The following is a 144,179-nucleotide window of genomic DNA, read 5'->3' on the forward strand; positions in this document are numbered from 1 at the left end:
ACTTGGTCCTTGTAACCACCTTGGTGAGCATATCTGCAGGATTCTCCGTAGTGTGAATCTTCTGGAGAACAATCTCCTCTTCTTCGAGAACCTCACGCACAAAGTGATAACGAACATCAATGTGCTTCGTCCGTGCATGAAAGACTTGATTCTTTGCTAAATGAATAGCACTCTGACTGTCAGAATATAACTCAAGTTGTTTCTGACCAACTCCCAAGTCTTTAAGCAACCCATGAAGCCAAATTGCTTCCTTCACAGCCTCTGTAATCGCCATATACTCTGCCTCTGTCGTAGACAAAGCCACCGTAGACTGCAAGGTAGACTTCCAACTAATTGGCGCTTTTGCTAAAGTGAACAAATAGCCAGTTGTAGACCGTCGCTTATCCAAATCACCTGCATAATCAGAATCACAATATCTAACTATGCATTGACCAAGTGATTCATCTTGCTCAAATGTCAATCCAACATCTAAGGTATTTTGGAGGTACCGTAGAATCCATCTCACAGCTTGCCAATGTCCCTTGTCCGGATTATGCATGTACCTGCTAACAACAGTCACAGCCTATGAAATATCTAGTCTTATACACACCATTGCATACATCAAGCTTCCAACTGCATTTGCATATGGGACTTTCGCCATATATTCTCGTTCTTCATCAGTCGTCGGAGATAAACGGCTACTCAATTTCAAATGAGGAGCAAGTGGGGTACTTACAGGTTTTGTATCTTCGTGTATACCAAAACGTTGTAGTACCTTCTGCAAATACTGCTTCTGTGACAGCCAAAGTTTTCCCCTCTCCCTGTCCCTGTTTGTCTCCATACCGAGAATCTTCTTGGCTTCCCCCAAATCCTTCATCTCGAACTCTTTACTCAACTGAGCCTTTAACCTGTCAATATCAACTTGGCTCTTTGCTGCAATCAGCATATCATCAACATATAAGAGTAAGTAAATGTAGGAACCATTTTCAAGTCTGCGCAAATACACACAGTGATCATATTTGTTTCTCTTGTACTTCTGATCCTTCATGAACTTATCAAATCGTTTGTACCACTGTCTCGGAGATTGTTTCAGTCCGTACAACGATTTGCTAAGTTTACAAACTCAATCTTCTTTACCATCAACCTTGTATCCTTCTAGTTGAGTCATATAGAATTCCTCCTTCAAATTACCGTGTAGGAACGCAGTCTTTACATCAAGTTGAGCAAGCTCCAAATTCAACTGTGCTACCAAGGCCAACAAAATTCGAATGGAGGAATGTTTAACAACTGGAGAAAATACCTCATTATAATCAATTCCTTCCATCTGAGCAAAGCCTTTAGCAACCAACCTTGCCTTGTAGCGAACATCTTCTTTATTAGCAAATCCTTCTTTCTTTGCAAATACCCATTTGCACCCAATTGCCGTCTTACCTTTTGGTAATTGTGCCAGCTTCCACGTCTTGTTCTTCTTCAAAGACTGCATCTCCTCTTCCATCGCACCTGCCCAATTACCACTCTCTGAACTCAGAATGGCTTCTGGGTAAGTGGATGGAATGTCATCAACAACTAGAAGTGCATAGGCAACCATATCCATGAAACGAGTAGGCTTCTGAATATCTCGTCTCTGTCTTCTAACTGCAATTGGCACTGATTGTTGTTGAGATTCTTGGGTAGAAACCTCTTCCTCATCTGACTCTTCTTCTACCATAGGAGAGTCACTTGTAGTATTTCGTGTTGGGATCACCACTGTCTGCTCAAACTCCACCTGCTTCCGGGCACACTCCACCTGTTGCGGAGTACTGTCAGCTTCTTCTGGATTTACCTTCTTTAACATGGCAGATTCATCAAAGGTAACATCCCTGCTGATAATCGTCTTCTTTGCCTCTAGACACCACAAACGGTATCCCTTCACTCCAGGACTAAAGCCCATGAAAAGAGCCTTCTTTGCCCGTGGATCCAACTTTGATTCTATCACATGATAATATGCAATAGAACCAAAAACATGCAAAGAATCATAATCAGTTGCAGGTTTTCCAGACCATACCTCTAACGGGGTTTTGTCATCTATAGCAGATGATGGCAAACGATTGACGAGATGTTGAGCGTATGTCACAGCCTCAGCCCAAAACTCTCTGCCTAACTCAGCATTAGACAACATACAACGAACTTTCTCCACAAGTGTCTTGTTCATACGCTCCGACACCCCATTCTGTTGTGGTGTTTTTCTAACAGTGAAGTGTCGAACTATGCCACAATCTTGACATACCTTCAGGAACGAATCACTCTTGTATTCTCCTCCATTGTCTGTTCGGAGAACCTTAATCTTCCTTCCTGTCTGGTTTTCAACTTGAGCTTTCCACTTAAGGAAAATTTCAAGCACATCATTTTTGTTCTTCATAGTAAACACCCCAACTCTCTTGGAAAAATCATCCACAAAAGTGACAAAATAATGCCTACCTTGGATTGACGGAGTCTTGGCAGGTCCCCACACATCTGAATGCACATAATCCAGAATACCCTTGGTATTGTGAATTGCAGTGCCAAACTTCACTCTTCATTGTTTTCCCATAACACAATGCTCACAAAATTCAAGTTTGCAAGCCTTCGTACCTTTCAAGAATCCCTGCTTGGTAAGAATTTGCAAGGATTTCTCTCCAGCATGTCCCAACCTCATATGCCACAACTTCGTTGCCTCGATATCTTTCTTAGTGCTAGAAGTTGCTACCGCTACTGTCCCCACCACTGTACTACCTTGATAGTAATATAGATTGTTCTTCCTCACGCCTTTCAACATGACCAGTGCTCCTAAAGTTGCTTTAAGAATTTCATCTCGCATCGTCACAACTAGGCCTTTAGATTCTAAAGCCCCCAATGAGATGAGATTCTTCTTCAACTTTGGCACCTACCGTACATCCCGCAAAATTCGGGTGGATCCATCATGATTCTGCAGCTTGATTGAACCTATCCCAGTTGTCTTACATGGATTATCATTACCCATGTAAACAACTCCGCCATCGAGTTCTCGAAATTCAAAGAACCATTCCCGAACGGGACACATATAATAGGTACAACCTGAATCCAATATCCACTCATTTGGATACGATGATGCTGAAAGCGAGACAATTAAAGTGATATCTGATTCCACATCATTTTTGCATTCTGCAACATTTGCATCTTGCGGAGCCTTCCCTTTCTTCTACAGTTTTGGACAGTCTTTCTTCCAGTGTCCTTTCTCATGACAGAAAGCACACTCATCTTTGGCAATGGCTCGACCTTTAGACTTAGACCTCCCTCTTCTCCCCTTTGTCTGACTTTGTTGACGACCTCTTGCCACCAATGCTTCTTCTGATGTCGTTGATTTGGTTTTCATCTTATCCTGCTTTCTCAATTCATGACTATATAAAGCAAAACAAACAGCATCTAACGACACATTCTCCTTCCCGTGAAGGAGCGTAGTCTCCAAATGTTCAAATTCATCAGGAAGAGATGATAACAACATCAAAGCCAAATCGCCATCCTCAAACTTCACATCTAAATTCAACAGGTCTGCTACTAATTGATTAAACATAGTGATGTGTGCATTCATAGTAGTACCTTGTTGGTAGTCAAATCGGAACAACCTTTTCTTCATCAGGAGCTTGTTCTGACCACTCTTCTTCAGAAACTTGTCCTCCAATGCCTTCCACAGTTTGTGTGCAGAAGTCTCATTTTTTACAACATACTTCTGCTCTCTGGACAGGCAGGATCGAATAGTTCCACATGCCAACCGGTTGATGATGCTCCAGTCTTTCTCCTCTACCTCTTCTGGTTTCTCTCCTTCAATAGCAATATCAAGACCCTGCTGAAAAAGAGAGTCCAAGACCTCTCCTTGCCACATGCCAAAATGTCCAGTGCCATCAAATATTTCCACCACAATTTCAAAGTGGACACCAGGAACCTCGACCATGATGACGAGGAGCCCGACACTCTGGATACATCCTTCGCTTCTTCTTCTTGATTTTCCATTACAAACTCAAAATATAATATTCAATATTACAAATAATTTCAAACAACCCAAGGCGAACCTTCGGCTCTTGATACCACTTGTTGGGAAAAACGGGTAATTTTCCCACTAAAACAGAACCCTAACAGAGCTACCCGACAAATAATATTGAATAAACAGAGCGGAATAATAAAAGAAATAAAGAGGAAAAAACACACCAGAAAATTGTTAACGAAGTTCGGCCAATTTAGCCTAATCTCTGAGCACATCAAAAACAGCTCACTTTTATTATTATGGGAGAAGATATTACAAATTGGGATATCTAACAGTGAAGGAGAAGAGTTTAATTTATAACCCTCAAACCTCCTTCCCAAACAATGAACCCACCGATGTAGGACTTGGGATTAAGCCAAAATCAACATGATCATCTTAGTATAGAATAAATTAGAGTTCACATATTATTTTATAATTAATGTAAAAAATATTTTAAAGAAACAAAATACTTTTTCATAATAATATTAATTTTTTAAGAAATAAAATCAAATATATTTCATTTTACCTATTCAAAACATAGTTAATTATTCTTAATAAAAATTATATACCAAAAGTATACATTGTAAATAAGTTGACACAAAATAATTCAAAACTTTAGTATAATCTTTAATAAAATAAAAAGATATTTACGACACAATCTCCTCTGCATCATTTGCACAAAAAATTGTTCATGTCTTTCCTACAATTTACCATACATGTGATTTCACTCTTTTTTTTTCCTAATGAATTGTAGAGGATGATTTATTTTCATAAGAAAATTGAAATGTTTTATAATAAACAAAATTATTTTAATAGAAATTCTTAAAAGAAATTAATTTATAAAATTTTAGCTAAAAATTTGAAAAATATCATTATCTCTTAAATTCACGACTTTTCTCTTTATATACACTTTTCAACTAGATTTCAATTGACATATTGTCGATTTAATTTTATTAAGATATTGTTAGTTTGACTAAGGTCAAAGTATCATACACTTATAATATTTTTTTACTAATATTGGAGAACATTTCTTTTAGATTAAAATTCATCATAATCTACATTAGTTTTTTTTCACTAATATTAGAGAACATTTCTTTTAGATTAAAATTGATTATGATTAATTTTATTTTATTTTTGGTGTTTTTGATGTTATCACCAAGTTTATTTCTCTCTAATATATGTTAGTTTTATTTCTCTATCTACATTAGTTAGATGGTTTTTTTATTCATATGAATATTATTTTTGAGATTACATCAAACATAAATTTTCCAATTAACATCAACATATATTATTTTCAATTGATGGTATTGGGAGTTGTTTTTTACCAAGATTGATTAACATACATGTGAAGTTATTTTTCTATTAACATTAATTAGATTTTGCTCGACAAGTATTACTATTTTTCAGTCGATATAAGTTAAATTTATTTTATCAATATTAATGAGACTACTTTTGGACTAATGTAAATAAAAAATTTAATTAATATTAAGATGAATTATTTTTAGTTATTATTATTGGTATTATTTATCTGTTAATATGACACAAAATTAATTAATATTTATAAAAAATTTCTCAAATAATAATTATGGAATAGTAGATTTTAATTAAAATTTGTAGTGATTAATTCTTTATATTTTTTATGGTTGAAGTAGTAATTTTTTTTATTTGATATTTTTATATTTAAAGATAATTGAATATGTTATTTAAACAAGAAAAAAAAATTATCAAATAAAATATTAAAAATCAAACAATTTAAAATAAAAATGATTCAAATTTAAAATATTTTTTTTTAAATTGTAAAATTCTCAAAAACTAATCCCCATACAGTCTTTGAATTAAATAAATTTAATAAATTGACTTATACCAAATGTATGCAATACCGGTCGGCAACGGACGAAGGTTGGAGATCTTAGTGCTCGGTTTATGTCGACCGGCATGACCAATTCCATTAAACTCCGCAAAGTATTAACAAGCCTAAAACAGTGGTTAAGTATTAGATAATGTGCTCTTAATTATGACCTAAACTCTAATCCAAGCCAATAATAATGGACTCATAATAATCATATAAATAGTCATGAGTTTTGAGAACCAAATTAATTGCACTGAGCACCGAATACCGAGAACTTACTTGAGTGTTGAAGTATTTTTTGCAGGTACCATCCCGACCGAAAGTTTACGAAGGAGTGAAGGAGGAGTAGCGAGAGTGAGTAAAAGGGAGGCAGTTGTTTAGTGAGGTGAAGATGGGAGGAAGGTGACCGAGCAACCGAAGAAGGAGGTAATAGTTCTCTCAGTCCCTTTTAGTACGAGAACAATTGGCGCCCACCGTGGGGTCGAGAGAATTTAAAGGAAGAGAAGATCATATGTGTCAACAAGGAACATGGTGAGTGAAAAGATGTTAGATGCTGAGCAGATGACATTGTTGATGCCTCTGTAGAGGGAGATGGAAGAAATGAAAAAGAAGAATGAGGAGGAAATACAAGCTCTTTGAAAGGAGAATGAGGAGATGAAAAAGAAGTTGATTGTGGGAGCTCCATCTTTAGAGCCCGATCATCATGTTGGGACATCCCATACAACCCTACTTGTTAAGTCCTTGGAGGATCCTACACCTATTCGTCCTTGGAGGAGTCCCGACTCAACAAGTCAGTTTATACGACCGAGACTCTCTAGATATAACAAGAAGACACACTTTCACTAACTATGTGATGGAGGCGCAACTTCCCTTCATGTGGAAGGGACTTAATATTGATCGCTACGACGGAACAACCGACCCTGATGAGCACATGGACATATACACTACTCATATGAGTTTGTATACCTCGAATAATGTTGTTTTATGTCGATTTTTTCCCAACTTCACTAAAGGGGAGAGCATTGAGCTGGTTTAAAAGGCTCTCTTCATACTTTATTGATTGCAAAGAAAAGTCATGTAAAGAAAAAAAATTATATAAAAAGTATAAAAGATAAAAAAAAAAAAAAAAAAACTATAACATTAGTTACATTTGGTTAACCTCTATTTTTGTACACAAACAATAGAGAAAAACTTTAAAAAAATAAAAATAAACAAAGTGCCTCAACGACGAACAACTTTGTCACCTTCTATTCACCCCACATGTTATATTTTGAATTTTTTCTTTCCTTCATCTCCTTCTCCAGGCTGGTGATGACAATCTCCTGCAATCTCCTGCTCCTTCGCTTGGCGAAACAAATTAATGACTTTTGTCTTTATTCTACCAAGCTCCTTTCTACTTTCCTTAGTTATCATTATATCATACAAAACATATTAATTCAACAATTAATACATATAATAAAAAAACATATCATTCAACAATTAATATTATGGTAGAATGTCATTGATGTTCTAGCCACCTTCATTATCAAATCTAGACCCAACAATGAATTCTTATGCATATTATGTAAATTTGAATTTGAAAAAAAATGATGATTGGTTGCATCTCCACCTTCAACTTTCCTACTGGTTAGCTCTATAATTGGGTTATCAAGAAAAAGATCATTACAACACATAGTCTTCACTTTCTTTATTGATGCATTCCCTTCTTCATTGATCCACTTCTCCATAGTACTCATCATATGTTCCACAAACTGTCTTTCCCCTTGTCCTTCTTTCTTATTTATATCTAACTAGCATATCAAGTAATTAACTCATGATTATTCTAATTCTAACTAATTCCTCTTCTTTGTGTATCATAACATACTACTATTAAATAAAATACTACAATAACAATGAAAGACATACCCACCAAATAACCCCTAACATGAAATAGCAAAATGGAATTCTATAAATGTGTGTCTGTAAAAATTTCACTTTAGGTCACCACATATTGTTATAGGAGTCACCACAGGACAAATAACAAAAATAAACATTACATTATTCATCACCCAACAAAAATTAAACAACATCAATCTTTAAAAAATAAACCAATAAAGAGAAAATGTATTACCTTTGCTGAAATGAAATACACCACTTTAAGGATTTCTCGCTTAAAGTATTTTGAAGACTACCATCAATGTAATACCACAAACCCCAACTCATAACACATCACCACCTAAACAATGCACCACTCAACCATCGTCAAAACAACCACCAACCACACACCGCAAACAAGAGACAGAGTCTTCAATAACCCAACAACGACGAACACAAAACCAAACCCACATTGCAAGCAACACGGGAGAAAAAACAAACTTCCACATATCACAACTACAAAAAAAGTTGAAAGAGAAAAGCTGGAACACAAAAGTTGGAAGAGAAAAGTAAAAAAAAAAAAAACCCTAAACTAAAAACGGAAAGCTAAAATTTAAAAAAAATTCAAAAAATTCCAGCAAATTACATGGCATCCACAAATAATTAAAATATTAATATTTTTTTGTCACATAGATGATTGTATAGTGGCGCATCTCCTTTGAAGTTGTACAAATATCCAGACTCTTATTTGACAATGGAGAAAAAATGAAGAAAAAAAAAGTAAGTTTTGAAAATAAAAAGTCAAGTTTCTTCTACACAATACAATCCACATGTTTAAAAAAACTCCATAAGTAACTATTCTCTACTTTTATATGGATTGAAACATCCTTAATACTCCCATCTATTAAATTTTTTATTATAGATAAAAAAAAAAAGAGTAAAAGTATTGTCTATTGTGTAATAGAGTCTATAGGGTAGAGTAGTGATGATGGTAAGTGGAAGTAAGTATTATATTGAAACATGGTATAGGAACACTCCAGCTGCATGGAAAGGTCGAAATGATTTGATTATTGGTATAAAGAAATGGGGGTTGATGGTGATCGATTGTTGGAGATATTTGAAAAAGAGGGATACACCATCACATGCAAAAAGTTGAAACACCACGAGGAACCTTCCTTACTTTTTAGCATAAACCAAACTCATAAGCAATCTCATCATCAACATCTATGTTCCAACAACCTTTACCCCATTATTTTCTATCATTGCCATCTCATCTTTTCATCTACTTTTGCACCAATCAATGTCTACAAAATGCTAATCACTTTCGATGATAAAAACCTCAAATATTCTCCCTTCCCTTCCCCACTCTATGTTTAGATGTAGTTAAAGGAGAAAACAAGTTACTCAAACAACATTTTTGGTAAAATAAATTACTTGTATAACTTCACATGAGAAGAAAAAAATTAAAAAATATCTTTTGACAAAGCAACTATTTCACAATGTTACTACTAAAAAATCATTAAATAAAAATCAATGTTAAAAACAAAAATAATTAGTTATTATTTTGATTAAATTAGATATTATTTTAGAGACTAAAAAATTATTAATATCTAAATAATTTTTAAATTGGTATCTAACTGCCTACCAAGATTTTAGCTATCAATTATTTAAATTCTAATCGGCTAAAATCTTGGTAGCTATTTAATACCAATTTAAAAATTATTTATACTAATTTAGATACTTATATTTTTTTTAGTATTTAAAATCGTATCTAATTTAGTCAATATAACAACTAATTATTTTTTATCTCTAAAATTATTTAATAACTTTCTTGTCATGCATGTTTTTAAGAGTAATTTAATCATTAAAAATAAACAATTTTTTGTAATTATAAAATCAAGATGAAGAACAAAATAATAGATATAAAGTTGTTGTAAAAATTTCTTAGGGTATATGAAAATATCATTACTCATTTTTTTAACCCAATAATTGAATTTAAAGTTCAAGTAAAGTAAATCAATAATTTGACCAAAAGGAAAATTGATGTTAGTAAATGGCTATTGTTTGATTATATGTATATATTGTACGCAAGTACAGAAATGATATGATTGATGAATAAGCCTAACTGGTGTAAGCTTTTTGATTTATAAAGTTTGTAATTTTTGAGCTATAAAGAAAGGTATTGGACATTCACCTAAAAAATAGGTAGTGTAGAAATGAAAAGAAAGATAGAAAGAGATAATTGGCATATATTGAGAAAGAAAAGCAAGAGTAATGAACATCCCAAGGGAGTGTCCAAAAGGGTCCCAAGATGGTGTGACCATTAAACAACGAACAGATCATGTTAGTGTGGTGGATCATTATTCAATATACTGAACTCTTGATTCCATCTTGTCCCTATTTCTCACATGAGAAAAACAGGTAACACAATGCTTATTTTACAATAAATAATTCAAACATAATCCTTATTTTACAAACTCATTATCTAGGGTTAAATTAAATATAAATATAAACATTACAAGAAAATTATAATTATTAAATAGAAACTTTTCTGGTACGAATATTTTTTTTATCAGCAATAAACAATTAATAAATGTGAATCACTTTAGGAGTGGTTCAACCCTTATACAAAATACACAATCTTTATCATTTTTCTCTCGACACGTCCCCGCCAATGCTTAAATATACCACTACTTAATTAAATCCGGAAAGAATCACCTAAAACACTCACTCTTACTCCAAAAAAAAAAAAAATACATCATGACATCATTCTCATACATACCAAAGGATCAATACACCAATCAGATAAGGAAAAAAGCGCAGCCTATGACTTGGATGTAACCCAAGACCAAGCCTTTAGTTGATCCAAAGCTAGTTTAAGTCTGATACGAATATAGTTTTACATCGTTCAGGAGTTGAGGACAATGACAATTTATATACTTCTTCATTCTTCAATCTATTGAGATGCCTTTTAAAAATAAAATTATGATAGAACATTGACTTCCAAAACAAAGAATACTTTAAACTTCAAATTCAAATGTGGTGATCTAGAAGGTCTGTGACCTAGGGAAGTGACTTTCATTACACAGAGAAAGGGTGTCTAAAGTTTGTCCAAGTGACAGAACTTACATCATAATTTGTTACAGTGGAGACCTGCATTCGCACGGTCCCTTCTTTAAAAAAAATCAAATGTGGTGATCAAGCCCTTAGAAAATAGAAACTAATTTTATATATTAATAATTTTTTAATATATAAAATAATATTTAATATTTAATTTAATCAATATAGTAATTAATTATTTTTTATTTTTATAATTATTTTTTATTTAATAATTGTTTCATAGTAAAAATAATAGAAAATAATAGCAAAATTTATCCTAATCCTTGGTTAAACCCTAAACACAAAACTTTGTTTTCTTTTCGTCCTTGTCTGGTGGGGCGCACAAGACACTGAATTCACTGTGCGTGGTTATCTTTTACTTTCATAACATGATTCCAATAATTGAATGATGCATGATCATTCCTCTTTTTTTTTAATATTTTTAGAAGAACAAGAAGAGAAAATTTTCAATGTTTAATATATGATCAGTTGCATACGTAACTTTCAAATTCTGTGGGATTTGTTTTATGTATTAATCTTGAGCATAAAGTGGATATCAATAATAGCCATCACGTGCCCTAAGAATTATTGATAATATTAAAATTAGCATCACTTTAATGCAATCAATTTGAGTGGAATTAAAATAATAAGGAGAAGAATATGAAATTATGTTAGACTAAACTTCAATAATGATTTGCTACTTTTAAAATATGAATTGACAGGGCAACATGATCTAAAACCTCACACTTCCACATGCTCTCATCTCTTGTGTTTCAATTTTGTTGGCTAAAATTAAACAACAATTCATTTTCTACCTTTTTTGTGTTCTTGTCAACAAGATGTGTAATCAATTAAACAACTGGGATTTAAAACAGCAGAGATGGAACCACTTTTATACCTTTTAATCTTTAATTAAGACATGTATTTAGGCAAATAACTGGACCCAAAAAATGCTTTATGATCAACTTCTTGCATGTCTAGGATTTTATGTATCAAATAAGAGTGAAAAGCATATGTGTTGACCCATTAAAAAAATGTGCCAAACTCAAACATTCAAGTGTTAATGAATTTGCTACTTAATTGGTGTAGAGTGAAATTGGAGTCTCGTTTCTTAGTTCTTTTAAGTAAAATTTATTAATTTAAAAGTATGTTTAACAAAAAGAATATTTATTATCTATTAAAAAAAATAATTAAATATATCAACTAATTTAAATAAAAAAAATTAATTAATCATTATATTCATAATATTTTATAAAATAAAAAAATTATGATATTTAAAGTAATTTTTATTATTAACAAAATTGTATAAAATAATTTTAAAATTAATATCTAACATTAATTTTAATTATTAATTGTTAGATTTTAAATTAATATTTAATTAAATTAGTAATTGATTTAGTAACTAGAGTATTAAATATTAATTTAGAAAATATTTTATAAATTTTATTAATAATACAAAATAATTTAATTATTAATAATATTTTAATTTATAAAATATATTTAATTTAATATATATAATGATTAATTATTTTTTATTTTTAAATTAATTGATATTTAATGACCATATCATTATTAGAGATTTAATTATACTCAAATTTCGAAGCAATCCAAAAACAAGATTACATTAGTAATATTGTAAAGTAAAATTAAGTAGTGCTATCTAAAATATCTAAGTATATATCTAAAATATCTAAGTATATGTTTTTTTAGTTTTTTTTTTTTATGTTTCAATCACAGTTATCGGATTTCATGATAAAAATCTAAAAGAAAATGGTATGGTGGATTAATGTTCCCTTAGAAACAAACAATACCCTTAGACATCTTAAATTATGGTAAAGTTTAGATGAAAACCTACAAACTAAAATATAAAGAATCTGGATTTCATAAACTTAACTCAATAGTCTTAATTACTTAGAAATAAGTTCTAAATTTTTATGTGAAAATTTTAATCACAGTCATATTAAATTAGTTCTTTTTACTCAAGATTTGTTGTGAGAATAAGTGTTTAAAATGGTAAGTGATATAAATTATTTCTATAATCAGATATCTGAGTTGTTCAGTCTTGAAATAAAGTTCTAAAAATATTTTTCAATATTTCAAAACATCAAAATGCATAGATAATCAACCATGCAACATGAAACATCAAGATAGAACATAAGAGTCATGTCAAAATTTCTATTGAAGGAGAAAATTGTAATTAGTTGAGATTTATTACATCCAACCCCAATGAAAAGAGGAGTTAGCTACTCCTATACATTGAGAGAACACACAAAAATGGCAAAGACAATGGCAAGATTGAACTGAAAGTCTCCCTAGCCCCCTCCTTCCTGCAATTGTAGCTTACAAAAGCTTCTTCCGTTTCTTTTGCCCCACCAAAGTCTCTTTTTAATTCTAATTTCGTCTTTTTCAACTATCCCAAAAAGGTGTTTTCACATTGGATGAGCATAACCACTTGCTGAACGAGATATAATTTTTTAAACAATGTTTACTTTCACCTATTCATTGGGCGAATATGGTTCTCGTTGGACAAAGAGATCCTGAAATTACTTCCTCGTCTCATCTTTAAGCTTCCAATTCCTTATAAAATTTATAAAAGAAATTAATCACTTCTAACCTTGTAAAGAAAGTGTTACAACAACTAAATGTGGCATGGAATGAACAAAGTATATGATGAAAAGACAAATTAATAGGTCCATTTATCATGATAAAACAAGTTATTATCACATTTCTCTATGATCCTTTTCTGAAGTTTTTGAAAATTACTTTAGATTTGAACAACATTTTTCAGACACTACAAGAAAATAATTAAATAGAAACTAATTTTAGAGACAAAAAATAATTAGTTGATATAACGACTAAATTAATGACCATTTTAAAGACTAAAAATTATTGATTTTTAAATTAGTTTCTATTATTGATAAATAGTTTCTAAATTGGTATCTAATTAGCTATCAATGTTTTAGATTCTAAATTTGATAGAAAAACTTGGTAAGTTACTAAGAAGATGATTATGTGAGAAAGAATCAGAACAATGTGATTACTTTTTTTTTATGTGAATGGTTGGTATCATGTGTCATATGATATGGATATGTTACAGTGAAAAGTGTTGAAACCATTTTTCAACAAACACAGTGTGGTGTGGTAATGGCAAAGAACCTAAGTCCTAAACAAAAGTTGAGGTAATGGTGAGTGGCAGAATAGTGAATTATAGGTAGAAAAGCTATGTATGAGTGGAAACTAGAAATTGAAATGAAGAAAGGAGTTTCATCACTTTTTGTTCTCTGAAATCTGACACTCAAAAAATGATAAACAGACAAACCCTACAAATAACTATGTTAGGAAATCTAGCAGCTTTATGTTGTGTTTGTGTGATCCAATGTGTCTCTTTTCCCTGAAAATGACCATTCTTGTTCTTCATTTGGAGAATTCTGTACCTTTCTTACTCCATTTAGTTTCATCAAATTCTTAAGTGCAACTAACTTATACCAATGGAATATATTGATAAATAAAAATAATTATATATACATTAAAAAAAATTATTAAATGAAAATTAATTTTAAAGATAAAAATAATTAGTTACTATATTAATTAAATTAAATATTATTTTACAAACTAAAAAATTATTGATATATAAAATAATTTCTACTATTAATCAAAATTTGTAAACTAATTTTTAAATTAGTATCAATTAGTTATTAAGATTAGTTACCAACTTTAGCATCTAAATTAATTGTTACAATACCAATTTAGAAACTAGTTTATAAATTTTTATCAAGTAAGTTAAACTACTTAAGATACTAATAATTTTTTGAATCTCTAAAATAATATTTAATTTAGTCAATATAATAACTAATTATTTTTTATCTTTAAAATTAACTTTTATTTAATGATTTTTTTTAGTGATATTTGTTAAAAATCTCATATTGGTAAAAAAAATCAATTTATAGTATATAAACGAATACAATTCTCACTTTATAAGTTGATTTTGTGAGAATAAGTTAGGTTTAATATGAGATCAGAATCAATTCTAACGATGGTTGTATGGTATATCGGTTGATATCATACCACTTATAAATATTTAGATTCAAGTTCTATATATATTCTATATGTATCAGTTTTCTTTTCGAACATGTTAATTCCAATGAGTTTTTGAAACTTGTTAGGGAAACCAGTTTAATTTTATCTCAAATAATATGGATATTTGCTTCCATGACAAATAATCCGAAATATATTTGAAATAGTAATATATTTAAATATTTAATTATATATAAAAGAATTATTTAAAGAACTAAACCTGATTGAGTTTAAAATTTTCAAGTAATTCTTACATAATTTTTTCATAAAAACTTATTTATAAGTAATTTTTTATTTTTATTTAAATTGTTTATTTTATTTTCCAAACAAATTTAATGAGAAATTTGTCTATATAAGCTTTATTGAATTTCCATTTCCTTCATTTTACATATTTATTTATCATTAGTTCAATGAGAGTCTACAGATGCAGCAATCAGGCACTATCACCAAGTCATAGTTACTAATAAATTAACAAATTATAAAAAAATGTAGCAATGTTTTTATTACAAGACGTGAGAAGGAAATAACTAAGTCTATTTATAAATAATAAATTCATAAATCATTTCATTTTATTTAATGTTAAAAATAAACAAAATAAATAAATTGTCCATTCATAATAAGCTATCCAAAAAAAGTACTTTTTTTACATTTCGTACATTTCATTCCATTTATAATTAATTATACGAACAAAGCATAAAAAGAATTTGAGAGAGATATTTGGTACTAGTAGCCCTAACATTTTTCAAAGTTTATATATATATATATATATATATATATATATATTATTGTTTATGGAGACTAATTTTTTATGACATGTGAGACTAAGAATTGATATTTATAACTTTAAATATTTTTAAAAATTTATTGAGGTTTATCTTGTATTTAAATATATTATTATTTTCAATAAAGGCATTGTTACCAAATTACATGTTGAGTCTGGTGTTGGTATGTTTCAATATAATGGTCCCAATTACATTTGAAGCCCACTTGTGATGTCTCAATTGTGTGTGGCCCACTCATTTCTAACACCATTAATATTATTTCTAATCAATTTATTATTTTAAGTCTTCCATAGGAGACTCAGATATTGTTCATTTTTAGAAGCTGCAACTTTCTTTTTTATAAATGCATCATGTAGTAAGTTTTCTTAGTGACTATTCTATATTTAAATTAACAAAAAATAAATAAAATGTGAATTTTATAAAAAAAAATTGTACTATAGTAAAGTTTATTTTTTTTGTGAAAGTGATTGGCACAGTAAAATCTACAAAAAGTAAACTAAAATCTCATAATAATGTTTACAATTGAGATTCGAAAAAAATAAAGGAGTTTAACTATTATGTTGTTCTTTACTTTGAACGTTCCTTACTGTTTGAATTATTTTAATGTAATTAGTATTTAAAATCCTTATAGTTTTAGTCATGATTTATGATGAAAAACGTATTAGAAGTATTGCTTAAAAGTTAAATAATTTTTTATAATATGATAAATTGTATAACATAGTTTATTGGAATATTTTTTAAAAAAAAATGACGGTGAAAAATGAAACTGTTTTAGTTTATATAAAATTATTTATGCAATTTTAATATATTTTTGTAGTTAATAAACTTACGAGATTGTAATGGCCTTTCTTTTTGGGTCAAAGTAGCAGCTTGTGTCATGAATATGTAAAGGGTGTTTCTTCTTGCACCCCTTCATATTTCTTTCTGCACTCCTACATTTTCCAAAATATTGAAATTGTCATTCATAGTTTTGGATGATTTTGGAATAGGAATTTGGTAAGCAAAAGGTGTTTTTGAAATAAGGATTCCATAAGCAAATGGTATTTTTGGAATAGGAAATTCAGAAAACAAAAAATCATTCTGAAATATCTTTTCCAAAACACATTTTTTATCTATTTCCAGATTGATAAATCCAGAATTCATAAAATTTGTTTCAGAAAATATATTCTGAAAATATTCCAGAAAAAACAATCTGAAAATATTTTTTAAAGAGATAAAACAGTCTTCTTTGAAAATGATGGGGTGCAGAAAGACATTTATTAGGGTGCAGGAAAAAACTCCCATATAAAAAGTGCGTCATGAATATAAAGAGTTGCACCCCATGGTTGAAATTGCACCTCCATGATGGTGAAATGTCAAAAATACCTCTAGTCATATTTATAAAACAATCCTATTCTGGATTTGGGAAGGTTGGGAATTGCATTCTGCACCCCTTGATTGAAATTGCAGCTCCATGGGATGGTGAAATGTCAAAAGTACCTCCCGTTCATATTTATAAAACAACCCTATTCTGGATTGAGTGGTTTGGGAAGATTCGGAACTAGATGATTTGAAAAGGTTTCGAATTCCGTAATTCATAATCTATTTTAAAGTTGTATACAATTTGGAATTATCATAGCAAAATGTATTTTCAAATCTGAAAATATATTTTCTAATGTATAGTTCAAAATATATTTTGAGTGTATTTCCAATTGAAAATACATTTCATGATGTATAATTCAAAATATATTTTTTTAAGGATAAAATTGGAGGGATAAAGAATGTAATGGTCATGTAAAAATTCACTAGCTTAATACCTAAATGGGTTATGGTTCCTTTAACATTAACATAATCAATAATAGAATAATAAGAGTAAGTTCTTTTTGCAGTTTAAAATATTGAAAATGAAATTAACTAGAAAAGTTTACTTTTAAAAAAATCCAAATAACAAATTCTTAGAAACAATCCAAACAATGTTAGGATTCTAGTTGTGAAGTTGTCCAGGAATGAGTATGAAGAACAATATATAAAAAAAAAAAATCATATCTAGATTTTGAGTTGAAAGTGTTGACTTTCTTATACACAATGTTCATACCTCATGAGTAATAATATGTTTGAAGAGTTCATAAATTCCAATAGTAATTTAAAGGATATCTCAGCCACCAAATATGGTGATTGATGAAGTTTACAGGAACAAAACACCATTCAAATTCGATGATAACAGATGTATCATGTTTTGTAGCAGAACCTTGTAATTTATATCAAAATTTTCAGCAATGTTCAAAGAAAGTTTAAGGATCAAAACTGTTTCAATTGAGGACAAAAAAGATTACCCTTTCTGTCTCATTTTCTCTTCAAATCAAACATTGCTTTCTCCTGCATAGAGACTCTCAATAACCTGACTATAGAAGTTCCAGGATTCACTTTTTTCACCAATGCCTTCTTGGCCAAAAGGGTGTTCCTCAACATACTTTCGCATATCTTCAGCTTTTGTCAAGCCATCAAGATATACTCTCAGCTCTCCTCCTTCACCTGTCATGAATTATAGTTGTGTTAATCCATCATGTTCAAATCGATTATTTTCAATAAATTGAAGAAATTGTTAGAAAGAAAGTACTAAAGAGTTCTTTACTCAGATGTATACTAGTAGATCTCATGAAAGAAAGACTTGTACCTAAAGAGTTGTCGTTTTCATCATGATAACTGAATGTATGAGGAAAAACCGAGGTGTTTGGCTAAAATAATTGATCAGAAAATTAAAACAGAATGTTAGAAAATGATGTAGTGATTAGGAGATACCAAGAAACTGACAAGCTGTAACAAGGAAAGAGAAGCTAGTTAAACTATTTACAGGATTAAGCAATGCCTTGTAAGGAGAATCATCCAACAGCAAAGTATTGGATTCATTGTAATATCCTTTCTCCCATGGAAGATTAGGATCAAGCTTATCCCAAAGTTTTCTCAAATCCTTGAAAACAACCTTCTTATGTTTATTCTCAAGAGTCTTGAAGTGTGTTTCAGTGCAATGAGAAAGGTCCTGCATATTAGAAGCCAATAAAATGCAGAATCAGAAGTGCCAAAAGGTTTACCTTAACAAAAGTGATAGAAGTGATCAGTAAGTAGAATGTGGTAGTTGTCATCAATTTCATGAAAAGATAATAAGAATGTAGTTGCTACAGAAGGATTTATGAGTTAATGCAACTCATCATTGTCTGCATCAAATGAAGAAAAGAGTAAAAAACTACTTACGAGTTAATTTCTAACATAGTTTCTTCAAAAGCTTCATCTCTAAATTATTATTTTTAAAAAGTTCACTAAATCAAGAGATACAAGATGAACAAGGAGTGACAGAGATATTTCCTTAGTCAGAGAACAATTCAACAAATACTTACCCAATAGAAAAGCAATTTGTTTTTCAAGCATGGCAGCAAATAGTCAATGACTCGATCAACATTTTTCCTATGATAACAAGAAACCGTAAGTTTGTGCTAAAGCTGATTGCTAACAACGAAGTATCCCAAAAGAAGAGGACAATTCAAAATTCTCTCAGAAAGAGAAATGAAGACACAAAAATTGAAAAGTACACATAATAAGCCATAGTTAATCTAGACATGTGCATTAAGTTAGAAGAGTACTTCAGTCTTGAAGACCATATGCCAACTTCAAATTTTTGGAAGCAAAACTCCAGAAACTCATGATAGAAGGGTCTCTTGAATACTGAAATCAAATTCAAACATAACCTAAATTAGCATAAGAATGAACAAGAAATTCATAGAAAACAAAGAACAACACAATTCTTACTTGCTCTCCTCGCAATGGTTTTATCTGCCACGCGATCCTTGGGAGGAGGAGAAACTACATCCGCTAACAACCCATTTATGTCAAGAACAATTAGTCTTTTCTTCAAAGGACGAAATGGAGTTTCAGGCAGAGAAATATTAGAAATTTCTGCACTAAGATCTTTATTTATGACAGGAGCAGATACAGTCTTCTCTTCATCAGCATGGGAAGATAACTCTTCATTATTTTTTCCTTTGGCTACTACCATACTCACTGTATTTCCTTGGGAATTCATTATCCTATTTTTCTCTTAAAAGGCTGAGAAGAGGAATGGAATGGTTCTCTTCTCAATGAATGCTGATTTGTCAATTGTTTTTTCTTCCTCAAAGTTGTCAAGGCTGTTTACCATCAGCCACCTCCAGACCAAGCTCTACTGCTGTTTCCTTCTCTGAAGCTTAGGAGGACTTGACACTACCTGATGTTGCTGAGCTGCAACTGGAACATGAACACATATCCTTTTGCCAAGCTAATGTGTGAGAAGATGATCTATATAAGATAAAGATTTTCAATTTACCTTAGTCCCTTTCTGTATTAAAACAATCTCACAATCCAAAAGTTGGAAAGTAGGTATGAGGACTGAAATTTATGGGTTAAAACATATGATTAATGATTGTTGAAATCTCTCTTCTTTAGTGTGTATTCTTTTTTTATTAATATTTGGATCTGAGATTTGATTAGTTTTAAAAAAACTCATGTTTTTTTTGCTAATTGTGTAGGGAACATATAGATGACTTTAGGAGGCAGCTATAGACTTATTCTATATTATTGCATCAGGAAAGTGAGCAGGAACACAGAGCAGCCATTAACCTTGAGCAATTGCAGAGGTGAGAAAGAATGTAACATTGAGATTAAAACCCTAATTTGGATAGGGTGAAGCATGAATTTTTGTCTTAGATGTATTATCACTGAATTTTGTGTTTGTTGTCATGTGTTTTTTTTGTCAATCATGTATAAGAATGTAATGTTTTCGACATTTGAGTTTATAATGATGTTTTGTAACGCCGAGTTTCGTCCTAAAATGATCCCACTAATTTGTTTATTCTTAACCGATTAAAAAAATCCTATTTTTCTCTAAGAGCATTGACATGAACAATAATATTAAAATAGGTCAATAGAAATCTTACAGAAAAATACAAATCATTTCTGCTTGCAATTTTGGTGGGTTTAGACTCACTTTTGGTATGTTTTGTATTGTATTTTGAGGTTTTCTGGGTTTGTGTACAAGAGTTTGGTTGGGTATCTCTGAATTGTCTCATTCAATTTATTTTAGTTTTTTTCTGATAAAAAAAAAGCAAATTATTCCAAAACAGACAGCAATGATTATAGCATATACCAGTTTTCCAGATATTATTATGTTTATCATTTCTGTTTAACTCTTCCTTTTCATCACACAGTATCACCTATTATACCCACATTTTAGAAAAATACATGTAGACACTGAATAATACAATAGTAAATACCCAATGAGAAAAAGATAAAAGATAGAAAAACACAAATATTATAGCTAGATAATATGATAAAAAAAAAGTAAAAAATATAGATATTGATGAGAATGTTTTAGAACAAATATATTTCAAATTAATATTATTGTTCCTGCACTTCTCTCTCTTTTATCTCAATGGGTTTATGAATGCTCAAAAAAATTCTAAAAGCCATATTCAATAAGGAAACATGAAACAGATAAACAAAAAGCATCAACATTAGCAAAACAGATAAAAAATGCCAATCAAAAACAGATAAAAATAGACAAACAAAAGAGTTTCTTATTATAAGATATTTTGTCACTATTTCATACATAAGAACACACTCAAGAGTATATAAAAGAGGAGATTCATGAAACATAACATACATCATCAACATTAGCATTGGATAAAAGAGACAAAAGGGAGTGAGCTAAAACACAGAAAGAAAGCTGCACTAAGAAAAACCAGAAAATGAGAGATAAGTGTTATGAAAATGGTACCTGTTGAATTTGAGGAACTATGCAAGAATGGAGAACACAGTTATTGGAAGGGAAGAAGATCTATGAAAGATTCATTTCTTCACGTCATGCACGTTGCTAGCTACACTGAGACATGAAATGAGAGAGGGACTTTTTGGCTTCAGAAAGTGTAACGTCGCTTATAAATTGAAGAAATGTCACCCACTGTGACTGTGGAATACAGAACAAAATAACTCTTTCACTTTCAAAACTAGTAATGGAAAACTGGTAGAATTAAATGCAAGTGGATTTTTATTACTTTTTTTTTCTATTTATAATGATAGAGAAGTGCATTCTAAAAATAACCTTTTTAATTATCATTCTATTTTTGAACAACAGTATGAAATTATTAGTGGAAAGAAAGTTGTGAAAAATTTAGCTTAAGAAATGTGAATAACAGGTAGTGAGATATTTCAGTTTTTTTATAGAATGAGAAAAAGGATAATTTTATTATTAAATTTTAATTAACTTATTTTTGTCCTTTAATCATTAATGTAATTGAACATGTTAATAATTGTTGTGTATATAGTTATCAAAAGAAAAATAAACACTAATGATTTAAAGGGATTTTGTAACTTTTGTTTTTTTAATAAATTTAAAATAGTAATACTAGTAACAATTACTAAAAATTAAACTAGACTAATTTAATTTTGCATAATATTTGTAAACTTTTTAACATGGAGCATGAGACTAGGAAGAACTCGAAAATTCAATATTTTCATAAGATAAATTTTGAATGACATCTTAAAATAGTGAATTTAAATTTAATATAACTAAACTTTAAATTTGAAGGAAATATTTTATCATTTTCTGTTTTTTTTAAATTTAATATTTTTAATGATTTTTTAAGGTTAATTACATATTAATGTTTTTCTCAATCATATTAATTATTAATAAAATTAAATAAATTCAAAATCGTTGTTTAAAGGTTATAGTTATTTTTTTATTGTACTAAAAACAAAATAATTAATACTTATTATACCGCTATTATAAAATTATTAAATAGATATTAATTTTTAGTTTATAAAAATCACATAATAAGGAAGATGAAGACCTAAAGGTTGTTTATGAATTTATTTGCACATATGGGTCTAATTGGACTTTTGTTTATTTTTGTAGGCCCAATCAAGAGGATAACTCTATGGTGAAGGAATGTACAAACATATCCAAGAAGATCTCCAAGTCATCAAAACATAAACTAAAACTTTGATCAGAAGAACATAAGAAGACTGAGTTTTTGTTGACTAGTCAACATTATTTTTGGGTCAAACTTTAACTTAAATAAATTGTATAAAGGTTCTTAGGATTTCATGGGCCATGTATTGGGCCTAGTAGCATAAAATAATTGGACCAAATATTTGGGCCAAGTAGCATAAGTTTTTGGACTTGTATTTTTGCCAATAGTAAAATAGGTATAATTAGGGTTAAAAGTGACTAATTAGGGTAACAATTGGGCTTCTTTGAGCCTAATGTAACCCTAAAACGTCTAGGGTATATTAGAGGACGAAAATTACCTTGGCATGGAGCACATGGACGTCCACATGGTAGAGTTAGCATGGAATGTGTGAGCTCAACATGGAAAACATGACTCCACATGGCACCTTCTCATTGGAGAGTTCTATTTTGAATTTTCAAATTTTGGCTCAAAAATGTTCAATCCTCTCTCTTATATAATTGCTCTCCTATAAATTGAGGTGCTTGACTCATGAATTACTAAGATCAATATGAGTGAATTGTTGTCCAAGTTTGCAAGCTTTCTCACTTCCTTGTTTAGACTCTCTAGGATAGACACATATTGGTCTTCTTCTCCACCTCTACAAGTGATATGGCACAACCAATCACTCTCCCTACTATTCATGCACCTTCAAGGAACCCATAGCTCCATTGGAGCCCTCCTTGTTCCATCTCCTTCATCAAGCTTTCGCCAACTCCAACAAAAATCCAAGGAAATTCAATCGGTCATGAAAGCAATACCATCAATAAAGGTCCATATCCAACAATACATGCAAACATGGATAAGTAACTCCTAGAGGCATATTTACTTGGATTTATACACTGAAGGGTTAGTTTTCTAGCTTGTGTTTTTTTAAAAAAATTATGGTAATTATATAACTAGTTGTTTGTCATTCACTTTAGGTTACATTGGTAGTTGATTGCAATTATTCTTATGGATTACTTAGTAGTATGGTTTTGTTCATTCTAAAGAAAACCAAACTAGGAAATGAAAAACTTATCACAATGGTAAAATCTTACGTTTTTTATTACACTACAAGTATAAGTGTATTTGGACTAACATATGTTTTTTTTTCTTTAATTAGAGTTGTGGTTGATACAAACGTTTTAAGTGGAAGGAGCATAACAAGATCACAACCATTCATATACCTTAAAGTTAGGCCTTTTTTAATACATATAATAATTACTTTTTATCCAAGATGCATGCAATTAATTTTTCTCACATCTTTCTCATTTTAATGTAATAGACAAACAAATTTGTTTGAATATGACTTGTACTATATGAGAGTCATTACTTGGGCTATTAGACTCAGTATCATTTATTCCTAGAGATAACATATTTAAATGATTTGTATTTTACCTTTATGATCATGACATAATCACGTGGATGAAATATTTGAAGTCTTTAATGATCAATTTTTATTGTCTTAGATGACATCAAAAACTAAAAAGCTGAGATAATATAATTTTGTTTTAATGTTAAAAATTTTAGGTTAGTTTAAATGATTTTATTTAGATTTTCTAGCGAAATGTTTATTTATTATTTTTGTCAATTTTTTATATTTCAAGTTTTTGATTGAAACTAAAACAAATATAATTAAATAAAGGTTCAAAATTTACATTGAACTATGTAATCTCTAAAGTAAATTTTAAACTTATTTTTTATTAACATTTACGTCGAACATTTTGTTTTAAGGTAAAATAAAAGTTTTTACGTTGTAAATTTGGTTCAATGTAAATCTATGTCACCTTATTACCTTAACAGATATGAAAAGTCATAATAACATCTATAAAGAAAGAACTTTTTTTTTTGCACTAGTGCAAAGATATATTTTAGATTTATATCTTAATTATCACATGTTAAAATTTAAATGATAAGTAAACAACATGACTAACATGGTCGATTTGTGTGTGAACCAAAATTGCATAACCAAAATTATGAAAAAAATTATTTTTATAATATATGGAACAAAATAAAAATAATCAAAATTATGCGATAACCAAAACCGCAATTAAAAGAATTGTATATTATCTCACTCTGGTGACAGATTAAGCTTTTTCATCTATTAAGAATAACAGTAAATATATTTTGAAATGATTTTACTAAAATAATTTCAACTTCTAAATAAATTCATTAATTTTGTGAGAAATAAAAAAAAAACTAAATATCAAAATTAATGTCTCTTTGGAAACTAATAACATTAATTATTTTTTATATAATTCAAATTTGTTATTAAAATTCATCTTTTTACAAAACTAGAAAAAAAAATTGCTATATGATTTAACCCTTAAAAAAACTTTCTTTATAATCCAATTACATCCCAATCTTCTCCACCAAATTTTGTTTCCAACCAAAGTAAATAAAAAAAATAAGACAAGATAATATTATACCAAAACTAATAACATAATCAATTTGAATTTTGTTTAAAAGACTAAAATTTTAGTTATTTTGATAGGAGAAAGAATTTGTTAGGTAAGACATGATACCTGGAAATTGTTGTCATATTGATTTTAATCGACAAAATGAAATAAACTAACATATATTATATGAAAAAATAAGGTACAAAAGGTTATCATATTGGTGTTGGGAACTTCTCAGAAGTCTATGGATACTTCCAACTACATCTAATAAATTTATTTAATTATTGAAATGATAGAACTTAGAAGTGGAGAACCAAACTTATTAGATAGATAATAGGTTTTGTTGTGTTCACAATGAGTCAATGATTAATGTTACCTTATTTTTTTTATTAAACTATTTTTCTATATTCATTTAGTTTTTGTTTTGAGAGAGGGCATTTGCTTCTTAATTTTGTCATGTTTATCAAAATTAATCAATAAGAAAAGTAACATTATACAACTCAATTTGCTAAATTGAAATTTAAGATTAAAATCATGAATGACCTAGGATGAAGTTAACCATGGGACTCTTTGTTTATTTATTTTTAACTCGTGTAATTGTTCATAAGTTTAGTTTTATAAGTTGGGATGTGTGACATAATTTTTATTTAATAAGACAATTTAATTGGCTTTATCTTTTTTTCTTCCTTATGCCTTTAAATATTGATTTATTTTATGTACTTTTCAGGCAACATGGAGATTCCAATATTGGTGGTTCTTTTTCTTCTTCATTCTTTTTTTTTTATCATACCCTTTATTTTTATATTTTCATTATTATACTAGTTACATTTACACTGTGTTTAATTTAAAGTATGTGCAATGAAGATGGAGAGGTGAGTACCTATTTTTTGTGTTTGTTTGAAGAGGGTGAGGGCTTTGATTCTTTACACAAATGAAGAGATTGAAAGTATTCCAAGTAAGATTAGTGTATTTTACTCAAATACCCATCTGCACACATTTTTAAAACATAATTATATATATACAATATACAAAATTAAATATTAGATAAATTTATTTAACAATTTTAAAAATATTTAATTATACTATTCATAACAACATATAATTATAAATAATAAAATAAAATTATAATATCAACAAAACATATATAGTTATATAAAATAACAAATATATATAATAATAAATATTATTTTCATAAATTTTAATTAATTTAATAAATTTATTTCAATTTAACACAAAATTATATTTTATTATATTTTTTAAATTTTTATTAAAAAATACAAGTAATTATGGATATTATATATTAGAAAAATTTAATTAGCTCAAACATACACACACAAAAATATATCATAATTCATTATTCAAATATGTTTTCATAATAAGGATAAATTTCTAAATTTACATTTTACACATTTAAAATAATTTCTAAATTTTCTCCCAACTATCACATCATTCACAAATTTCAATAAATCATCCTCACAAATTCACTCTATCATCTCTTAATCCAAACAACCTCACACATCCTCTCTAATCCTTATAAAAGCATTATAAATCTATCATAGATTGTTTAGAAATGTATTATAAATCTATCATAGATTGTTTAGAAATGTATTATAAATCTATCATAGATTGTTTAGGTTTCAATACTCATCAAATGTTAGATGCATTAGTTAGACCTTATTCTTTTTTATAATAAAATTTAAATATAGTATTATTATTATTTTTTAAATTAGAATACACTACAAGAAAATCATTAAATAAAAACAAATTTTAGAGACCAAAATAATTAGTTAATATTTGACTAAATTATAAACTAAAACAAATTATTGGTATCTAAAGTAGTTTCTATTATTAATAAAAATTTATAAAATATTTTCTAAATTGGTAAATTAGCTACCAAGGTTTTACATACTTATTACTTTATATTCTAAATTAGTCTCTAAAATATTAGTATTTAAAACTTTGGTAGTTAATTTAGATACCAATATATCCAAAGATAACAAGTGTCATTACATTACCATATAATGTAGGGCGACCGCAAGGTTAAGATTTCTTATGCTCAACGTCACATTGTCAATCGTTTTGTGAATTTTTATAATGATTCTTCTTTCTTGTGTCCAATGTTGACCAATATAATGGAGGCGAGGTGGTGAGGTCGGCTTGTAATGAACTATGTGTTGAATCTTGCAATCAATGTATCAAAAAAATATAGTGAGTATAACGATAACCTCATGAACCAACTCAAAGTGGCTTCTTTTAAGGAGGTCAGAAAAACTTAACATATAAATGAGTTGTTTGTGGTGTACAAACTGACTTGTGTAACATATACATCCATACATTTATTAGGGCTGGTACATTTGGTGTATCAATCTATTGTGATGTTTTTCTAGTCTGAAGGGAGAGGTGTCTCCATGATTCATCAATGAAAGGATGCCTTGAGATCCTCTTACAATCTAGGAGGTGTGGAAGGAGGTTTAATGCATACACTCGTTCCTTTGATCGCTCTCAACCTCAATCTATTGAACTAACAATTTTAGCCTTTTAAGCATGTCTTCCTTTTATTCAGTTTAAAGGGGATGGTGAATGTCCTACCTTTCTTCTAATTTCCTTCTAATGTAGGCATTTTCCTGTCTTAAGGCTTACATTTATCATCATTTCTTTTCTTAAAGCCAACTAACTCCTTTTTGAGTTTTATTAGTATGGTAACTTCATTCACATGGTTTTCTTGCACTTCAGGTGACTTTTGGTGTTTTTTGTTCATTATGTTCCTAGTTGATACCATGTAATCTTTGGAAAACTCATTTCATAAATATACAATACTCATAAAATTACTTAATGTTAAAAAGTACTCATTTTCTTTATAAAAATAATAAAAAATAACTTTGTATACTTGTAAAAGTGAAAAATAGAATATAAAAACGTATATAATGTTTTATTTACAGTCAACTCTCAATATTTTTTAAAAATAGAATTAAATGTAAATTATATAAAATATATGTTTTATATTATATATGTATATCTTATCTTTGTTTATCCTTACATAGTTATTATTAAAGTGTTTTAAAAAAAGTTTTAAATTATAGACGTTACTCATCACAATGTCTAATAAAATTTGTTTACCAACATACATAGCAAAAAAATTTAAAAATTTACTCAATTCACTTCTATAATAAACGTGTAATTTTAAGATATTGCTACATTTGTGAGACTACATTTTTATTAAATTTATTTTCTTAACTTATTAGATTAATTTAATATATTTTATAACAATTTATTTTATTATTTTCTGGTATATATTAATTTTAGAGAAGATATAGAAGAGAAAAACTAGTGTATAATAATAGTTAAAATTTAATATAATAAATTTAAATATTATAACCACTATGCATTTTCTCCAAAAATATATCTTAATATATAAAAAAATATTTATAAAAAATAAAATTAAAAAGCATTTCAATCTTTCTATTTTGAACACTGCTTATATAGTTGTACACCAAAAATGGTATTAACTTTATATATTCCTAGTAGAAATACTGCTTATATATCCGTATTTTTGTATTAAGTTATTTTATTACAATGAATTAAAATTTAATATTTTTATTTTTATTAATTTTATATTTTAAAAACAATATCACGCAATAACATGACAATTGGTCTCAATCACAACAACCCCACTCACTTTATTAAACTTAATTTATCTCTTCCATACCACACAATATTAAGGTAAAATTAAAACATGATTTGTGAATAAAATTATCTTATATATTATTATACACCATTATTTTTTTAAACGGAAATAATAGGCATTGTCTCATTTGTTTTCTATTTTTTTTAATTTCATTATATTGTATCTTAATTTTTTGTACATCATTTTTTTTTTATTAATTTTAAAATATTATTAAATTAAAATGGAGAAACAGCATCTATACATGAATCTAAGTGTATATTTTTTTTTATATAAATATAAATTATTATAGTGAAAAATAAAGGTAGATTTGTGGTTAGTGGGTGTCATGGTGGGTGACCGACACAAAGTCGGCGCATCACAATATGTGGAGGAAAAGGAAGTTTCCACTCTACACAGCATATGAGATAAGAGTTTTTTATATGACTTTTTTTAATTTAAATTTCAAATTTTATTTCACTTATTTATTTAAATTTTATTTTTGGTTTGATTAAGCTTTAAATTATATGAAAAAAAACTGGTTAATTGAAAATTTTAATATAATATATCAAATTAATATTATATATTATTATTATAAATTATTAAAATTTAATTTTAAAAAATAATTAATTAATATATTGATTAAATTATATATTATTTTAAAAATTAAAAAATTATTAGTATCTAAATTAATTAATAATTTTTATGTTAAATTTAATTAGTTATCAATTTAATTTAGTCAATATAATAATTAATTATTTTTATTTAATGAATTTTTTTAATATATAGCTATATTAGAATATAAAATATATTTATTTAAATATAAAGATGATTTTAGTAACTTTTTTTAAAAAATATGAATTTTGAGTTCAGTTTCTAATTAGTTTTTCTTGAATTTTGGTCATTGAAATATTCAGAGATTCTGATTTGATGAAAAAAATTACTTGTATTTTTTTCTTATTATTGTTATATATACTCTTTTAGATGATCTTTAAAATATTTTTATAATTTTTCTGAATTTCTTTTATAATAATAATCTATATGGTTTCTATCCTATATGACGATGATGATGGTCAATACAAATAATACATCTAAAGGAATAAATGCAAAAGTGAAAAAAAAAAAAGTAAAAAAGAAAAATTACGAGAGACTAAATGCAAAATTCGTAAATTTTCAGGTAAAAATAGTATTTAATCTTTTATTTATATATTTAATATCACTATAATATGGCATTATATCCTAGAAAATATTATATATTAAGTAAAATATTATTATTAGTTAATGTAATTCCTTAAACAACTATAATTTTTCTAAGAATGTAAGATACTGAAATTAGTTGAGAAAAATTAGAATAGTCCTTATCTATTACAGTTCACATATATTATGATTAAATATTTTAGAAAATTATTAAAATAAAAATTAATTTTAAAAATAAAAATAATTAATTATTATTTTGACTTAGATGTTATTTATTATATATTAATATTTTTTTAATCTTAAAAATAATATTTCATTAATTAATATAATAATTAATTTTTTTTTTCTCTAAAATCAACTTATATTTAATAATTTTTTAAAGTCTATATTTGTAAAGATGATCCATATAATGAGAAACTAATTATGTTTAATTTTTATGATGTGAGAACTAATCATAATGGCGTGAATAAAGTTATGGATCTAATCAATTGATTAAAACTCATGACATAATATAAAAAAGAAATATAATTAATCTTACAACAATAGACTAATTTATGTATGAAACATTAATTTTAATTTGAAGCAACTTTAAATAACTTTTGTGTTACTGACAAAATTTTCATTCTGAACTTAAATAATATTTTATTTTGCAGAACATATCCAAGCATAAAGTATATTTTGACTTGGAAATCCATTTTTCATGCACTCACAAACACACAAAATTTGAATGAACCAATCTTTTTACACCCTACAAGAATTAACAAGCAAACAATACTTTTAAATTCTTAATTGAAAATCATTTATGAGCCTAATGAAGCATTGAAGAAATTGGTGTTGATGATCTTAGAAGCAATTTATTAGATGCACAAGGTAAAGTAGGTGTTAGCATGTTCTTTGAGAGATGAAAGATAGAAATGAAGTTGTAGAATGCGTGATGCTTGAGAAAGGTTTCTTCTTTAACTGCTTAACCCTTCTTTTTTTCTCATAAAGTTTGCTTCCTCACTTGCATTTCTTCATAACTTTGCCTCTGTGCCAAGCAACTCTTGGAATTCGAAACCAAAGTGAAGACTAACAAACATGTTGAGTTCTTCACTTAATTGTATTTTTTTTTCATTTTTTTGTTAAATTGGAAAGTTAATTGTATCCTATAAATTGTATTAAGTTTATTACTTATAAAAGAACAACACAAGAATAAGATAAATGTGTGTATTAAAGGTACTGTGGTTAAATTGGTTTTCTGGTTAGAATCATAGTTTATAATGAAATTGATTTTTTTCCCAATTTTATATGTGTGATTAATATTTTATATCTCTACCGAATTCTTAATAATGTTTGGGATGGGAATCTTAATAATGTAATTTATTTGTATAGAGAATTTGAAATAACAAAAATTAAAATTCTACAATTTTATGGATTTTAGGAGAGTAATTAGACTAGCTAAAAATATAGAAGTTTAAATTCTATATAAAAAAAGGAAGAATTTGAAATTTTCATATTTTCAAAACTTAGGTGTCTTCTCTTCATATTTTCAAAATATAATAAAATATATATAAATATAAATTTGTAAAAAAAATTGTCTAAAATAAATCTTTAATCTCTTTCGGACGTTGCTCTGTACCAAATACAAATTAAAATAAATATAAATATATATATATATATACATATTTATAACAAATCACCATATAAACTTAAGTTATTGAAATAAATTTTCAACATAAGAAAAAAGTATATAAAAGAAAATATTTTGATTAGCAATTCATAGAAATTTGAATTCTATCTAACACAAACATACCAAAAATCAAATAGACCACACATGAAAATGTCATACTAGAAACTAACATATGATCAAATCCAAGACTTAGATTAACAAGTGAACCTAAGAGTAATGGATCAAGGTAAGTTCATTACAACTCGCACATCTACACATATCACGAAAAACTTTCTCCTCAACTTCTCACCACTCGATATCTTAGTCTATGATGTAAATTATCAGTGAAGCAAATGGATCTCTATTACAATATAGGTGTCATTACTTAATACACAATTCAAATAATGGTTCATATATCATCCTAGATTTGTAACCCCAAATTCATACAAGTTTTATCATTCTCAATAACCTTTTCCATATACAACATAACCCATTTGAACAAAATCACAAATCAATCAATATACAAGTTAATATTCTATTTACATTTATATTTAACATTCACACTCAATCCATTAAAGTAATAAGAAAAAAAATTAGCTTGAACGAAAATTGTCTCGCTTAAGTGAAAATTCTTTGTTTGAGCAAAAATATAGCAGAGAACAAATGTTAAGTTGCAACTCTATATTTTCTTAAACAAAAAGTCCTTCCCTTAAGCGAAAATAAGATCAAGAACCAAGATTGGGTTTCTATCCCTATTATTGTTTTGAGGAAAAATCCTTCAGTTGAGTAAAAGTATAAGAAAATCAACTTCATGCAACAAAACCAAATATATTTTTAAAGGTTTTATTCAAAACCACTTTAACAACTACAACCTCCAAACAATTCAAATGATTAATATAATTCATAATTTGCTCAAACATCAACTTTCAATCATTTCAATTCAACCTTAGTCATTCAACTCACTATATTATGAATTGTATATATATACACACATTCACATCAAACTCATAAACTAATATATGCAAAATTATAGGAAAGTAATTATACTCATATAAACCATATTCAAAATTTAGTTTAAGAAACTTTGTACTTATAACATGCATAATTTAGCCAATATACCAACATCTCAACAATGATATCATATTCAAATCATTTTAAAACAATCTCCTATTAATCAAAACTCAAATAACATTTTCATTCAATTTTAAACAAAATATAATCTCTGCATAGAAATCAAGATCTTGTAACCAAGTCACATTCACATCCAGATTATTTATTCTAATGTTATATAAAACACAAACATAAATACTTTTCCTTACATGTAATTCCTTACTTCTCCAATTCAAGCAAAATAATTATTCAAAACCTAAAGACCTAGAACAAAATATAATCAAATTTCAGTATAAACTTAACTAAGTTGAGATGATTACTTTTCTCAACTAACCCGCCTAAGATTGATGACAAATCCAAAAAAGTAAATAGAAATTTACTTTGTTTGAAAATCTGATTGGTTGAAAATAATCTTTAACTCCCAACTATATGTGATTAAATCTTGAAAGGGATGATGTTTGGAAGAATGAAATTAGAAAGAAGTAAAAAAAGGACTACTAGGAAGAGAGAGGAATGAAAAAAATTATCAGTTTTACAAGTTATCCAAACAAAATCATTTAAAATTGTATCAATTTAAATTCAATATATTAAATATTCTAAAATTTGTTTTTTTTTAATATCCAATGTAGTGTAAAAGGAAAAACAAAATCCTAAATTATATAATCTCACAAGTTTTGTAATATGTAAAATTGTTTATCTATATATATTAATTAATAGCAAGAAAATAAGAAAAATAAAATAGGAATGTTTGACTTAAGAACGATGTGTTGTCTTTTGTGTATTTCTTACAAAGTCATTCAATTTGATAGATTATTAATGTAAAAGTTAAACTCTATCTTTTATGACCCTAATCTCGAACTCTTATAAGACTACAAAAGTTTAACAATAAGTACATAATAATGCAATAATTATGGCAATAACAATTCTCTTACTGGTCATTTTTCTTTTTAAAGACAAGAAACAAGTTTAGAAATTAGGTCAGCATTTTAGTATAGATAAAAAATATATTTTAAATATTAAAAAATACTTTAACTGACTGATGAGACCACACATAAAATCTTTTTACATTCATTTTCTTCTATTATCCAAATTTTGCTTCTTCAAGTTTTGCTTCTCATACAAGCAATTGCTGTAGATGAATTTCACATTCAAATGGTTTTTTGTTTTTGCCTTAGATTCTTTGAAATGTCTTTGTTGAACTCTTGGATTCTTTAGCAGAACAACACACAATCTTAGGCCATGGAAAAAAAAAATGGTATTTATGGATGAGGTTTCTATTATTCAAGGTGATTGTCATGTTTGGTGTATAAGTAGGTTTTCCTACTTTGTTACAAACTGAGTTATTAGTTAGTTTAAGCAGTAGATGATGACACTGATAATGCCTTCACACCATCTCCATCTTTATATATATAGTGATAATCATATTAAATTTTTATTAATTTTTTGTTATTTGAATTTATTTTTTAAATATTATATGTGTTTTTTTTATTAGAATAAATTATTTTATTTAATACGTATTAATCAAATTTAATTTTTATAATTTTTTTACTTAAAATGAAAATAGATAATAATAAATAAAATAATTTAGAAATATAATATATATATATATATTAATATATGATGAATAATAATGGTAGAAAATTAAATAAATTAAATTAGAAAATTTTAAAATAAATTAATTTGACATATTTTATCAAATATTTTTTATTGGTCAACTTAATTTATAAATGAATCAATTAAAGTTGTTAATTTTAGTAAACATATTCTATACAATGTTCCATGATTTTTTGCTATTGGTATTGGATCCAGTGTATAAGATGATAACACCTGTTAATTAATTAGAAATTCTTTTATACAGTATAAATATACTCATTTTTCAATGGAAATGAGGATAGAACAAAATATTTATATCTATTAAATTAAATACGAAGATAAGAATAAAGATTTTTTAATGGTAATGAGAATAGAACAAAATAATTTATATCTATTAAATATGGAGATAGAATTTGATGAAATTTTACTTCAAGCTCATCAATATGCTCCTCTACTTTCAAATTCTCATAATAATTAATAACAATAGTTAGTTGTCATCTTTACATCTTTTATTATTATCATAATTTAATTTTCATTATTATAGTTATCATTAATATTATCACTAACAACACTCATATCATTATTCCTATTACAATTATTATGATAACTATTGGCATCATTACCAAACAAATATAAATTAAGAAGTAAACAGTTTAGTTAAAGTTTAATATTAAAACTATGAAAGTTTAAAATTATAATAAAAAGTAATATAATAACGGCTATATTTGATGAATGAAACGTTGTGGTGAAGTAAAATTTACTTGGGAATTGGCAGTGGTAGGACAAGCAATAGTTATGCACGTGAGGAACATTATTGTGTTTGCCAGACATGGATCATGGCCCATCCATGGACTCTGCTGTGGGCCCATGATCCAGCTCACTTGATTCACCTTGCTCCACAACCACACTTCAATTTTTTTTCAAATTTTAAAAAACACAAACCTTATATACACCATTATAGATATTATTACTCTTCTTCTCCAATCAAATCTTAAATGTGATTGCAAAACAATGATTCAAAACCATTTAAGTCTTTCTTTAAAAAATCAGATCTTCCTCGGCTCTGATTAGCTAAGACAGTTACGTATGACAGACTTTGAAATAAGTTTAGAAAAAAATTATGGTTGAGCTTATGTATAAGGGTTTAATATTTTAAAGTGATTCATAATTATTTATTTTTTATTGTTTGAGTTAGTTAAGAGAGTTCTGACATACTTGAAAATAAGTCTAATAAAAAAAGTTATGATTGAGTTTATGTATAAAAGTTAAATTATCCAGTGATTCATATTTATTTATTTTTTATTATTAATAAAAATCTAATATAAAATGTGTTTTATGATTTTGGTTATGACCATTTTTTATTGGAAAATTTGACTGATAATCAAATTTATTCAATTTTCAAAATATGAATACATGACTAACCAATTACTAAATAATTGATAATGCAATTCATAAAATAACAACTAGTTTAATTTAATTTTTTGTATAACTATGTAAAAAGTGTATTAACTACGTTTTATTGTTAAATCTAATGGCAAATTATTCTCTCAGTTTATAAATGTTAAATTTATTCTCAAATGTTACAAGTTAGTGTTTAAATTTTTTTACCGTTGGATAAGATGGTTCACGAATTTTAACAGGTGTGATTATTAAATGATTATTAAATCTTGTATACATCAAGGAATTGAATAAAATAAATAAATTGTTAGCGGTTACTTAATTTTAAAAAATTAATGAAAAAATGTTATTTTTGTTTTTGAAAAAAAATTGGCTCCTTTATAAATATATGTTTCAGATAGCTGTTGCAAAGTGTGTCTCGCTTCTAACGTCACCGACTCGGTTGCCATCGGCGAGTGAGTGGTCTCAGCATCAACGAAGGTACGGAAACTTCAGATCTCACTCCTTTCTGGGTTTCCATTTTGTTCTGTGCCGTGATTCGTGTACTGTTTAATTTCCTTTCTGGGTTTCAATTATGTTTCATGTGCTGTTCAATACTGTACATGATAATGTTTCCTGTTGACTCATGATGTTCTTTGAAAAAAATGGTTATGCACTTTAATTTCTGGCACATTTTTTTTCCTGCATGCTTGTTTGATTTATTTTGTTGGTGGTCATTTGGCTTTTTTTGGATTATTTTTGCTAAAAATGGTGGAGTTTGGCTTTTTGTTACCACCAAATAAGATTTGTTAGTTTTTTAATAGTTTGGTGTGGTGGGTTGTGACCTTGATTGTGAATCTTGTTTTGGGTGTTCTAGTTTGTGTTTTTCATGCTTGAATCGCTTAAAGATGGCTTCTTTAGCTCTGATTTGTTGATGGGTCATTTGTTTTGAGATTTAGCATCTGATTTCGCCGGTTTTGCTGTTCAATTTTGTGCCTTTAAGGTTTTTGAGTCCATGCATTTTGAGCATGGCTAGATCAGGAGGGTCTGACCCTGGATTGGTTTTGGTTTTGCTTGATCTGTGCTGAATGGAACTTCTCAAGACTGATAAAAGAGATGCAACGGGATAAATTTTGATTTCATTACAGGGTAGGGGACTTAGTGCCCTTTTCATCTGATCCTCTTCAATAATTTTATGCTCTTGAAGAGAATATACTCAGATGAAGAAAAAGGATATTGAGATCTATGTCTGTATCAAAATAAGATGTTAATGTTCTGCACAAAAATGTGCACGAATACAAGAATGAATTAGGAAAATAGTATTTATTTGTCTTATTCAAGTGAAAACCTTTTATCATTTTGATGACCACTACATGCATTTCTCAATTATCAAACTTTTCATTTCTCTATTTGTTTCAATTTTTACATCTACATTTTCCATTGTACATACTTATTTACCATTGTACATACTGATTAGGTAACTCATACTGTGATTTTTTTATGAAAGATGGAGAATGTATGTAATTGAAAGTTCATATGTTCTTTGTCAATGTAAAATAATTATCGGTGTTCATTCAAAAGTAATCACATTATTTACTTTGGGTTACATAATATATACTTCACAGGTTTGAATAAGAAATCAGTTGTTGGTAGTTTTTTTTTTTTTGATTTTTGATGGCTATTGGTTCTATCTGCTGCATTTGAGCCTGTTTTGTTATTCTCTGAATTTTGGATATAAAATTTCTTTTGACAAGAAGTGTAATGCTGCTATGTAGGTTGTTTAGCCTCATCAAACAAACGGGAAATGGGTCGTGGTGTCAGTGCTGGTGGTGGTCAGAGTTCCTTGGGTTACCTCTTTGGCAGTGGAGAGCCTGCCAGCAATGTCCCAAGTGCTAACCAGCCTGCACGCACTCAAAATGCCAGTGCTCCTCCAGCACCAGTTGAGAAGCCAAGTCCAGCACCAGTTGCCCCAAGTCCAGCACCAGTTGAGAGGCAAAGTCCAGTTGAGAAGCAAAGTCCAGCACAAGTTGAAAAGCAAATTCCAGCTGGAATTCCTGGAAGTCTCAAAAACAATTACCATCGTGCTGATGGCCAAAACTGTGGCAACTTTCTCACTGTACTTCCCTTGCCGTATCTATTATGATTGTTTTAATTTTAACTTTACTCTATAATTAGCTCTTGTCCTTTCTTTAATTTTGATTTAAGTATTCTTCTTTCTTTCCACTTACATGAGCCTAGGAAGTACTAGAAAGTTTCATAGTAAAGTAGATGTATTTTGGAGTCTCCTCCTCTTGCATTTCCTAATAATGTCCAGTTAAAAATAGTTTAGTTGCAAACTCTAAAAGTAAAACAGGATTTTGAATTGCAGTAGTGTGACATTGTAGGAGATCCTTTTTGCATAAAGTTCCAGCAAGAAGTATTCAAAACTTTAAGAATAGTTCAGATCTCTCCGCCTAAGCTACCTTTAGCATGGTTCTCTTGCCTTTTTGGTTGGAAGGAGTGACATGAATTATACCTCCCCTGCTTGCTTATCTATAAGACATACTATACATGCATGTTATATATGCTTTAGTAATTTTCTAGTTTATCTTGTATGGATTTACAAATACTGTACTTTGTGCAACTGCTGTAATATTTAGAAATGCTTTTTGTTGCTTGAGTGTTTAAGTGAGAGGACAAACCTTAGTGCAAATGGTAAGGTTGCTGTACTGCACCAGGTTCTCCTTGTTGAATGTTAAGATAGTACAATGTAATTTAAGTTTTCAGCATAGTGATGAGAATTTGTTCAGGGAGAAAAGTACCAACATCTAGCATGACCAACCTTGTATGTATTGAATTGGTATGATGCTTTAGGAATGACTATTGAACTTCTTGTTATGGCACTGAGGAATTGTTCTTACTCATGGTTTACTTTTGGGGTGCAGGATCGGCCATCTACCAAGGTTCATGCTGCCCCAGGTGGTGGATCTTCCTTGGGATACCTCTTTGGTGGTCCTCCAGGGAACTAATTAATTCATTGCTGTGATTCAAATCTACCATGTGATGATGTATCATGTGTAAAATAGATAGTGTTGTCATTGCCTTGTGTTTAGACCAGTGAAACTTTCTTCTTGTGCTATTGAACCTCTCTTGACAATGTTGGTGTGGCTTGATGGCCCAAACTAAGCTGATTCTAGGTCTGTTGTTCTGTGCTATTGTGTGAATTTCAATTAATGAATTTACTGTGCCAATGAGCTAAAGTTCCATTATGAAATCAAGTTCCTTTTTTGTAGTGCCTTTTTTACCTCTATTTAGGCAGTGGAAGTTATGTTTTGAGATTTTTAATGAAAATTACAGTACTTGTTTGAAAAATTAACAGATTAGAGTTAATGTTTTTTTTTTAACTGAAGTGTTGGTGAATGTATTTTTATTATGAATGGAATCATTTTTTTATGACAGTTCCATTCCTCTCTATTTAGAAAAATGAAGTTAATTTTTTGAAATATTCGGAAGTAATAGTATTTTAAAATTATAGTGTTGTTGAATTAATTTCTTATTTTTATTTTTATATATTTATTATGAAATCAAGTTTCTTTTACAATATTATCGTAAGATTTTTTTTTTCAAAATCTTCAAAAAGAAAGATAATTAAAGATAAAAACACCTCTTCTTTCCATTTATTTTCTTTATTTTCCATTTTCTTTTTTTTATCTCTTTTCTTTTTTGTCTGTTTTCTAAACTTCTTTAAGAAGCCCTCTCTTTTAAGTTAAAAATGTATGAAGTACGTATATGTTATATTTAAATCTCTTTTTTATAAACCTTAACTTTGAAGTAGTCTTCGAGCCATAAGGAAAATTCTCAAGGGTTAATTATTATGAAGATTTTTTCAGAGAAACAAAAAAATCATAAATTAAAACTAAGTTATGCATAAAGTAATTTATAAAAATTCTTTAAAACTTCTATAAGTTTTTGTTTTTAATTTGTATAAAAATTAATTTTAACTTAAGAAAAAAAAAGCATTCCATATACAATATATATTCTTTGAAGACTTTTACTTGTCATTATATCATATGACCCCATTTTTCTTTAAGATCATTTGATTATTGATTCAACTAATGATACATTAATATTGTGTATGAGATTGAAGAGTTTTCCAATGCTTGGAACAAAGAAATAGAGGCAAATTCTTTTGAGCAACTAGGGGAAGGAAACAAACACAAACAAAAAAATTCTTTGGTGTGTTTTTGTTCTGAGTAGTTTTAGAAACATTGTGCACGTCTTAATTTTGTTTAGTGTCTCGATGGAAGAAAAAATAATGAAGAAAATTGACAACACACTTAAGAAATGAGAACAAACTATTCAACCAACCTTACTAGAATTGTTTAACTCATTGCAAACCCTACATTGCCAAATGGGTTTTGGTTTTCTCGAATGATGCAACTCTTCAAAACTTGAAACAAATTCTACAGTTGACCTATCTTTACACTTTTTTGTTTACATTTTTATTTCAATTAGCAATTTTACTTTTGTATTTTAGATTTGAAACAACTAATACCACAACCATGTATATAAAAACTGAAGATCAAGTAATAAAAAATAACCTGAATTTTGTGGTGAATAGAGGTTGAATGAAAATCATGTGTTGCTCCAAAAAGATTCTCTTCTCTACAATTTTCGAAACCAATACCCTTTCACCAAACAATATTGAAAGTTCATAAATTCTTGAAAATTGACCAAGCATAAATCAAACTATATTTAACACACTTTTAACTAAACTTCTTTTAAAATCAAGTTCAACTCAACTTCTTAACTATAATCCAAGCACATACTATAAGTTACGTTAGGGTTAATCTTCATTTAGAATTAGAGTTTTATCCGATACAACAAATTGATATTTAATAACAAAAATTATTATATCAAATTGTAGAAATAAAAGTCTAATTGAAAACATGTCTTTAAGTTTTGTTCTGATGAGAAACTGAAACACTCTAAAATGAGTTGGTTCCATACTAGGTTTCTTACACTGTCAGGCAATTACTGTTGGATGAAGGACATGTTCTAGGATGCTATATTTTAATGTGCTTCTTTAATACATGAGATGCTAAAACACTCTTAATCGGAATTAATTAAAAGGTGTAGTATTTATTAATCGTTCCTTTTAACAGTAACCCTTTTTGGCAGCATAGCATCCTCTTCTTGCAGAATATTGAACTGAGTTGATGCCATAAACATTGCCAAGAAACTATAACATGCTGTGTTTCAATCTGCACAATATCTTGTAAAGTTAGTCATATTCTGCAAATTTTATATCTTTAATAATTGGCAAACAGTGATCCATGTGGGCAGACATCAAATACAAGTATAGGAATTGACATTTGACACCCATTTTAAGCACCTTGTAGAGTAGGCAAAGGCCAACACCAAACGAGGCACAGTGATCCGAACAATTATAATATTAACTAATTTCTTTAAGTGTAATACAGCCTAGCATGTTGTTGAGGTGGTGTTATCAAAAAGTACCCAACTTCAATCAACACTCTTTTAAACTAATTGATTTCTACGTGGTGGAAAGACATGGCTTGCTTCAAACCAAACCATATTCCACAACACTCGTTATCTACTTATAGAAGATAACTTTTTCCTTAAGTACTTTTAGAAGGAAATAAGAAAGAAAATAAGTTAAAACAATGACAATCTTGTACACTGTCTTGAGTTAAAAGCAGAACAAGGAAAAAGTGGAAGCAAGAAACAAAGCAAGTCCCAATGTAACACTAACCTCAAACTTTATTCAGTAGGAGAGAGAACGCATTTAAAAATAACAAGGTTAACAGAAATCTCAAGAAATGCTAATTTTTATCATGGTTTAAATTACTTTTTCCTCCCTCATTCATACTTCTGGTTATGGGTATATATCAAACAATAATGGTCACTCTGAATTAACAATTTATGTAAGAAAAAAAAAACATAAGCGCTTTTGGCATCATGAAAGTATGCTTAGAAAGGTTAACATTTTCAGTTTTTGGTAAAAAGAAATTCTCAGGTGCTTTCCAAAAGTTCTTTGTGAAGAAATTACTATTGTTATAGGAAAAAAATGTTCTTTTAATCAGGCAATAAGATGAACACTCTTCTAGTACAAACATGATTGTACTCTTCTTACCCATCAATCCTCAAAACCCTATTAGCATTAACTGCTTTCCCACAAAACCATCAACATTTCTGAGAACTTGAGCCAAATCTTCTCATGAGTTCTATGTTTTCAGCAATTGTTGACCCAGGTGTTCCAACAAAACCGAGAGATGCACAGCTGCATACAGTCTGCTCGACATAAAGAAGTAAATCTGGTAATCTCTGACTGGAACAATACTTTTTACCTATTGTACTATATGAATTTGAAAGGAACCTCTGTCCATGACCGGCTGTCATGAGTTTTATAGCTGCTCGCTTAATCAGCTTATCATTCTCATTCAAAAAATATACCTTATACTTATGTTTCTCACTAACTAAATCACCTAAGTAAGTATCAGTCCAATTATCCCCAGGAAGATCAGTCATTATAAAAATATGAACTGGTAGAGGGCCTTCCTTCCTCAAAGATTCTAGTTTTTGCCTTAATCCTTGAAATGTAGCCTTTTGATGATTCTTAAACTGCCCGTCCAACAATCTAAGTTGAGCACAAAGAAATGGAGCCCTTATGGTTTGTTTAACAAACTCCTTTCCAGCTATCAAAATTTCAGGGACAAAGGAAAGAAGTTTAATCTTTTCCCCCAAAGATAGAAATCTCTGATTCTGATGAGACTCATGGATATCCACATATAGTTCAGAACCTTTGTATGTTGCAGAGAAAAGGGTTCCAAATGCCAGCAGTGAGGCCGATCCAGCTTCAGAACCAGGTCCTAGAGTCTTAAATACATCCTTCCGTCTCCTAACATATGATATTTTCTTTTTGTGCTTCAGTTGTTCATCAGGTTGGAATGAATCTAACATGCCGTCTCCATGGCCATCTTCATGGTAAGTCCATACTGTAGTTCTGCAATCCTCATTGACAGCATATATACACTTTTCAATACTACCATGGAGTCCAGCTAGCAGAGATCCACATTGCTTAAGGCTTTTAGAAACAGAGGAATGCAACTTTGTATCTGTTATGCAAGCCAAATCTAAGCTGATGCCACACCATATCGACACAAAATCTCTAAAATCAATCACTCGAACAAGAGAGGAAGAAACTAATGATGAGATGTCTATAATTTCAGCAATGGATATATACCTGCAAGAGAAATGACTAATTAATTTATACAGAAAATAAAGTGAAATGCAGTTTCAAATATAAATTTTCAATGATACAGACACCATGCAAGAAAGATATTCATGCCCTTAAATTTTACTTCCAATGTTACAGCCAATATTATTATTATGATCTAAAACGGAAACTTCAACAATCATACAGGAACCAAAAAGCCAGCAACTATTAGAAATACTTTTGCAACGTAAAATACTAAGAACAAAGTGGTCAGTATCTGATTGTCATGGAAATAGCTTAAAATATGACAATGTACACTAAACTGATCTGCTACAGCAGCCCTTTCACAGGGCATGTTGTACTATGCATTGCTACATTACTGTAACAGCAGTATTTAAAACCCAGAAAATCACAAATCATTAATAGACAATGTGTGGCAAAACTTACTAACCTTCGACTCTGGACAAGCTCAATCACATGATCCCAAACAGAGATCCGAATATCCTTTGGATCTAAAACCCGAAACTTTGGACAGCTACCTAAAGCAACAGCATGGTGATCCAGAATAGGTGGAACAACCAAAGTTCGATTCAGTATACCAGCCATTAGAACGGCATTCTTGAACTCTGAAAGTTGATTGCTGAACCCGCTGTGTGGTGCATACCACATGAATTTCTCCCCTAAGGTGAGGGCTTGGCTGGAGCATTGAGGGGTATGAGATGTTGAAATATTGGCCAATCTAGAGAACTGAGAATTAGGTTTCACATAGTAGTGATACAAAATCAAGAAGGAGAGGCATATGACAATGACAGACACAGGAATGAGCGGGAATCTGTAAAGGGGTTTTCTTTTAGACAACATTCTGGTTGGTGTGTCAGGATTCAAAGTGTTCATGGATGTGCACTTGTAACACACATTGATAAATTCCCCACATTCAAGTAATTTTGCAGAGAACAATTGAGCACAATAATAATCTGAATCTTTCCCATTCCTGAAACAAATTCAGAATAAAAGAAAAAAAAAAGATTGTAAGCAGCAATACCTACGACAAGATCAAATTTAAAATTAAAAAAAAAACTAATGTTATCACTAATAACTAAAGTACTCAGAATTTATAATCTGAAACTTTCATATTCCTGAAATAAATTCCAAATAAAAATAACAAAAAAGAGTCCGCAAGCAACAATATCTACAACAAGATCAAATTTGAAAAATAAACAGATGTTATCACTAATGACTAAACTACCCAGAATTTATAATCTTAAAACTTTTCCACTCCTTAAATTCCAAATAAAAATAATAAAAAGGAGTCCACAAGCAACAATACCTAGACAAGATCAAACATTGAAACATAACAAGATTTAGTCACTATGACTAAACTACCCTGAATTTATACTGCGAAACTTTTCCATTCCTGAAACAAAATTCCTAATAAAAATAAGAAAAAGGAGTCCACAAGCCACAATACCAGCGACAAGATCCAATTATCAAACATAAATTGATGTTGTCACTGATGATGACTAAACTACCCAGACTTTCATGTCCAATTCTGTGCTTATTGTGCAATAGTGTATGGCTTCTAGAGAACTGGCATTGGAACAAAAGTAACAGAGGTTTCAGAGCAAGGGTAACAAATGAGAAGACAGCATGGTGTGAGTGAAACAAGCATAATCGCGTGTGTGAGTGTGGATGAGAAGATGGTGTTCAGGTTGGGTAGCTTAGGAGGTTGTGTCTCACTATATTTGGGCTGGCCTGTGGCTGTTGTTTTTTCAGGTAATTTAAAGATATTGGGACAATCCTAGTTAAAAGCTTGATACTCAACAATCGTCATAAACAAGACATAAAAAATTAACCTGATATAATTAGTCATAGGGAATCAAATAGTGAAACATGGCATTTATAGCTTAGTACTAAAACTCATAAGGTGATAAGGATGCATTCTTCTAGTTAGAGGTCATCGTCATATAGAACTTCTCTTTGTCTTTGGATTGCTTTCTATTATCCCCTCATCATTATTAATTGTACTCTAGATATCTACACCCACTGTTTTTAATACAATTTTTGCCCTGGACTGCTGTAAGTTGTGGAAGATCATTCACTAAGTTGATCGTCATGTTGTAGTGAAAATTACTCGACATGCTTCAAGTTGGGCAACTGGAGAAGGATGAAAAATATGCTCCATTATATCAGCTTCTTAAGATTTTTCTTAACCAAGGCTAGATGCATACTTACACTATCATACTGCAAATTCCACCTAGTTGAAAAGCTATGATAAAATAAAACCATTGATAAGTAACTAATATTCATCAATAGTCACGTGCTGATGTTTTAGGCCTTGAACATGAAGAATGCATTTCCAAAATGAGGCTGGTGCCATTGGTGGATCTGAGCTCTGATGGTTCTTGCCAAGTTCCATATGAACTTAATATGGACACACTTCAGGTAAAACTGAATTTTATTTCTATGTTTGTATTTGTGTTCTTCCTAGCATAATCGAATGTTGCAATGTCTTGTTCAGATCAATGATGACGATGTGGAACTATGGGTGGTTAAAGCCATAACATCCAAATTAATTGACAGTAAGATGGACCAAATGAACCAAGTAATAGTTGTTACCTCAAATTCTAGTCCCTCTCTGCATCCCACTGGCTTACTCTACACTGAAGGCACATGAACATGTTGGCCTTAATTACATTACTAAGCTTCATATAGATTCCCTCAATTTGAAAATTCATTTAGCTACTATACACGATTTAATGCAAATGCTAAATACGCAGTCATCTCACTGATCGCGCAATGGCATGCACTGAGAACTAAGCTAGGTTCTTGTTTATACTTTTCAGCCATCCTAGGACGAGTTTTCGTTCACTGGTTACCTCGGATGGAGAATCGTTTTTTCACAGGCTCGAGTGAACTCGAGCAAAAAAGCTACACTGGAATTGTTCGTTTCTAGGTCACAATTTATGCAGAACGCACCTGAGTAACAATTGCTGCGGTTCACTGGTTCTCTCTTGCAAGTTTCTGTTCGTTTTGGGTGTTGATGTTGCGTTCTCCAACAGCACCAACGGATCTGTGTTGATGTCTTTCTCAGGTGGTTCTGCGTTTCCACCTTCTCCTTTGAAGTTCTCCTCAACACCCTCTACAATCTCTATGCGATCTCACTGCTCCTCCCTTTTCTATCTCTCCCTATTTTGGATCGTTGGCCCTCATTTTAATTCCAACAAACTTTATATATATTTATTATATATATATATTAATACAATCGAATATTTTGTCATTTTATATTAATTATTTAAAAATTAATTTTTTTTTTAATTTTTTAAATTAATATTAATGTACTGTTTTATATTATTTTCATTTTTTTCTTAATTCATTATTTTAAGGCAGTAATAGAAAAAAAAAATATACTCTCACACATTTTCATACTAACTCTTACATATAAAATAAAATAATCTCACTCTAAACTTATCTTATATTTCTATTATGGTAAAAATTAAGTAAAAGAGAAAAATATAAATATATAATCAATGAATAGTAAAATAATATAAAAAGTTATTATATTATAAATATAGTAATATATAATATAATCAATGAATAGTAAAATAATAAAAAAAGTTATTATATTATAAATATTTTAATATAATTTTGAATTATTACAAATACTAATGATGAACTTCTATCTTGAACATACTTTCTTTTAAATACAAAAATTTTATTTTATTTTATTTATTAAATTAGACTTTTTTTTATTGATTAAAAGGAGTTGTAATTGTTCTAACATATTAACAATGGGAGTTATTGATCTCTTTTCTCATATTTTTTTCTTAGGTATTCTCATATGGATTATGTAGTGATAATAATAAATGGGCCAAGGCCAAAAATAACATAACTGAATAAGGGTTTTCGTACTAAAACTGATGCAATTAGCTTTTCTTATTATCAGAATCGGTAAAAGAAATTTAACTATCACTATGGATAAGTTATGTGTCATTGGTAGTATATTATTTGAAAGAAATTTTGATGTTGTTTCATCAATTGGAGTTATAATTGGATATAATGTATAAAGTTAGAATTGAGAAAGTTGTATAGTTTGTACAAGACTAGGATTTAATTTGAATGTATATGGGTGAGGTAGGACTTTATTATAAAACAAAAATAACTAAAGTTGTGTATGGATGTGATAATTTTAGTTTTTTTTTATATTGAAATCGTGTTTCATCCACGTGATTTTGATTTGAATTATTTTTTATTGTTTGAGTATTTAATAAAAATATAAAATATTGTTGAATTGAGTTATTAAAATTTTTATAAATTGGTAAGTTTCATATATCTTAAATTTGTATGATTTGTTTAATTTTGGAATTAATATTTGAATAACTTTATTTTATGTGTTAGAATAATAGAAAATTGAATGTATCATATGTTTTGAAAAAAAAACATAAATAGAAGAAAATAAGAATGTTAGATGAAATAATGAGATTTAAATAAATAATATGAATAAAAATGTTACAAATGGTGACATATTATTTTCTATGTGGACAATTGTTCATATTATGAACTTCATGATAATAAGAACATTTTATTTATTTATTTGGAATTAGCTTATCCATTTTATTATGGATACGATTAGTTGTTGATCTACCTTATTCCTTATGTTTCATATGGGATCATGAATGAAATTCGATCATATATAAGTACTCCAATAATTCTTATTCTAAACTAGTTGAAATTGGACCTGGTAAGCCTTGTATATTGGAGACCATAAACATCATCAATAAAGGTCATTTTTGGCAAATGACAGTATGAACAAGTAGCCATGACAGGAGGATAAGGCAACGAAAGGCTTGAAATTCCCTGCAATCACACCATTAATCATTTAATTTAATTGTATATAACATATGTTAAAGTCCAAGTTGGGGAGAGACTATCTCCTGTAGATCAAACTCTAAATTATCTCAATTATATCTATGCACATGACACATGATAAATTATTGTTCATTTTTTCTTATTAAAACAATAATATCTTCAAGATAATGATGACTTGCTCGTAACATATAAGCTGACTTGGTCCCTCGTTCAACAAACCATGAATTCATTATTTCAAAGGTTGTCTAAGCAAGAGCACAAATGGACAAGGATTGTGTTCCCTTCAAAACATAATTCATGCATTCAACGAGATTTGTTGTCATATGTGTGTACCTTGTGCTCCCTATCACATGCTTGAGACCACTTTTCTAATGATATTTGATCTATCCACGAAACAACTTGTTGGAATTGTAACTGTATAGCGGATAACTTAGTTTGAAGAGTTGGTTGTTTCATTTCATAACTTGGGACAATTTAATAAATAAAGTTACATAAACATTTGAAATTTTGTAATGATGTATAATGAAAGTTAAGGGATGATCATACCCATGTTTATTAGTTGTCTTTTCAACTTTGACACTTTGACATTTTGAACTTCTTGTTGAAGTTCGATGCTATTAGTGAATGCAATACACTAAGACGAGACCATCTGCTTCCCAATCGACTTTTATAGATGGTAATGTTGATAATATTGTTGCTTCTTTGTCAGTAACAACCAATTTTGGTGAGGTGTGACGTATAGTCAACAGTTGGAGAACCATATCATAGCTTCCTTTTTCTCACCTTCAACGTTTATAAAACTTAAAGAAAATATGTTTTGGTTGTCGTCTTGACCAATTACAGTCAACAAACTGTCATGATATTTTCCCCTCAGAAATGCTTCATCAACTTGAACTATTGACTTGAAACATTTGAAGTCGTCAATGCATGGTTTGAAAGACCAGAAGACACATTCTAAGATGTCATAGGAGGTGTTTTAAACACCGTCAATAACATAAGGACGAGTAACATATTGTATTCATATCACTTTGTTGAACAACTTGTAATCATCTTGGAAGATGATTATATGAGTCATCCCAGTTGTCGAATTCCATTAAAGAGCCTTATGTCTTGTCTGTTAGAATGGATGACTTTAAACTAGAGGGGGGGGTGAATTGTTTAAAGAGGGTTTTTGCAAACTTTTAAAACAAGAATGAAATTATCTCAAGAAACAATTGATAAGAAATTCAGTTTGCCAAAGCAGCAATAAAAAAACAACAGTACCAAAAAAACAATCGGTTGTTTATACCAGCAAACAACAAACAAAACTGAATTTAAAGAGTTAGGGATAGAGAGATTGCACACAGATGTTTATACTGGTTCACTCCAAATCCAGAGCTACATCCAGTCTTCTCAAAAACCCTGAGGAAATCCACTAAGCAATCACACCTTGATCACTTACACCACAACCAAGAAAGTGACCTTGAACACCTCAAGACACACACTCTTCTTGGCCAACACACCAACACTAAGATTGCTGATCTTGATCCCCTCAAGAACACACAGCCAATCTCAGCAAAACACATAAACGAAAACTTGTTTCACAGAGTACAAGGATTACACTTGTTACAAAAGATAATCTGAAATCAATACAAGCAGAATCCTATTCCACAAACTTTGATCAATCACAAACTTTCCGCAATCTCAGCTCTTTGAAAAACTCAAAAACTCTTAGCACAAAACTTGTCAAAGATTCATTCTCAAATCTGTTTTTCTGAATATATTCAAAGATATAGTTTGTTATCAAATCTTAACGAACTCTTAAATTGCATTAAAAGATTGGTCAAAGCATTTAATGACTGGAGCGTAAGCAGTTAAATCATTTAAAGCTCAGTCAAAGATAAAACAGTTTTTCTGTTATGGTCCCAAAACAAACAATCGGTTGTTTTCACGAATCAATCAATTGTTTTGGTTCTAACAGTTCAACCATTTTGAAAAACAGTTTTCAATCTTTTCTTAAAACATCTAAGTATAAACAATCGGTTGTTTCGACAAAATAATCGGTTGTTTTAACTTAGTTTGAAAACATTTTACTTTCACAAAGATTGAGAATGCCTATGCTTTAGATTCAATCAAAGGGTGGATTACAACACTCAAACTACCCCAGAACTAGACTAAACCAGCACAACAACAGCAAGCACAACCAAGGCTTCAACATCCTTCAAAGGGTTTGGATTCTTCAAAGCTTGAACACCACTTAGTTCAACATTGTAATCCAATCTTTTTTTGCAACTGAAAAAATAACCATGACAGGTTTTTATTTATGCAATTAAACGTTTAATTGGATGGAAGGATTTGTCTTGACCAAATTGACCTCAATGGAAGCAATTTGGTTGAATCCAAATTTACATGATCATTGGAAAGCACGGTTGACAAACACGTGTAAGGTGCTTCAATTTACTGAGATCGAATTTTGCTAAAAGAAGATCAAAGTCGTTATTGACAATTGTTGTCACACTAGATGTATCGTGCAACATATTTGTTTGTCTTTGATTCAAAGACCAAAAATTTGTACTCATGGTCAATGTGAATTGCTTTATCACATTCAATGTAACCTATTTTGTATTGAAGCACATCCTTTCATAAAAAGGTCATATTGAATATGGTGGCCTAACCAACTGAAGGATTTAAATTATTGGTTGACATATGGAGAAACCATCATCTTGCGATATGAGTATTCGTCTTCCTCTTCGAACTTAAATTCCATTACCAAATCTCTTATGATTGGTTTATCCTCAATATGTAGAAATTGTTCTTTTGCCATTGCCAAAATATAAAAAATTATCAATTCAATTTCCAATACAACAAGCATTACTTACTTGAATTATACATATATTTGTGCAATTCAATACGAAGGTTGTGATTCACTCTGGTAAGGCTTCACCCATACTTGTTGAACCCTCTCAAGAAGATGTAGTTGAAATGAGTTTAACTTTTGTGTTATATAATGTGAAGAAGATTTACTTTAGGCCTTGTGTTTATGTGTGGTTGATTGATTAAGGTTGACAAAATATTTGTGTGTATAGGGAGGTCTTCACTTTTTATGCTTAAGTTCATTGATAAAATACACCATTCAATTCAAACACACGCATACACACACAAAAACACAATCCACACATTACAACAAAGGAATGTATCTTCAAACCTTGGACTTATACTCACTCTGTGCATATTCATTGCCCCATCACCTCCCTAACTCGTCATGAAATTGCTTATTGGAATCTTCATCGAGCAAGATACCGCATCAATGCTAATTCTGTGAAATTTATAAAAAAAACAGAACAATCAAAATTTCCAAAACAGAAAAAAAAAATCACATTTCAACGCAACGATAACGAAAGACCAAACAATGGAACACACTCACCTCAATCAGTTTTGAAGTCCAATAGAACTCGCTTCACTTTGAGAGGGAAGGGAACAAAAGTAGGAAATGAGAGGGAAGAGATGAAAAATGAGAGCTTAGGTTTACGCGGGGAAAAAGAAGAAAAAAGAGATTAAAAAAATGAAGAAAAATGGAAGTGGTAAAAAAAGAGAAGAGTGCATGTGGATTATGATAGTGTGTGATGAGGTAGAGGGAGAGAGAGAAATGGTCAAAATTTTGGGGTTTTGAGGTATGGGATCTAAAGGAAAATAAAGTAATCTCCCAATTTTGAGATAGAGGGACACAAAGGTATGATTCATTTTAAATTCCATCTTCACCTTTTCATACACATTTATTTAGGTGATTCATATATACTTTTTCATTGTGAAGGTTGTTGCCGTAAGTATTTTCATTATTTAGTTCATGAACATTTTGGCATTGTAAAAGTTTCATTGTTGGATTAATTTGTACATGTTTAGATTAAAGTTTATAAGCATAAGTTTAAATAGAAGTATGTTTTAATACCAAGTTTGATAAACCTTTGAAACTTAACGAAGGTAAAAAAACCTCTGTTATTTTGCCGAGGTTTTAGAATAAACTTTTGGACTTAACGAAGGTTAAAAAAACCTCCATTAATTAAATTAATTTATGGGGTTAATGTTTAACATACTTATTGTTTAACATACATACATGAGCACACACATAACTACCAATGCAATTACTCAAACACGTAATACATTTGATAACCTCTAACCGAAACAAGTTTTCTATCAAACCCATTGAAATTATACATTTTGTCATTATTTTTCACTTACTCATGTTTCTGACATGTCTTGACAATTTTTATGGACTCCTTATGGGTACAATAAAGTTAGTTGTCTCATTGCTATTGACATTTCTCTTATAAGTTAGAAAATTGTTCCTCTTACTTATTTTACAATAGTTGAATTTCATTAAGTTGATAAGGTTAGTACTTTGAGTTTCGCCAAAGTATTTCAACGACCCATTAAACCTAGATCATGTGCACAAAAAGGATAGGAGATGAATAACTAATAGATATTGACCACGATATCATAAATGGTGGGTCGCAATGTGGAATAACCGACATAATCGACTAATTGAAATTTAGTTTAATGAAAATGGTTGCTTGCGTGATAATACACATTACACACAATGATACATTGGACTTATTATTCGCTACATTACACCTTTATAACCTACATTTGACAATGATACAAGTTTATTTTACAATTAATTTACTGTTTTATTTTTATTCAACCTATACTAATAATTATTTTTCCAACAGTAAGACATATCACACCACACCGAACAACCTCATTCAAAGCCCCTTCATCATCATATTGGATCTTCTTCAAGTGTTCAACACGAAACTTTTGGTCAGTCTAGTTTGCAACCAACTAAAATGTTCAAATATATGGACTATTACCACAACATGTTTTCCTAATTTCCGTACCAACAAATTCCTTCCACTTACACGACTTTTCCATCTCAACCAATTAATTTTTTATGGTCCATTAAACATGTTTGACACTTTCATCCACATTTTTTCAAGTATCATCCATGCATTGTTACTGTCCCATGATGCCATGAGTCCGATAATCCAACTAAGGACAACAAAGGAGAACACAATGATGATACTCCACCACCCTTGCCTCCAAATATATCTATCAAACATGACCCATAAGAACAACCTCGAAGACAAAGAAGAAACCTTCCTTATGACACAACATCTCATTGATAGTTTGTTTCACTTATATAATAACAACAATTTCATTATCAAATTTACATTTCATGTGATTTTTATTACTTAATCTAATTCTCTTATTTGAAATTCTTCACACCTTTTTCAATCAGCAAAATAAATATACATCCAACAAAGTATTATAATATTATAATTTTTAACAAACTTTATTACATATTTTTTAACATAATTTATTAAATATATGCAAAATAAATTTCTAAATAAATTTTTTAATACATTATTGTTTTAATTAATATATTCATACATACATCAAATGTTACACAACATTTTAAATAATTTACCTATTCAAGCTTATTATTGAGAAACATTATATTTTTTTAAATTTATCCTAAACACATTACAAAAAATAAAATAAAATCAAAAAATAAAATCGTGTGGGTGTGATACAACTATAATGTAAAACAAAAACAACTGAACTCCTCATAATGTTTTACCCACACAACTTATGTTAAACCCTGAACCTATGCTAATTAAAGTCGTGTTTATACTACATGACTTTCTGAAATCTAATTTTGTTCTAAAGTTGTTATATTCAATCACAACTTCTTCATTCAATATTCATTCACATTAAAGTCGTGGACCAACATGACAACTTTCTTCAAATAAAGTATTGTCAACAAAATATAACTTACATATTCTAGTAAAAATGAAAACGAATTGCACCATTTTGATACAAAAATCGAACTAAGAGGAATGATGAACACAAAACTTGAAAGTTATTAATTAATTAAGAAAGGAATGGTTAATTATTAATAATTATAATATGTGTCTTATGAAAATACATGTATTCATTTTTTTTCTTATAAAAATAAAAAGTAATTTTTTTTAATTTTTATCATAATTATTAAAATTGAGTATATTTTTTATTTTTATTACATTAAAAATATATAAATTTATTACTTTATGAAGAACTAATTAAAAAATAAAAAAATATATATACATATATAATTTTGTAAAAATAGTATTAAAAAATGTAATATCTAAAAAAAGTATTTAATTATTTAAAAATAAGAAGTTATTCAATTTGTTGTTTTAAATAAATAAATAAATAATTTTTTATTTATTAGAAGGTATCTAATAAATGTATCTTTATTTATAGATAATTATTAAAATAAAATATATTATTAAATTATAAAAAATGTAATTAAAAATTATAGTAATTTTTATAATTTTATTTTAGGTAGTTTTTATTTATTTTGTAGTTAGTTTTTTTATTGTAGATAAGTATTTTAGTTTAAAAAAATAAAACGGTAAGATATTTTATAAAAGAAATTATAATTTTTTTACTAATGTCGTGGATAAAAAATATTATTAAATTTAAAAAATATATTAATAAAAGATAATTATAAAATAAATAATTTTATTAGAAATAATATTTCATTATAGTAATCAATTAAATTTAAAAATAATAATTATAAAATTTAAAGAATAAAATAAATCATATTAAAAATACTAGCGAAAACAAGTTATTTTACGAATATATTCAATTTTTTATTTTTATCATTTATATATAAAATAATTATTATAAAATTTAAAGACTAAAATAATAAAATAAATCATATTAAAAATGATAATTACATAAAGGTTATTAAATTTATAGAATATTAATATTAATTATTATTAATTAACTCAAGAGTGAGTTAATAAGGAGTTTTTTTGGTTACTAACACCTTCTTCTTCCTTTCTTCTTCTGTGCTGCGGGTTCCTTTGTAACCTCTCAGAGTCTCAGTAACAGAAACAATGACGACTGTGGTGCCAACCTCAGAAGAAGACGCGGCGCTCTCTGTCGTTCGATTCGCTTCCGAACTCGCTTGGGCCGATGCCGGTCCTGAGGTATTTTCCTTCCTTACCCCCAAACCCTTATTCTTTGTTTTTCCTTCTCTAGACTAATTTTAAATGGTTCCATTTTTTGCTTATTTCTTTGCTTCGTTATTATTTCATCGCAAAGGCAAATTGTTTGTGGGACTTGAAATTGAATCTGAGTTTGTGAGACACGGTGCCTTCTGAAGGTGAATTCAAGTAGTTGGGTTTGTGTGAAAATGCTTTCTGTATCGTTATGTTGTGGAAGTTTCCCAGATTTGTGTCCATTTTTGGAAAATGAAAGGGTGGGAATGGTTATGTAATTGTTAGATTCGTTTGATAGGTTGAATGGAAAAGAGAATGGTTGTGTGTTCACACAAGAAAAGATAGAATAAAAAATAACTATACGCGAGGAGGTATTATTGATGTCACACTGATTGAACAATAGATACAGAAAATCGTTTACTGAGTAGATTGCATGCTTTTAGTCTCGTAAAGAAGGAGACTGAGGGACCATGAAAGACACTGGAGGAAGTTGTTAAGAGGAATCCCATGGTAAATGATATCTCTAAAGATTTGGTTTAATGTCTAAAATGGTGTCGTGTGATATATGTTGCTAACCTCACCTAATGGGATAAAAGTTTTGTTGGTAATGTTATTGTGATTTATATTGAGGAGTACTAGGAACATACTCTTCCTAACACACTCTCTCTTGTTGGTTAAAATTTTACTGAAAACTACAAAGTCAGGAGAGATAGTCATTAAATAAGTTGTGAGACTCATCAAATTTTGTGAGTTCTAATAAATTTCAATCAATGGAGAGAGTTTGTTCCTAGCATTTCTCTCTTTTTTCGTATTTTCAGGGTTTGATGTTACATTATTTTGTTCTATTTCTTCTCTGTGCACTCGTGTCTTTTATGATGTTCTTAAGTTGGTGCTTGTATTATTTGTGAATTTAGTGCTTCCCATATTGGTTGGTCAGGTTGCTGAGCCACAAGTTAGTAGACTCTGCATTGAGGCTCAAGAGTTCATTGTTATGGGAAAGTGGTTGGAGCTAGCATCATTGATGATTACCTCTGCTGAATTGATTTTCTCAAAGGTTTCGGATAAAGGTAGAATGCTCTTTTGTGCCACTTCTGGTATTGTATTCATCTTCCATTTTTGGTTTGGTTCTAGTTCCATAGATAAAAAACACAAATCACTTACAATGTGTATTTGTTATGCAATCATCTGAGCTGGATCTTTTGCCAACTCGGCTACTTTGGTTTATTATGGCATTGTTGATGTGTGATCATCTAATCCTTTTTTCTTGATTATGTTGCATTTGTGGCTCCTTTTTTGGGTGTTGCATTTCTCGTTTTCTTGTTTAGAATCAAATTTGTTGTTGCACACAGAACTGCTCAGGGTGATAGAATACTGTAATTTTACCAGCGTAATGCGAGTGCTAACAAGTTTTTCTATTTCTTAATAGCAGATATAGAGTCCATCTTCACTATAATCTGCAATCTTGTTACAAAGACTGAGAGTACAGATGAAGTAATGGAGATTGTAAAAGTTATAACTGCAAAAATAGTTCAGCAGCCAAACGAAAAGCCTGTCGTGCGATTGAAGATGTAATATCAGATGCTAATTGGTTTAACAGTTTTGGTATGCATGCTATTGTAACTATTTATATTATTGATTTAAAATAGATTCTCTTTTCTTTTACAGTTTGATCAATCTGTACAATCTTTTGGAGACTCCATACTGCCAGTTTTATGTCTACATGAAGGTATTGACTTTAGCTGTTGATGGGAAAGTCACAGAATACATTATACCTTCATTCAAAAAGATGGACCGCTTCTTGAAAGACTGGAAAATTGGGATACCTGAACAGAGAGAGCTCTTTCTCACTCTCTCCAATATTTTGAAGGAAAATAAAAGGTACAGCTGAAATGAATTCCTATTTAGCTCAATTTTATGTATGTTCTCCTTATCTCTCTTTGGAGGGAGAGTACTACTTAAGTTTCTTCCCGTCAGTATTACTGTGCTCCCTTGAGACAGAAATCTTGTATCCATCTTTCAATCTCCATTTTTTAATATAAATAATTAGTACTGCATCTCATTTTATCTCAGCATGTCAAAGGATGCTTTTAAGTTCCTGACCAATTATCTTGCGACTTTTGTGGGAGAAGATGTGCATGTTTTGAGTGAAGCCAAGGAGGAGGCCGCACGTGCAATTGTGGAATTTGTGAGGGCACCTGATATATTTCAGGTACTTTTTTATTGTAATCATGTATATGTGTGATATTTGAAAGGTTTTATGATCTTACTGCTTCAGCTACCTACATTCAATTATTTTTAGGAGTTGCCAGTTGTAATATCATCACATGTTTTTTCAATTGCTTCCTATGCTTAGGTGCTTGACTTTCCAGTCTTTGTGTGTGTGTATAATTAGACATAGAGGTATGAAACAGTGAACCATGGTGATTTATTGCTTTTTACTAAAACTCATAAGGTTATTGGGATGTTTTCTTCTTGTTATAGGTCATCATTATATGGAACTTCTATTTGTCTTTAGGTTGCTTTATATTATCCCCTCATAATTAGTTGTCCTCTAGATATCTATGCCCACTATTTTTAATGCAAATTTTGGCCTAGACTGCTGTAAGTTCTGGAAGAGCATTCACTAAGTTAATTGTCATGTTGTAGTGCGATTTACTGGACTTGCCTGCAGTTGGGCAACTGGAGAAGGATGACAAATATGCTCCAGTATATCAGCTCCTTAAGATTTTTCTTACCCAGAGACTAGATGCATACATAGACTATTATGCTGCAAATTCCACCTTGTTGAAAAGCTATGGTAAATACCATTCATAAATTATTCATGTTCATCAATAGTCACATGTGTAGGGCTCTGTTCTACTTAATTTTACTATCACAATGTTTTCATGTTTTAGGCCTTGTACATGAAGAATGCATTTCCAAAATGAGGCTGGTCTCATTGGTGGATCTTAGCTCTGATGGTTCTTGCCAAATTCCATATGAACTTATTAGGGACACACTTCAGGTAAAATTGTATTTGATTTCTATGCTTGTATTTGTATTCTTTCTAGCATAATCAAATGTTGCAACGTCCTTTTCAGATCAATGATGATGAGGTTGAAATATGGGTGGTTAAAGCAATAACTTCCAAGTTAATTGACTGTAAGATGGACCAAATGAATCAAGTAATAGTTGTCAGGTATTTTCTACCTCAAATTCTCGTCTCTCTGCACCCAACTGGCTTAAGCTGATCTGGGGGCACATGGACATGTTAGCCTTAATGATTTCTATTCAGCATCATATTCCCCTCAATTTGAAATTCATTTTGCTATTATACATGATTTGATGCAAGTGTTAAATGTGCAGTCATCCTACTGATCGTGTGTTTGGCCAGCACGAATGGCACGCACTGAGAACTAAGCTAGGATCATGGAGGGTAAAGAATTTCTTGTCTATAATTTTTAATCGTCCTATTTTTGTACATCCATTCACATAATAAGTATTGCCTTGAATTTATGATCTGTAATATCATGAACAATATTTGACTTTAAGATTTTAAAAGCCTGTCAGTTTGAATTATGCTGCAAATGGGAAAGTTGGACTGTTTTACGAATAAAATTATCCCCTGAAGGTGTTTTTTATTCATTCCATGTCTGGAATATTGGTGGTGCATACAATTTTAATTATTATTTCACTAGTTTTTTTTTTTCTGGACAATGTTTGTTTATGCTTAAATATATGATGCGATTTGTTCTTGATGATGGCTGTGCAGTTAATGACATTTTGATTGTTGAGTAACTCGATGAAATAACATTGCTTCTACACGCATAACAGGTTTCTGATTGGCTATATTGTGTAATTACTTGTTTCCTTTTTCCAGGGAAATATTGCAAATGTTATCAGTACCATTCAGGCCAACAAAATAACGGAGGATGGGTCTCAGACAGCCCAAGGTTTGGTAGTTCGGTGAGGACGTTGTCAACCGAAACAATTGTCTGAATTCTATTCAGGTGGGAATTTTTTAATTTTAAACGGAGGAAAATTGTAATTTTTGTTACAAGTTTTCAATTTATTTTTGTTTAGTTGGTAGGTGACTCTAATTGTACTACCCAACTTTGACATAGAAGCCATTTTGATTGAAGTTTTTTCCATTTGTATGTTATGTTGGCCACCTCAGAGTAGATTATACCTGTGGATTGTGGTCCTAGAATCAAAATATGATCTTTGTGGACATATCTCTCCATAATATCTTATAAGAGGAAAACAATATAGAAAAGTAAAAAAGAAAAATTAGTTTATACGTTAGTTAAATCATTTGTTTGTGTTGATTATTGTGGTCCTAGAATCAAAATATGATCTTTGTAGATTATTGTGATATTGCAATTCAACTTGGATGTGAAGCGTAAGCTCTACTAGGATGTATTTGACTCACTTGTTTGTGATGAACAATGTGCATTACATTGTACAGAAGGTGAGGGAGATTGTTTGATTGACGGGATAGTAAAATGTGTTTAATTTTTTAATTTAGATGATACAATGAATGGAAAGAGAAGTTCAAATTGAGTTGTAAAAATTGAAATTAAACCTTGGATCTATGAAAGATTAGTGCACGAAGATAGAATTTACTTCTTTTAAAAGATGACAAAACAACTGAAGGTCGTTATGAGAAAGACTCTATTTACTCAACAAATTTTTATAATATAACAATAGCTCAAAAACTTATAAACGACTTGTTAATTTATATTTCTTAATTAACGAGTTTATTGTGTATTTAAACTTGTTTCGAGAAATATATCACTTAAACTTTTAAGTTTTTACTTTCTTTAAATTTTTAGCTTGAATGAAATGTCCTTTTAGCTAAATTTGGGTTAACTTAAAAGCCACAAAAATACTTTTATATCAAGGATAGATTTTATTTCATAGTCTCTCAAATAGATACTTATTAATAAATAAGTGAACTAGATATTTCAGTTGTTAGTATATTAATTTTTATTACATGGGACTTAAACTCAGAATCTATCCTTCTCTCCACTTTTCAATTTTATATTTCCATTAGTGAGTAACAAATAATTTACAAATTATTATTTTTCTAAAAATATATGAAAAGAGTTATTTTTCTGTGATTTCTGTATTGAGATTATTAAGATCCATAAATCTCAATATTATAAGAATTTTTTAAATCTGAATTTAAGTCTTGACCATGAAATCAGAACTCAACCTTTTAATGTCAATTATTTTATCAATTCCATAGAATTGCATGAGTTTTACTCAAGACAATTAAATTTAATACTTCACATTTTATTAGAAAACAGCTAGCTCTTTACATAAAGAGCATTTGCATATCCGTTGCAACTTTTATCAATTCATACAATAAGTTACTTCATTGTAAGTCTTGTTTTGTCACTTCTATGTTGTTTGTTATCACATTAACTTGGTGTGATCTGTCTCTGTTCTCAAAATTCTGATATAATTTACAGAATTCTGATATAATTCTGATAGAATTGCATGAGTTAGCCTTGAACACAACTCAGATTTGCAAATTTATCAAACAAACATGGAAAACAAAAACTCCAGAAATTCCTGCAGTTAATGCACATTTATTTCTCAGAAACTTTTCCATCTCACAGGAATTATTCCATATATATCAACATTTGATAAGCTTGTAGTACAAATGATACACAATAATACAATCAGCACATAAGCATTAGTTATTACATACATACAGCATCAGATATTATGACAAAAACATAATGCAACAGTTGAGATTAATTCCATGTGATAAAGACTATAAAATATGTTCTTAGCAACCTCTGGTGTAATCATCACAACGCTGTATAGGGCCACCTCCATTTGCATCCGGCAAGCAGCTACGATAACCCAGTAATTCTGGACAAAATACAGCTTTGTTGTTTCTGTTGCCTGTTTTGCCACACACTGACAGGCTCACATCATACAGCATTCTGCTCACATGGGAATCAAATGAGAACTCTGATTCCAAGTTATTGCCTATGAAACCCTCATACTTGGCGTTCACAACGTAATAGCTGTGGATCACAATCATCACCAACACTAAGGAGAGACCCTTCTTCATTTTCTTGTGCCCTCTTTTGTTTTCTCACTCACAAACCACCTACAAGGCTATGTGGTTTGCAAGGTAAGCTTGGCTCTCTTTATAAGTTTATAACTAAAAAAAGTTTATGTAGATAACCAATAAGTCATTGTTGTTATTTTTAATAGGGTTAAATATCTTTTTCTTTTTTTTATGGTATATAATACACAATTGTTTTTTTTTTAAGTCTAGATTTCCTGAATATTTATAATAAGAAAACTATTAGAATAAGTATTTATAAATGTCTTTTTTGTACGTAACAAACAAATTTTCAAGCTGAAATATATTATAATATTATAACATTTATGTCAATTATCAACATGAAATATTTAATATTTTAAACTTAAAATTTTGGTTCACACTGAAGATTCGTTTGTCACGTAACAAAATTTAGCAATGATTTATTCTAATAGTTTTTTTATAACAAATATTTAAAAGGTCTAAAATTTATACTAGGAAATTTTTTTTTTTTTTTGCATAAAAGTACATGAACGCAAAACATATTTAACCATTTTTAATATTATTATTGTAAAGTAAGTATACCTGATTATTATATACTACAAATATCTAAAAGGTCTAAAGTTTGAATTAGAGATGAAAACTAATTTCGTGTAAAGGTAAAAAACATATTTAACAATTTTTATTATTATTATTATAGAGTAAGCATACTCATTATTATATACTATAATTTGTGATTATATGATAATATACCATTTATTTGTATTTTTCAATATAAATAGCACTATAGTGATTATTCTTAATTATACAAGAGTATTGTTCGAAAAATAGTTTAAAAAATATAATTTAAAATCAAATAAGTAGTTGCGTTTTTGGATATTTTGGCATTCTTGAGCTGGCTTCTTCCTTTTTCTTCTTCTTTAATGGGGAGCTTTGCATTTATTTCTACTTGGCAATGCACGTGTGTTGTCCTACTTCAAAACTTTTATCTCATAATCCATGCACGTGAGTTCAACTAATTTAACTAATTTCTCTCATTTGGGTCTTTCACTCCCTATTTCTTTTCCATGTAAACTTTCAAGAGTGATGTACTATGTAGATATAGATATATAACACTATACGAATACTTATATGGTGATACGTATAATCTCTAAAATGTAGGACACAGATACACAAATCTTTATATTATATAATTATAAATTATATAAATTAACAATAAAGATTCACATGCATTACTATGTTTCAGTTTTTTTTAGTAGAAAGATATTTTGTATGGTTGATTCAAAATTATTTGTTTCTTATTTTTATAATCATATTAAAAATTTATACAATAAGTTTGAGTTTTTAGAAAATTAATGTATTTTTTTTTCAAATTTGTGTTAGAAGTGTCAGAAATCCAACAAATATTTTTTGAATTAGACACTTCATCAATACATATCCTACGAATGTTATACGAGTGTCGGTATCAGATACGTGTATCCGACACAGACACGTCATTTAAGAAAAGTGTCCAAACCTCATAAGATTGATGTATTATGGATTCTTTTACTTGTGACTAAGCACTCATTTTGATGTATTATGTTCATTTCTTTTAGCATTGTTGCATATTATTATTCACCAATGATTAAAACTGATAGTAGCATCAAACAAAAGGGATAAAATACTTACTAGTATGTTTCACTAAAAATGATTAGTTTGGTTTTTAATAGAAATTAATTATATGTAAGTCAGTAGATACTTTCTATCAATAATAGAACAAAGAAATATTTTTTTAAACCAACTCATCTCAGTTTCAAATTAATTTTTCTACATTCTAGTTTAGAAAATTTATGCAGTACATTTTGAAGATATACTCAAGTTATACTTTGAGTCATTAACTCAGTTAAAAGATTAACATGATTTTTAAATAATTATATTTTAATCGTATACTTTTTAAAATTAAATGATAGTGTTATATATTGCATGGTATTATTTTAATATCGATTATTTATATTAAACACTATATCTAAGTAACTAAAATCAGTTTCAAGTCTTAAAATCTTTAACTATAAATCTCAGATCCTTAAAAACTTTTTTATTCTTCAAATTTAACTTCCTTCCATATTGAAACCTATAGTTAATGAAAGTCATCAATGTGTTAATGGAGCAAGAAGTGATGCAAATAAAAAATCAAATTCCCTCTTTTCGTTACTGTCACTACAAGAAAATTATCAAATAAAACCAATTTTTAGAGACCAAAATAATTAGTTACAATAGTAACTAAATTAGAGACCATTTTAACTATCAATTATTTAGTTTCTAAATTTGGTATGTAAAACCTTGGTTGCTAATTAGATACCAATTTATAAACAATTTAACAATAATAGAAACTAATTTAGAAACCAATTTTTTTTTAGTTTATAAAATGATCTCTAATTTAGTTACTATTACAACTAATTATTTTGGTCCCTAAAAATTAATTTCTATTCTATACCTTGTATTTGTGGATGGATTAAAGGAACAAAGTGTTTCTGATTATACAATCTTAAAGTTATTCTTTTATATTAGATTGTGTAGTATAGAATTTTAAATTATACAATTCAAAATATTAAAAATTATTATTTTTACTGTACAATTCGGAAGATAATATTAGATTATATAATTTAGAATTTTTTTTTTATGAAAAAATATTTTTAGATTTATAAGATTTGTTTTCATATAAAAAAATGAATTCTAGATTATATAATAAAAATGGACAAGTCCATTAAGGATTCGTTTTTTTGGCAAATTTTCCGTGCACTACTTTCATTGGTTCTTCCCACATTTTCATATAATTTTAAAATTCTAAACGTATTTTACTTAAAAAAATATATAAAATAGAAACCAATTTTTAGAGACTAAAATAATTAGTTGCAATAGTAATTAAATTAGAAATCATTTTAGAAACTACAAATTAGTTTCTATTATTGTTAAATAGTTTCTAAATTGGTATCTAATTAACAACCAAAGTTTTAAAAACTAAATAATTGGTAGTTAAAACTTTTGTTGCTAATTAGATACTAATTTAGAAACTATTTAACAATAATATAAACTAATTTAGAAAACATTATTTTATTTAGTTTCTAAAATGTTCTCTAATTTAGTTACTATTGCAACTAATTATTTTGATCTCTAAAAATTGGTTTCTATTTCATGATTTTCTTGTAGTGTTTGTGGGTATGGATTGAGTAATCCATAACACCTCTCATTTAAAATGTAGACATCGGATTGAATAATTGAAAGCTAAAATCGGATCCGAGATTGCATATCAAATTATACAATCCAATTTGTGAATTTGTTTTGTATATTGGATTGTACAATCCAGTAGGCAATCTCAAATTCGATTTTAGTTTCCAATTTTGTGTACATTTAATTTGTATTGCAAATCGAATTGTACAATCCAGTATTTTTTTCAAATAATATATTGAATTGTATAATTATGGATATCTTGAATTCGATTATATATAATGGATTTTCCAATTCGAGATGTTAATAAAAAAAAAATCGGATGGTATGATCCAATATCAAAGCAACACATAAAAAAACAAGGTCCAAACATGGTGTGAGGAAGATTCACAGGAAAAAAAAATTAAATATACCTTCGCAATAAGACAAGTCTTTTACGTTGATTGTTATCGCTGTGGCAATCTGTATGGGAAGAGAAACTATACATTCATAGACGAAATTCAAATCATTCTTGGTAACAAAAATACACATTTATTATGAGTAGTTGTACTGGTTCCACAAGAAGAAAATGAAGGAGTGTATTGTAATGTTAAGAGAGAATTAGAATATTTAAATTTTTAAAAAAGGACAAAAAAAAATTCACATTAATTATGGAGGTGTAGGAAGAACCAATGGATATGGAGGAAGAATTTGCCCGTTTTCTTTCTTCAAATGTGTTGAGCCCAATTCGGTAGAATACACCAAAAGCCCAATGCAATAGAGTACAGCAAAGCCCACTTTTGCTGGTTAACTCCTATAGTAGGCAATTGCTTCCTGCAATGCACCCAATTACAAGAAAAAGACGAAAATATCCTTAAAAATATAAGGTACATATAAAATTACATTTCAGATCCCTTTTTTCAGAACACGATAATCTCTTATAGATAAATTTTTCCAGAATGTATTATTTTCAATTCCAGATTTTTTTTATGCGGAATAGGATTTTGATTTTTGTTTATGGATTTTTATATCCGGAACACAATAATCTCTTTCGAAATGCATTATTTTCATTTTCAGAATAAAGGGTATTTTCAAAATTTTAAAATTGTGTTGGGTGCAGGTTCAAAATTATAGGGTGCAGGAAGCAATTGCCCCTATAGTAACTATGTAAGCATTGCTTCATTCTACAATAAGAAAAAAAAAGGATTAACATAATGCTTCTCAATCTTGATGGTTTGAAAAGAGTATTTATATATGTACCTCTAAAATTTTGACTAACACCATAATCATGGTTGGAATGGTCATAGTGAGTTAATTTGATTTATAGTGAGCTAGAAATATTGCAGCAATTCACTAGATGAGTTATTTCACTTAAATATATTTTATTTTCTAACATATTTTATATATTTGTTAGAACTGTATTAACTTTATTCACCTATTTATTACAGTACAATAAAAAATGATTTGTTATAGGTTCACACGACCTACTTGTTTCTAATAGTAAAAAAATATTGATGAATTAAATGAAGATTCTAAATTTCTATGTAAATAAATTACAAATTCACTCATTTTCAACTCGACTTAAACATGTTTAATCTCTGGGTTAGGTGAGCTGTGTTTATTTTGATTTATATCAGAAAAAAATATTTTTTTAACTTAATTTGACTCAAATTTATGATGAACAGAATTAAGTCATGAAATCTCATCTTTAACATTGCTATTTATTAAAAATGTTCTGATACTAAACAACTAAAATAAAATATTTACGTGATATAATTATAAACATAAATGTTAATATACACCTTATATAATTAAGACAATAATATATATATATATATATATATATATATATATATATATATATATATATATATAAATGAGATAATCACGATGAAAACTTCACATATAAGTATTTTTTAAATTTAATAATACAATAATCATATCATTAATAAAAATAAAAATATCCTTTTTCTTGAATCTTGTCTCGAAATTTGTTAATTATGATAAAAATAAGAAGATATATTTGATCTATACATAAATCATAAAATAATTATGAAAAGTATAATATAAATATTAAATTCAAATATATATGAATGGAATGAACATACTTGTAGAGGATATATTTTGGGTGTACCTTGAGGTAGGTTTGGGCTTTAGTATTCTGATCCAATTTTGGTTTAGTTTATCCCTAATTTTTGTATGAAAAAAAAACATTTTTATTATGCAAATTTCCCTTGATGAAGATGTATTTTTTTATTGATTTAAATAAGTTTAACATTACAATACACATCTGAAATCTTCTCTTATGTATTGTGTCATAAAAACACATTGGAATAACACAATACCATTGTGTATTTTACACAAAATACACAATCGAAACTTATTTTTGTTGTGTACTTAATAGTATATACTAGTTAATTTTTAAAGAAAGTTTCTTTCAAATTTAATTAATTATAAATAAGTTACTTTTTTTAATATTAATAACATTAATTTGCTTACGTTTTTATTTATTTATTGAGTCTTAGTTGATTAACACAAGTTACCATTTTCAATATTAATTGAATTAATCATGATACAAATCAATAACATAATTAATTTATAAAAAATAAAATATATTTTTGTCTAATAATTAATTCAATTATTATTATTATTGTAAATAGTAAATTTTATTGTAATTAATTTAATTTCAATAAAAGTGAAGATATATCATACTTACTTTGACTACTATAAAAGAAGATAAGTTATATCAGAATTAATTTAATTTAATTTTAATTAAAGAATAATTGATATCATCATTAAGAATTAGTTATTATATAGTGAAAATTCCAATTTAATTAATTTTTCTTGTAAAAAATAAAAAAACGTATTTTGTTATCTGATTACTACTGAACCTCACATTCCTATGGAGAGAAATGGGAAATATGTTATAGTTAAAAATAATAATTTTATGTATTATGTGGATATTTTTAAATTTAGGTGAATTTTGAAATCATTTGCCAGAGTGTTTTTGTTATCAACTTTATTTTCTTATTAAGAAGATATAATAATACTTTTTTAAATGATGTAGTTTAAACAATGTTTTAAAAACTTGTCTATTAAGATAAATATATTTATAAGTACTTACAAGAAAAAAGTAAAGAAAAAAATAATTCTGCATAAGTTGAAAATAAATTTCCCATAATTATAATTTTTTTTATATTAGCTTCTTACAAAAATTATTTTTAATTTATGTATTAATTAATTTTAACTTCTTTAATTTTTCTTCTTATTTATTAAGATAATGAAATTTAAACTTAACTTAATTTCATTAAACATGTTTATTAATGAGAAGTTTGCTCCTACTTATATATTGTAATTTAGTTTTATTTTTAATTGATGTGAGATTTTCAACACACCACTCACATCGAGGATATCGTGTGTTCATGTCAAAGACATTGAGCGTGAGAATTGTTATGTCATATTCCTCAAATAGACCATCAAGAATAATCTCAATGTATTCATCAATCGAGATAAGTGCTCCAATGGGACATCCACGTTTTCTTGATATATAATAGAATGTATTGACAATGCGATCTTTTTTGGGGTTCTTGAGTTGGACCTTTATGTGATTAATCGGTTCCAAATCTGGACAGTAGTGTAAAACTCAACTATTTTTGTCAAGATTGGTGTAGTCATGGTGACAAGCATCTACAATAAAATTAGAATATGTGATAATAAAATTTTCAATGATAGAAGAACTAACTTTCGAACGCTGAAATATATAAAATTAGATTTTAAAGATTAAATTAGCTTTAATAGAAAATATTTTCCTTTTTGACTCTTGTCATTAATTACCATCTTGATATAATAATTTTAGAATAGATTTACAAAGAATATCAATATGAGATAAACTAAATATTTAAAATTAGATTTTAAAAATTAAAATATCTTTCGGAGTGAAGATTTCCTTCTTTTATCATCATACTATTATTACCTTTTATAAACAATCCATGTTGCAATAGATCTACAGACAATGTTGAAATTTTCCTTATTCAGACCCAGGTTTCATCAGCCTTTTGTTCAAAAGATAATTCAGATTTGGAAACCTAGGAAAGACTGTGACTTGATAACATGGTAAGGTTTTGGTTTTGTTCTCCTTAGTTTTGTTTGATCAGAGGATGATTTTTTTTTTCAAAGTTGTCATTTTTGTCTGTCTTTTTTTTATCATGTAAAAAAGGCTTACTTTTAACATTCACAAGTGAACATTTTCTGGCTTTTTTATTTATTTATTTATTTGGTCATATTTGTATATGCTTTTAACATATGATTTTTTTATTCCATGCAATTATGTGCTATTTTCTTTAAATCCTTGACATGGTGAATGAATTCGGTCTTCTGATGTAAGTTCATTAGATAATTCAAGAATGAATCACCAAAGATATCATGTTACAACCGAAAGTAGAAGGAGCCACAAATTTGTCCATCGACACAATCATCATGCATAGCTTGTGCAAGTGCAAGAGATCACAGGTCACTCCAACTTTCATGCTCGTAGAGGTAACATGCATAATCATCCTCCTAGAGGTCACTCCAACTTTCATGCTCGTAGAGGCAACATGCATAATCATCCTCCTAAAGGTCACTCCAACTTTCATGCTCGTAGAGGCAACATGCATAATATTCCATCTAGAGTCTTTCTATTAAGGAAATAATTATCAAATTATACGCAATTATTGTATGCAATATTGTACGATATTGTACCCAATTATATGCAATTAATAGAATCTCATGATTGGTGATCCTTACCTAATTAGATTGTAATTTGGAGAGAGAAACTTCCTACACTAGTATATATTTCTTATACATGAAGTGATGTAAATGTACACGCAAGAGAATAAAAACATCTTCTCTTTTTTCCATCTTCTTACATACAATTTTCTTATATGGTATCAGAGCATCAGATATGATAATTATGATATAAAGAATTGAAAATGTTTTTTTATGATATAATTATAATATTAATAAAAAGTAACTTATTTAATAACTATTTTTATATACATATTTTATTACAATTCTACTCTTTATATTTTTTTTTCATCTATAACAATTAATAATTGTAGATTGATCTTATATATTTCTCTTTATGTACTTATCTTTTACCTTTTTTATTTTTCCTATCCTTCAATCTCTCAACTATTTTTTCACTTCTATAATCTTCAGAAATTATAAAAATTGAAAAAAAAATCATAAGCGGTGATATATGGTAATTAGTAAAAAATAAATTTATATATATTACAATTTGTACTCTTTATGTTGTGATAATTACTTTTATTATGATAACAATTATATTACATTTTTTAATTATATTTATTATATATTGTTATCATAAAAAAACTGTAAACATATAATGTGCCTAAAAAAAGGTAAAAAAAAAGTGGAAAAGAGAGACAAAAAGGGATTTGGAGAAAGTTATGATAGTAGATGTCACAATAAATAATATTTTTAAAGCTTTAATGTTCAACCTTATGAGATAGTGTTATGTGATATATATGGCTTGCATTACCTAATGAAAGAAGGTTTGTTGTTCATTCAATTTGATTCCACTAAATTTCTATACCTTCCTAACTCAGATTGTTTTCTCCTGCACCTCCATACCTTCTTCTCTCACCTCCATAACTTTTCGAATTTTCAAAAATGTCTCTTTATAATATTTCGGATTACGTAATCCAAAAATCATTTTTTAAATTTGTAATTAACTTCTGGATTACATAATCTGAAAGCCTTTTTTTCATATGTTTGATTATTTTTCGAAATGCATAATCCGGAAGCCTTATTTAGCTTCCAGGTTATGTAATCCAGAAGTCTTTTTTCAAATGAGTTTCCGGATCACATAATCCAAAAACTACTTTATGGAGGTGACACAAAGGATAACAATGTATTTTCATGTTGTGTATGAAAGTGGCAGAAGAAGATATGGAGGTGCAGGAAGAAATAGTCCCTAACTCATCATGGCTTCAAGGGGACAAGTTGTGAATTTGGCGTGTTTTTTTTATCGGTTAGCGAGCTTAATCAAATTTGGCCCAAAAATAAAAAAAAACAATTCAACTTCACTCAGGCTATTTCTTTATGCACCCTCGTGGTTTTCATGTGCACCAATATATGAATGATTAAAAGATCAAATTGCCCTCTTGTCCTCGTTAGTCCTTGCCGTTGCTCTCCCATTGTCCTCGCTACCTTAACGTTGCCGTGATCTTTGTTTAGATTGTGTTGCACATGGACTCGAAACTAAATGTTAAATAAAAAAACTATGAAATGTTAAATAAAATAAAGGCTTTATACACACTAATTATGCAACTTTATAATAAGATGTGACGTACTAACAACACTCCAACATTATTGAATACACGATATAAAAGATTAATTAACATTAAAATAAAATATCTGATGTCGTTTTTGTCGTTTGTTGGTGAATTCATGTGCAGATTGGACTTATTAAAGCTGACAAGTTATTGGAAAAGTTTTACCAACTAAACTTTAATTTAATTAAACTTGAATTTAATGCGCCACTACTAGATATTCTCTAACAACACCTAGTAATCCCTTAACAAATATATACATTGTTCCTTTAACACCGAAGGATATAATTAAAAATTACAAAAAAGTAAAAAATAATTATCAAAGCGAAAACTCGAAAATTACAATGATTAAAATCAGTAGGATATAACAAAAATACTCCTCTTTTTTTGACGAGAGAATACAAATGTTCAACCCTTACTTGTTTAGATAAGAAATTATCCTAATTAGCAATAGAAAAATAATTATAATAAATTGACAAAAAAAAAACATTGATGTTGATAATAAAAGATAATCACTACAAATATCAATAAAATAATAACAATGACATATATCAATATTTTAGTTAATATCTATAGAAAATTAGTCTCTCCGATATTAATCAAGAAAATCCTAACTAATATGGAACACAAAATAATAGTGGTTAAAAATTTCATGAAATTTTAGTAGTTTAATTTTTGTAAAATTTCTTATCTAAACAACATATTTTATTATAAAATATTATAAATTCTTTATAAAAATGAAATATCTTCCTTAAATTTCTTATTCAAACACATTATTGTTATATTATATTATTATTATTATCACTATAATAAAATTATTAAATATTAATTAATTTAGAGACAAAAAAATTAGTCATTTATATTAACTAAGTTAAATATTTTATTTTTATAAATTAAAAAATCATTAATATCTAAAATATTTTCTATTATCAATAAAAATTTATAAAATAAATTTTATATTGATATTTGACATTAACTATCACAATTTTAGTCACTAACTACTTAAATTTTAAATTAGTTTTTAATTAAATTATGACTAATTTTTTTAATCTCCATGAAGAAATAAAAATTATAGAGAAAACAATGGTGTTACTAGTATCACTCTCTTGTGAACTTGAACATTTGGTTATCAATTTTGATTAAGTATGTACTACTCTGTTTTTTAATGATTTTTTTTGAAAAAAGATAAGGTAAGGTAAGGGCGAAAGGGAGTAATGCATCATTCATTGCACTAGTGCCTAAGGTAAGAGACCCTTCTTTGCTTGAACAATACAGACCCATTTCCTTGGTGGGGTCAATCTACAAAATTATCTCCAAGTTGTTGTCGTGTCGTATGAAGAAAGTGTTGCCCTCAATCATCGATGACTGCCAATCAGCTTTCTTGAAGAATAGAGGGCTTCTTGATAGTGTACTGGTAGCTAACGAAGTTATTGAGGAGTTAAGAAGGAGTGGTAGGAGGGGCATGTGCTTCAACATTGACTACGAAAAGGCATATGATTCTGTAAGTTGGGCCTTCTTATATGATATGCTCCAGAAGCTGGGCTTCCATAGTAGGTGGATACTGTGGATTAGAGGGTGCTTGGAATCTGCAACAGTTTCGGTTCTAGTTAATGGCAGCCCCACTGCGGAGTTCGTAGTATCACGAGGGTTGAGGCAAGGAGATCCCCTTGCACCTTTCCTCTTTATTGTGGTAGCAGAAGGGTTGACTGGGTTAGTTAGACAGGCATTAAGAACCAATATGCTTGCAGGAATCAAGGTGGGCAGGAAGGAGGTTGAGGTCAGCGTACTACAATTTGCTGATGATACACTATTCCTATGCGAAGACTCCTTCTCTAATATTCTCACAATAAAAGCAATTCTCAGGTGCTTTGAACTGGCCTCGGGTTTGAAGATAAACTTCCATAAGTCAAAGCTTGCTGGAATCAATGTTGGGAATCAGACCCTTGAAGTATATGCGAAGAGCTTACACTGTACCCTTATGAGGATACCCTTCATATACTTGGGGCTGGAAATAGGTGGAAATCCAAGGAGGAAAAAGTATTGGGAAACGATTATTGAAAAATTGAGCACAAAACTAAGTGCTTGGAAGGGGAGGTTTCTTTCTATGGCTGGAAGAATCTGCTTAATCAAATCGGTGTTCACATCTGTACTGCTACTACTTCTCTTTCTTCAAAGCCCCTGAAATAGTGTGTGAGAGTATTATACGCATTCAGAGAAGGTTTCTGTGGGGTTGGGGAAGGGAGAACAGACCAATACCGTGGGTGAGTTGGGACAATCTATGCAGACCCTTGGAGGAGGGCGGGCTGGGGATCAAAGATGTTAGGAAGTTCAATGCAGCACTCCTAGCAAAATGGAAGTGGAGACTCATGAGTGGAGAAAAAGGTGTATGGAAAGATGTTCTGATGTCGAAGTATGGGGTGGACATAGATCCAAGTGGTAGTAATCAGAAGAAGCATTCGTGGTGGTGGAGAGATCTGTGCAAAAGTTGTGGTGAGGGAGAAGAAGTAAGCTGGTTTCACAGTGCAACTAGTTGGAAGGTGGGTAGTGGGGAAAAAGTGCGGTTCTGGGAGGATACATGGGCTGCTAGCCAACCACTACGAGAAACCTTCCCGAGGCTTTTCTCCCTATCGCTGGATAAAGGATCTAAGGTGGCTGAGGTAGGTATATGGGAGAACACTGAGTGGAACTGGATGTTGGGGTGGAGAAGACCCAGGTTTCAGTGGGAGACTGAAATTTTAGATGAGATGCTACGATTGATTGGTAGGGTTAAGCTGAATAGGGATGCCGTGGATATTCAGACGTGGGAAGGGGATACGTCTGGAGAGTTCTCAGTCAAAGCTGCGTATGAACGACTCACGAATTATGCAAGGAGTACTCCAAATACGGTTTTCAAGCAATTGTGGCAGGTCAAAGCATCACCTAACGTGTTGGTAACTGCGTGGAGGGCTCTACTTGACAGACTCCCAACTAAAACAAACTTAATGAGAAGAGGGGTGCTAGTTAACCATCAGTTGTGTGTGCTGTGCGGCGGTGAGAATGAAACAACACAACACCTCTTTATGGAGTGTAGAATAGCTCAATGTGTGTGGAATCGATGCCTTAGCTGGCTGGGAATTGCATTTGTACAACATAAAGATCTGCTAAACCACTTTCAACAATTCAATTCTCCTTTGTTCAATTGTAAACAAAATCTGGTGTGGAAAGGCATGTGGGCAGCGATTGTTAGGAGCATATGGGAGCAGAGGAACCTCATTGTCTTCAAGCAAGGGGTGGTGGATGATGATGAAATTTTTCACATGGCACAAGTCAAAGCGTGGCTGTGGATGAAACATAGGCAACGGGGTTTTGATTACTCCCTAGCGGAGTGGCATTCAAACCCAATTCAGTGTTTAAAGTGCTAACATGACAGAGAGGGTGCGTAAGGATGTCACAGGGGATGCTAAGTTATAGGAGGGATGATCCAGATGCAACAGGTGGAGGTAGTTTAAGTGGGCAGAAGGCTCAGCAACAGGGTGCATATTGGGTTAAAACAGGGACTCACTGGCGAAAGGAGAAAGAGAGGTATGTGCTCCTCTGTAAGCCAGCAAGAGTAATGGGTGGTCTAGGAGGACCATTATGTTATGAATGAATGAGGGTTCTCTTTTTTCACTGTCTTGGTGGCACTGGGTGCTAAGGGAAGGAATGCATGGTAGGTACGTGAGTGTGTACCACGTGTGTTGGAGTTAAGTTCAGTGTACAGGTGTGCAGGACCATTTTTTTGCACCTAAAGCCACGTGGTGCCAGTAAGGGTCCGGCACAAGGATGTAAAGCTGGAATAGCCTGTTAGGAGGTTTTGGGTGATGTCATGGGATGGATGTTGCAGGTGCGTGCGTGGTGAAAACCAGCAATGGGGTGCAGCAGTAGCAATGTATCTGGTTGCCAGTGGTTGGGTCTGTTGGGTTAGCATGTGCTGCAGTATAAGATACAATTGGACTGGTTCTCTGGTGCCTATTTTATAGGTCTTCTCTCTCTGCGGTGTGTATTTTTAGCTGTTTTATCGTTTTATGTTATAGTTTTTCTCTGTATAAGGGTTGGGACACTCCTAAAGTGTCCCATTTAATTCATTATTCATTGCTGATAAAAAAAAAAAACAAATATGCAAATAAGAGAAGGGAAGGCAAGGAAAACCATATAAAGAAGAATGATTCCTTTGTGATGAGATGGGGCCATTGAAACCATGTCAAAGAAAAAGCCAGACAAAAACTCTATATGCATGTGTCACCAATATTAAAGTGGATAAAAAAAATTGTTCTAGTAGTTGCAACATCCACATTTGACTCAAACAAATAGATTCTCGATTCTAGATACTCTTATCATATATGTCCCAATTTTTTTTTAACCTTAGAGCTTAAAGGTTTCACACTAATCACTATAAAAAAAATTCACTAAATAGAAATTGATTTAGGGACTTTTTTATTATTATTATATAGGTTGATTTATAGGACATTTAGAAATTGAGGATTATTATTTTTTAAATTTTATTTTGTTATTGAATAGGTTTCCAACTACTCATTACCAAAATTAGTGACTAAGATTATAGGTACTTTGAATTTATATTCTAATTTAACTCTAGTTATTTTAATCACAAATGTTTTAAACTTAGAAACCATTAACTTATGTTTTAAAAGTAATTTTTCATGTAAGGAGGGTGTTACATTTATTTTTAACTATATATTTATTAGATTAGCACTTGTAGAGGGCGATGATGAAAAAACTATTGATTGAAACTACCAAGCTGTGGCACACATAACTATTGATTGAGAAAAAACTTTTTAAACTTTGGTGAAGCAAGACTTCCTAAAGGGTGTCTAGAAGGTCAACAAAAGTAAAAACTAACATCATAATCCATAATACTAAAACTATTTTAGACTACATCTAAATGTAAACGTAGAAAAGTTTTTTAAAGATGAAGATAAAGATGAAAGGAGAAATTTCCTTAACTAATGGAGTGGGTTCATAAGTAGCATATATTATAATTTTGATGATAACAAATAATCATATTTTAGTTGTCTAAGAATCATTTAGTTTGCAAGGGTTTATAAAATCTTTTAAAATTGAATGATGGAACATTCATCGTTTAGAAAATGCAAATAAAGACTAAATATATATAGAAGTATTAAGGAAGACAAATGTTTCTTTTTTGCACAGGAATTGAGTTGGACTATATGTTATAAATAATTGGAGAAAGCAAATGAGAATACTTAATTGGTATCTCAACTCTAAGTTTTTTTGTTTTTTGGATGACCTTCATCAGCTGATGCTAGTCTTTTTTAGTGTAGATACACAACAATTTTAATACATTATCTTATGGTTATAGAATTTTGGTTGGGATATAGATTGAATGCACCTTTTGTATAAGCGTTGAAATATTCTTCAAGTGCTTCATGTTCTTTGATTTAACTAATTCTTTATCGATAATTTATTTATATATATATATATATATATAATTTAGATGCATAATCTACAAAAAGGTATAGATGAAACCTTATAAAAAACACTAAACACATAAAAGAATAGACACAAGTCTAATAAAACACCATATACTAATTCATTAAGTGTAACCCCGCGCCCTTATCTCTTTCTCTCTCTCTCTCTCTCTCTCTCAAATCTCTTCTCTTACTTCTTTGTACTTTTCTTCCTTCATACCTAATCTATTTCAAAATCTGATCACACCCTACAGTAGCTGATGAGCAATGATAATTTCTACAAAATCATATTTTCAAACAAATTAAGTTTGTGTTTACTCTAAAATTTCATTTTTCTTTCATTTTCCATATGAATTGGTCATCAATCTTGGTGGAGTTAGTTGAGAAAAGTTCTCCTCTCAACTTGGTTAAGCTCATGCTAAAATTTGATAATGTTCGGATACCTTGTTCTAGGTCTTTAGATTTTGGAGTGATTCCTCTAGTGAAGCTAAAAATTCCTTGAAATAAGAAATTATAGGTAAGGGAAGTTATTTATGTTCTTGATAGAATCTTAGAATTGATTTAGATAAGAAGTTAATTTAGTAAGTAAATATGTATGTTAGATCATAAAGTTTGTTAAATTGATTTTGATTATGGCTTGATGAATATACGAGTTTGAAGGATTTATATTGGATTGAAGGATGTCTTTTAATTTGGATTCATCATTTTGGATGGTTTAGAAGTTATTTTATTAGAATATTTTTAAAAGATCTTTGAAAACACATTTGCTTCTATGTTGATGTTGATTTTATGATATTTTTGCTTAAGTGAGACATTCTCACTCAAACAAAAACAGCCTTGCACTCAAATTTGTTTCCAGTCATGTTTTCGCTCAAGCGAAATAGCACTGATAAATAAACTCTATTGACCTAATTCTTACTAAAGCTATTTTTTTTTTGCTCAAGTGAGGCCTGATTCTTACTTAAGCTAAAATATTGTCACTGAAGCTAAAAAGAACTTCTTTCTTTCTTTTCTTATTTTCTTTTCAATAATTGGATTATGTATGAAAACTTTTGTAAATGTAAAGTCAATATTAGTTTGTATGTTCAATTGATTTGTGAAATTTTTAAATGATATGTATTGTATGAGAAAAATAAAATTTGTAAGAAATTGAGGTCATACATTTGGGATAATGTATGAATCATTGTTTGATTTGTGTGATTAGTATTGACTTCTATGTTGTAACAAAGATCATCTAGCTTCATTGATGGTCTATGTCACATAGACTAAGCCATTAGGTGGTAAGAAGTTGATGAGGTACTTCATTACAAACCTTGATCATATGTAGATACACAATATTTGATGGCTTGAACTTAACATTTCTCTTATGTTTGCTTGTAAATCTAAGACTTGGATATTGAATTAGACGTTAATTGATATTTTACTTATTGAATATCTTTAATGTATAGATCCATATATATGGTTTATATGAATGTTGTATATTGATATTAAAATGTAATTAGATTGTGGATGATACATAGATTTTGTATGTTTTTATGTTTGATTGAGAAAAATAAATAAAAACATGGATTATTTATGGATTACTAATTTAATTGTTTCTTTTTATATATATTTTGTATGTTAGAAATTTATTTCAATAACTTATCCTTACATGTATTTGTGTGTATTATAAATTGTGATGATTGTACTATGTACATTAGTAAAAATATATATTTACCGGTACACGAATGACATTGAAAAGAAATAAAGATTTTATTTTGATGTATATATATATATATATATATATATGATGTGAATTATTAAGTTTATATTTTGAACTACTAAAAGATTTATATAAATCCATTAGAATTTATGTAATAGTGTAAAGGATATTTTTGATGGAAAAAACACGTGGAAGCAACATATATAATCACGAATCAACTGCAGAAAATAAACAACACAAATTTAACGTGGTTCGGTCGTCAACTGCAATCTACATCCACACAGACAACTATTAGATTTTCATTTTGTCCTGTTGCACACCGATTACAAGTACAATGATCTCTTTAAATAAAAATTATAAAAGGGATACAATGATTAAGTTTACTCACTAAACATGCTGTCTAGCCTGATGAAGTAGAAATATGAATATTTGTTGGCTTAAGAAGTTAGGTAAGAAGAAGCTCTCAGCTCAAGAAGCATTATCATGGTTGAAGTAGTCTAACAAATACAGTAGTGGAGAGTGTTGTTGGCAACGAAGATGGTCAATATTCATGTTATTGGAAGAACATGATGAGCAGACAAAGGGATAGCGACAATTCGTGCCAGCAAATATCTCTTTCTTCACCATCATTATTTGTGGCTTTGGAAAAACTTCTCTTCAATTTTTTCTTTCTCCTCGGATAATGTATAGTCTATAATATAATATACAAATATACCTTTCAATTATTATCTTCTTAATATTAATATACTATATATCACTATGTAATCATCATTATAATCAACAATACATTATGAAATATTAAATTTAATTTTGTACTTTTAGAAGTCTAAATTAAAATATTTTTTTTTTATAATATATCATTAATGTTAAATAATACTACAAAAAATAATTAAATAAAAATTACTTTTAAAGAATAAAATAATTAATTATTACATTAACTAAATTAAATATTATTTTTGTAACTATTTAATGACTAAAACTTTCTAAATACAATTTAAAGACTATTTATTAATAATAAAAATTATTCTAAATATTAATAATATATTATTTGATTTCATCAATATAATAATTAATTATTTTTTATTTTTAAAACTAGTTTTTATTGAATAATATTTTAAGATAGCTAGCTGATTAATTTTAATTAAGAACCTTCACTACTGAATCTCTCTAAAAACGTTGTTTAACAAATCAAATCCAACATAAATCATCATCAGACAACCAACTTGTTAATATTAAAACCATTGTATTCTAATTCCATGGCAATCTTAATTTAGTTCACGTGCCAAACTAATGATACTTTAAAATATCCCAATACTACTGAGAATCAGTTCATACCTAAATAAATATGAAGAAATTTTTTTCACTTTATTTTATTTTCCACTCTATACAATCAAATATCATTTCAGAAATTTTATTATTCTTGCTTCACTAAAAAAAATCATTAAATAAAAATTAAATTAAAAATTATTTTAAAGATTAAAAAAATTATTGATTTCTAAATTAGTTTTTATTATGATTAAATGGTTTCTAAATTAGTATTTAATTAACTATCAAAATTTTAATTACTAATTATTTAGATTCTAAATATGATAAGAAAACATAGTTAATTAAATACTAATTTAGAAATCAACAATTTTATTAGTTTTCAAAATAATTTTTAATTTAATCATTATAAAAACTAACTATTTTTTATTTTTAAAATTAATTTTTAATAAATGATTTAGTGTTTCTTCTTCATTTCTTCCTCTCAAAACTTTACTCTTCGAGAACTAATATATGCAAAAATTTATCAAACATGTACAAAAACAAAAATATCAAAGAAAACCTGCAGAGGTAGTAATTTATTATTTGCAATCTGACAAGGAATTATTCTGAAGCAGATTTGATAAATTGAGAGCACAGATGATATCATAATACACAGACAGTAGCAGAACAACACAATCGAAGTATGAATCTAGCAGATAACAAGACAGGGAAACTAAATTAGACTAAACAGCTGAGATTCCAAGACAACCTTAAAACATGAAATGGATCTTTGAAGATGGAAACAACCTCAAAACAAGAAATGGAAGTGGAACATGTTCTTAGCAGTTCCTGGTGTAATCAGCACAGTTTTTGTTAGGGCCACCACCGTTTTTTGATGGCACGCAGCTGCGGTAACCTTTAATTATTGGACAATCTACAGCTTTGTTGTTTTTGTTGCCTGTTTTGCCTGACTGAGATTGGCTCACATCGTAGAGCATTCTTGATGTATGAGACACAAATAAGAATTCTGATTCCAAATCGTTGCCAATGAGGCAATCCTCTGTGAGACAGTTGGTGGCGTTGACAAGGTTGTGGTGGATGAGAAGGATGAGGAGCACAAGGGAGAGACCCTTCATCATCTTTTCGGAACTGATTTCTCACTCAGCAAACAAGGTTATGGTTCAGAGTGAATACCCTTGTCGGTTTTGTACTGTTTTATGCTAAAATAATTGAGGAATCTTCTTTAACATAAAGTTCACAGTCCATTTAATGTTGTGTTTCGATTTGACAAGAAAAAGAAAAAAAATTAAAATAAGTGAAAAGTGAATTTTATTTTTGGATTATTGGAAAGAAATAAAGAATGAGTAGAATGGAAGATAATTTTTTTTATAAAAGTATTTATGTTACGTATAATATGCAATTTGATATCTCAGTTAGACTGATATTTCAAGTAATAACAATCATCTGTCATCATATAAAAAGTGCATTATTAAAAAAAATACAAAAAAATTTGAAGACTAAAACAAAACTCATATGTTAACAAAAACAATACATAGGTAAACTATACCTATTCATAAAGAATTTTAAGAACATACTAGATGAAAACCTATTATATAAATGAAACAATTTTCTATGAATAAATCCTAAATTAGCCAACTTCTTAGCACACACATTCTCTTCACGAAAAAAATTTGAGTAACCCTAAATTTGATTTTTCTACAGTAATTAAGACAAGTATTTCATCGATTATGAATCATCCACGGAACATTAGTCCAAGCACTAAACGCAGCACAAACCAATACAAAATCACATTTAAACTAGACATTAGTAAGTCCCATTTCTGAGCTTCCTCCATAACATGTATAACACCATAAAACTCAGCAATTATAATGGTTTGAACTTTAAGAAACTCAGAGAAAGGACCAATAAACTTCCCCATATTCCCACGGAAAATACTTTCACAAGTAGTAAGACTAGGATATTCCTTAGCAACCCCATCGGTGTTAATTTTAACGCAGCCTGGTAAAGGAAACTCCCATCTAACAGGAAGAAGACGAAGAACTTTACCAGGACGAGTATTAATACCAAAAAACTTAATCACGTTGAAATCCAATATATCATTCTTCATTGAAGCTTTAGACAAATTTTAGACTAGACAAGTTAGATATTTAATTACCGAAATAGCCTTAGAAACATCAATCTTATATCGAAATTTAACATAATTTCCCATATGACATATCATTTAAATAGAAAAAGTTATCACAAGCTTAATAAGATAAATTTAATTATTATTATTTATTTTTCTGTTTATTATTTCAATAGTTTAATTATTTATTGTTATAATGAAAATCATAAATGTTAATAAAATGTTTATGTAAATAATTCATTATCTAATAAATTATTAATAACTTAATCACTACAAATTTACATTTGTTTATGTTGATAATTAAATCTGGTTCAGTAGAAGGCTGCTATAGAAAAATGGATTGAAATTTTGGTCTATTCTTCTAACTTTTTTTTAAAAGTTGTTTTTTAAAATTTTATATTTTAAAAATTGTTTATATATATATATATATACCAAAACATATTTAATTATATAAATACCTTTTAAATTTTTTATTGATTAATCAATGTCTTTATTTGAATGAAATAAAATAATGATTACTTTTACATATTAAATTAGTCTATTATAAATAATAATTGGAACTTACACTACAAGAAAATCATCAAATAGAAATCAATTTTTAGATACCAAAATAATTAGTTGCAATAGTAACTAAATTAGAGACCATTTTAGAAACTAAAACAAAAATTAGTTTCTAAATTAATTTTTATTATTGTTAAATAATTTTTAAATTGGTATCTAATTAGCAATACCAATTATTTAGTTTCTAAAACCTTTGTTGCTAATTAGATACCAATTTATAAACTATTTAACAATAATAGAAACTAATTTAGAAACCAATCTTTGTTTTAGTTTCCAAAAATGGTCTCTAATTTAGTTACTATTGTAACTAATTATTTTGATCTCTAAAAATTGGTTTCTATTTCATGATTTTCTTGTAGTGTTAATTTGTAAGATTAATAATTGAAGTTATTTTCCTTCATTAAATAATATAATAAAAAATTATATTTTAAATTATTTTATTTTAATTTTAATTTAAAAAAGAAGACTAACATGTGAGTTCATTTTGTACTCTCCCTTTTACAAGTTTTATTTTACAAAATTATATTTAATCAACAGTCTCCTAATTCATGAGTAATACTTTCAAGAGGACAGTAAAATTTTATGCTATTTAGTTAATATTTTTATTAACTTATAAAAGGTTATTGATATTTTAAAGTATACCAATTTTGATGAATTGACTTTTTAAAAATATTTAATGGATTTAAAAGAATTATTTTATTGTTACTTTTCTATTTTTTCTTTCATATTTTTACATAACGTACTCTCTCTACGTTTTAAAAATTATATAGATATTCATGTTCACAACTTTATTTATGAAAAATGCCACTATAAGCCTATTATTTAAGTAGATAATAAAGACTAAAATTTGATTGAACATAATTTTTTTAAATAAATATATTTTGTTTAGTGTATTGAGATTAATGAAATATGTCTTGTCTTTGTCTCCTTGGAAATGGAATAAAATTAAATAGAAAATATTAAATTATTGCTTAAGAAGAAAAATACAAAGGATAAATTTTGTTTTTTTATTCATAAAAAAATAATTCTCTTCCAAATTCAAACAAATGTTAAGGGGTGTTTTTTTTTAATAAAAATAAGAGTTAAATATTTATTAAAATATAGTTAAAAAATATTTTAAAATATAATAAAAATAATAATTTTATATAATTATACAAATATTTTTATATTACTTTTTTTATTTATTTAAATTCATTTTTTACTCATTGAAATAAAGATAAATTTTCATTTGCTTTTTATCTACTTAATCTCTTTTATTATGTTTTTCTCTTTTTCTATTTTCTTTAATTTTATTTATTGAAAATCCTACATCATTTAAAAATAAAACTAATTTATAATATATTATTAAATACAAATTTTAATTTATAAATTAATTAAGATTAAGTTAAGTTTAACCTATTCCCTCTTAATATATAAATAAGTATTAAGATGAAACTTATGCAAAGTAAAAGTGCATCTAATATTAAATGAAGATAAGTTAAGTTTATGAAATACTTCACTTAGAAAAAAAGGGATAAATAACGTGTTCTCTTATTGTTTTTACATATTTAAGTCTTAAATATGTAACAAAGTACACATAAGAAAATCAATCAAGATTTCTGTAAAATAAAGTTAAAATTATATATACTTCACATGTGTATCTTGGAATTTTAGAGACACTTATTTTAGTTATTTTATTTAATTAATTTAGGAGAGTTGACTTTACGCAAAGATCTTTAAACTCTATTTCTATCGTGCTAATTTTTTATATTATTTTTCATATAACCAAGAGATAAATATTATTTTATTTTTATTGCCCAGATTTTTTAATATTGGTGGCTCACATGTTAGCACAAGTCTATTCGAAAAAGCTTTCTACTTAAATTTTGTTTGCTCTTCTTAAACAATTTTGAAAGGAATAATCACTGAAAACGAAATAACTAGCAGTTTTATAGTGTATGGTTTGGAAAAATCTAAATAACCTTTAAAAATATCATTTTTAAATATATAAAAAAACATGGACGATTAAATTATTTTAAAAAAGAATCAAAATAGTTTTCATCTTCTTCCACTCTAGCAATTAAATATGAATATTGTTAAACATCCTTTATATATATATATATATAATTCCTACTTATATAGAAAAAATTAGATATAAATTATTTCTTAAACCCCTTAGATTTAAAAAAACTTTTAAAATTATTCTTAGAATAATTTGGTTGATGGGAGATTAGGAAGTTTCTTTGTTGTTTATTCATACAAATTAAAGAGATTAAGGAGTTTTTTTGTTGTTTATCCATGTCTTCATTTAATTTGATAAAAACTAATCAATAGGAAACATGTAGGGACTTGATTGTGAGTTGCCTTAAAAAATGATGATATTCCAGCTGTTTTTTTTATAATTTTCTGTGACATTTTTTTTTCCTTTTTCTTAAAATTTTCATAAGCCTTTCATTCTATATCAAAGTGGTAAGACCTAATTCATTATTACTTAGTTTAACTATAATGTTTCTTTAATACAATATATGAATTAAATAGTAATTAACTTATTTAATTATTTTGTGTGTGTTATTACTCTATTTTATATCATTAATGGTTTGAAAGTACTTAAAAACATATTAATATATGCATTCATCAATATTATTAAAATATACTTCTAAAATTAATTTCTTACTACATAAATTAAAACATCCTTATAACGGCCATAAATACAACTCTTAATGCAGTTCTAAATTTGATTCAATAAAATAATATAATTAAAAGTTATAATATATCCAGTATTTTTTTTTTAAATTTGGCGAATATTCTCTAAAAATTATAATCTGAATTATATTGGGATTCAAATTCGGGAAAATTTTGTTGAATGACATTTTTGTTTTTCACAAAATTCTTGTCAGTGGTGTTCTCGAACGGAGTTTGGGACTCAGAGAATTATTGGTATCGACAGTCTTCTAGTACCTATTAGTCGATCACTTCAGTCTTCAGCCTTCTTTCCTCCAGGCTCCTTCCTTCCTTCTCCCTCTACCTCTCGGTGGTCCGGTAACATAGACTTGGATGATACCTGCAGAAGACACTCCGACAATCAAGTCAACAAAGGTGTCAACACTTAGTTGTTAGAGTACTGTAGATAATGATGTACCTGATTCTTGGAATTTGCGTTATTTATATTACCTTAATGGGACTTACTCGTTGGGCCGGATTAGGGACTTGAATCGCGCTTAGGCCTTTAGCTCCTAATCGCGGGTTAGTTTTGCTAACCTGGCTCATTATGTTTGGTGTCGACCAGCTCATCATCAGGCACACGTGTAGACTTAGTCATGAGGGCCGAGTCATGGTGTCGTGAGATCGGTCGGCCCAGAAGTGAAGAGATGATTGGGTCTGCCGTCCGGACCATACCGATACACTTGCCCCCCAGACTCGAGGATTGGTCAAGTCGAAGAGTCTAAAAAGCGGCGGTCGGTTCCTATAGACTCGGAATGACGGTTAGGCTTCCCGATGGGTGACATGACGTGTGACGGCGTCTGAGCGGGTGACATGATGTGAATTTATGAGGGTTTTTTGGCGCCAAGTGACGTGAGTCGTTGGAGATCCAACGGTTGGGAGAGTTGTAACTCTTCGTCTCCTGAGACTCTTTCGGGCTATAAATAGGGCCTTAACAGTGTTGAGACCTCATGCTTTCATCCTGAACCTTGCTCCGACACCCAAATGTCTCTCGTCTTCGTGTGTTGCGTCTATCTCCCTTCCAAAAGTTATGATGTCTTCTCTGTCTCGTCCTACTTCTTCTTCTTCAGCTGCCCCTTCTCCTTTCCCCATGCCCCCTACGTCTTCGTCTGACCTGTCGTCCTCCTCTGCTTCCTCTACGACTGAAGTTATGTCGATCGAGCAGTCCAAACCTTGCCCCCTGTGGAGGAAACAATAAGGGGTGATGATCTGAAAGGTTCCTCTGACTGGTTGAGTACCCCTGAGAAGGCGCATCCCCTTTAGGGGTCTGCCTGTGTGGATCCCAAAGTGTTTGGGATTGTGTTTGACTTTCAGACCAAAGCCTCCATTTCTAATTTTTTGAAGAAGGTTCATGTCTTGAAAGCGGACGCTAGGGCTTCTTTTATGAGCTTTGGCCATTGTGAGCTGACCGATCGTGTCTATCGGGAACAATCATCTACCGAACCCCCTTTCTTCTTCATGTATACCTGTCTTTTTTTTGACTTACACGTTTTCTTCCATTTGATGAGTTTACGATGGACATCCTTCAAGCGCTCAACATAGCTCCAATTAGTTGCACCCAAACACGTGGGCTTCTCTTCAAGCTTTTCGCCTATATGTAATCTTTTTCGTTTGCGTCCCTCTCCTTCTTGCTTCTTTCATTTCTACACTTTTCATTCGTCCGACCCTGTCAGTTTGCACTTGTTGGTCAGTCGGTCGGGCAATGTTTTGTTCAAAGCCTTCACGGCTTATAAAAACTTCAATGAGAGATTCTTCAAAGTATACGTGGAGCCTGAGGGTATGCCACATTTTTTTGACGAAGCCGATCGGTCAAGGTTTCCTAAGATTAGGAGCCCAACGAAAATCAAGGACTGGCCTCATCCAACCAACCCGAGTGTCGATGAGGGAGGAAATTTTTCCCCTCTCTGATAACCTTCCAAGAAAACTCCCCGCGCGACAGTTGATGTCTTTGTACGCTGTCCCAACCACTGGGTGGCATTTAAGGGTATGTTAATTTGTTAGACCTTCGGCCGAACTTTTGAATTTTAACTAATGTTTTTTATTTTTAATGCAGAAGTGATGAACATAGAGGTTCTTCAAGCGAGCGGTGTGCTAAAATCCTTTAAGGACTGTGCTGCTGAGAGGAGGGGTCATTCGAGCATTGATCTCTTGCGACTGGTGGCCCGGGCAGGACCATTCCAACAAAATCCAAAGAAGAGGCAGCGCGAGAGAGGAACACTACACGAAAGAATTGTTCGTCGGGCATGATGCCCGTGTCTCCTACACATCGCACACTCTTTGAGGTTGATTCGTCGCCGACTGATCCCAACTGCCATTGTGATGTCGATGGATGCCGCTCTGAAGTCACCCCTTTCAGTGCTAGGGGTGACTTACGTTTTTCAAGTGGGGTGAGGGTGGAGCTTCACACCAATACTGAAGAAATAATCCGGGTGGGACAGAGGATGACTTGATCCAAGGCGGGGTCGAGATGATATGTCGGGGGTTGGTGCTGACCTGCCTTGGGGAAAACATCCGGGGCCGCTGGGTGGAAGAGATCTCGCACCTGGAGCACAAGCTGTTCGAGGCTTCGAGCAACTTGAGGCAGGCTGTTGACGCCAACACAACTTATGAGAGAAAGCTGGCGGAGCATGCTGCCGGAAGGGAGCTTGAAGCGGCTCAGATTACCGAGCTCGAGCGGCTGGAGCTCGTGAGGGCACTTGAAATTGGCCAACTGAAAAGGGCCTTGGAGGAGGCCGACCACAAGATGTCGTCCATGGAGGACGACATGTCTTCCTTGAAGAAGGAGAAAGAAGCAGTCGATGTGGAGCTGGACAAGACCATCAACAAAACAATGACTTTGATTAATCAAAGTTTTTCCTAGATGTCCAACATGCTCATGTTCTGTATAACGACCCTCCTCCTTCCGATGAATTCGACCCAGATATGAATGTCTTCGACGGTCAGATTTTTCCGATGGAGGGGGTTTAGAAGTTGCAGAACACGGCTGAGCCAGTTCCGAGCCAGTGCTCATTCGGTCGGGCTGTGGCCACTTCTTCTTCTCCTTTAAGGCAAGGGTGTGGCCTTCTCCTTTGTTCTTATCAATGAAATCAATTGTTTTTGCTTTCAAAATTTTCACAATTTATTTTAATCAGTCGGTCATAACGTATTTGAATAATTAAAATTGAATAACGATCGACGTATCTTAATTGAATAACGAAAATTGAATAAGTTAAACAAACAAACGGTGTGTCACGTTATTGAAGCGAGTTTCGTAGTAGGCGATGTCGGGAGGGTATGCCAATTAAGGCTTCATCCTGAATGAACCGTGTGCTTGGGGTATCAGGAGGGTATGCCGGTTAAGGCTTCATCCTGGCCGAACCGCGTGCTTGGGTATTAGAAGGATATGCCAGTTAAGGCTTCGTCCAGGCCGATCCTTGCATCTAATGTGTCGGGATGGTATGTTGGTTAAGGCTTCGTTCTGGTCGACACTTGCGTTATCTAGTGATTCAATAAAGAACTTCATTCTTATACACCAAAGCTGATAATTTTTACCACAAAACAGAGGTGGTTTATTCAAAGAAGCACCTTCCCCCAAAACAAAACTAACCACTGCATCCCAGATTCCCATGTCAATAGACTCCATAAAGATCTTCATCCTGATTTTCCAGAAAGCATAGTTAACACCACCAAACATAGGGGGTCTATTAATGGATGCACCTTCAGCAAAAGGCATTTTAAACTCAGACATCATGCATACACTTGAGCAAAATACAAGCCCTAGCTCTGATACCAATTGTTGGGTCTATTAGTGTCTAAGTTCAAGAGGGGAGGGGTGAATTGAGCTTATAAAATTTTCGCAAGAACACACAATTTTCAGTATTCCAGAGGCAAAAAGAACAGATTGTTTTTACATGAAACAGATTGATTCTTCAGAGCAGTCTTGCACAATTTGAATTTGTTCAGCTTAGAATTGTGATTAGAAAGCATTAACACATTAGGAAGAACAATTTTTATTAAACCCAGAATTAACAGATTCAATTTCAAAAGAACAGATTTAGTTCTTGACAGAATTAAACAAAACCAGAAACGAGTGCAGAGATAAGAAGAAAAGGCACACAAGTTTTTATACTGGTTCACTCATACAGAGCTACATCCAGTCTCACCTTACCCCAAGGTGGAATTCACTAAAAACAGTACCAATTTACTTACAAACACAACAGTTCTTGAACCCTACAAGAACCACACAATCAATGCTGAAAAACCCTATTTCAGCACACCTTGCACTCCAAGAAACCCTATCAAGGAGTGACTAACACTTACACCTTTACAAACAAGAATAAAGGAAGGACTACACCTGAAAAGAAGATGCAAGAACTCAAACCCAGTAGTTCACTTTGCTGCAGAAACTGCACCAGCACCTTCACCAAGATCAAAGGTTTCCTAGAACAAGCACACTTGAAAATCCCTTTGGAAAACCTTTTACAAATCTTTCTCAATCCTTCTTCTCACATAGAAAGTGTTTAATCTCTGTCAAAAACGTGATTGCTCAGCTTCCTTTCATGTGAGAGAGACTTTTCTTTATAAAGAAACCAGTTTCTAACTTCTTTTCAAAAAACAGTTGAAAAGCAGTTATGAAAACAACATATTTATTTTTGAACTCAACAGGTTTATTTTGTGAAAAAAACCGCCAACTCAGCTAACTGAAATAACTGTCTAAGTTGTACCTTTGGTGCCCTAACTGAATTTTAGAAAGGCCTTTTCACAGAGAAGAAATGAACAGATTCTTTCTCAATGAAACAGATTTATTTTTGTACTTGATTTAAAATCCTTTAAGAGCACTTTTAAAAGCTTTTCAAAAATCTTTTAACAGAGAAGAAATAAACAGATTCTTTCTCCATGAAACAGATTTATTTTTGTACTGATGTAAAACTTTTAAGATTACTTTCAAAAGCTTTTCTGAGCAGACGACGATCGTAGATGGCAATGCTCCACATGATCGCCGGTCAGTGGTCAGCAAAGCAGTCAAAAAACGATGCATGATCGCCGGTCGGTGGTCAGTATAGCTACTTGAAAAGGCGGTGCCTGATTGCCGGTCGGTGGTCAGCATAGCTACTTGAAAAGGCGATGCCTGATCGCCGGTCGGTGGTCAGCATAGCTACTTGAAAAGGCGGTGCCTGATCGCCGGTCGGTTTGAGGCAGAACACTTTCAAAAGCTTTTCAAAAAACCATTTGACCACATCATGTGCTTGATCTAGACTTGGTTAGGCATCTAGGATGGGTTATACAGCAAATGGCAACCTTCCACATTACAAGCCTAATTACAAACCAATCTAAAAACCTATTACAATCTTCAAAGTACCCAAGCTAGTTTCTTCATCAAACACACATCAAGCCTTGGTAGGGAAGAAGCTTCCTCCAGCTTCAACAATCTCCCCTTGTTTGATGGAGACAAATTTCCTTTGCTTTGCACAGCTTTGAAGAAAGATCATGACCAAACCTGTACAGTACTCTATGAATATCAACTGCAGAACCTGTACCAGACTATTCTTCTATTCTTCTCCCCCTTTGGATTCATCAAACAGAATGGGAGCACAAGAGACCAAAGAGATCATAGCCATTCATAACAGTTCAAATAAAAACAACATAGAGGTCTATTACAAACCACAAATCAACTAAAAACCAATGCAAAATAAAGACAAAACAGATTAATCCCAAATTGTTCAACAACATATAAAAGATGAAGATTTAAAAATAGGATCACTTGTTGTTGTAATAAAGCTCAGCTAGCTGCACTTGAACTCCTTCAAGTTGGTCATCCAAGTGTTGAAACCTAGCGTAGGTCATGTCATAGTATGCCTTCTGCTCATAGCTGAGTGTGTCCAGCCTGCTTAGCACTTGTCTTTCAAACATTGACAGAGGTTCACCTCTGTACTCAGGTGCCTCATATGCAACCATTGCATTTTGACTTGTTGCAGCAACATCTTCATCCATGTGTTGCACACCATCAGCATTTGCTTCTCCTTCATTTCCTTGAGGAGCCGCTTCTTGTTCAGCCCTCTGTCCAGCATTTCTTCTGAAAACCCAGCCATCTTCTTCCTTATAGAATCCCATTTTCATGAGGGTGGAGTTATCTATTTCACTTGCAGCTTTAATAGTGTCATTCCTTTCATTGGTAGTATCCACTTTAAAATGATCAATTAGTTTTGACACAAATATTGCATAGGGAAGACGATAATCAGGAAGCCTTGCAGATTTCATCATATGTTCAACCATAGTGCTTACCCAATTTACCTTAAGCTGGTTCATGATACAGTACAACAATATCAAGTCTTCCTCATCAAGAACAGCATGATTGCTTCCTCGAGGGGTGAGCTGCCAAGCAATTATATGAGCTAAGAGTCTAGGAATCAAAGTTAGGTTACTTGCGTGATACCTAGCTACTGGTTCAGTAGGATTCCTCACACAACTTCTATAAAACTGCAGCTTATTGAACCCTTGAATCCCAGCAGTGTTTCCTTTGTTTACTTTTAGCCCTGAGTATTTGATTCCACCTATACTGCTCCAGATTTCCCTAGTGATCTTCAGCTTCACTCCTTTCACATGGGAAACCAGATTTTGACCATCTTGTTCAAGGTTGCAGTAAAACACTTTCACAAGGTCTGGATAAACATTTCCAGTCATCTCCAGAAATCCTTTCAGCTTTTGATGCTTGAGCAAGTCTTTGGCTTCTATCAAATTCTCCTCTTTCAGCCACGAGAACTCAAGCATTTTGGGTACATTGATTTGCTTTCTGCCAGTCTCATGTATGAACCTTGTCATTCCCTCTGAATCTCCAGCAAACCAGTTTTCCAGAATGCCTTGGTTGCTTTGAGATTGCTCCTTGGATTTCTTCTTTCTATGTGAAGATGATGCCATGCTTAATCTGCTGGTATTTGCACCTGGACAGCTTGGTAAAGAGATGAGAAGATGTGAAAGTAATTGTTCAAACACCAGGATTATATAGGATTTAAGCCAGTTTTTGAAAGTCACGGGTTTTAAATGCAATAAAATCAGACTCAAATCAGATTCTATTCTATGCAGTTTTGAAAGAAGCAAGAATATATTGGAAACATGTTTCAGCTTATCAGGTCAAATCTGTTACATAATCAGAGATATTAAATCAGTTAGGATATTCACACATGAATGTCATAAAACCAATGGTCAATAACCATAAAAGCAGTCAATGGTCAAAGATCATCAATTCTGAAACTAAAGCGAAACAACACGTTAAAGCGCAAGATAACAGATTTAAAATATCAGATATGCTATGGATTTTATTCCAATGGTGCAGCAGGTTCAGGTGTGAGTTCACATAAGAATATCTTGAAACCTGATTTTGGCACATCAAATCTGTTGCATCTACACAAAATCCAATTAGTTAGGATACCCACACATTAATTGGCATAGACCTGCTGGTCAATAACCGTAAAAGCAGTCAACCATAAAGTGGGAGAGAGAAAAGTAAATCTTTCTCTTTCCTAGTCACAGTTGTAATTTCTGAAACAGAGAACAAACATGTTAAAATATAAAACAACAGATTGAAATTTTCACTGCAGAGAACAATTCAAGCTAATAATACCCAATTCATTTAGAAGAAAGTAAAACCTGTCTTTAGCAAGTGGTTTAGTGAATAGGTCAGCTAATTGAAGTTCAGTACCAATGAATTTTATATCACAAGTTCCATTAGCTATATGTTCTCTTAGAAAGTGATGTCTAATTTCAATGTGTTTAGTCCTTGAGTGCATGACAGGATTCTTAAACAGATTTATGGCACTAGTATTATCACAATTTATAGGTATGTTATTTAACAGAATTCCAAAATCACTTAGCTGCTGCCTTAGCCATAAGGTTTGAGCACAACAACTTCCAGCAGCTATGTATTCTGCCTCTGCTGTGGAGAGAGCAACACACGCTTGTTTCTTGCAATGCCAAGAGATTAGACTTGATCCAAGCATGTGACAAGTTCCACTTGTGCTTTTCCTATCAACCTTACAACCTGCAAAGTCAGAATCTGAAAAACCAGTTAAATCTAAAGATACCTTGTTAGGATACCATAATCCAACATCCTTAGATCCTTGCAAATATTTCAGAATTCTCTTTGCTGCGTTGTAGTGTGATTCCTTTGGATTAGATTGATATCTAGCACATAAGCACACAACAAACATAATGTCAGGCCTGCTGGCAGTTAAGTATAACAAGGAACCAATTAAACCCCTATACTTGGTTTGATCCACTGATTTTCCTGCAGAATCTTGATCTAGCTGACAGCTAGTTGCAATTGGAGTGCTGATTGCTTTACATTGATCCATATCAAACCTCTTGAGCAGCTCCTTGCAGTATTTTTCTTGGTTTATGAAAATTCCATCCTTGAGTTGCTTAACTTGTAGTCCAAGGAAGAAATTCATTTCTCCTAACATTGACATCTCAAACTCACTTTTCATGGTTTTCACAAAGTCTTCACACATCTCTTCATTTGTGGATCCAAAGATAATATCATCTACATAGACTTGCACAAGTATAATATCTTCTCTTTTCTTCTTTATAAAGAGAGTTTTATCAGAATTTCCACGGCTGTATCCTTGAGAGAGCAAAAATTCACTTAGCCTTTCATACCATTGCCTAGGTGCTTGCTTCAATCCATATAAGGCCTTCTTAAGCATGTACACATGTTCTGGATTTTTGTGGTCTTCAAACCCTGGAGGCTGAGATACAAACACCTCTTCATTGATGTAGCCATTTAGGAATGCACTCTTGACATCCATTTGAAACAGCTTGAAACCTTGTATGCTGGAAAATGCTAGAAGTAATCTGACAGCTTCAAGACGTGCTACTGGTGCATAGGTTTCACCAAAATCAATACCTTCTTCTTGATTATAACCTTTAGCAACCAGCCTTGCTTTATTTCTAGTGATAGCTCCATGTTCATCCATCTTGTTCCTGTACACCCACTTGGTTCCTATGATATTCATCTCATGCTTTCTTGGAACCAAGGTCCACACTTTATTGTATTCAAACTGGTTCAGCTCTTCCTGCATTGCTGTTATCCAATTGCTGTCTTGCAGTGCTTCTTCTAGATTTTTAGGCTCAATCTGTGACACAAAAGCCACTGTTCTGCAAAAATTGTTGAGTGAATTCCTTGTTGAGACTCCTTTCTCAATATTACCAATTACATTGTCAAGAGTGAGATCCCTTGGAGTCTTCCATTCTTTAGGCAAACCTGCATTCACAGTAGATTCTTTGATAGAATTTGAATTAGTTGCATCAAGCTCACTAGATTGATTCTGTTGCAGAATGGTTCGTAAATCATCCATACCAGGTTCATCCAGAACAGATTTGGGCACAAAAAAATCTGTTTCATCAAACACAACATGTATAGATTCTTCAACTGCAAGCAATCTTTTGTTATACACTCTATAAGCATGACCATTTATTGCATAACCAATATGTATTCCTTCATCTGATTTAGGATCAAATTTCCCCAAATTATCTTTACCATTATTTAAAACAAAACACTTGCAGCCAAATACCCTAAGATGACTAATGCTAGGCTTCCTTCCTTTATACAATTCATAAGGAGTTTTCTTAAGAATTGGTCTAATCAATGTTCTGTTAAGCACATAAGAAGCAGTATATACAGCATCAGCCCAAAAGTATTTAGGTAAACCAGATTCATTTAGCATAGTCCTAGCTAACTCTTCTAGTGATCTATTCTTTCTTTCAACAACACCATTTTGTTGGGGTGTCCTAGGAGCAGAATAACTATCTGTTATCCCATGTTTTTCACAATATTTATCAAACTTAGCATTATGAAATTCTCCCCCATGATCACTACGAATCTGTTTTATCCTATTTTCATTTTCATTATGCAGAACCTTAGCTAGTTTCTTAAAGGCTTTATATGCATCATTTTTAGAAGCAAGAAACAAAGTCCATGTATATCTTGAAAAGTCATCAACAATCACCAAAGCATAGTAATTTCCAGCTAAGCTAGCAGTCCTAGATGGTCCAAACAAATCCATATGCAAAACATCCAAAGCTTTATTTGTAGAAACCATATCTTTTGATTTAAAAGAAGTTTTAATCTGTTTTCCTTTTACACAAGCATCACACAATCTGTTATTTTGAAATTTTATGTTTGGTAAGCCAGAAACAAGATCCTTAGACTTTAGTTTATTCAAGTGATTTGTGTGAATGTGAGCTAGCCTTCTATGCCATAACCAAGATTCATCACTTTTAGAAAGCAAACATTCATTTTCAGAACAGCTATTCATAATATCTAAGAGATAGATGTTGTTTACCCTTTTTCCAGTGAACAGCACCTTACCAGAAATTTCGTTTGAAATTGTACAAGTGTTGGCTTCGAAATTGACCTTGTATCCCTTGTCACACAGCTGGCTAATGCTTAGAAGACTATGTTTTAGCCCTTCAACATACAATACACTCTCTATAGTAGTTGAGCCTTTAATACCAACATCTCCTCTTCCAAGAATTTTTTCTCTATTGTTGTCCCCATATGTGACATGTCCTTCAGCTTTGAGTTTCAGATTTATAAACTGAGTCACATCACCAGTCATGTGCTTTGAGCAACCACTGTCAAGGTACCACTGGTTTTTCCTGCTGTTTTTCTGCAACAAAACAGATTCAGAACACATGGTACCCCTTTAGTCTAGGGTCCAGCATGATTAATACCTTTCCTTAGGAAGCCATTTGGCCAATCCTTTAGGAACTAGGTACCTCCTAGCTTTACATGTTCTAGATACATGACCAGATTTCATACAATAAAAACATGTTGCAGTATGCATTGTTCTTGAATGAGTAAAAGAGGAAAAACCTGTTTTGGAAGGAACAAAGAAACTTGACAGCTTTTTCACATTGCTTTTCATTTCAGATTTATATCCTAGACCATTTTTATTAAAAACAACATTCTGTGAACCTAATAAGGTCTCAAGATTTTCTCTTCCTTTAGTGAAATTTGAAAGCGTTTTTAACAAATATTCAACTTGTTTTTCCAGCTTCTTACAATTATCACAGGTTTTAATTGATGCATGCAGACATGTTAATTCAAGGCTAACTAATTCAGTTTTAGCTTTGTGCAATTCTTCTTCAAGAGTTTTAACCTTAGGTTCAAGTATCCTATTTACTCTATTCAATCTGTTACACATTATAGCCAATCTGTTTGCTTCATCATGCGTTTCCTTAAAAGCTATTAACAGCTGATCATAATTTTCAGAATCAGTGGAGAAATCACTTACTGAGTCAGAGTTGAATCCTTCATCATTCACCATGAAGCACATATTTGCTTCTTCACTTTCAGTTGAGGAATTACTAGATGAGGATACATCATTTTCTTCCCATGATATGTATGCTCTTCTACCTTTGCCTTTGTCACTCTTCTTGCTTGCTGATTTTTCTTTATTTTGATTGTTTGGACAATCAGCTTTTATATGACCTGGTTTACCACATCCAAAGCAAGTGTAATTGGAAGAATTTGAATCATTAGGTTGTTTGGAGTACCTCTTTCTCTGCTGAGTTCTGTCACGGTTTTTCTTTCTAAGAAACCTGCTGAATTTTCTGGTGAGCAGACTCACGGTCTCATCATGTTCAGGATTAGCTTCTTCCTCACTTGTATCATGTTCCAAGGTAGTTTTCAGAGCAATTCCTTTGGCTTTCTTCTCCACAGTTTCTTGTTCTTTCAATCTTTTCAGCTCTATTTCATGCTCTATCAACTTTCCAAAGAGTGCAGCAGTGGACATCTTGAATAAATCTTTGGATTCTGAGATTGCTGTTACCTTAGGCTGCCAGCTCCTATCAAGACATTTCAGCACCTTTATGTTGAGCTCTTCCTTGTCAAAGACTTTACCAAGACCAGTGAGATGATTTACAATGTGTGTAAATCGTTTCTGCACATCTGCAATACTTTCTTCATATTGCATTCTGAATAGCTCATACTCTTGAATTAGTGAGTGCTTCCTTGCCCGTTTCACATCATCAGTCCCTTCATGAGTTACCACTAGTACCTCCCACATCTCCTTAGCTGAGTTACATTGAGAGACTCTAAAGAACTCATCCATATTCAGTGCAGAGGTGATGATATTCTTGGCTAAGGAGTCATATTGAGCCTTCTTCCTCTCGGTTTCACTCCATTCAGACCAAGGCTTCTTTATTGTTTCATCTTTGACAACCTGCATAGGTATAAAGGGTCCACTAACCACTGCATCCCAGATTCCCATGTCAATAGACTCCATAAAGATCTTCATCCTGATTTTCCAGAAAGCATAGTTAACACCACCAAACATAGGGGGTCTATTAATGGATGCACCTTCAGCAAAAGGCATTTTAAACTCAGACATCATGCATACACTTGAGCAAAATACAAGCCCTAGCTCTGATACCAATTGTTGGGTCTATTAGTGTCTAAGTTCAAGAGGGGAGGGGTGAATTGAGCTTATAAAATTTTCGCAAGAACACACAATTTTCAGTATTCCAGAGGCAAAAAGAACAGATTGTTTTTACATGAAACAGATTGATTCTTCAGAGCAGTCTTGCACAATTTGAATTTGTTCAGCTTAGAATTGTGATTAGAAAGCTTTAACACATTAGGAAGAACAGTTTTTATTAAACCCAGAATTAACAGATTCAATTTCAAAAGAACAGATTTAGTTCTTGACAGAATTAAACAAAACCAGAAACGAGTGCAGAGATAAGAAGAAAAGGCACACAAGTTTTTATACTGGTTCACTCATACAGAGCTACATCCAGTCTCACCTTACCCCAAGGTGGAATTCACTAAAAACAGTACCAATTTACTTACAAACACAACAGTTCTTGAACCCTACAAGAACCACACAATCAATGCTGAAAAACCCTATTTCAGCACACCTTGCACTCCAAGAAACCCTATCAAGGAGTGACTAACACTTACACCTTTACAAACAAGAATAAAGGAAGGACTACACCTGAAAATAAGATGCAAGAACTCAAACCCGGTAGTTCACTTTGCTGCAGAAACTGCACCAGCACCTTCACCAAGATCAAAGGTTTCCTAGAACAAGCACACTTGAAAATCCCTTTGGAAAACCTTTTACAAATCTTTCTCAATCCTTCTTCTCACATAGAAAGTGTTTGATCTCTGTCAAAAATGTGATTGCTCAGCTTCCTTTCATGTGAGAGAGACTTTTCTTTATAAAGAAACCAGTTTCTAACTTCTTTTCAAAAAACAGTTGAAAAGCAGTTATTAAAACAACAGATTTATTTTTGAACTCAACAGGTTTATTTTGTGAAAAAAACCGCCAACTCAGCTAACTGAAATAACTGTCTGAGTTGTACCTTTGGTGCCCTAACTGAATTTTAGAAAGGCCTTTTCACAGAGAAGAAATGAACAGATTCTTTCTCAATAAAACAGATTTATTTTTGTACTTGATTTAAAATCCTTTAAGAGCACTTTTAAAAGCTTTTCAAAAATCTTTTAACAGAGAAGAAATAAACAGATTCTTTCTCCATGAAACAGATTTATTTTTGTACTGATGTAAAACTTTTAAGATTACTTTCAAAAGCTTTTCTGAGCAGACGACGATCGTAGATGGCAATGCTCCACATGATCGCCGGTCGGTGGTCAGCAAAGCAGTCAAAAAATGATGCATGATCGCCGGTCGGTGGTCAGCATAGCTACTTGAAAAGGTGGTGCCTGATCGCCGGTCGGTGGTCAGCATAGCTACTTGAAAAGGCGATGCCTGATCGCCGGTCGGTGGTCAGCATAGCTACTTGAAAAGGCGGTGCCTGATCGCCGGTCGGTTTGAGGCAGAACACTTTCAAAAGCTTTTCAAAAAACCATTTGACCACATCATGTGCTTGATCTAGACTTGGTTAGGCATCTAGGATGGGTTATACAGCAAAAGGCAACCTTCCACATTACAAGCCTAATTACAAACCAATCTAAAAACCTATTACAATCTTCAAAGTACCCAAGCTATTTTCTTCATCAAACACACATCAAGCCTTGGTAGGGAAGAAGCTTCCTCCAGCTTCAACAGTTTATACCAGCAACAGAAATAGAATTAACACAAACAGTTATAAGGAGTTAGAGATAGAGAGATTTACACAATAGTTTCATACTGGTTCACTCAACCTTGAGCTACATCTAGTTCTCAAAACAACCTCAGAGTTCCACTAGTAATCAGATCCAGATTACACCAACACATCACAAAGAGGTGACCTTGAAAACCACAAGACCTACCTCACCCTCTTTGCAACACCACACACCTCAAGTCAGAACACCCTCTAACATTGCAGGATTTCACACACACTTACAATTAATGAAAGTACAATTACACGAACCTTGAAAGGGATAGAAAACACCTGAGATTATACAAAACAGGAAGCCCTATGATCAAATCTTGTCCCAGTGCAAAGCTTTAATAGCAATCTTGCAAATCTTTTGAAACTTCTTTCAAAAAAAAAATCTCAATCTCTATTTCAAACTCTTTAAAACTTGGTATTTTTTTTTGAAAGAAAGGCTATATTTATAACACTTGAAAACTAGTCATTCAAGGCAACATTAATGAGCTAAAACAATTTTGATCACATTCAAAACAGTTAAAACAGGTTTTCAAAAAACTGTTATGAAAGCACACAATCAACCGGTTGAAATCACGATTTAACTGGTTGAATTGGTTAGGCAGTTACATAACGAAGTCAAAAACAATTTCAAAACCTTTAAGACAACTAAGTGACAAACAACCGATTATATCGATAATTCAACTAGTTTCAAAGTCTATTTACCTATTCGTTTTTGGGGAGATTTTGTTTTAACTGCGATTTACCTCATTAACCGCTTACCTTCCCCCATTCGGTTAGATAAAACACCCTTCAACTATTATACAACCAAGTTTCATCTGTTACACGTTTACGGATTTTCAGCAACCTAAGTTATGCAACAGTGAATCATCCCAAGCACAAATTTGACCCCCGCACTCGATGGTGCGTCTTTATTGGAGTAGGGACGTGGTTTTTCATGAAACCATTTTTCCTTTTCATGAAACAACATCACTCACACACTCTTCTATCCTACCAAATTTGGTCCTTGACTTAGACCATCAAAATTGTACATTTCATACAACACTTCCAAACTCACAATCTGGTTCACCAACTTCGCCTAGTGAGCCACCCATTGAGCCTATGGCCACTGAATCACCCACACCTAATTATCCCTGATATTTCTACACAACCACTTAGACATTGTACACGTCTCAAGCATCCTCCTGCATGGCATAAAGATTATTTGCTGCCACCTCGCGCAAATCACTCCAGCCAAGGTTTTCTCCGAGGTACACGATACCCACTTTCTCATTTTATTTTTTATTTCAACTTATCTTCTACTCATTGTACTTTTTTAGCTAACATTTCTACACTAGAGAGCCTTCATCATATGATCAGGCCATTCTTCCTCCCAATTGGAAGGAAGTCATGGAATCTGAATTATCAGTATTAACAGAAAACAACATCTAGAGCATTGTTTCATTATCAGTTGGCCACAAACCCGTAGGATGCCAATGAGTTTATAAAATAAAATACAGGTCTGATGAGAGCATCGAACGATATAAGGTGTGCTTAGTCACCAAAGGCTATACGCAAGTGGGAGAGATGGACTATATTGAGACTTTTTCTCCTACCAACTTGAAGTAAAAAATGTATTTTTTGCAAAATGACCTTCATGAAACTTTGTACATGGAGCTTCCTCTCGAATTTCGCCGATATGGAGAAAATCTGGTTTGTCGGCTTATAAGTCCTTGTACGGATTAAAAGAAGCGTCCCGAAATTGGTTTGCTACTTTCTCTAAGGTTATTTAAAAGGTAGGATATATTCAATCAAAAGCAGACTATTCTTTATTTACCAAGATCGTGGATTAAAGTCAAGTCCCTTCAGTGACCAAAGAAGTTTTAACCATTACACTACACAAATTTTTAGTCATATTATGATTTTTATTATAGTTATTATTATTAATATCATTTATATTATTAATATTATTCATAATATAAATATTATTAAACCTATTAATACTATTAAATGTTATTTATATTATAAACATTATTAATATTATTAAATATTATTAATATTATAAACATTATTAATATTAATATTAATAAAAATTATTAATATCAATATTATCACTAATATCAATATTATTATTATTACAATTATTAAAAATATTTTGTATGTAAAACTTTATATACGGATACACTCCGTATGTATTTTTTTTATAATTTTAATATTATAATTTTTTGTTTAATTAAATTAAAAGAAATAATTAAACTCAAATTAATTTTCTAATTTAATTATAACAACATAATAAATCTTAAAATTATTTCAATTCCCTATAACCTTCTTTTATATTTTAATTTTAAATTTTTTTAATTTTAGTTTTTTCATTGCTTTTAATTCCCATAAATCCAAATTTTTATGTAAAAATCTGTATGTAATGGTCACTTTATATATGAATCTGGATCCGTATGTAAAAATCGGTATGTAACACTTACTTTACATACGAATCTGGATCCGTATGAAACAATCCGTATGTAATGCTCACTTTGCATACGAATTTAATGCTTACTTTACATACAGATTTGGATCTGTATGTAAAAATCGGTATGTAACACTTACTTTACATATGGATCCAAATTCGTGTAAAAATCCGTATGTAATGCTCACTTTATATATGGATTCAGATCCGTATGTAAAAATCTGTACGTAACATTGACTTTATATACGGATCCAAATCCGTATATAAAAAAACCGTATGTAGTGCTCACTTTACATATAAAATTTGAATCCGTATATAACACTACATGAAAATCATGAAATAGAAACTAATTTTTAGAGATTAAAAATAATTAGTTGCTATAGTGACTAAATTAGAGATCATTTTTTAGACTAAAAATTTTTTGGTTTCTAAATTAGTTTTTATTATTGTTAAATGGTTTCTAAATTGGTGTCTAATTATCAACCTTGGTAGCAAAAACCTTAGTGGCTAATTAAACACTAATTTAGAAACTATTTAACAATAATAGAAATTAATTTAGAAACTAAATTTTTCTTAGTCTCTAGAATGATTTCTAATTTAATCACTATAGCAACTAATTATTTTTTATATTTAAAAATTGGTTTTTATTTCATAATTTTCTTATAGAGTAATAATTGAGATGTAAATAGCAAATTTTTTAACAGTAGAGCACAACTGAAGTATGAATCTAGCAGATAACAAGACAGGGAAACTAAATTAGACTATAAACAGTTGAGATTCGGACACAACCTTAAAACATGAAATGGAACTTAGAAGATGGAAACAACCTCAAAACAAGATATGAAAGTGGAACATGTTCTTAGCAGTTCCTGGTGGTTTCATTACAGTGTTTGTTAGGGCCACCACCGTTTTGGGATGGCAGGCAGCTGCGGTAAGCTTGCGCTTTTGGACAATCTACAGCTTGGTTGTTTTTGTTGCCTGTGTTGCTAGGCTCACATCGTAGAGCATTCTTGACGTATGAGACCCAAATGAAAATTCTGTTTCCAAAGCGTTGCCGATGAGGCAATCCTCTGTGAGACAGTTGGTGGCGTTGACAAGGTTGTGGTGGATGAGAAGGATGAGGAGCACAAGGGAGAGACCCTTCATCATCTTTTCGGAACTGATTTCTCACTCAACAAACAAGATTATGGTTCAGAGTGAATACCCTTTTGTAGATTTTGTACGTTTATGCTAAAATAATTGACGAGTCTACTTTAACATAAAGTTGAGTGTCCTATTAATGTTGTTTGGATTTGACAAGGAAAAGACTTATTTTTTTAAAAAAAAATAAGAGAAAAGTGTAAATAAAATACTATATTAATAAGAATTTATCGTTAAAAGAAATAATATGTTCCACTTTTTAATTTCAGGTAACAATATAAAAATTATAATTGTATAAGTTTCTGTAATAATAAATTAACACTTATTTTAATATATATATATATATATATATATATATTTATATACATAAATGTCGAGATTTTATTTTAGAAATAAAAATGAATATTTTTCAAACCCTAAGAGCCTGATTGTAATCTCTAATTACTTGCAGTTGATGCAATGATTACAGCACATTAATTTTGATAACTATGATTGACTATCCTCACCCCTGGCAATGCCTCTTTTAGAATAAATTATTTTTATTCTCCATTTTCTTTTCCATAATAAAATTTTAATTTTTCAATTCTATTTTTCAAATTCATTTTTAGAACGTTAAACAACCTATTTTATTTTATTTTTCTAAAATGTATTTCTCAATTTCAAAATTAACTGAAAAATGTGCAGAAACAATTCAGGAATTTAAAAAATTGATAGATCCATGTTAGAATTGAGGCAATTTCTTCCGGTATCTCTACATTTTTCTTCTGCACCTCTAGATTCTTCAAATATACTGAAATTACCTTTTACAGTTTTCTGAAATAGAAAATCTAGAAGACAAAAAAAAAAATCATTCCAAAGACATCTTTTTTAGAACACATTTTTTTTTAATTTCTGGATTGATAAATCCAGAATTCATAAAAAATGTTACGGAAAAGATGTTCTGGAAATATTTTGAAAAGAAAAATCTGAAAGTTATTGTTTAAAGGGGGTAAAATAGTCTTCTCTGAAAATGATGTGTCTGGAAGAAATTTGTAGAGGTGAAGGAAGAAGTTGCCTAGAATTGATTGGGTTTAATAATCAAAAGCCCTAAAACTAAGTTCATCCTAAACAACCTAATGGGAGAGCCAATCAATGAGGCATTAAAGTCAAATACACATTATCTTGGTCACAAGTTCTGATTTTAATATCTTCAACCAGCATTCCTATTTTATGTTTTCTGTCAAAATCTACAACTTCAATCAACTTCAATTGAAAAGGGTAGAAAACAAACTCCAGAATTTACCTTTAGGTAATTTATTATTTCTCACAAACTTTTTCCATCTCCAATGGCATTATTCTTGTCAACATTCAATAACAGTGCTTCACAGATGATACATAATATAATACAACAACCACAACACAAGTAACAACAGAAACCCTTAAACAAGGAGTTGATGTTCCACACGACAACCTTGGAATGAGAGATGAACCTGCAAAGATTGAAACACATGTTCTTAGCAGTTCCTGGTGTAATCAGCACAATTTTTGTTAGCGCCACCACCGTTTTGGGAGGGCAAGCAGCTACGATAGCCATTGCTCTGTGGACAATTTACAGCTTGGTTGTTGCTATTGCCTGTTTGGCCAGACACAGATTGGCTCACATCATAGAGCATTCTGGCCACATGTGAACCGAATAAGAACTCTGATTCCATGTCACTGCTGATGGAGTTTATCTCTTTCCATGGTGTTGCCATGCTCAGATGAAACTGGATGAGAGTGATGACCAACACAAGGTAGAAGAGACCCTTGTTCTTCATTTTGTGGTTCTCTCTTCTTGCAAATTGTTTTCACTCAGACTAAAGGATTTGGTTCATTTCTGAAGGTTCTTGGCTTTTTGTACCAGTCTGTCTTACACTAAAATAATAAAGGAATATTCAACAAGTGGTTGAGAGAGACATAATTTATTCTTCCAATAGCATTTTTCAAATAAGAGGTTATTTATTTTCATTTTAGTATATTGAAATTATTCGATTTATATATATATTTGAAAGGATCAAATGAGGAAATTCAATGAAACTTGCACCACATTAATAATTTTATTCAATCCAATAATTCAATTTTAACTATATATATGTTACCTTTATTATGTTTATTCAATTTTATTAAAACAATTAGCAGCAATAAAGTAATAATAACATATTGGTCATATTCTTATATATTTTAAGAAACATATATTCTATCAATTCTGATGTGAATAAATAACATATCAAATAAGTTTTTGTTATGAACTTTTGTAGACATGAAATTTAAATTCAACTTTGGGTTTTGAAAATTATTCTTAACCAAAAACTATTGAATGGTATATATTATCAACTTTAACATAAATATTGAAAAATAATTTTCTATTTTTAATTTATAGAATATATAATTATATTTACTAAAATAATTATAATTAGTATGAGTTTTGAGATTTTAGCTTTGAAAAATATACTGTTATCCACGTTTATAACATTCAAATTAAAAAAAAAATCCACTATAAAATAGTAGTTTTTCTTAACTTCAAAACTATTTATTAAGGAACATGGGAGTATAAATTATTTACTACTAAAGTTTAAGTATTTAAACAAATTTAGAAGCCAAAAGTAGAAAATATTAATAAAAACAGAAACCAAAATTTAGAACTTTTTTGGGAACTAAAAACAACATTAATTCTTTATTTTAATATTAAATAAAATACATCAATAATAAATAAAAAATGCTTGAGTGTCCTATATGTAAGCGACTGTAGTATAATTCACTTCAACAGGCACTAGTTTATTGGTGAGAATGTCCTTGTTATTAGTCAACATATCCAACCAAAACCTGTTGATTTAATTAGTTAATTATAGTTGGAATCACTACTAGATATATCATAATTAGTAACATCAAAAAAATGTTACTAAATTAAGGAAAATGTTACTAATAAGATTTAGTAACATTTTATCAAATGTAGTGGATATGCTAGGTAACTAAAGACTTTTAGTAACATTTTTACATTTCAATAGATACATTTATAAACATGTCACTAAATATTTTTAGTAACATTTATTTAATAAAAAGGTAACATTTTAAAAATGTTACTGAATCATTTTAGTAATGTTTATTTAATAAAAAGTAACACTATAAAAATGTTACTACAAATCTTTAGCAAGCTTTTTTAATATAGAGGTGACATTTTAAAAATGTTACTAAATCATTTTAGTAATATTTTTTTTAAAAAAGTAACATTATAAAAATGTTACTAATTATTGTTAGTAACTCTTTTTGATAAAAAAGTGACATTTTAAAAATGTTACTAAATCCTTTTAGTAATGTTTTTTAATAAAACAATAACATTATAAAAATGTTACTAAAAGCTTTTAATAATTTACATCAACACTACACGTTTAAGAACAAGAAATCAGACAGATATGTTGTTTTTTTTATAAATAGACTACTGAATTCGTAAAGGTTGACTTTACATTCATCAACTACCTTCTATATCTACACTACTACTCTTAAGATTTTTAAGTATTCCACATTCTTAAATAGTATTCCACATTCTTAAATGCAACACCTTCAACCATCATTGTGCACCAGGGAACACACGGGAACACACGTCACTCAAATTCTACGGATACTAATAGATTCTCTCCCCATGCATCTCTAAACCTCATTCATGCCTAACTACAAGTCACATACCTACTACCTGCACAAATAAATAAATAAAGCTTATGTCCCTATTTAACTATTTATTCTCTGTGCTTATTTGTAGCTTCGTTGCTAACTTCATAGAAAGCACAAATATCATTTTCCAACTGAAAAAACAGAGATAAGATGGAAGGAAATTAAAGGGACAGAAAATCTGTCATGCATTTCTGAATTTACATTTACCCCACATCAGGATTTGAGTTTTACAACATTTCTTCCCAGCATAAAAGAGAACATAACAAAATAATGCCTCTCAAAATTCACATAACTCACAACCTTTCATTGATTTGATTTTGTTCCTCTGTCTTTGAATCCTACTGTTTTAATAGCAGACTACCCTCCCAATAAAAAAAAATTGAATAAAGCATTCAAACATTTTTTCTTGGAGCTACCTTTAAGAGGAAAACATGGGTATCAGACGCGTTTGCAGGTCCCCAATAACGTATTTGCTTGTGTTCTTGGAATAAGAGAGTCCAACACCAGCAGAAGAATCCAAGTATATGATGTTGGAAACCTGAAATTAATTCAGATGGATAAGCATATTTACTATAAAGATTGTAAATTATTTGAGAAATAACTATTTAATCACCTCAATTAATTGAGAAATAAATGTCGTACTAATTTAATTAGATGGAAACTAATATAAACATTGACTTGACCCAACCTTGGACCAGCTGTAAGGCTTGGTATGCAAAATGGGTAGATTCCCTTTTGATTTTGCCCTCAAACTTGAATGGTCTTGCATGCACCCACATTTCACAATCACATGTATATAATCAACAAAAGTAAAAATGATATAATAGTATTGATTCAAGCTGAGTAAAAAGGACCTTCCAGAGAACAAAAACATCCAACATTTTCCACTTATATGCACGTATTCGAAAAGGTGAAGTGAGAAATTAATACGTAACGCGTTATATTTATTATTCGAAAAATTTATGTACTCCCATGTGTAAAAGTAGGATAAAAAGAGTGTTTGGTTGTTGTCATCTTGCTTTACCACTAGAAAAACAACAATTTTCAAAATATGAATCTTTTGTGTGTGCAATCAGAGATATGTTAAGCTCATAATGAGGGAATTTAATAATGTTTTCAGGACTATTATGAATTTCATGTTATTTGTGTTGAAATATGGTTATAAATATTGCACATTTACTGTACAATAAATATAGATTGATTGGATAATAAATGTAGACTTGTTTGTAATAAATCCCTAAAATGAAGAGATTGAGATTAAGAATTTATTTGGTATATTTGCTCTAGATTTAGAGTCTTTATGCCTGGAGATTTATTTCCTTTATTTTAAGAGATTTATTTCCTGGAACATCCAATGTTTGACTAATTCTAAATTCATGAAAATGTTGGGAAATCTTGTTAGAAATCATAAACCAAAAATTCTTTTTCTTGTTGCACCTATGGCTGTTTTTTCTGATGCTCACACTAGATTTTTTCAATCTTTTAATTTGAAGCTGATTGCTTTTAATGCTAACTCTGCCAAAGTCGCTAAGCTTTGGTGCCTTGGTAATGCTAATTTAAATATTGTTGTGTTACATTCCTCTAGAATCAATCACCATCGTTCAAACATTTTATCAAACACTTGTTGAGCATTGCACAATATGTGTAACATGAGAAAGTGAAAACGTAAGAAAAGAAAACAAAGCAAAATATAGAATCAAAATAATGAAAGTGTTGTTAAAAATAAAAGGAAATAATGAAATTACCTCCATTGCTCTTCCTTCTCGGAGGTTTTATACAACTTCTTCTTGAGTTAGAGACAGAGAAGCACTTGAAACTCTGATCCCGTAACAGCAACTCAGAGGAAGAGAGAAGCTTCACTCCCACTCTCGAAAGCTATTGTGAAGCGGTGTCAAAGGAAACAGAGGAAGAGAAAGACGGAGACTAAGAGCAGCGGGAACAAGAGAGTGAAACGAGATTGAAAGAGGAACGAGACCGAGATTGAAAGAGAAAGAACGAGATTTAGAGAGTAATGAAAACGAGTACGAGAGACTGAGTTGGGTCTGAAAGAGTGAGAAAGGAAGTTCAGATGGAGAGTAAAAAATATAAATTTAAAAAAGTTAGTTTTATGAATTTACTTATTATATTTGAAAATTTGTAATGAGATTTAAAAAATATATTGGTTTAAATTTACTTATTTGATATTTATCTATAAAATGTTACAATATATACAGTAACATTTATGTAAAAATTGTTACTGTAATAACTAAAATTTTATTTATTTTATTTACAGTGACATTTACGCAAATAACTGTTACTATAGGAATTAAAAATTATGTATAGTAACATTTTAAAGAATTGTTACTATGAAAACGTTACTATTGATAGAAAATGGTGTAGTGAATATTAATTACTTAATTAAGTTGGTCACGGGTCTCTTGCATTAAATGAAAGTTGTGTAATACGTTCATAATAATATATAACATCTATTTATTTTTGTTTTTTTGTTGTTATTTTTCTTTGACTCATAAATTATATCAACCCACATTATTGAACATTGTCAACAAATTTTGCACTATATTACCTATTTGGTGTTTCGGAGTCTATAAAGATGCTAAATTAGTTCATTTAACTGACTAAAAAAAAATCTTTTATATTATTTTTTTATAGTAAGTAAAATTAAGTTGTACACCACTAAGAGAAGTGATTTGATATTTAAAACTTGAAATATTAATAGTTTGTAGAAAATGTTTCTTAAATAAATTAATTTAGAAGAATTAAGTTCAAATAGTATCTATAATACAATAAAGTAAGAGATAAGAAAAATAAAGGTTTTTTTTTTGTTTCGGCAAGAAAGATAAAGATGACATAAGAGTTTTAAGAATAGTTCAAATCTTCTTTATTCTACACTCACTTACAATCACCTTAACTTGAAGAAGATGAGTTTCACTATTTTAATAATATAATATTGCAATTGCACTTCACATGTCACATAAGTTACTCTATATGAACTATACAAATCTTGGAAACCTATCAAGAAATACAAATTAATATAGAGACCTATTGCACAAAAGAACACCGGGTAAAACTTTGGAAATATATTATTGCTTTGACAAATATTCCAAATCATTATGTTCGTAAAACATTTTAAAAGAACTTTGATATTTTTATCAAGACTCATATGCACATGATGCAATGATGCAAAATCTAATTTAAACATTTAAATGGAAGGTTGTTCCTCTAAAAGTAATTTTCAAACAAGACTTCTTTTAATCAAAATGATTACATCCAGCAAATGTAGTATGTAGGTGTGTGCGTGTGCGTGTGCGTGTGTGCGTATGTATGTATGCATGTGTGTGTATGTGTGCGTGCATGCACGTGTGTATGAGTGCGTGTGTTGCAAATATTTTTATAATAAATTTGGAATAATACATCAAACAACATGCATTGAAACTTCTCAATAGAATCCTATTATTGAGAGAAAACATCAACATATTTTGAATGTTACACGTTGCATCATCTTTCAAACCAATCTCCCAAAAATTTTATGGTCTTATGTTATATCTTATGGAGTTTATCTTATAAATAAACTCCTTTCCCCTATTATCAATAAGAAGAGCCCATTTAAAATGTTGTAGAATCAAAAATAAAATCTTCTTTTGAGTTAAGAGTTTTAAAATGTCCTAATAAGAATAAATTTGAACCAAGAGCTTGTAGATGTTACTTCTTTGGTTTTAAAACTAGAACAAAGAAACAGAGTTGGTGTAATCCTAGCTTGCATTTCTGAGTCTTTGGTTTTGTATTTTGGGGTGCAGAATTTGGTGGGATTGGATAGCTATAATGAGTGAAAGTAATTGTAAAGTTGATAAGTGCCTAATTTCAGTAATATTTTATATTAAAATATAGGCACTTATGAGTATTAATTGCTAAAATACATATAAAATAATCTCTAATTTATGAAATATTACCTTTTTAAACTTTTTTTTATCTTTATTTGAATAAGAGCATTTTATTCTCAAAGTTGGTGTTAATTTCAGGCTTTTAGGGAAGAATGGAGATGACTGAGCTAAAGAGGAATATTATAAGCTAAAAGGAAAAAGCTAGAAGGCCCAGAAACGCACAAAAAAATCCAACTTAGCAGCAGGAGTTCTTGCTCAAGTGAGCCCATTCTCGCTTAAGCGAGAATGCTCCAGTGGTGTTATAAAAAATTGATACCTTTCTCGCTTGAACGAGCTATATCTCGCTCAAGAGAGAATGCGTCAGGAACATTGAGCCAATTTTATGTTTTTATCATTATGCCCATTAGTGCGACGTAGGAAGTCACCTAACCCTAGTAAATTATGTTAAATAGAGGGCTAGAGGCTCAACCCTAGTGTGTCAGATTGATAGGAAAACACCATTGAGTGACTTGTAACTCAATTGGGAGAATAGAAGGTACTAAAAGATGCGTGGCTAATTCTACCCTTTGGGATTGAGAGTAATTTGTTCAAACTCTTATGTATTAAGGTGATATTTAAATATGATGATATAATATTTTGTTCTTGATTGATTACTGATCTTGTTGTTTTTTTTCTCACTCTTGATCTAGAATATTAAATCTGACTGAAAAGTATTTTTAGGGTTCTGACCTAAACAACAATACTTAACATATTTGAGTGCTAGAAATAGACTTGCACTAGCACAGAAATGCTAATCAAATGCGGCTATTTTACATTTACAAATGCGGCTATAGAGCCGCATTTGATCAGCACGCAGTTGTAAATCAGAGAAATACAAATGCGGTTATTTGAAATAGCCGCATTTGTATATTCTTCTGAATGAGCTGGGGTTTTAAGGGCACGTTGTTGGTGAAGAGTGGAAGGGGAGAAGAGGAAACACGGCAGCGGCGGCGAGTGCGGCGAGTGCGGCGACGGAAGCAGTGGCGGAGCGGCGAGAGCGAAATGCGACAGCGACGGAAGCAATGGAACCTTCAAAATGCAGAGCGAAACCCATTAAAAATGAAAGTAATATGGAAAGCGAAAGCCATTGGAGTTCAATGCAGTTGTTAGGGGCAATGGAAACAAGAGAATGAGGGGCAATGCAGTTACGTACCTTCGAAAATGTAGAACTTCGCAACCAGAGAAAACGAAGAACAGATTTGAGCGCAAACAGAGAATGAACGAAACTGTTGAGCGCGTAAAATTTTTAGGGTAAAAACCATTTACAAATGCAGCTAAACGTAAAAACCGCATTTGTAAATCAAGCTTTTTGATTTACAAATGCGGCTATTTGAATAACCGCATTTGTAAATCAAAATCATTTCAAAAATGCCATCGCGTTTTTTACGAATGCGTTTAAACGCTGAACCGCATTAAATAAAGAGCGCTCTTTTCTTATTTTTGTACTAGTGTTGAAATGTTAATTTCTATTAACGTTTGAGCGAGACTCTAAGTTGTTTTTATAAGTATGCGAGAGATCGATATTTAGAAAACATTCTTAATAATTTTATATGTGAGAAATCTATATAAATGAATTTTATACGGGCATCAATTTCAATCAAAGAGCTTAATATTAACATGTTAATAAAAATACATGAGAGTGAGAGAGAGGAAACCTAATCCCTATTTTTTCAACTTGAAGCAACCAATTCTTTGTTGTTTTCTTATTGATCGTCGCCAACACAACCACTTTCAACACACTTTTTATTGTTCTGTTTTATATTTAGAGAGTATTGTACTTGATAATTCAATTATTACTTGTGGGATCGATATCTGTCCTTAGGGACAAATTATAACTTCTAACAACGCGGCGCACTTGCCGTAAAAAGTCATTAGAAGTATTGGTATATGGAGAATGATAATGAAGCTTAAGAGAGGTTAGGCAAACTCCTAAGAGGTTCCTTGCTAAAACACTTAGAAATAAGACTAGCAAAGAGTGAGCTAAGAGACTAGTTGAGGCTGAAATTTTGGTAGCAATTCAATAGTCTATTCAAAGCTAAATTACAAGGAGGCTAATAGTTCTATGGACAGCCAAGGTGCAAGCTTTAACCCTAAAAACTCTCCACTCATAGAAGGACAAGTGACTCACTCTAATTGGAGCAAATCCTCTCAAGTTAGAGGTTGACAAGTGTCCTCCTCTAATTGGAGAGAATAATTTCTAGTCCCATGAAGATAAATGTTCTTTTGGCATTGGTGGGAATCCTCTCCATTAAGGAGATGACATGTGGACCTTCATGTCTTCCTTGCCACCCCATGCTTTCTATTTGCACTTTAGTAATTTATTTGTACACCTTAGATGGTCTAGAGTTGTATTGGGTCCAAGGAGGCACAATTGTAACTCTAGATAGACTCTTTCTTTTTCTATTTACATCTTACTCTAATTGGCCCAATCTGTGGCCCATGAAAATTGGCTCAAAACATGGCTCAAGACAATGACCCAAATACAAGTCCAAAATAAAGCCTATACTACTTTGTACAATGTTTATAAAACTAGCTAAAATTGGAAGAACAAACAACAATTAATTCTCTCTGAGATTGGAGTCTTCTAAGATCCTTTTCCTATTTCCGATCTTCTTAGTCGAATGATTCGAGACTGGATGGGTTTTCATCAGGAGTACCATGTCTTGCTCTTCATCCAAAACAGAGCATCATGCTCTTGCCATCATTGCATGTAAATTACAGAGGTTGACCTATCTCTTTAATAATATGTATATAACTCCTTATTCCATAGCTAGTTTATATAGTGACAATCAAGTTCTGAGACATATCATAGAAAATTCCAACTTCCATAAACATAGGAAATATATTGACATTGATTATCATGTTGTGCGAGAAAAACTCCAATATCATTTATTTCACTTTCAACATATCTATTCAGTAAGGCACTTGATTGAGGAATTCATAGTTAAGAAAATTATTTCTAAGCTGAAGATGTTGAATATTTATTCTTCAGCTTGAAGAGGGTCTTGTGTTTTGTAATTTTTCATTATGGACATGAGCCTTAAATTTACATATTTGCTTGTGTAAAAATAAAAGTCATCATATTGTTAATTTCGTGGTCTCTTTTGCGACTTTTCAACAACCACCTTTCTCTTCTATGTTTCATGACAAAATCCAAGTGTAAATAATACACATTATAAATGTGATGGAAGGAGGAGAGGTGTTTGGATCTAATACGGGTCATTTCTTCAACGAAGAGGTTATTTATAATATTTAGGTTTGCTTCTTGTATTTATGACAATGATGTCAAAGGTTCTTTCTAGGTAATATTAGTTTCTATAGTTTTATGTTTAGTAGTTTAACCTTTTTAATATAATCTTAAGTTATGATGTATAGGTGACTTTCTATTCATTGTTGAGTGGATCCATATTCATAATTTCATTTTTCACTCAAGAAACATATTCTAGTTCTTCTATAAATTATTAATTATAAATAATTTATCCTATATTAGTTTTATACTTTTTTTACCTTAATACTTCAATATTTTATAATTATAAATATTAAATCATGAATATATATTAAAATCAAGAATATTATTACAAAATATTCTAACTAAAAGCTAAATGGTTAGAAGAAAATGAGAAGTAAAAATGTATACAATATTTACAAAAACAAAAATATGACAAGTTTAGTTTTCATAGCTTTTAGATATTTAAATGTTTTATTTGAAATTCCTCTTTCTTCCTTTTAGATTTATTGGAAAATGGAATGTAAAACTTTGAAATTCTATTTTGTGGAAATATATAGTTTTCCAATTTAGTGGCCTCACTAATTCTAAGTCCTCTAATACAATAATGTGTAAAATATAAGGATTGGTTATACATCGCTGTTTGAAGTAGAATTTGTTTACCAGCTATTTGGTGGCATCAAAATTAAAAAACTTTTTTTCACACTGCAACTACAATTTTTAGTCAATAGTCACTGTTCTTGTTAGTTTTTTTTTTTGTTTTCCTTTCTGAGAGATTAATTTATCTATTGACTTTGGTTGGTGTTTCTTGAAAAGAATGCAAGAAAGCAAAGAAATATAAAATGTTTAGCTAAAGACAAAATCAGATTCAGAACTACCATGATTTTGAAAAGAAAAAAAACAATCACTACAAGAAAAAATGGTTTTAACGAGGATTTATCCGTAAAATAAAAACCCAAGCACCCACAATTAATATTGCAAAGAAAGCGCATCAGCGCGGATTCGAACCCAAGTCCTTCCAGAAATTAGGAAAAGGTTAACCACTGGACCAGAGAAGTTCTTTAATCATTTTTATTTTACTTATAATTATTAACATAATTTATACATATTAATATTATATTAACATTATTATTAATATTAATATTATATTAACATTATTATTAATATTAATATTATATTAACATTATTATTAATATTAATATTATATTAACATTATTATTAATATTAATATTATATTAACATTATTATTAATATTAATATTATATTAACATTATTATTAATATTAATATTATATTAACATTATTATTAATATTAATATTATATTAACATTATTATTAATATTAATATTATATTAACATTATTATTATTATTAATATTATTATTAATATTATTATAAATATTATTATAAATATTATTATTAATATTATTATAAATATTATTATTAATATTAGTATAAATATTATTATAAATATTATTATTATTATAAATATTATTATTAATATTATTATAAATATTATTATTAATATTATTATAAATATTATTATTAATATTATTATAAATATTATTATTAATATTATTATTAATATTATTATAATGAATAGTTTCCAGTGTCTGATTCTTCCAAATTTGATACTGCAAACGTAACCAAAAAATAAATTATGATGATGTATATATGTGATAAGTTAATGTCACTTCACAAACAACTTATTTTTACTTACTGAAATTTATAAAAACAATCTTTAAGAATTGAATAATAATTTCAATTAATGAAGTGCCTTCTAACTTCAATTAATGAATCAACCTCTAAGACCTAAGTTCAAAGCATATTTAAATATATATAGCAGTTTAGGCTAAACTCACTAAAAAATTTAATTATATCTATTTATTAAGAATTGAGAAAATATAAAATATAAAATATTTTATTGATGTTTTACAATAAACTTTTGACACTTAAAAAAAATTAAAAAACTCTATTATTTTGATGAGATTTTAGAATAAATATTTAGAATTTAACGAAGGTTTTAAAATAAACCTTTGGAAATTAACGAAGGTTAAAAAAATCTTTGTTATTTTATGGAGGTTTTAAAATAAACCTTTGTAAATTAACAAAGGTTAAAAAAACCTTCGTTATTTTGTGGAGGTTTTAAAATAAACCTTTGGAAATTAACGAAGGTTAAAAAAACCTTCGTTATTTGGCGGAGGTTTTAAAATAAACCTTTGGAAATTAATAAAGGTTAAAAAAACCTCTGTTATTTTACTGAGGTTTTAGAATAAACCTTTGGAATTTAGCTAAGGTTAAAAAACCTCCGTTATTTTGTTGAGGTTTTAGAAAAAACCTCCATTAATTAAATCAATTCCTAAGGTTATATTAACCTCCACTAAATAACCTCTATTAAAACCTTTTTTTCTTGTAGTGAATATAAACTCTGTAATTTTCTTCTAAAAGCTAATTTTAATTTATTTATTTATTTTTAGAAGGACTCAAATTTTCATATTACTTCTTGCATTAACTTCTGGATCTTATATCAAGAAGAACTGATAACCAATAAATTATTTTACAACATATCACTATAATAAAATTTAATTTAAAATAATATTTCTAGAAAATCATTAAAAACTAATCATTAACTAGAAACTAAGTTTAGAGATTAAAAATAATTAATTCTTATATTGATTAAATAAGATATTATTTTAAAGATAAAAATTATTAATATTTAAAATAATTTTTGTTATTCATAAATGTTGACACACCCTTTTGGACATCTGGAGAACATAATTTCATTCACACTTTAAAACTTTAAACATTGATTCTTTGTTTGTAATCATGAATAAATTCACTCTTTTAATAATTGGATTTATTTTGGTCTTAACTATTATTTTTGCTAATTTTGTAATTTAGTCATAATAGACGATCTAATAGAAGCGACTTACTAGATGGTCTGAATGAAGCGTCTACCACTGTCAATGGATCGAATCACGTGAAAGTCCAAGTTGCTTCTTTGAATTAAAATGGGAAACGAAATCCGAGTTAAAGAATTAGAAAATAAAATCTGTAATATCTCAAAAACATAATTGGAAGCAAATCTTCTGCAGGGATATTATCTTGATTTTTAAATTAAAAATCTCCTATTAAACGCACCAAAAATAGAACAAATATCCTTCAAAGACATTGTTCAAGTAAATCTTCTGCAAATATCCACAACAACACTGAGTTTAATTATAAATCACTCCACAAATCTGAATCGGGTTTAGAAACAAAATATTTGGAAGAGAAGCGAGAAAAAATATGAAATTGATCGGGAAAAAATATATCTACTTGATAGTTTGAGATAGAGAAAGAAAAAAATTGATAATTGTAAAACAATATCCTGAGTAAAATTTTGAATTTCATTTTGTGCAAAGAAAAGAAGATTATAAAAGTGACTTCTAAGAAAGAACAAGGACGTGGAGTTTCATAACCTTATAGCAATCTTAAACCTAAATTTATTTTTCCTTGGTAATTCTTTCATTTTGCATCTTGATGGAAGGATAAACTCCTTTAGGTTGATTCTCTTGTGATTTCGCAATGAATTTTAAGGTTTTTGTTCAATAAAGTTTTATTCTTAAAATTCTTTATAGTAATTTGTGTTAGAAAGTTTGATATTTTTTATTTCTGATTTTTGTTAATGAATTGTATTTTAACCCTTGTTGAGAATTCAGTTATCTTCTTTAATTAGAATTCCTAATTAGTTTGCTTAGTTTTAATCAATCTCTTATTCACTTAGTTCAAGAGGTAAAAGATAAACATCTCATGAGTAGACGCTTGGAGACGAGTGAGATATTGAATACAACATATATGCTTGTTTTGCTGATAAAATTATGTTGAATTTGATTAACGCTTGTTTGATTAAGTTTGGCATATGTGTGAGAATTGAAAGGGTGAAAATCTTAAGATAATTACTGAAGAAATCACTGCTGAATGAACTTGAAAGTCAACATGTTTTCTTTATTTTTTTATAATCATCTATCTTAATTTTCTGCATAATAATCTCAATCCCTTTTATTTTTATTTCTAACATCTTTCTTGTAGATAAATTTTGAACATTGATTGATTGAGGTTATCTAACATTAGCTATATTATTATTTTTTTTGTGTTAAATGATCTATATTAATTACACTGTCTATGGTGAAGTCATTTTAATTTGACTAGCAAACAATAGTTATCAACCACACCAATGTAGATTTTCCCTTCCTCCCTATCTCCACCCCCTTATCATCCAATACTTTGCCACCATCAGTGTCTCTCCCCCTCCATTCAGCCTTTCTTCCATCATCACAAGATCCTGTCAAGCCCACCCTTTCCTCTCAACCTGACTTTTCTCACCCGTTTTTCAAAGCCCTTGTCGAGTGTAACTCCCTCATAAAATCCAAAATGGAATAAGCCGTGGAATCTTTGAACCGCCTAATAAAATTTGTATTCCAAAAATTGCATTCAATGTGTGACCTTATACTTTTGCCAAGGCAAAACCTTATCTTCATTGCTTCTAAGGATATTTCACCTAAACATTGTCATAGATAAGCCTCTTTGTTGCTTTTGCACTTAAGCAATACTATTGTAGAACCCTAGCTCTACAATTGAACTTTTGGGTTGAGTCAAATATCACTTTGTTGTTGTAACCCCTTTTTTTTAATTACATTTAATATTAGGGATGACAATGCAGGCTGCGAGTTATACGAGATGGGCCTAAACGGATCAGTGGACTAGATTAATGAGTCCGTCCCGTGATTTTTTTTAGCGGGCTATGTACCGGTCCGTCCCGCATTGTCATTTCTATTTAATACCTTATATTTTCTTTTTACTATTATTGTTAAGTATTTATTATAATTATATTTCTTATCTTCTAAGTCTAATATATTGTGTAAAAGCACCAATACATTAAGGGAAGAATTATTATCTTTTAAAAGTATTATAGTTGTTTTAAAATTCTTTCCTTATCTACAATTCAACTTGTGATCCCTCCAACATCTAGCCATTGTGTATTTTAGGTACAATGATAGGTTTGTGTTCACAAGTGAATTTTCACTTTTATTAAATTATGCTTAATCAAACATCATAGAAGAATTAAACCATAAGAAATCTTACATCCGATTTTTTTCTTCAGTGCTCAATATTTGCAAAGAAGAGAATTCATTTTTCCTTGATTTACAGTTCAGTACAATCTAAAAAAATTGTAGTATGGTTACAAAGTAGCCTTTGATGTTGCCCAAAGAAAGAAAGAATTGGTAATTTGGCTTATGCACAATTCCCTCTTTAATCATAACTTCTTTAACTTGCAATACTTTGATCCACTGCGACAAAAACACTTGCAGTCACAGCCTCATCTGTTTCAATCACAACACGATTCTGAGACACATTTCTGAGAACATGATTTGGGAAGCTGTTGCCATTGGCAATCAAAGAATACACAACATGCTTGATAAGGTTAGGAAAAAGCAAAAGTTTGCTAAAATCAGCTGCCCATGAGGTTCCATTCCCTTGCATAGACATCTTTGCAACTGTGGCCTTTAAATTCATACCCTTCACAACATTTCTAGCCACAAAAACTTGATCAATTTGATTAAAGGGGCTGTTTGATTGGTCCAACTTGACCATATCAACCCCATGATTTAAGCCAGAGAACATGTTATCAACAATATTGAGACCATTCACAACTCCTTTTACTGATTTTAACACAATATTGGCATCACCAAGGAAGAAACTGCTAGAGATATGGAGTTGAACGGGGTCTTCAGCAACAATATTTGTGTAATCCATGTAAGAATTCACAATCCTAGTTTGTGTCAAACCAGGAAGTTTCAAATAAATTCCGGTGCCTCCAAAGCCAGAGGCCTTGTTATAGCAATGTACTCCAGAAATGGTGTTGGCTTGACCAGTGACCATTATTCCTATGGCAGCAGAGAAAATCACAACATCTGTGATTGCATTGTCATTTCCCTGAAGGCTTATTCCAGTGCCTGAGAAGTCCCTTTCATGTTTGTCCCCCCCAGCAGTTATGTGCTGCCCAAGGAAGGAGTTTCTGATGTAGGTTTCATGGCCACCTTGGACTAAAATTCCAGTGCTGGTGAAATGTGTGATGTAACAATTGTCTATGTTGATTCTGAGTGAGTTTTTGATAGAAATGCCCCCTCCCCTGAAGTTTGAATCCAGCAATAGGTCCTTGAGAGTTATGTACTCATAACTGTAGGCATTTCTTTCTCCTGAGGTGGACATGTCTATGAGATATCCATCTGGTGGAAAATTATTTGAGGCCCTTATACTTCCCCCATGTATCTGTTAACATCCAGTTAGAAATAAAATCAAACTAAGGTATCAAATTTGAGATCTCTTGCAATAACTAAACTTCAGTTTGATTTGCTGAAGCCCTGTGTCTAAGAATTCTTTTACTGAGAAAAGAACAATATAACACATTGACAGAAAAGGAGAAAAGATTGGAAAAGGACTTTCTTCCTTTTAAATATTAAATAGTTAGTCATTCCTAAAACCATTTTTCTATATCAAGTTTGACCAAAGGCAAGCTTTAAAGAGTAGATATTTTTCATGTTCTAGATTAATGCTTTAATGAATTAGAAATCAAGATCAACATTAATACAACTTTCAATATAAATTAATAAACTTATTATACTTTATCAGTTTGTAGCTCAAATGACTAAAATAAAAACCATTTTAAACTGTTGAACTTTTCATGAAAATTATGCTTTTCTTACCATGAAGTTTCCAACACCGGGCAGTGGCAATTGCAGTGGTTTGCTAATCATGTACTTTCCCCCCTCTAGATTAATCTGAGCACCTCCAAGATCTTTGATGTCCTTCATTAAAAACCCTTCACTTGGACCTTTGGCTGCATCTGCTATGGCTGCAAGAAAAGCATCACTGCTGTCTGAACTTCCTGTTGGATCTGCACCATAAGATGTCACAAAGTACACGTGTGGTTTCTTGAGATCCTTCATCGACCAAAAAAGAACTCTATCAAACATTTGCTATTTTCCCATAGAAAATGCATAGACTAAGGCCATGAGTGCCTTTCATTAAGGGGTTTCAAACTTCAATAGTAACTTAGAAAGGAAGCAAAAGAGTATCCATTCATGACTGAATTACCTGTGATGGAAGAGGAGAAGGAGTAGGAGAGGGTGGATATGAAGGTACTGTTGAAGCAAGGGAGTCCCTAGTTAAGGAGGCCTTCAATGCCTTAAGTCCAAACATTGCTTCTTCATGAGTGACACCAGAAAGAGTCCTTAGAGGCATGTTCTCCACATAAGCATGAGTGACAAAGAAACATGTTATCTCTAGAAGAATGAACCACATGGGAGACATTGTTGCCATTGTTGTTTCTAGAGGTGAGTTTGTTTTACAGCAAATCAGGTTAGGGAGAAGCAGTTATGAAAAGGGCATTGGTTGAGAGTGGATATAAATAAGGAGGGAAGGGAAAGACCTCATATGAAGCATTGTGTGACATTTTCATAGTGGATCATAGTCATCATATACATAACACACACGTTATTTGGATATGATGTAAGTGTTAGTTTGAAGGTTTCTCTTTTTAAACTTCTTCTGTAAAATTTTATTTTTGCTTTATGGGACAAAAAGTAAGCAGTTAATTAATCTAGGGAGTTTTACAAGTTTGACATGGTGAAGAAAAGTTTGTTCTTGACAATAAATTTTGGTGCGTTAGGTATAAAGAAGTCACCAACTTCATGACATGTCTCAGTGAACGTTGGTTGAGTGAGTTATTGACAAATAGTTCATCAACGACATTCTCGTTTGACAGAAAAATGTAATAAGGTTTTTGGAATAGGAAGAGAAATAGCATTTTGATGAACAAGAATCATATAATGACATTATTCAGCAGAAGGGTCCACCATTTATGTTAAATTTATTTGATGGCGAAGTTAGTGCTAGATACCATGATATATCTTCGAGATGAAGATATATTAAGTCAACATGGATCTATATTAAGGCTCCAATTGGATATACTATGGTTATTTTTTAAATAATTAAAAAATAATTGATGAAAAATTTGTTTATATTGAATAAATATATTATTAAAAAAATTACTAAATATAAATCAATTTTAGAGATAAAAAATAAATAATTTTTATATTGATTAAATTAAATATACTAAAAAAATATTAATATCTAAATAATTTATATTATTAATAAATAATTTTTAGATTAATATTTAATTAGTTATAAAAAATTTAGTTACCAAGTTAAAATCTAAATAATTGATAGCTACAATATTTGTAGTTAGTTAGATAATAATTTAAAAAATATTTATCAATAAAAACTAATTTAAATATTAATAATTTTTATATTCTTTAAAATAATATTTAATTTAGTTAATGTAATAATTAATTATTTTTTATTTTTAAAAAAAATAATTTTTATTCAATAATTTTGTAATAGCGTAGGTATAGGAGAAACAATTTTGTTTGAATAATTAAGTAAAATCATTTTTAAAATGTTTGCATGTTCAGGAAAGTTAAATATCAAAAAACAGTAAAAACAAGTTAGGATTCTATCATAAAGTTAATAAAAATAATATTTCTGTCAAATAAATCAAATTGTAGAATTAATTTTGACCAAAAGATAAATTTTCAACAATCTGATTTGGTTTAAAGTAGAATTAAATTTAAGAATCCAAAAGTCTAAGAAAAAATGAACACCTTGTTTGATCAATGTGTTATTCTTTTGTTGATTATGGATGAAAACAAAAGACAGTAAATAGAATTGTAAATGAGTCAAAGATGCCATGTTTGATGTTGATAAGGTTGAACAGGAAATTTCAGTCTTTTAATTCTCCATGGAAAATTGTTTTCTTAAGCATGTGTTTAACATCTCAATTTAATTAGTAAAACTATAAAGAGGTTACATATTGATTGTAAATCTGAAATATAATTTATGCATTCAAATATATTTATCTACTATAAATTTTAATTATAATATAATTTGTAAATTAAAAGGTATTTTTAATTCGTTTTAAATTTGTATTATATAAAATTAAACGTTTTACCCTCTATAATTAATTGATTATATAAAATTTATTATCCTCGTTGTGCATAAAAATTAAACTCTTAAAGATCTTTCACATTTGAATTAGGTTACAAAAAATAAAAAATTTACAAAGTAAATTACATATCTAATATTTGAATTCTAAAAATAGTAATTAAATTAAAACAATCTTACGCGTGGAAATTTTCTCAATATTACTAAGGAATTTTTCATTTCAACTTTCAACCATGTTTGTTACGCTTTTTGCTGTGTTTTATGCGTCAAGTTGTTAACTATTCTATTCTAAATTTTTGTGTCATTTTATTTGTACAATTTTTTATTATTGAATTTTGAATTTTATTGTGTGATATTTATATAAACATGTTGGCTCTTTTACAAAATTAATATTATAATTTTATATCAAACCAAGTATATATACATTGTTTCTTGATTTGATTTCACTATCGGCGTATTTAATGGTCATAGAACGAAAAATGCTATAGAATTTCCTGAGTAATGCTCTTTCTGAACTTTCAAAATATTCTGAAAATCGGATTTGAACCCTGAGAATAAGGTCGTGGATGTGAGTCAAACTAAAATTAGTATAATTTTATTTTATTTCGGATAAAAACTTGTATTTAATTTATTTTGGAATTGTAGAACAAATAACATGATTTTTTAATATATTCACTATTAAATGCAAATTTAATTTTTAGAGTTAATCAAATATAAAACTTGTATATAAGTGTAGAATACATAAGAACATGAATTAAGTAATACAGCACAAGAAAAAAAATAAAACAAGAATCTTAGAAGTTTGTCATTAAATACAAGTTCAATTCATAAAATTATATAATTATGAAAAATTACTTTTAAGAAGAAGCATAAAAAAATGCATACAACATAAAGAAGGAAATTACAAGGAGAAAGAACAAGATGAATGGGGTATTTCAAATATTATAAATGATAAAATAGTAATGAGAAACATGTGAAAATGTAGAAGTCATGTTACAGGGAGGTTCAAAATAAATGTTGAACGGACTTATCACTTGATGTAAAATAAAAGATAAGATTCAAAGAAAAAGATTATTCTCTTCTTTCAAATAACTCAAAAAATTCTTTGAAAAATCTCTCTTAGTTTTCATATATTCAAAAGTTTTTTCCAAAGGAAATGGGGAGATATTTATTACTAGTTTCCTAAGTTATATGAAATGTAAATGCACCTACATTCAAATGTGAAATGTAAAACCTAATGGTCAAAAATTAATCATGGAGAAATTTGAAATTCAAAATTCAAAAATACAATGATGAAAATCAAGGGAGTTGGCTAAAACTCTTGAAGCATGTTCCTGCTTGAACACATTTTTCATGTTTCATTTACACTTGTCTTGCCTTGCTTCTCTTTTAACTTTTCTTTCTTATGACTTGCATGCTTTGGTTGAATTTTTAATGAGCTGAAAACATAAACACTACAATAAAATCATCAAACTACAACTTATTGTCTTAAGGTTTTGGACTATGGTGTTATGATCTCTTGTATAAGTTTGCTCATGTCTCCTTGAAATTTCTCCCTTAAAAAGATCACAACAATGATAAAAAAAACCTTTCAAAGATAGTTTTCATAAATCTCGCATTCCAAGATTAGTTACATATTAATAACATGTAATGTAAAAAGAATAAAATATTATACAAAATTTACACGAGGTATTTTTACAGTGGTTCATCTGATAAATCGAGACTACGTCCAATTCTTGATTAACACAATCAAGATTCACTAAAGTAGACTATTTTTGCAAGATACAAGTATTATTTTGACTCAATCATTTTTAACTAAACAAGTATTCTTTGGACACAATCCATTTCATATACAAAGTTCTTGAGTATTGTTTAGAACAAAGCTACTCTTGGCTAAACTTTAGTATTCTTTGGACCTGTCCACCCTTGGCTAAAATTGAGTATATTTTTGAATGAAACCACTTATGGCTAAAGCACCAAGTATTGTTTGAACAACAACCACTCCTAGTTAAAATCTGGGTATTATTTTGATCGCAATCACTCCTAGTTAAAACATTTTGATTGCAATGGTTGTGATCTCAAAAACATGAGTTTCACTCACTAAAAGAGATAAAGATAGAGTTCACTTTTTTAGGTTGCTAATGAACATAAACAATGTTCATTACAAAGCTTTAGTGCAGAGAAATACTTTTGCTTAGAGCTTTGTTATCATACATTGTTGTTGTTCTTAACCTTTCTTCATCTTGAAATCTTTTATAAATAGTGCCTTGAAAAAAATAGTCATTGCAAATCCTTTCTACCCGTTTGTGTATGTCCATACATAAACTTAGAAATGCATTAATTACTTTAAATGCATTATTAAATGTATATCTCTTCTTCAAGTAACATTTTGATAGCTAGTTCAACTTATCAGGCCGAGGTCATTGAGCTTTTACTCAAGCTGGAGTAAAACATAGGATCTTATAATCTTTCTATAGTTGATATAGAGGTGTGTTCAAATGATTGTTGGCACGAAACAACTTTAGCACATCTTTTAAGAGATTGTTGATGTAAATATCAGTTTTACAAGATTTTTTGGTAATGTTAAAATAAAAATATTATCTACAAAATAATAAAATAAACATATAGAAATATTTCAAATTATACAACATTATTAATATTATGTTCTTATCATTTGATAAAGACTTCACTTATTATTACAAAGTGGACTTTAAGCCTAACTCAACCCCATAAAACCGGCTCATAAGGTTGAGGTTTGCACCCACTTATATACAATGAAATGCTCTAATCTCTAGTCGATGTGGGATCTCCAACACACCCACTCGTGCGTGGGACTATATATTATGGGTGGTCCGATAGCGGGTGGCACGATAGGCCCAACACAAACACTCGCTAGGATAGGCTCGAAATGGCTTTGATACCATATTACAAAGTGGACTTTAAGCCTAACTCAACCCCATAAAACCGGCTCATAAGGTTGAGGTTTGCACCCACTTATATACAATGAAATGCTCTAATCTCTAGTCGATGTGGGATCTCCAACACTTATTAGAGGAAGCAAAATCCAAAAGATGATATTGCATTGGACAAAACACTTATGTCTTATGATAACGAAACATATTCATTATTTATATTTTCTTCTAAAAGCACCTAATTAAAATTAACATTTGAAATTTACTTTTTGTAAGTGAGTATTTAATTACTTTTACAAGTAAATATGTCTTTTAATAATTAAATATTTATTTTTAAAATCTAAAAGCTTACAAATACATAATAATATTATAAAAAAATAGTTTTCGTTATTCAATACTTCAATATATTTTATATTCTTTTATGAAAGATCTTGTCGTTATTCAATACTCTGATATACTTTGTATTTTTTTTATAAAAGAATCTCAGTTATTTAAACTTAAAAGCTTAAATACATGTCTAAGATCACCAAGTGATTCCCATTCTTTTCATAAATATTAATTATTACTTATTTCATCTTTAAAAACACCACCACAAGATTAAGTTCAATATATTAATCAAGTCAATGACTTGTCAACGTATTTTAGGTTATATAAGAATACTCTTCTTTATTTATTGTTATTATTAAAGAATATGAATATTTATCCTTTATATTTTTCATAACTTAAATAATAGATTTTAAGTTAATACTTCCTTTCTCCCCTTTATAATATCATCTTAAAAAATAATTGTTTCTTTTATAAAAACCCTTTGTAATTGTATGATAAAAATAAAAAATAAAAACTAATCTTTCATGGTAGGGTAGAAACCCATATATTATATTATTTAATGGTTTTTTCTTCATTCATAATTTTTCTTTAATTTTAAGAAAAAACAATTAACTTTTCAAAACATGAAACACATTGTAAGAAGTTTTGGGGGAATGAATGTATCAACTATCAGTGTCGGCTACCAATGGAAAATTAATTAATGTAACTAAATATAAATACCAACACAATGGTTCCTGTCTTGCAGTTTTACGCGACTTGTGTGTGCTTTTTCTAAGTCTATGTTCAATTTAAATCTCACTCAAAACAATATAAGAAGCTCCCCAAAACCAAAACTATTGACTTTAACTCCCTTTTTCTATTACTTTTTTCCTCTAATAATAATTCAAATTTTGAAAAACACTTGCCAAATATTAATAGTTTGTTGGACATATATATGAATTCAGCATAATAAATATTCCATCTAGCATGAAGTAACAAATATGGACTAGTCTTCATCCCAATATGGTAAGTGCTTTGCCACAAGGCATTATTGAGAATCATAATTGCAACTTTCATTATTTCAAGGTGCAAATTGTAGATTAAGTAATTGAAATGAAAAACACTTGAATGCCAAATTATGAAAGCAGTGGCAGAATAAAAAAAAGCACTCAATTTGTGGAAGAAAAGCTCACAATAAGCGAAGATTTTATGATGGTTCCTGCGTTGCTGCGTCATCTTGAAGACAAACTCTCCACATTTGCTTATATTTGACACCAACTTGCCAATAAAACAAGAGAAGAACTATAAATAAAATGAGCCAACATGGATCGGGGAATAGTCGTTTTATTGTATAATGCTTATTTGATATTTAAAAAATTAATTGATAATAATTTTGTAATTTAAATCATTAAGATAAAACTTCTTTCTGTTTCTTAAAATTAGCTGGGAATTAAAAAAAAAGTGAATCTTTAGACGACAAAATTATTAAACTTTTAAAACGGTTAGGATTAAGTTGTAATATATTCATATGCATAGTCTCAATAACTTTCAAATAATTCAGCCTAAACAAATTATAAGTTTGTAAACAAATTATGGGTTTTCTAAAAAAGGGAAAAAAAATGCTTTCATGGGCTAAACCAAATACATTCGCAATAACATACACCATTGGAGATGGAATAAAAAGTCTACTAATATCCAAGATAATTAGTATTACATACTGTTAGGAGTTATTGTTAAATGTCAAAAGCTAAGTGTTAGCATTAGGTTATTGAGCTTTCATTGTTTCTTCACATATAAGTGTTAGCATTAGGTTATTGAGCTTTTCATGTTTAGCCACAGATACTAATTGGGTTATGTTTCGATAATTTCAATATAGTCTTACATCACTTAGGAGTCAAGGTCAAAGATAATTTATATACATCTTCCTCTCTTAACTCACCGAGAGGTCTTTTAAAGACAAAATTTTGACAGAGCTCCGAGCTCCAAAGCAGACAATACCTCGAATTTAGTGATTGACCTTAGTACACCAATATACATCGCTTAGGAGTTGAGACCAATGACAATTTATATACATCTTCCTCTCTCCTAAACCCTAAACCCTAAACCCTAAACTCAAACCTTGTGCAAGACTCTTAGAGCTTTATATTGAATGGAAAATGAAATTTCAGGCTCCTCGACTATGGAAAATACCCCACGAATTAGACCTGAATTATCTGGGTTCTCACACAATCCTCTTCTAAATAAAAAAATCCAAGCATCTTAATGTTGTTTCTTTTACATGTGAAGTTCTTTCTCGATTGAGAAACAAAAGAAGAAAGTCCACCTAAACCCTAAATTTTTTAAGATACATTGCAACAAGAAGGAGCCCACTCTTCTAGATGGGTTTCCCTGGACCAAGAAGCCTAACTTCCAGAATGTTCGGTGCTTGGAAGACATGTCTCAACATGATCAGGAGGTCTGTCACTTCCTTTCCAGCTTAAAGGTGGTCTTTGACATGGTCACTCTCATAAGCCAAGAGTTCTTCCCAAGGAGGCTAAAAGCGTACATTGGTACCTTTCATTCTTTTACTCTTAATGATGTTGACTTTATCATTGTTAAATTTTTCTTGTCTTCTTTGCAGACAACATGCTAGTCCAGATTAACAAGAAGGATCTGGCAGAAAGGGCTAAGAAGATGAGAGCAGTTGCTCAAGCACCCCCAACCTAGGATCTCAAACTCAAAGTTGTTGCCACTACAGCTCCAACCCCTATTGAAGACGACGAGGAGACCTATTCTGGACCATTCTTTAGAAGGAGAAGGAAGACAACAACTGCCCCTTCCGCGTTCTCCACCTTAGATGGGCGTGTTCCCTCTCACCATGCTCCTCCACCAAGCCCATCCCCTCCACGCGACATGGTAGTGGTGCGAGAAGACGAGGGTACGAGCGTCCAGGAAGAAGGACTATGGGACCAAAACTTGGACTTCTCGAGAAGGCCCTCTTACCCAACAAGTCCAAGGAGAAGTTGATGGGCCTCGAGGAGGATCGCTTGGTTGGGGATACCATGAGGCAACTAGAGCAAGCACTAGCTACAAGTTGTTTGGTCGTCTCCAAGCTGAAGGAGTGGAGAGGGTCAACTGAGAAGAAGTCCCATGAGGTTGTTGAGCTCCATCATCAAATAGGAAACCTTCAAGGGGAGCTTTAGCTAAAAACGGCGAAGCTTCATGAGGAACTCCAGCAGTTAAGACGATCACAACAAGAAGCCAAGGCCCTCCTGACTGAGAAGTCCCGGGAAGCCTTAGGCCTATCTGAGGAGAAGGTAAAACTCTTGGCTGAGGTGGAGAGGCTCAAGGAAGAATTGGCGCAGAAGGATGAAGAGTTAGCTAAGGAGAAGGAAGTCTTCACCAATGACGTTGCCAACTCATATCTGGTGGGTTTTGAAGATGTCGTTTCACAAGCCTCAGGGATTTATCCCAAGGTGGAATTTTCTCAGCTTGGCCCTGGCAAGACTGTGGTAGACAGACAACTTGTGGAAAAGTAGCGCTTTTTGTATAACTTACCACCTTCTGTAGTACTTTGAATAGTTTTAACTTATTAACCCCCCTCATTTATGTACGCTAGCTATAGCCTTTCTTCTGCTGATTTAACTTTTATCTTTGACAAATTTCGACTAGTGCCATTAATTCATGCTTAGTGAAACGTAATTAGCATAAACTTAATCCCTAAGGGTAACATACCAATTCACCCTTATGCTAATCCATTTAAGCTAAAAGGACAACAAACTTAAAACTTCCATCAAGCACGAAAAATCACCATGCTTTAGAAATTTAACCTTGGGATGATCCATACTCTTGGGCTGCAAAGAACCTCTTGATTCGTGTGAGTGCTCTTCAACTGCTTGAAATGATACAAAAAAATACCACAAAGGTAATAAATCACTTACCAAATATAATAATGTTAGTTTTTTATGCAAGGAAAAAGGAAGACACCAAAAAATATAACTGGAATGATAGCTAATAAGATTTTACCTTTAGAATGACAAACTAAACCACATCCATGTATACTCAACCGACATCGAAGATGATGTCCAGATCAACCAAGTCCAACACTGGAAAAAAGAGTGAAGAGGGGAGGGAAAATAAGTGAAATTGATATGGAGTTACCAATTTTAGGTTCTCAAGCAAGTTCAACCAAGGTCTTTCACCAAAACATGTGAAAAATTATTGGGAGTTGTAATGTTTATTGGAGTCATGGACCTACATGGCCATTTCTGAACTTTTTGGCTTGCCAACTAAAAATGACAAATGAAACCGTCCTCATGGGTATTCTCCAAGCTCGTCCCAGTTTTGATGGAAAATATTGACTTGGTACAGGTATGGATATGGGTAATACCCATTTTTTTAAATTGGATATATGAGAATGTACATATATCTGTCTCATCCTTGTCCTCATACCTGACTTAATACTCATCATCGTCCTCGTTTTAAATTATTAAAACACCTTTAATTAATTAGGTAACTTATATTAACTTTTCTTTAGTCCTGAGTTTCATAACTTATTTTTAGGTCATACATTTGATATTTTTACTATTTTCTATAATCATTTGACATTTATACAATTGTTATTTGATACTTTCATTTAATATTTATACAATTATATGTTTTTTTTTATATTTCACATTAGAAAAAAAATGTGTATCATTTTAACATTAAATACTTGATAATATCATGTTTTCTTTATTGTTGTGATTTTATTTTTCATAACATATTTAATTAACATTTTGAATAGTCTCCAACGAGACGAGTATAATAAGTATATTCACTCTCTAATAAGGATTGGGATGAAATAAAAAAATTCACCCTTGTTGAGTATGTAGATGAATTCTTACTCCAATAATAAGCATGAAATAATCAAATTCGCAGCACACACCTGGTGCCATCCGTATTAACAGCTAGTTAATCAATAGTTAATTTTGAAGAGTTTTTTTTTTATGTACTTTTGTTATGTTATATTTAAAGTTCCATCAACTTTTGCTTTTATTTTAACAGAAAAATAATAGACAACTTGAATTACTTCATTATGGAGAAATTTCATATTAATTTGAAATTTCTTTATTTAGAACTAATCTTACTTATTCAAATATATTACCTAATACAACCTCAGTTAAAACGTGGACTGAAAATGTAATATCATAAAAGAAAACTTGTACTTATATGGAAAAAATAAGTACCAAAAACATTAACTTTTCAAATACTCTTTTACTAAACACAACTATTTCAATATACAGTTTTTGCACAATATACAGTTTTTGCACTTAAAAAGAGAAAACATCAGATACTAATTATTACAATTTCTCTTTAGCACAAATTCGTTTTTCCCAATTTTCTATCAGACGTTAAGTTATACTTCATTAGCATGATTTTTTAAGAGTGTTTTTTTTTAGGATGCGAAAATTAATTTAAGAGTTAGTTTTTTTAGAATTGAGAATTAAATGTGTTATTATTGTAAAATGCATAAATTGAATAAAGTACAGAAACAAATTAGAACTTTTAGAACAATATTATTATCATTAAATCTGATAATATGAAAATTGTTACAATAATTAAGGACGCAATGCTTGAAATTGGCTTACTTTGGACCTGTCTTCATTGAGAAGAGACAGAAGCAATGTACAGAGACAGTTGAAGGTAACTAAAACACATAAATGGTGTGAGCTTTAGGAGGAGTGGTTGATTCTCCTCAACGTGGCTTTGGGTCAACAATTTCAGAGAAAACAGTTCCAGACATCATTCTATCACTCTCTTTGTACTCTCCGCTACTGCTGCTAACACTCACCACACTCGTTCCACTACTCTTGTTAAAATCAGAAACCTGGCCCACACTCGTTCCACTGCTAAACAAATCCTCCATACCTTCATCTCTTCTTTCATTCACCCTTTCGCCACCCACAACGTTAGCATTTTCCCTCTGTTCTGCACTCTCTTGTAGCTGCAAGGCAAACTCCAGCATCCAAACGACGTCGTTCATCGACGGCCTCTGCGTTCCGTCGTCCAACAAGCAACTCACCCCAATTTCGCAGAACTTCTTCAAGCACTCAGCTGCGATCCTACCCTTCAATGCCGGGTCAACAATCTGTGCAATGGTACCGTTTTGGTAACAGTGTCTTGCCCATTCAGCCAGTAACACCTGTTTTTTCTCCGCCGTTCGGATCAGAGGCGGACGGGCGCAGAGTAACTCGAACAGCACCACACCGAAAGAGTACACGTCAGACTTTTCCGTCAAACGCTGTCGTTTGTAATACTCTGGGTCTAGGTATCCCATGCTGCCCTTCACCACGGTGCTGACATGAGCCTTGTCCATACCCGTTGGTCCGATTCTGGAAAGTCCGAAGTCCGACACCTTGGCCACCCACTTATCATCCAACAAGATGTTCGTGGTTTTCACGTCGCGGTGGATGATCGTGTGCTTCGCGCCAGTGTGGAGGTAGTGGAGTCCACGCGCGGCGCCGATGCAGATCTGCAACCGCTGCTTCCACGGGATGGCGGGGTTGTCCGTGTTGTAGAGATGGTCGCGTAGGGTGCCACGCGCCATGAAGTCGTACACCAGGATCATCTCGTTCATCTCGTTGCAGAATCCGATTAGGGACACGAGATGAAGATGGCGGAGCTGCGAGAGCATCTCGATCTCGTTCATGAACTCGTGCGCACCCTGCTGCGAACCCGGTTTCAGACGCTTGATGGCCACCGGAGTGGAACCGCCGTCGGTGTAGCCCTTGTACACGTGGCCGAATCCCCCGACTCCGATGATGAAGACTTCGTCGAAGTTGTTGGTGGCGGCTTTGATCTCCGCGAGGGAGAAGTGGCGGCAGAGATCGGACGGTAGAGAGGAGTTTGTGTTGGTTGACTTGGTCGTTGCGAAGGAGAGTGGACCCCACTTGGAAGTCCCGGAAGACTTTGAATTTTTGTAATCTTTTGGCTGTGTGGTTCTCTTGCGTCGGAAACACACGACAAGGAAAAAGATCAGCGAGATCAAAACGACGCCAGACACCACCCCTGCTACTATGCCAATTATCGTCGTTGCACTTCTGCTGCTCGACTTTCCTTTTTGGACGGGATTGTTGTTCTGTGGAGTCTGAACCGGGTCCGGGTTAGGTCCGGCGAGGTTGTTTGAACCGGCTTCGCTGATTTTGAAGATCTCGAGACCGTTCAGGAAGGCGTCGCTGTAATCCGTATCCACACTGCTTTCGTAAGGATGCATTTGAAGCGAGAGATTAAACTTTTTCTGAGTACCATTCATGGGAATCATTACGGCGTAGTTTCTGTGCACAGCTAGGCCTTTTCGTTTCGCACTCCATTTCATTACGTCTGCACGATCTTGAGCCAACTGGCTATTTATGTAAATGAAGAATTGTCTGTCACCGATGTCATTGATAAGAGGATCAAGCTCGCAAAAGTGGAGTCTGAGAACGTAAGTGAAGCCACAATCAACGGGGAACACCCAAGTCAGGTTGCTCATTTTGTTCAGAGTGCCGTTTGTGCCCTGGCTACGCGCTGTTCTGAACAGTTCCTTCGGTGCCACGTAATCGGGATTCACAGTTATGTTGATCTTCCCATCGATGTCAGCTGGTAGATCATTATTCTTTGGATTTTGTTTAATAAAATAAGGTTGTTCGTCAGCCCAATCCCTGAACAAACCGGTGTCGTTTTGTGGCGGGATTTCTTGGCCTCCAGCGTTGATTCTATACTCAGTCTGGAGCGCATCGCTGGTTCTAACGTTGTAGAGCGTGCCGCTTCCGACTTGCGTGAAGCCTAACTCATTTGGTAGGCTGTAATATAAATCGGTTGGCATGGAAAGCACCTCGATTCCATTGATGAAAGCGTAGGAGTTTGAATTGGAGGGAGTGAAGGTGAGGATAAGCCCCTCACCGTCGTTGACGTTGACCACGTATTCTCGGAAGATAGTCTCAGTGGCTTGAGCGTCGGCGTTAAGAGAGGCGTTGAAAGCGTGGAGGAGAGTGAATTGGTTGGATTGAACGGTGAAAGAAGCTTGGTTCCGGGGAAAGTTAGGGTAGTCGGCAGGGTAGAAGAAGAGGCGAAGGAATTTGGGGCCTGGGGAGACGGGGAAGGAGTAGTTGAATTGGGAACGGGACAAGCGTGCAGTGGAATAGGGGATTTGATTGGTGGAAGGAGACTGTCTTGTTGCCTTCTCTGAAACGGAGCCGTCTTTGAAAGATAAGTACTTTGTGTCTTCGTCGCCGGTCCACCTTCTTTGACCGTCGGAGGACTTCCCGGTGGTGCCGCAACTGATGGTGAAAATTTCCTCCGGGGTGTAGGCGTGGAGGTGTAGGGAGAAGTGTAGAAGGAAGAAGAAGAGTGTTAAGGAGAAAGTGAATGTGGAGATGGTCATGGTTTGCATAGAGAGAAAAAAAGTGAATGAAAGTATGAAGATTTAGTAGTTATTACATTAATTGGTGAGTGAGGTAGTTGCTATGAAACACGGGAGATAGTGTTGGTAGTGGAAGACTCTTGAGACGACTGCTCTGGCGAAATAGGATTCTTGCTTTGGTCCCTCTGTCATCTCTTTTTGACTCCTTCAACTTTGATACACAAAGTTTCACGGTTTTGTTATACAACATTTTTTTTTTTGAACGAGGAAATTAAAACAAAGATTAGTCTTTGATAATTTCAGCTTTGTCTTGTCTATACAATTACCAAGCTTTTGTTCACATTCTAAAAGAATAATCCCTTACTTTCTACATTTTCTTTTGGATTTTTGCAATCAGTTTCATTTCAAAATTAAAAATATCATTGAAAATCATGAAAAAATAATTTAAAAAATGTCCAAGACGCGCTTTTATACATATTTTTAACAGGACAATTATAAATATTTTTTGTATAAATTACGTGAAAGTGAAGTTCTTATTTATTACTACCACTCCTAAATTAAATTAAAGATACATTCCAACTTCTACAATGCATTAGTCAAATTATCCCATTTTCTATTTTTTATAATTTTTTAATCTGATAAAATATTGTTTAGAAGAACAGTAACATTTTACGTTCTTTCATGCAGATGTTTTTCTACATCACTCGTGCACATGTGATTCATAATCATTCTAGACGATAGCGCATTTTGTCCATGTTCATTAATTATATCCGGTTTATTTCTGTCAAAAAAAATTTATTAGGTTGATGGTAAGTGAATCTTTTTGACAAAATTTATCACTAAAAATACTATGAGATATTATTTATACGGTGTACAATGTTTTTTTTTTAATATTAGGAATACGATGAAGAAAAAAAGTATTTTAAATATCAAAATACATTACAAGTTGAGCTAGTTACATTACAAAAATAAATTAAATACTTGTATTAGTAATTTCAACATAGAAATAAACGATTTATTTATGGAATTATCAATTGATTACATTTACATTTAGCTAAAAAATTTAGAAATTAAAATTGAGATTGCAAATAAACAAGTATGTGTGGTAACATCATCATTTTGTCTTGTAACTAATACTTATCTTGTGATGCCTAAGTGAAGGGTTGATATCTTTTGGACAGTGTTGTACTCTAGTGGTAGTGGCACTAATAAAAATCATACAATAATTGAGTGTTCTATTGAAACATGGACTTTTCCCACTTGGTGTTCTTCACAAGACTCCATGGTGGAATTCATTTTCTTCATCATGTTACTTTTCAAATATTTTTAAAACCTTAGTTTTCCACACAAAAAAATTCAGATATGAATGTTTCTAAGTCCACCATGCATGTCGAAGAAGTAACCATGACTAAATAATCTATTAAAAGGGACACTAATTGTTGACTTGACCATTGCAAATAGAAGTTAGTTTTTTTAGGCTAATTTTTTTGAAGTAGATTTGTATTGTTTTAATAAAAAGAAGTTAGGTTTTAAAACGCGGTTTTGTTTTTGTTATTCATTTTATTTAATTACTTGTTTAGTTTCTTGTTTAAATTTTACTTTTTATTTCAATATTTAAAAAATATTCACTTTATTTCAACAACATATGTTATTTGAATTTATTTTAGTGATTGTTTTATCAAAATAATATTATTTCTATATTTAATATCCCAAATAGATGCAAGGAAGGAATAATCCCCCAAATAACATTATAACTCAAACCTTAAGAAAAGAAATATGTTTTGAATTTATAAAATCTTCTAGAACCAGAGAATTAAATCTATTAAGAGAATCCTCAATATCTCCTATAAAAAGTAAGTAAAAACAGATAAATATATTAAATAAAGAAATCAGATTTAGAAGAATAGAGGAGCAACTAAAAACACCTAATCTTAAAAATCTTATTAAAAATTACGAAAAATAAAATAAAAAAGGAAATATGTAAAACAAATCTCACAGCCTTTTGGCACAGAAAAATATATACCATCTCATTACCATATAATTTTGATGCAAAACAAATACCAACAAATGCTTACAAATGAACCCACAACATTTGGAATATTGTAAAAAAAAAAATTAAAAATATCTAAATAAAGGATTAATAAGGACCTCAAAATCACCTTGGAGTTGTGCGGAGTTTTATGTGATGAAAACCTTAAAAATAGAAAGAGGAGCACCAAAGTTAGTAATTAATTATAAAACATTAAATAAAGTATTAAAATGGATTAGATATCTATTACCAATAAAAATACCTAATGAAAGGAATACATGATGCTACATATTCTCAAATTTTGATTTAAAATCAAGATACTATAAAATCTCTATAGAGAAAAAAGATAAATATAAATATGCTTTTGTAGTACGTTTTGGACATTACGAATGGAATATAATGTCTCAAGGATTAAAAAATGCTCTTAGTGAACTTCAAAATATTATGAATAATAGATTTTTATTCTTATATGAGATTTTCTATAATATATTTAGACGATGTTTTAATATTTTCTAAAAATATTAATGAACATAAAAAAATCTCGAAGAATTTGTAAAAATAATTAAAGAAAATGGATTGGTAGTTTCAGAAAAGAAGATAAAAATATTTCAAACAAAGATTAGTTTTTTAGATATGAGATATATGAAGGAAATATGGCACCTATACGAAGATCATTAGAATTTACCAATAAATTTCCAGAAGAAATAAAAGAAAAACAACAGCTGCAGAGATTTTTAGGATGTGTAAATTATATAACAGATTTACACATATTTTTCGCGAAGGGAATGTGTGTGTTAATAAGTTGGTTAATTTATGATTTATTCATAGAGAATCATTTCATTGGTATAATAGGCTTTCATCTAGTTTGTTCTTAGAATTCTTTATAAATAGATATAGTCTACCTATGTATCGCTTTTGTTAACATATGGGGTTTTGGTCTAATCTTCCCATATTTTTTTTTGTATTTTTATTTTAATAATATTTTTTTCATGTGATGGCAGATGATTGTTGTTACTTGAGGTGTCAGCCTAACTGAAATGTCAAGTTGTTTAGTAATGCATAACATGAAAAGTTTTATATATAAAAAATATTATATAGCATATTGTATCCCAGTATTAGAATAATTTGCGCCCCTTTATATGCAATATTAAGAAAAAATCCTCCAAGCCTGGAATGATGATATGACCAAAGCCATAAAAAAATAAAAGAAATAGTTAGAAAGCTACCCTATCTAGGAATACCTGACCCCGAAGTCTTTCTTTTTTGTAGAAATAGATCCCTCTGATTTAGGATATGGGGGAATTTTAAAACAAAAGCTTTCAAGAAAATCAAATGAGTAAGTAGTCAGATATCATTCCGGTATCTGCATTCTTCTCAACAAAAATATTTTACTATTAAAAAATAAATACTTTCAATAGTATTGTGTTTACAAAATTTTCAAGACGATTTATTTAATAAAAATTTAATTTGTATTGGTTGTAAAGCAACTCCAAGTGTTTTAACTAAAGATTTTCAAAATCTGGTTTCTAAACATATTTTTGCAAGAAGGCAAGCTTTATTATCTTGTTTTGATTTTGAAATAGAACATATTAAAGGAAAAGATAATTCTGTGCCAGATTTTTTAATAAGAGAATTTTTACAGGCTTCAATATGAGTGTCAAGCCAATAGGAAAGATGATTATGGTCCCCCACTGGGATCAAATAAAGCATCTAGTTCAATAAATAAAACTCAATATGGTTCCCCACACTGGGATCAAATAAAGTCTCTTCATCAATATCATTAAGACCAGCCTCTTCATTATCTTTAAGACTAGCAACACTCACAAAACCAACCTTTACCTTAGTAGAAATTATAAAAACTCCTCCTCGATCATCGGACCCCTTAATAACTTAAAATAGATTTACTCCACTGTATTACCAAAATGTATTAATAAGCCTAAAGAACTTTACCGGTAGAACTCTTATCCCAACATACTTTCCAAAATCAATACCTTCAAATGAATATTTAGAAAAACTCAAAAGTATGCCAATACTAATATTAGAAAAAGCGTGGATAATTCCAAACCCAAGACAAATAGCTGAAAACCTATTTCCCCAAGACTTCCATTATTTGCCAATAGATGTATGCAAAACCAGAACTTTTTATGAATTTATATTGGTGGATACAGAATCCATAGAAGTATCTCATCATAAGGATGATGAAGGAAATATCCAGTTCTCCAAAATAAAAATCCTGCAAGTCCAAACCCCTCAAGAGTGGAACCAACCTCTCCATAATAAAAATCGTTTTCAAGAATATTTGATCCACAAAAATATAGTTATTATGATTATATGGATACATGGACCAACATATTATTTGTTAAACCAGAGAAGCATTCTTAGTTTATCTGGTTCAAAAGGGAATATCTTTAAAATTCCCAAGGTGGTTTATAAAATGGTTTGTCAACTTTGGATCATTACCTTCAATATTTCCAACAGAAATAAATGAAGTATAGTCATATTTTCGACAAAATTCTACATTTGTACCAGGATATAGGGTTATATATTTCATAGTCTCTCAAACTATTACTTGGATCGTAGTATGAGATTATACTTTGGTATAACCATATGAAGGAGTTGAATTCAAAATATTATCAAGACAGATAAAGATAAAATGGTGGAAAAAGTTCAATAATAAATTAGTGTGCAAGAACAAAATTCAAGAATGGATAAAACATAATTCAAGAAGCAAAGATAAATCTGCACTCAAACAAGATGCATTATTCTTAAGAGAGAAACAACAATTAATGACAGCCTTAACATCAACAACCTCAAAAGAAGAGTTTGAAAGAACTCTTCAAAAAGTTACTTCTTCAAAAGGCTCAAACAAAGCCAATACTGATGATGGATCATCACAGTCCAATCCTTATATCTACAATGAAGACATGTATTATTGAAAAGTTTATTAACCGTAATGTGCCAAGACATTTTCTGACATCAAGACAAAGTAAAAGAAATCAAAGAACAGTAGTTGGAGCATCTAGCAATAGTGGACACGACAAGAAGCAAAAGATTTTTCAACATAATAAAAAAAGCCAGAAGATTTTTCAAGATAACAATAATTTGGAATCTGAATAATAATGTAGACTTGCCTGAACAATAATGTAAATCTACTTGTCGTAAGCAATATAACATATTTATATAAAGAAGCTCTTCCAGATAAGAAGGACAAAGTGGAGTAGAAAGTTCACTAAGAAGCTTGTATGAAAGCTCTATGAAATAAACTATTTTCATCTTGAGCAACTATCTTCCATGATTTTGTAATTTAAAAAAAAAAGGTAAAGATACTTTCTACTGTAAATAAAATTCAAAATATTTATGGTTTTTAATTCATAAAATTATCCTTTCAAATTTTATGATTTTATATTTTATAAATTCTCTTAAATTTAAATTACATAAATTCTAATAATAGTTTTTTTTTAAAAAAAAGACTTACATTATAACAAAATCTTTTAAAATTTATATGATTTTTTTTATGTATTTTTTTTAAAAAGTCAATTAAAAACATCTCTTAAACAAAAGTATGTCTGAGTCCACAGTTTTTTTTTACAGTATTCATTCATTGTTGGAGTGAAGATAATTAAAAAAAAATAACTGGTGTTGATTCGTAGAAGAACGCACAGTGGTAGTAGCCATAACGCGCCGCGAAAATGGGTTCTTTGGGTCGGAGGAGCATGTCCACGGTGGCGAAAGCGGTGGCAGAAATCACAGGCACCGGCAACACCAAGATCCGCAAATCTTCTAGTGAACTCTGCACCTTCCTCGGAATCCCTCGCCACTCTCGTTCCGAAATTGCCCTCATTCTCTCCAAGTTCATCAAGCTCTACAATTTCCGGGTTCTCTCCCCTTACCTCACTCATCCATCCCCAATCTTATTTTTGCACTTGATTATATAACTGTGATTATATAACGGTGATTCCTAGTTCGTAAGGTTACATTTAGGGTATTATTGATTTGTTATGTTTGGTGTGCAGAGTCCTGGTATTAAGAAGGACAAGATTTGGGAGCAGAATTTGCAAACATTGTTGCGTGGAAGAAACACTGTTGGTTTTCCTGAGATTGCTAAGATACTGTCTTCGGAGTTCAGCCAGGGTGCCATTAATGTTAAGGACAATAACATGGATTCTTCAGTGGATAGCACAAAGGGGAAAGGTTCTCAAAAGAAAGGGAAGCCTTCTAAGAAGTAGGTCTTCCACATGCTTATCCTTTTAAGGACCCAACTTAGATTTTTGATGGTCGAAATTTTGTGTTAGCTCATGAGTAAGTTTGTGTGACAACCTGTTGAGATGGGTTTGGTTATTTTGTTGTTGTCCTTTGATATAGTTTGATTTCTCTCCCTATTCCCTTTTAGCAAATTCATGACTTACATGATATACTTGTTCTTTGGTTCAAGGAACGACAAAATCTGTTTTTATTTGTTGCTGTGTCAGATAAACAATTCAGATATTATGTCCATCAGTGAATGAAAAAAAAAAATGTTAGGTTCTCAATTTTGCAGTGTTTGATTGCTTTCTTCTAACCTCCATTCATTGTATGAACTACTGATATGAGGCATAGACAGTAATCGAAAATGTTGTAGAAGTTCTCTGGTTGTATTTTTTATAGGTATAGATGCTAGTTTTTACAAAAGATCTGATAATTTCCACTCGATTAGAAAAAAGAGTAAATAAATAGTGTATGCACTGAGTGTAAAGAGTTTTTACACCGTCATTCATTCACAGACTGCCTTGTATGATAAGTGTGTTGATTTTTACAATAACTATATTTAGATCATACTTAGGAAGATTTTTTATTGATTGGCGCATAAATTTTGTTTACTCTGACAATATGTATAAATTAGACAAAATTCTTCGTTGAGAGAGGAAACAACAAAGTTGTGGTTTCAAAGGCCTAACGATGACCATAATTGTGTTTTAGGGAACGGTTCTGAGCATTCAGCCTTAAACTTCCAGATGCTGATTAGAATGCATAGTGTTATTTCCCTTGCTTCTTATCATGTGGCATACATAAACATATATCCTTTGCATTGAGGTAGTTGAATTTATGTTGAAGAAAAAACATAGTTAGTATTCATTAATCTATTAAAATATGTCTTGTAGATCTAACCCGGTTAGGGAGAGTTGATAAACTTTCATAACATGAGTTCCATCGAAAGTCTACTATTTTAGCAGTATTCCTCAGTTGACTTCTATGAAAGTTCTTCAAGTTCTCGTGCTGTGTGTATGGGCGCTCCGTCATAATTTTGATCTAACTATTTCTATGCGGTACTAAATAAGCAACTAGTCGATAACCCACCAACACCTGGGCCATAATGCACACATCAAACCACAAGTGATTCAAGCCCATTGATTTGATAGGAGGAAAATGTGCAACTTTGCACAGCTCCCCCTATGAGCATTCACAATAGTCATTTTCATTATACTGGACACCTAAAAGCAGCTTGTAACTGTAGTAGTTGTAGCTCAAATACTTGAACCATACAATGAACGGAGCTTGTTGTATATAGTATCCCAAGCAATGAGAAACACAAGTGTTGTTTGTCACAGAAGCTAGAGTAGTTGCCTGTTTAATCTTCAAAATAGCACCAAATGCTAAGCCAAGGCTTTGAGAGACAACAAAAGTCACAGGATCAGGTTTGAGCCCTTCCATCCAATAGATTATGAAAACAAAAATGCAGTTGGAAGTGCAAGCTACAGTGGCGAGTCTCTTATTGTTCTCATCTATGGGACCATAATCAGCTATGAAATTTAAGAAATTGTATGTTGTTAGCTTGGTAATTATGGGAAGTTAAAACTATTAACTTCATCTAGTTATCTGTATTTTTGGATGAATGATTGAGCATGATCACTATTTTTAATTTGAAATTTAAGACGTTAGGAGAATTAAGAAATTTGAATGAGAAAGTAAAATATTTCATAGAATTAGTTAGAATTTTAGAAAATTGTATGCTGCTGCGAGGATTATAGCAATAACTTTATTGAATTATCCTTAACTTTAGGTAAATAATTAGACTTATTTATTATTTTTACTTGGCAACTTGACATTATAAAATTAATTAGAAATTGAAATCTCTCAGATTTTTTTTAAAAGAACAAACAGTGAATTTTTACTGTTCACTGTTACTTGGTGAAAACTGTTGTGGACATAATTGACTTGTATATGGTTTAGCATCAACTTATGATTGATAAATTAGAGTGGAAGTTTTATTATTATTTTTCAATGACATAATATTAGGATTAAATGGCCACTAAATTCATATAATATTTTGGTAACTAGTGTAACACAATTGTAATCAATCTCATCTGGTAACGCTGGCATACAATAATACCTTTAAGAGACTCAAAACATTACAAGAAACTTGTAGCTACTTGCTATGCTTTCTGGGCTGAAAATGAAAAAGAATCAAAATTCAATTGTGGTGTAGTCATGTACTAACTTTTGTGTTCTAGAAAGAAAGAATGAAAATTTCTTTACCACACAGGCATGGACATCATCACAACCACACAATAGCTTCCCATTCAGAGTGTCCACAGCTTTAAAGGATCCTCCTCCTTCACTTCTCTGCACAATGATCCCAAATTGTAACTAATAATGCATGAATGAGTCCAAGAGTTTCAGCTTCAGCAGCAACAAAATTAGTAGTAAAAAAGAAAATATGCCAAAGTGTTCTACCTTGTAATAGTCCACAGCAACATAATTAGCCCACCTGTTGCCAGCAGCATCATGACAGGTTTGCAGCATGTCAATGAGACCTCCAGAGTTATCTTCACATGTGATTGGCTTAAGTGGAAAAGTGCGAAAGTAGTTTATCAACACTAAGGACCTGCTCTTGTCATCAAGAGCAGATGATTCTTTTCTATGTAGACACCTTCCAGCTTTTCTTCCTCCATCCCCATCTGTGGAAATTAAGATCACCAAAATGGAAAACTAACAAAGGAATAAAAATGTTTGTGTGAAGAACAAGAAAAACTTAATGGTTGGTGATATCTTAATCTTACACTGATTTTCAACCATGTAATTCCACTGGTAAGCAATACCTTCACTTTGTTGTTTAGAACTTATTGAAGTGAACACTAGTAGTCTTTGATTTTTAGCAACCATATCACTCACAAGTGGCCAGTCTCCTCCCTTTTTTGTCATTCTCATCACAGGAAACCAAAACTTCATCAAACCAGCTTCGGTAAAGACTTTTTTCAATGCTTTTGGCGTTTCAACATAATCGTCCAGTATGAGTGTGACAATTTCCTTTGGGTTGGCAGATAGAAAAGCTGCAATTTCCTTCAGTGTATCAATGGCCGGTTCCTACTTGTTGAATACAAAGTTAGGGTGTATCGAACTCGTTAGTCATAAATGTTTGTTCTTTTAGAGAAAAGAGTCAGGGCCAAAAGACAACACTAGTGGGAAGATGAATTTTACATACAAAAGCTGTGAAATCATGGCAGTGGCCTCGAAATGAATGGCACAACCACACATCTCCATCAAAATCATATGTATCTAGCATTAGTCCCCGAACTCCATTCTACAGATGAAACATTGATGGAAGAAAATAGAGATCCTTAAACATCCTAGCAAGTAGTAGAAACAGAATATCATAAAAGTTAACAGAAGATAAGCCTAGTAGTAATGAATATAATACTTTTAGCTGCTGGGTTACGCTGTCTTCTTGATTAGTGATGGTAACTCGAGGAACTCCTGTGTTAGATGGTTCTCCATGAATAGCAAAAGAATTGTGCGTTGTCAAAAATGCATATTTGTTGAATGGAAGAGAATTATTCTATACCAAGACAAAACAAGCAGTTAAAAATTTGATTAAGATGAAACACCCCAAATGTCCTTTCCCCCCCCTTTTCCCTCTAAGAGAATGTGTGTGTGTGTCTATATATATATTCAGATCATTTAAAATGATGGAACTAGTTTCTACCAGAACCAGAACCATGCCAAGTGTTCTACTACTCTAAATTATGTCACTCAATGATGGCATTTCAAAAAGCTTGACACATACAACTTGGGTGGGCTGTTATCTCCATGTCTGTGTTGTGACAGTTTCTTGTGAAATAAGGCAAATACCAAGGAGAAATGGGAATCTTACTATGAGCTTGAATGGATCTGTGACAGAAGATCTAACACACCTAGAGCCTGAAAACCCAAGTGGACATGAGAAACAATAGAGCCCGGGTCCACAATCACCATTAGACGAGCACTCATCATTTAGCTGATCAAAGATTGCAAACAAATATAATACTAATTTCAAAACTGAAAAGTTAAAGACATGATTCATATAAGAGGTGGTAGGGTATACAAACCTTGCATTTTCCATTAGAGCAAGCAGCATCGACACAACAACACAAGGCAAGAATAATGACCGAAAGCAAGCAGGGAAGATAACCCATTTGTTATGTGACGAAGTTGAATTAGTGAGGTGTCCAAAAGGAAGTGATAAGGAAAAGAGAATCACAAAAGATCTAATATATGTTAAAAATGAAACGGTGGAAGGGACTCATGGCTTTCTCAATTTTCATGAACAGCCGAAGGGTAAGAGGTTATGTATTTATGTTGCATTAATTATTGAAACAAAGGCAACTCAAAATAGTATTTCACTAGCGAGAATCTGAAAGTTTTTCCAACTTTTCATAGTTATCTTCTACTTTAAAGAACAACACCAACAGTTGAAGTGCTGTTTTGGATTTTTATTTGAGTGCTAGGTCTTGGTTTTTACAATACAAGATTGTGGTTCATCAACTACTATTGATGCTGTTATATACTTAATTCCGTGGGAAAGTGTGTTATGAGGGTAGAACAAAATATATAACTTTTCCCTGTACATTTATGTTAAAAACAGAAATGCAGGAAAGATTATCT

At 30.7% G+C, this 144,179-nt stretch overlaps 11 protein-coding genes, 1 non-coding gene and 1 pseudogene across 14 annotated transcripts in view; 3 read left to right on the forward strand and 10 right to left on the reverse strand.

The window, feature by feature from the left end:
• Nucleotides 1-17,901: 17,901 nt before the first annotated feature.
• LOC137836382 (putative FCP1 homology domain-containing protein C1271.03c) lies at nt 17,902-19,716 on the reverse strand. The gene is made up of 6 exons (XR_016520555.1): nt 19,433-19,716; nt 19,267-19,348; nt 19,024-19,090; nt 18,483-18,668; nt 18,306-18,366; nt 17,902-18,163 (listed from the first exon to the last, which is right to left on the reverse strand). It is a non-coding gene; the product is annotated as a putative FCP1 homology domain-containing protein C1271.03c (transcript).
• A 16,282-nt stretch (nt 19,717-35,998) lies between these two features.
• Nucleotides 35,999-38,885, forward strand: LOC137836990 (protein SPIRAL1-like 1). The gene is made up of 3 exons (XM_068645801.1): nt 35,999-36,133; nt 37,408-37,748; nt 38,557-38,885. Exons 2-3 carry the CDS (start codon nt 37,437-37,439, stop codon nt 38,638-38,640), a joined length of 396 nt encoding a protein of 131 aa, XP_068501902.1. The 5' UTR covers nt 35,999-36,133; nt 37,408-37,436; the 3' UTR covers nt 38,641-38,885.
• Nucleotides 38,886-41,627: 2,742 nt separating this feature from the next.
• Nucleotides 41,628-46,088, reverse strand: LOC137836991 (O-fucosyltransferase family protein). Of its 2 annotated transcripts, XM_068645803.1 has the most exons (3): nt 45,828-46,088; nt 43,303-43,842; nt 41,628-42,878 (listed from the first exon to the last, which is right to left on the reverse strand). In XM_068645803.1, the coding sequence occupies exons 2-3, from the start codon at nt 43,743-43,745 to the stop codon at nt 41,819-41,821; spliced, it is 1,503 nt and encodes a 500-aa protein (XP_068501904.1). In that variant the 5' UTR covers nt 43,746-43,842; nt 45,828-46,088; the 3' UTR covers nt 41,628-41,818. The 2 variants fall into 2 exon arrangements, with proteins under 2 accessions (XP_068501904.1, XP_090157935.1); XM_090301809.1 differs by lacking the exon at nt 43,303-43,842 and having other exon boundaries at nt 45,828-46,057.
• Nucleotides 46,089-54,522: 8,434 nt separating this feature from the next.
• Nucleotides 54,523-58,957, forward strand: LOC137836992 (uncharacterized). Its single transcript, XM_068645804.1, has 10 exons — nt 54,523-54,733; nt 55,683-55,812; nt 56,175-56,313; nt 56,411-56,623; nt 56,816-56,954; nt 57,392-57,542; nt 57,640-57,749; nt 57,826-57,923; nt 58,091-58,160; nt 58,605-58,957. The coding sequence occupies exons 1-10, from the start codon at nt 54,641-54,643 to the stop codon at nt 58,692-58,694; spliced, it is 1,233 nt and encodes a 410-aa protein (XP_068501905.1). The 5' UTR covers nt 54,523-54,640; the 3' UTR covers nt 58,695-58,957.
• A 1,322-nt stretch (nt 58,958-60,279) lies between these two features.
• LOC150027846 (uncharacterized) lies at nt 60,280-60,891 on the reverse strand. The gene has a single exon (XM_090301462.1). The coding sequence runs from the start codon at nt 60,813-60,815 to the stop codon at nt 60,525-60,527; it is 291 nt and encodes a 96-aa protein (XP_090157588.1). The 5' UTR covers nt 60,816-60,891; the 3' UTR covers nt 60,280-60,524.
• Nucleotides 60,892-79,292: 18,401 nt separating this feature from the next.
• LOC150027847 (uncharacterized) lies at nt 79,293-79,939 on the reverse strand. Its single transcript, XM_090301378.1, has one exon. It carries the CDS (start codon nt 79,858-79,860, stop codon nt 79,561-79,563), a length of 300 nt encoding a protein of 99 aa, XP_090157504.1. The 5' UTR covers nt 79,861-79,939; the 3' UTR covers nt 79,293-79,560.
• A 21,451-nt stretch (nt 79,940-101,390) lies between these two features.
• On the reverse strand, nt 101,391-101,881 carry LOC150027848 (uncharacterized; annotated as a pseudogene).
• A 1,191-nt stretch (nt 101,882-103,072) lies between these two features.
• On the reverse strand, nt 103,073-103,669 carry LOC150027849 (uncharacterized). The gene has a single exon (XM_090301683.1). The coding sequence runs from the start codon at nt 103,596-103,598 to the stop codon at nt 103,296-103,298; it is 303 nt and encodes a 100-aa protein (XP_090157809.1). The 5' UTR covers nt 103,599-103,669; the 3' UTR covers nt 103,073-103,295.
• Nucleotides 103,670-117,670: 14,001 nt separating this feature from the next.
• LOC137836993 (polygalacturonase QRT3) lies at nt 117,671-120,270 on the reverse strand. 2 transcript variants are annotated; one of them, XM_068645805.1, is made up of 3 exons: nt 119,765-120,270; nt 119,374-119,610; nt 117,671-118,939 (listed from the first exon to the last, which is right to left on the reverse strand). In XM_068645805.1, the coding sequence occupies exons 1-3, from the start codon at nt 119,987-119,989 to the stop codon at nt 117,935-117,937; spliced, it is 1,467 nt and encodes a 488-aa protein (XP_068501906.1). In that variant the 5' UTR covers nt 119,990-120,270; the 3' UTR covers nt 117,671-117,934. The 2 variants fall into 2 exon arrangements, with proteins under 2 accessions (XP_068501906.1, XP_090157240.1); XM_090301114.1 differs by having other exon boundaries at nt 117,717-118,939; nt 119,374-119,564; nt 119,765-120,047.
• A 10,137-nt stretch (nt 120,271-130,407) lies between these two features.
• On the reverse strand, nt 130,408-133,605 carry LOC137837005 (receptor-like protein kinase FERONIA). Its single transcript, XM_068645816.2, has one exon. The coding sequence runs from the start codon at nt 133,280-133,282 to the stop codon at nt 130,607-130,609; it is 2,676 nt and encodes an 891-aa protein (XP_068501917.2). The 5' UTR covers nt 133,283-133,605; the 3' UTR covers nt 130,408-130,606.
• Nucleotides 133,606-138,849: 5,244 nt separating this feature from the next.
• Nucleotides 138,850-139,810, forward strand: LOC137837010 (uncharacterized). The gene is made up of 2 exons (XM_068645820.2): nt 138,850-139,156; nt 139,295-139,810. The coding sequence occupies exons 1-2, from the start codon at nt 138,971-138,973 to the stop codon at nt 139,505-139,507; spliced, it is 399 nt and encodes a 132-aa protein (XP_068501921.1). The 5' UTR covers nt 138,850-138,970; the 3' UTR covers nt 139,508-139,810.
• A 1,643-nt stretch (nt 139,811-141,453) lies between these two features.
• LOC137837008 (PI-PLC X domain-containing protein At5g67130) lies at nt 141,454-143,955 on the reverse strand. Its single transcript, XM_090301145.1, is given in 6 exon segments — nt 141,454-141,881; nt 141,993-142,622; nt 142,741-142,839; nt 142,957-143,094; nt 143,410-143,532; nt 143,624-143,955. Coding segments are annotated over 6 exon segments (1,236 nt in total). The 5' UTR covers nt 143,711-143,955; the 3' UTR covers nt 141,454-141,722.
• Nucleotides 143,956-144,104: 149 nt separating this feature from the next.
• LOC137837009 (putative receptor-like protein kinase At5g59700) overlaps nt 144,105-144,179 on the reverse strand; it is a 1,254-nt gene continuing 1,179 nt past the window's right edge. The window contains exon 1 of the mRNA XM_068645819.2: nt 144,105-144,179. This exon is cut by the window's right edge and continues 1,179 nt beyond it. The gene's annotated coding sequence lies outside the window, so the exon portion shown is untranslated.

This window comes from Phaseolus vulgaris, chromosome 4, assembly GCF_051622355.1.
Source record: "Phaseolus vulgaris cultivar YP4 chromosome 4, ASM5162235v1, whole genome shotgun sequence".
NCBI lineage: Eukaryota > Viridiplantae > Streptophyta > Magnoliopsida > Fabales > Fabaceae > Phaseolus > Phaseolus vulgaris.

Coding starts and splice junctions, on each gene's coding strand:
- LOC137837005 (XM_068645816.2), bottom strand. CDS start 133,282: ATGCAAACCATGACCATCTCCACATTCACTTTCTCCTTAACACTCTTC.
- LOC150027846 (XM_090301462.1), bottom strand. CDS start 60,815: ATGAAGAAGGGTCTCTCCTTAGTGTTGGTGATGATTGTGATCCACAGC.
- LOC150027847 (XM_090301378.1), bottom strand. CDS start 79,860: ATGATGAAGGGTCTCTCCCTTGTGCTCCTCATCCTTCTCATCCACCAC.
- LOC137836992 (XM_068645804.1), top strand. CDS start 54,641: ATGACGACTGTGGTGCCAACCTCAGAAGAAGACGCGGCGCTCTCTGTC. Junction 56,955..57,391: donor GGGCACCTGATATATTTCAG/GTACTTTTTTAT, acceptor GTCATGTTGTAG/TGCGATTTACTGGACTTGCC. Junction 58,161..58,604: donor CTAAGCTAGGATCATGGAGG/GTAAAGAATTTC, acceptor TCCTTTTTCCAG/GGAAATATTGCAAATGTTAT.
- LOC137836990 (XM_068645801.1), top strand. CDS start 37,437: ATGGGTCGTGGTGTCAGTGCTGGTGGTGGTCAGAGTTCCTTGGGTTAC. Junction 37,749..38,556: donor ACTGTGGCAACTTTCTCACT/GTACTTCCCTTG, acceptor TTTGGGGTGCAG/GATCGGCCATCTACCAAGGT.
- LOC137836993 (XM_068645805.1), bottom strand. CDS start 119,989: ATGGCAACAATGTCTCCCATGTGGTTCATTCTTCTAGAGATAACATGT. Junction 119,611..119,764: donor CTTCTCCTCTTCCATCACAG/GTAATTCAGTCA, acceptor TGGTCGATGAAG/GATCTCAAGAAACCACACGT. Junction 118,940..119,373: donor CCGGTGTTGGAAACTTCATG/GTAAGAAAAGCA, acceptor GGATGTTAACAG/ATACATGGGGGAAGTATAAG.
- LOC150027849 (XM_090301683.1), bottom strand. CDS start 103,598: ATGAAGAACAAGGGTCTCTTCTACCTTGTGTTGGTCATCACTCTCATC.
- LOC137837010 (XM_068645820.2), top strand. CDS start 138,971: ATGGGTTCTTTGGGTCGGAGGAGCATGTCCACGGTGGCGAAAGCGGTG. Junction 139,157..139,294: donor TCAAGCTCTACAATTTCCGG/GTTCTCTCCCCT, acceptor TTTGGTGTGCAG/AGTCCTGGTATTAAGAAGGA.
- LOC137836991 (XM_068645803.1), bottom strand. CDS start 43,745: ATGAACACTTTGAATCCTGACACACCAACCAGAATGTTGTCTAAAAGA. Junction 42,879..43,302: donor GAGCTTGTCCAGAGTCGAAG/GTTAGTAAGTTT, acceptor TTTCTCTTGCAG/GTATATATCCATTGCTGAAA.